This window comes from Mustela nigripes, chromosome 6, assembly GCF_022355385.1.
Source record: "Mustela nigripes isolate SB6536 chromosome 6, MUSNIG.SB6536, whole genome shotgun sequence".
In the NCBI taxonomy this organism is placed as follows: domain Eukaryota; kingdom Metazoa; phylum Chordata; class Mammalia; order Carnivora; family Mustelidae; genus Mustela; species Mustela nigripes.
In genome coordinates, this window is record NC_081562.1 from 3,962,322 (window position 1) to 4,103,611 (window position 141,290).

The 141,290-nt window shown below is 48.0% G+C and overlaps 4 protein-coding genes across 12 annotated transcripts; 1 reads left to right on the forward strand and 3 right to left on the reverse strand.

Moving 5' to 3' along the window:
- Positions 1-2,966: 2,966 nt before the first annotated feature.
- RIBC2 (RIB43A domain with coiled-coils 2) lies at positions 2,967-17,484 on the reverse strand. Of its 2 annotated transcripts, XM_059401788.1 has the most exons (7): positions 17,165-17,482; positions 16,268-16,349; positions 13,067-13,411; positions 9,626-9,744; positions 8,487-8,714; positions 4,023-4,189; positions 2,967-3,121 (listed from the first exon to the last, which is right to left on the reverse strand). In XM_059401788.1, exons 1-7 carry the CDS (start codon positions 17,276-17,278, stop codon positions 3,043-3,045), a joined length of 1,134 nt encoding a protein of 377 aa, XP_059257771.1. In that variant the 5' UTR covers positions 17,279-17,482; the 3' UTR covers positions 2,967-3,042. The 2 variants fall into 2 exon arrangements, with proteins under 2 accessions (XP_059257771.1, XP_059257772.1); XM_059401789.1 differs by lacking the exon at positions 4,023-4,189 and having other exon boundaries at positions 17,165-17,484.
- Positions 17,485-17,582: 98 nt separating this feature from the next.
- SMC1B (structural maintenance of chromosomes 1B) lies at positions 17,583-93,731 on the forward strand. The gene is made up of 25 exons (XM_059401799.1): positions 17,583-17,703; positions 30,328-30,516; positions 32,889-33,001; positions 33,087-33,290; positions 36,452-36,690; positions 38,633-38,891; positions 39,814-39,954; positions 45,044-45,126; positions 45,700-45,907; positions 48,794-48,979; positions 50,311-50,490; positions 58,029-58,175; positions 64,721-64,858; positions 65,350-65,466; positions 66,851-66,957; positions 78,312-78,453; positions 79,291-79,436; positions 80,719-80,872; positions 83,410-83,508; positions 85,291-85,447; positions 86,310-86,464; positions 87,481-87,632; positions 89,454-89,523; positions 91,935-92,045; positions 93,217-93,731. The coding sequence occupies exons 1-25, from the start codon at positions 17,595-17,597 to the stop codon at positions 93,316-93,318; spliced, it is 3,708 nt and encodes a 1,235-aa protein (XP_059257782.1). The 5' UTR covers positions 17,583-17,594; the 3' UTR covers positions 93,319-93,731.
- A 1,391-nt stretch (positions 93,732-95,122) lies between these two features.
- FAM118A (family with sequence similarity 118 member A) lies at positions 95,123-118,130 on the reverse strand. 8 transcript variants are annotated; one of them, XM_059401794.1, is made up of 10 exons: positions 118,029-118,130; positions 117,155-117,242; positions 108,679-108,734; positions 107,679-107,934; positions 105,022-105,210; positions 103,114-103,242; positions 101,505-101,790; positions 99,826-99,858; positions 98,997-99,080; positions 95,123-96,298 (listed from the first exon to the last, which is right to left on the reverse strand). In XM_059401794.1, exons 2-10 carry the CDS (start codon positions 117,185-117,187, stop codon positions 96,279-96,281), a joined length of 1,086 nt encoding a protein of 361 aa, XP_059257777.1. In that variant the 5' UTR covers positions 117,188-117,242; positions 118,029-118,130; the 3' UTR covers positions 95,123-96,278. The 8 variants fall into 8 exon arrangements, with proteins under 8 accessions (XP_059257777.1, XP_059257774.1, XP_059257776.1 ...); XM_059401791.1 differs by having other exon boundaries at positions 105,022-105,243; positions 118,029-118,126; XM_059401793.1 differs by having other exon boundaries at positions 105,022-105,243; positions 107,679-107,931; positions 118,029-118,125.
- A 9,198-nt stretch (positions 118,131-127,328) lies between these two features.
- On the reverse strand, positions 127,329-134,734 carry UPK3A (uroplakin 3A). The gene is made up of 6 exons (XM_059404569.1): positions 134,578-134,734; positions 133,699-133,854; positions 132,549-132,828; positions 130,738-130,820; positions 129,063-129,195; positions 127,329-127,654 (listed from the first exon to the last, which is right to left on the reverse strand). Exons 1-6 carry the CDS (start codon positions 134,627-134,629, stop codon positions 127,495-127,497), a joined length of 864 nt encoding a protein of 287 aa, XP_059260552.1. The 5' UTR covers positions 134,630-134,734; the 3' UTR covers positions 127,329-127,494.
- Between the last annotated feature and the right edge of the window lie 6,556 nt (positions 134,735-141,290).

Below are 141,290 nucleotides of genomic sequence, written 5' to 3' on the forward strand. Positions count from 1 at the left end.
AGGCAAATACAGCAAAATATTAACTGAAGAATCTAGGTAGGAGTACATGCATCTGTATGGCACAATTCTTTCTGTTTGAAGATTTTCATAGTAAAATGTTGAGATAAAATGAAAGAAAACAAACCCACCCCCTCTGGAGAGAGAGAGAGAGAGAGAGAGAGAGAGAGTGTGTGTGTGTGTGTGTGTGTGAGAGTGTGTGTGTACACACCTGGGAACCACAGGGATGTGTTGTGCTTCTGATCACCAGCAGAGGGCGTGCACGTGCCCAGTTTCCAAGCCAGCCCTTCCTCTTGGAACATTCCTTATAATGATGCAAAATTCAGAGTTAGAGCATATCTCTCCACTCTGGGCCCGGGGGTTCCAGGCATATAAATGCATTATTGACGGCGGCAGTGGCCTCCGAACACTATCTCCCTTCGGCCTGTGGCCACCAGCCCATGTGGCCCCCACCCTGCCATCCTTTGCCAGGATCTACTTTACCTGCCTGTGTCCCACTTCATCTCCTGCCAGCTGCACAGTCTCCCTTCTGTCATCAGTGCCCTCCTCCTCAGTGTCCTCCTAGTGGCGTGGCTTGCTCTGCCTGGCCACTAATGTCCTTAATGGGGTTGTCCTGGGAGGTAATGGGACCAGATGCCCGCTGCCTTCTGCCTGTTATGGGTTGAATTGTGCCCCCCGGAATGACATGTTGGAGTCCTGACATCCAGTACCTCAGACGTGACCTTATTTGGAAATAAGGCCATGTCGATGTAATTAGTTAGGATAGGGTCACTGGAGAGGGCCCTAATCCAGTATGGCCGGTTTCCTTATAAAAGGGGAATTTGGACAAAGGTTCATCCGGAGAGAGTCATGTAGAGACAAAGGCAGAGGTCCATGAACAAGCCAAGGAACCCTTAAAGTCGCCAGTGAACGCCGGGAAGCTGCAGAGCCTTGCGGGGGAACCAGCCCTGCCAGCACCTTGGTCTCTGGCGTCCAGACTGTGACGAAGCACATGTCGGCTGCTTAAGCCCCCCTGTCTGCGGTACTTTGGTATGGCAGCCCCAGGAAAGGAACACAGGCCAGCCTGCGCCCCCAGAGCGGGGGGTACCGTAACATCAATCACTTGGGAGTACTCGCTCCATTCGCATTCGAGTGGACAGCCGCGGAGGCGACAGGCCTCCATTTGGATGGATGGGGAGGTCTCCTCCCCCTACGGGGGGAGCACAGTCAGCGCGGGTCTGGTGGAACTGCCCTGCTGCCTAACGGGGACGTCCAAGGGGCGAGCTGAGCCCGCAGACCTGTCATTCCTTTGCCTGCCGATCTCGGCTCCACGGACTTGTGAACAAGCCATCCCCACGAGCCGCTCATGCGATGTGGCATCCATTAGGCCCAATAAATGGACTTGAGTGTTCCCTGCTCCCTGGCGTAAGATGGCATCTCGTATTTCCGCTGTAGCACCTGCAGCAGCCCCGCCTCCCCCGAGGGGTGGCAGCATGATCAGGCTATCTCTGGGCTTGAACTTCGTCCCCATGGGGCCATTCGCTCAAATGCTTTGCTACTCTGGGAGCCCATGTGAGCCTGGATTGGCCGGGAGACAGTGACTCGTGTCTTTGACGTCAGCCTCCTTCTGGCGGCCCCGCCAGCTGCTGGAGCCCTCAGAAGCACGCTCCCTAGACGCGGCTACTCGGTGGCCCACAGCGCCTCAGCAGCTCTCCTGGTTCAAGTCCACGGGATTCAAGTCCACACCTCACCCCTTGCGCACCCCCGCCCCCAGTCTGTCTGCAAGCTGTGCTCTGCAAATAACGTGGCTGTGTGCGTGCCCGGCTAGAGGATGCTGCCCCGGGGACCCAGCCAATGCTCAGGCTCGGTGCCCAACCACCGCTGAAGGGCTTGGAGACCGGGCGGGACAAGTCGCCTTTAGGTAAGGGCTCATGATGAGAAAGCATGAGCTCCCATCGGCGTACGTCGCTCTGTCTCGGCTAATGGTGAAGTGTCACCGGTCCTGTGCACATGCCCCTCTCCTTCCTACATGGAGAAGGAAGAAAAACTCGGTAGGATCCTCTCGTGCTGGGCCTGGGAGCTAGAGACCCCATTACGGCTAGACACAGCCCCGCCCGGTACACAAGGCTTCCCTTCACCGCCCCTCTGGCAAGTTCCAAGTCACCCTTCAAGTCTGGGGCAGGCGGCTGGTTGTCCCCCCAACTCTTCTTCCACTCTTTACACCATTCTAGAAGCTCTGCCTGGTCCCAGGGTTAGCCAGCTCAGTGTCTCAGCCTCCTGTGTGGCTGGACTAGGTTGGTTACATGACCGGTTTCTGGCCTACAAGGGTGAATGGAGGTGAAATTTCCCTTCTGCGGCTCATCCTCGAGGCCGAGGAGCACGCCTGGTCCCTCTGCTCCCCTCTTCTCCTCCCTGCCAGGCCAGTGACAGGGTGCTGGGGCCCAGAGCAGCGTCTCTGGACCATGAGATGGGAGATGGCAGAGCAGCTCGGCTTGGACGTCTCCGGGAGCAGGAGGTAAACGGCTTTGCTGAAGCCACTCTTGCTTTGGGCCCTGCTGCCAGAGCCAGGAGAGCGAGATGTTTGAGAACCGGACTCCTGGGGCTCAACCCCAGGCCGGTTGCTGCCCGTAGCGTGACCTTGGGCAAGTCACTTAACGTGTCTGTGTCTCAGGCTCCTCTCCGGGGGCAAATGAGTCATAAAAATACCCACCGCTGGCTGCCGTCAGGGTCAGATCGTTCTAAATGCCTTGCACATAGTGAGCGCTTGTGTTTACCTTTACAGCAGCTGGACCCGGGGGCTCAGGCAGACGCGAGCCCCTCAGACACCACTCTTTCTGGGATGCTCCTTTGCAGGGCCACGTGTGCTCCATCCGTGCACCCACAGCACCCATGGCCACTCCAGGAACTAATGCTCCTCGTGCGCGTACAAGGCAGAGGGCTTCCATGTGTGTTTATCCACGGGACAAATGTGAGAGGGGACTTCTGAAACATGGAGTGGATTTCCTCATTTAATAAACATGACTCTTCACAGCTACTACATTTTAGGCATAAACAGTGTCTCTCCCATTACCGACTTCTTGTATTAAATTGCGTGAAATAATCTTTAGTGGGTTGATTTGTACAGACTTCCTCCATATATTTTTTCCTGATAATAAAACAAGGAGAAAAAACAATCAGCAAATGCCTGGTTTCCTAAATATTCTACTTTTTGAATATATATATATATATATATATATATATATATATACAATTTGTTCATCCCATCTGACCCCCCTCAGATCATCTCTAGTGCTCCTTTGGGGCCCCCAGTAGCTGTGACTGGCCAACAGTGGATCCACCGGGAAACACGCCTGATTGCCAAACGTACCAGTGGGTCTCTGCCAAGTTCAAGCCCAAAGCTTGATGAACAAGACAGATAAGTAAATAATGTGTTTTTTAACAAGTTCACCTATGGATCCGCATTTGGCATTTTCTGTAGGCGGAGCTCGGAACGCCCCTTGGGGACTATCAGTGTGACAGAGAGACTCCATCTTGCCCTTGGCAGCCTGGGAGCCCCCCCCCCCATGCACTGGGCAGCTACCACCGACCTCCCACCATGTCTGAGCCACATAGCCTCCTGGGAAAAGCCTTCTGACTCCCCCAGGCCCACCCAGTGCCCTCCGCTGGGGCTCCCAGTGCCCTCTGTGTTCTCCATCACCAGCCCCCACGTCTGAGCCGCTGGGGGTCACTAGTGTCTCCGTGAGCACCTCCCAGGGTGGGTCACCTGGTCATGTGGGGACCAGTGGTTTCTAAGCACTTAATTTCTGGCCTGTGGTTCTCCCCTTCCTGTTTGAATTCTATACCAGGACTCCGCGCTGCCCAAGCCGCTGTTGCTAGGGGCCTCCCGGGGTATCCATAGCCCCAGCCCTGGGCCTCTGGGTGGGAAAGAGTCGGGGCAGGTGGACCCGCACAGCCGGCCCGACCCTCCCCACAACTCAGCCGGATGGCCGCACCTGCTCCCCCGACCCCAGCCTCCCCTCCCCCGGCCCCTTCGCCCCGGCCCTCACTGCACGCGCTGCTCCTTGGCCAGGCTGAGGTTGCTGCAGTCCAGAGCCCTGCGCAGGTCGCGCCGTTGGCGCTGCTGCTGGCGCTCCGAGAGCAGAGCGGCGCGCGCCATCTGTACCCTCCGACGGTCCCAGTCCATGTCCCGCTGCCGCTCTTCCTCCTGAAGCCTCTGGAGGGGGGAGAAGTGACTCACCACCACCCGTCCCCAGACCCAGAAGAGATCCAGGGGATCACCTAGGAGACTCTTGGCCTCCCACTTTACAGCTGGGGAAACTGAGGCTGGGGGGGCAGGTGGGTGAGCAATATCGCGCAGGAAATCAGAGCAGACCGCCCCCACCTGCCATCACTGCAGGTGGCCCAGTGGCTTCCCACACTTGGAAGGTGTCAGGCGGCCCTCTGAGGCCTGCAGGGCCAGAAGAGATGGTCCTGACAGCAGCTGCCAGGACAGGGCTCTGAACGCGGGGCCTCCCAGCCGCGACACTACTAGTGGGACGTGCTTTCGAGCACTGGGATCACCTGGTCACTTCTGGAACACGGCGAAGGGACCGCCCCACCCGACAATGGTCTCATGATCTTAGGGGTGAATTTCTGCATCTCAGCTCACTCCCCATGGCCTTCCAGATCCCCTACAAAAACCACTGAGCCTTAGGAGGGGAAACCGGAATAATGCAGAGCGAAGGGGTCACTCCCCGAACCCTGAGTAGTATTATCAGCGGTCCTGAGCGAAAAGAAGCAAAAGCGGGAGGGGGGGGTCTGGGGACGAGCACGTGTCCTCCTGTCCACAGGTTTTAGGGCAGGGCTCCCAGCCACCCAGTGAACAGGGCTGGAATGTCCAGTGGCCCCGCAGTCCCGGGTCCGCAAGCCACCAGGCACAGATAGGCTGGCAGAGGCCCCGGTCCCCCACCCAGGGACTGAGCCGAGGCTGATGCCTGTTTTGTCACCTACGAGACGAGTCATTTGACCTGTCTATACCTCTGTTTCCCTTCCTGCAAAATGAGGCTGCTCGCAGTTGCCCTGAGGCACAACACAAGATGCTTTCGGGAAGAGCACAGGAGGCCACGGGGACGTGCTCGCCTCGGACTCGGAGACAGGCGACCTAACCACCCTGTGCTTGATCTCAGTGTTCCAGACCAGCTCCCTCCGTGCCAGAGGGGACGGGCCGGGCGGGGGAAGAGCCCCGGGGAGGGGCTACAAGGTGCGGGACGGGGAGTATTCCTGAGTGGTGAGACCTACTGTAGGCGTTTCCCCCTTTGTGTTTCTGTCTTAATTTCCTACAAAATTGAAAATCAGACAAAAATGCTGCTCTCGGGACAGATGGTCGACCTTCCCTGCCAGAGAGCCCGGCGGAATCACAGGAGCGAAGGACAGAGCAGGGCCTGGCGAGAGGGACCGATACTCCCGCATCCGATGCCCACCTCGGGGCTCTTCCCACGTTGGGCTGCTCCCCTGCCTCAGCCTGGCTGCCCCCACTCCCACGTCCCCGCTGCCTCTCCCACGCACTTGACCTCCTGGGCCTGGAGGAGAGCAGGCAGGGGAGCCGTCCCACCTGCTCCTCATTCCCTGTCCCTCCCTCTGTACTCGTCTGATATGACACCTGTCACCCCACCACAGGCGGCCGTCTGCTGCCCTGCCCATCCCGCAGGCGGGAGAACTTGCCTTTCCCTGGCTTCTCAGCCATTCCCCCTCCTGAAGACCAGGTGCTGACCTATCCGTCGTCACCCTGGGCAGAACCTACCATTGACCCTCGGACTTCAATGGGCATCGGAACCCCTGGGGGGCTTTCTCAGCCACACACTCTGGCCCCTGCTCCAGGAGGTCTGGGGTGGGGCCTGAGTATCTGCATTTCTCCTAAGTTCCCAGGCCATGCTGATGCTGCTGGTCCAGAGACCCCACTCTGAGGACTTCTGCCCCACCTGCCCCCCATCATTACCAAGAATGCCAGCCTCCCTACTGTCCCCACCTCCAAGTGTCCTGACCCCCAGCACTCTGGCCTGCCTCTTCTGCCCTCTCTCCGGTTCCCTGATTGCAACAGTCATTCCAGTCATTCCGCCCATCACCGCACACCAGGCCCTCCCACCCATGCACCACACACTTTCCACTGTCCTGGCGCTCTTTGTGTCTTCATGTCCCTCCTTGCTCAGCCCAGTGTCCACGGCTGACATCCCCTGGCAGACGCCCTCAGTGCCCTTGAAACTCTCGCTTAGTCAGACTTGGCAGGCAGGCCCTGAGCTTGGTCCCCTTACAGCCGGCCATGGCCAGGAACGGCACTGACTGCACTCACTGGGGATACTTCAAGACCTCCAGCCTCCAAGGGGCCCCTGGCTCTGCCTGGCCATCCTGCCCTCTTACCACAGGCCGTTCCTTTCCGACTTTCCTAAAGGACCGTTAGCACTTGGTTCTCTGTCCTCAAGTCCCCAAATGGACCCCCTCAGCCTCCACCACTGACCCCCCTTTCTATTCCGCAGGAAAGAGGGGCTCCACAAGCCGCCCTGCCCCCACAGTCAAGGATGGTTGGCCTGGACTCCCACCCGCGCCAAGCCTCAACTAGTGCTCCCACAGCCCTGTGCTCCTGCCACCCAGGACACAGGTTCCTACAAGTTCCTGTCAGCATCAATTCCCCTCTCTCTACTGCGTCGTCCTCATGGAGTGACAAGTATGTTGTTATTTCTATAATCTGAAAAACCAAACAACTTTCTCTTGACCCCGTGTCCCCACCAGCTACCACCCCCTTTCCCTGCACCCTTGAGGGCAAAACACTTCGAAAGTGTCTGCACCTGTGGTCTCTGCTTCCTTCCTGCCTGTGACCTTCGGTCACACACACCCCTCCTCCAAGGATGCTCCAGATGGAGGCTGCAGGGACTGGCGCCCGGGGATGGCATTCAGCCACAGCAGCCTAGTGGCAGCGTCTGACCCAGGGGCTCCCCTTGCTGGGCTCCTCCTTCCTCTCTGACTTCCCCTCCTCCAGCCCCTTCACTCTTCATAAACCATGGTAGGGGTGTGGCCTGTCCCATGACTCCTTAGATCCCTTCTCTCTGTCTTCACTCACTCCCTGCGTGACCTTAGCCGGGTTCACTACCTTATATGCTGTCTGTGTGGCCACATCTCTATGCCTTTGCCAGCCGGGACCTTGCTCTGAATTCCAGCTGCTGGCTTTTCTTGGAGGTTGTGGCAGACAGTAGTACTTGCCTCCCTGTAACCATTTTTCTTCCCTCCTTAGTAAAACAACTGCCAGCACCTTACTGCCTAGAATAAACTCCACCTTTCCTGGTTTTCTTTACAATTTGGGGCAACACTGTGACTAAGTGTTATTTAAGGGAATTTGAGTGGAAGTGTCCTGTGAAATTTTGAGAAGTGTCCTTAGAGTGTTCTTCCTCACTCCTTCTTCCTGCTAGATGGGATATGCATGTGATGGCTGGAGCTCAAGCAGCTATTTTGTACTAGGAAGTGGGAGTCAGTTGCCAAATGGCAAAACATTAGTCAGTGACCATGGGGCTGCCATACCAGCCCTGGACTATCTTCGTAAGGATTTGGTCTACATGCAAGAGACAAGTTCTATTTTATTTAAAATGCTGTTAGGGTTTTCTGCCATGATCAGGCACAAACTCATAACAGATACAAATAACCTAATCATTGCACATATAACATATCCAAAGTTGCACTTGGGACTTCGACTCCACCTGCCACCCTGCTCCTCCCATCATCATCCTATCTCAGTAAATGCCAATTCCATCCTTCTCACGGCTCAGGTCTTCTGAGTAATCCTTCCTCCTCTGGGTTTCATATGCCACACCCAACCCTTCAGCCAATCCTTTTCACTCCACTTTCAGAATAAATCCAGAATCCAACCACTTCTCAGCACCCTTGCTGCCAGTGCCCAGCCCCCGCCAGCACCATCACCTTGACCACTACAACATCCTCCCCAGTGATCTCTCTCCTCCCCCAACCCCAACCCCGCCCTTCCTCAACATTGCTGCGGGAGAGAACCTGCTAAGTGTAAGTCAGAGCATGTCACTCCTCTGCTCAAAACCCTCCAGAGCTTCCCATCACAGTCACAGAGAAAGCCAAGTCTTTCCCGTGGACTGCCAAGGCCTTGACCTTGCACCACCCAGGCTGCCTCCTGCACCTGTCCTCACTCCACTCCAGCCACCCGGCTCCTCACTCTTCCCTGAACAGATCAAGCTGGTCCTGCCTCAAGGCCTTTGCCCTTGAATCTCGCCCTGCCTGGTGGTCCCTCCCCAGATATATGCATCCTCCGTTCCCTTGGCCCAGCCTTACTTCCCAAGCACATCGCCCATGTGTGGGGTTATTTGGCTGTTGTCTCCCCCCGCCCACCCAGAACATAAACTCCTCAAAGGGTTCTTCTAGGGACGAGTAGAGCAGCAGCTACAACTAGATGCTGGAGGAAGGCAGCAGGGGGCCCAGGGCTATGTCTGCAGGCTCTGTGAGAAGGGGAGGGGGGCGCACACCAGCTTCTCCTGGACTTGCTGCTTCTGGACCAGGCGGATCTGCTCCAGCTGCTCCTGCGTCATGCCCTTCCAGCGGTCGGGGACCACACGGTGCGGCCCGAAGGAGCTGGCTGCCTGCTGCGGGTTCTCCGAGAGCAGGTCTCCACGCAGCAAGTTGGAGATCTCAGCCAGGTTGTCTTCTTGTTCCTGTTTCTTCTCTCGGATTTTCCTTTCCAGTGACTCGGTGGCCTGCACAGAGGAAGACGATAAGGAAGATGCCCTGAGTGACCCCGTGGGGACTGAGGTACAGGTGGGCACATCTCCCTGCAAGCCCTTGATGGAAGAAGAGATTGCTAAAGTGCACGTGGGACAGGCGGGGGCGGAGACTCCTCAAGCATGGATGCAGGGGGGCCCTCGGACCCCAGAAGCCTGGATGCCAGTGGGCGCATAGTCTAGGCTGAGGGACTCCCCACCTGTTGGTTGTGAGTGTGAGAATCGCACGTTTTTGCACTGATTTGCCAAAGCAGGGAGCTGCCTCCCAGGTTAGGCTGCCATCTCCCATTGTCTTGGCTTCACTCACCTTGGGGCAGGGCTCTGTGCCCCTCCCAGTGGCCGGTCACCCAGACAGAGTGATTCACAATAGTGGTGACTTTTTTTTTTTTTTTTTTTTAAGATTTATTTATTTATTTTAGAGAGCATGTGCATGGGCATAAGCAGGAAGCAGAGGGAGAGAGAATTTCAAGCAGGCTCCCCGCTGAGCAGGGAACCCCATGTGGAGCTTGATTCCAGGACCCTGAGGTCATGACCTGAGCCAACACCAAACACTGGACACTCAATCGATCGAGCTACCAGGCTCCCCCAGACTGAATTTTGGGAAGTGTTTCCCCACTCACCCCAGCGCGAGTTGGCCCGCCCTGACCTAACAGAGTTGGGTGTCATCATTACTCCCCCCATAGATGACAAGACTGAGACTTGGGGGGCTCTTCCCAGGCGGCAGACAAAAGTCTGGTCTTGTTAGCGCACAGCTGGGCTCCGGGCCCTGCGCCTGACGCTGGCACCACGACACCCGACTAACAGAGGCTCACTCTCACCTCCCGGAGGGAAACTCCCCAGAGTGCTCTGGGCGTGTCCTCAGCCCCCAGTCGGAGCCTGGGACGTACCTGGCTCTTGTTGAATTCTTTCACGGCTGTGCAAACTGCCTTTCTGGTGGCGCTTTCCAGATTCTGCAAATGCTTGGCTGTTTCATCAAACTGCAGCCTTGTCTTCAAGCAGAGACCCTCTGCAAAGGAAGCAAAATGCGGCCAAACCTTGATGCGCAGCCCGGCTCCTTCCCAGGCGTGCAGAGCAGAGCGTCTCTTCTCCTGCGGTATGCACAGAGCAGAGGATTCAGGTCAAGCTCTTGGGTGCGGGCACGGGGTGTTAGCGTTCCTACCGGGGATCCCTGATGTCCATCACCCTCACAATGGGCAAGGGAGCTCTGCCGGGGCACCCAAGGGGGCTCCCCAGAGGAGGGGTGTCGGAGGTGGGGGAGATAACCATGCAATCACAGTAGGACTAAAGATGTAGTGTCAGACAGGAGCAGGCTGCCATCCCCGCCCAGATGCTTTCTAACTCTGTGAGCCTGAGCTGTGACCCGTTCTTTCTGAGCCTCCAGCCCTCTCAGGGGAGGCGGGACAACTCCTACACTGCGCGCTGGTTACATCTTTTTAGGAAGTCGCTGATCACAAGTTTCTTCACACGGTGTTGGTGGCCCGTGGTGTCATGATCTCCAAAAACAAAGACCAAACTCTAGTGACGAGTTAGTGGCCTCAGCTCCTCTTGAGCTTCGGCTGCCCCACGTGCCGGTTTATGTCCTCGGCTGGCCCAGGAGCACACACGGACTGTGCGCTTTGCCGGGCACGTAGTGCCCAGTGGTGGGTGAGACGTCCAGGGCTCTTCCCGCCTTCTCGGAACTTACTGTCAGGAGACGAGCAAGGTCATAAACAAGTGAACCCCGAAATATACCTATGAAAGCACATTGCATTAGTGCAAAGGAGGGAAAGGGCGGAGGGCAGGTGCAAAGGGTCGGATGGGATTTGCCAGGATCCAGAAGGGAAAGGAAATCAAGAGGCCGGAATGGAGCGAGCGAGGTAGGGGCCGTACAGTGACGCGGGGTGGGGGTGGGGGGTGCTGAGCGGGAGCCCAGCATGCAGGGCCGTGTAGGCTACAGAGGATTTTGCGTGTTGTTCCATAAGCAATGGGAAGCCACCAGAGGGCTTTAAGCTGGGATGGAGGGAGTGGCGGTGACGTTGCCCAACGTGACATTGTTTCGAAAGCAGCACTGGGACTACTATGTTGAGACTAGACTGGGAAGAACAAGAAAGGAAATGCAGGACAATTAGAGAGCCCTTGGCGTGGTCCCTCCAGGTGAAAAAAGGCGGTGGCTTGGGTCGCCGTGGTGACAGCAGGGTTGGGAGAAACGGACAATTCCAGATACAGCCCTGGGGGAGAAGCTGAGGGCGGCCTGGAGACAGGGGTGCTTCACGGACGCCTCCCAGGTTTGTGGCTGGACTAGGACAGAGTCGTCATCCACTGAGGGGAGGCGAGTGGAGGAGGAACAGAGCCAGAGAGAAATTAGGGTTACTTTCCAGAATGTTCTGAGGTGCCTGGGGCGATGTCCAGGGGTCAGTTCAAGGGGCAAGACCGAGGCTGAGACAAAAGCTCTCAGTCAGAGATGGAAAAGTGGGGCACCTGGGAAGTGGGTGAGATTTTTTTTTGAAAGGCCTACAAATGCATGTTTCAATAGGTAGCTAGGTGCCCAGAACTAGAGAGAGCAGTGAATTAAACAGACAAATCTCCTGCCTTCGCTGAGTTGGGGATGGGATCCTGGGAGGGTCGACAAATACGTAACCGCGTAGTAGGTCAGTAATGACTGCTGTGGAGACCTGGATACAAGAGTGCAGCAATGGGGGAAGGTAGACGGTTGACGTTTAAAATGGTGGTCAGGGAGACTTCTCTGAGAAGATGACATTTCGGCAAAGACCTGAAGAAGGATATGAGGCAGAATATGCAGGTATATAGGGAAATGTTTCCAGGCGGATGAAACGGTTGGTACAAAGGCCTTGAGGCAGAAATGAACGTGACGCCCTTAACATTCTAAGTGGGGCGGCCAGCGCGGCAAGGGGGGGTAAGCGAAAGGCAGTGTGTTGGGGGTTCAGTCCAGACGGAAAACTTTATGGGTCCTTAAAATGAATCTGGCTTTTATTCTGAGTGAAATGAGAAGCTATTGGAAGGTTTTGAGCCAAAGATCTAGCTTAATTTTTAGCAGGCCCATTCTGTTCGCTGGCTTGAGGAGAGATTACAGAGGGACACGGGCAGAAGCAGGGAGACCTCTTCGAGGCTACTGATGTTGATAGCTTGGTCCAGAATGGTCCTCGAGGGGGTGGAGGGAGCTAGTTGCCATATGAGATGATTTGCTGCTGGAGGTGGGTGTGACATTTGAGAGAAAGGAAAGAATCAAGATGCCTTGGGGTTGGGCCCTAGGTGCAGAGGAGGTGCAGAGGGTCCCGGTGAGCAATGGCATGGGAGGTTTGGAAGGAGAGGAGAAACCAGCAAAGGGCCTGGGGAGGAGCGCAGGGCAGAGGGTGTGTCCTGGAAGCCAGTGGGAAGGGAGTGTTCCCAGGAGGAGGAAGCGGTCGGGATGGCACGGGCTGCGGATGGAGAGGTCTGAAAACCCAGCTGGGGTGGGGCAGCATGGAGGTCCCGGTGACAGTTCGGGAGAGGCCAGGCAGGTTTGGGACAGGGCGAGGGCAGAAGTGTGGTGGGGGTGGGCCATCTGGGGAGACATCACTCCTGGAGAGCAGAGCAGGAAGAGAAGGGGGGGAGGCTGGGAGGAGGGCGAGCTGCCCAGGAAGCCTGCAGGGAAACCACCAGCCAGGCAAGGTGGGGGCCTCGCTCCCTGTCACAGCTCCTGTTCAGTCTTCACCAAAGCACTTCTTTGTCCTGTCCCCTCGCTGGCACATGCATGAGAGCAGTGACACTCTACTCTGGGTTGCCGCATCTTCCTGGCATGAGAAGTCGCCAGAGATCGGAAGCTGTTGGGAGCCACGCGCAGAGACTCTGGTAAAGCAGAAACCACCGGAGTGCTGGCAGGATGTCCTGGACTTACAGTGCCCTCCAGGAGAGAGGCCGTTTCTGGCCTTGGAGGCTCTTCCAGAGAGGCTCTCTGGGCCTGGAGGGTCTGGGGAGGGCACGCGATGACAGCGTCCTTGGCTGCACCGCTCAGACCCTGTAGGGAGTCTAGCGCAGCCCTTAACAGCCCCAGCAGCATCGGCGTCTTCCCCGCAGACTCTAAGCACGCCGAGGGTAGGGCGCGTGGCACTCCGAGTTACGGGGCACCCCAGCACCCAGCTGGAGCCCGGGCTCGGGGTCCAAGGTCAGAGCCGCTCTCCTACATGACTGACATATGACCGAAGACATTTAAGTCCTGGAACGCCAGCTGACACTGGTCAACACAGCACATTGGTAGGACTTAAGAGACAAAAGGAAGCTGGGGAAAGGACCAGGGGGGCCGGGCTGCTGAAGACCGTTTTCAGAGCCATGTGTCTTCCTCGCTGCATTACCTGCACTTCTGTGCTGGGCGCGGGCGTCCTCCCACTCCCTCTGCTGCTGCAAGGACCATTCTCGGTTCTGTTCCTCCTGGAATTTCTTCCTCTCGCGGAAGTTTAAATCCTCTCCCATGAATCTCTGCATTCCTGACACCGTATTCCGGATATCATTCTCCGACTGCCTAGCTGGAAGGTCTTTCCTAAGGGCTAGGGGGTCTGATAGGTCAAATTCACGGCGCATTTCTGGCCTCTGGAAGTGCTGCTGGAACTCACTGATGGCTTTACAGAGGCTTTTCTTATCCCTCCTTTCCCGGCCTTCTAATATGCATGTGATTTTGTCATTGTGCCTCATTTCAGCAGCTAGAAGAAATAGAACAAATCCGTAAAATTAAGGTTTGGAGGGAAAAAAATTTGAATCTGCTTTAAAAAATAATTTTTGGTGATTCTAAAAGTAATAAAAGCCTCTGAAAAGGTAACACAAGCATCAAAGAATTAGTATTCTGAATATATAAAGAATACCTACAAATCAGTTTAAAAAACCAAGCAGGGACGCCTGGGTGGCATAGCTGTTTAAGCAACCGACTCTTGATTTGGGCTCAGGTCATGACTGATCACGTCAGGAGTTAGGATCAGTTCTTCATGAGAACCCTGTTTAAGATTCTCTCCCTCCTTTGGCCCCTCCCCCTCCACGCCTGCACACACACGCTCTCTCTCAAAACAAACAAACAAACAAAAACACCAAAAATCAAAGTAAAAAGTGGGCCAAGAATAGGATCAGGCAAATCACTATAAAGAAACCCAAATGATCACTATGCTTCTGAAAAGATGGCTGGCCTTACAAGATGGGAACCATCTGATAAATTGGCAAAATATTTAAAATGCAAATAATAGCATATATTAGTAAGGACATTAGTAAGGATAGTAAGGAGACAAGAGTTCTCATTCACTGCTTGGGAGAGTGCAACTTGGTACACTTACAACTTTGGAAAGCAAGTTGTCGATATCTCGTAAAACTGAAAACACGCACACACAATGACAGTTCCACTCCTAGGTATCTCTCGCCTATGTGTACTAGGGACACAATACATGCCTGGTCATTGCAGCATTGTTTGGAAAAAGTGTAAATCAGCCATGAGTAAGGGAATGAATAAAGAAATAGTGGCTAATTCATATAATAAAATACCAAAGATAATTAAAATGAACATTCTACATGCAGATCACAGATTAATTTTTTAAAGATTTTATGTATTTGTCAGAAAGAGAGAAAGAGAGAGCACAAGCAGGGGGAGCAGCAGGCAGAGGGAGAAGCAGGCTCCCCATCGAGCAAGGAGACTAACTCAGGGCTCGATCCCAGAACCTGGGAATCATGACCTGAGCTATAGGCAGATGCTTAATTGATAGAGTCACCCAGGTGTCCCTATTTTTATTATTTTTTTTAAGATTTTATTTATTTGAGAGAGGGAGAGACAGATTGTGCAAGTGAGGGGAAGGGGCAGAGGGAGAGGAAGAGAAGATACACTGCGGAGCCAGGAGCCCGACGACAGGGGCTGATCTCAGGAACCTGAGATCTTGATCTGAGCCAAAATCAAGGGTTGGGCACTGAACTGACTGAGACACCCAGGCATCCCATGACTGATTAATTTTAAAAATATGTTAAATAAAAAAAAAAATCCAAGGGATCCATTCAATGTATTTGTGTAAGATTTAGGTGAAATTTTAAAACACCCACAAAAAATTTTATGTTGTCATGAATATGTACATAAATAGTACAATATTATAAGAAACATGCATAGAAATGATGTACCTGTCTGAGGAAGGAGGAAGAGGGGAGATGAGGTGGGGGAGAGCTCTATCTACCTATCTATAGCTATACCTACACACATGCAGGGCTTATATATATTTATGTATACATTTAAACATTTATACATTTTATATATAATTATAGCATTTATTTATCTGTAGCTATACATACACAAACATACATATATAGCATTTAATTCTCAAAAAGAATTTTTTTAAGATTTTATTTATTTATTTGACAGAGAGAGAGAGACCACAAGTAGGCAGAGAGGCAGGCAGAGAGAGGGAGGAGGAAGCAGGCTCCCCGCCGAGCAGAGTGCCCCATGTGGGGCTCGATCCCAGGACTCTGAGATCATGACCTGAGCCAAAGGCAGAGGCTCAACTCACTGAGCCACTGAGGCGCACTAGAAAATAATTCTTAAAAATAAGATATCTAAAGCCAGTTTGGCAAAATATTAACATCTAATCTGGTAGGGGGTATGTATGTGCCTGTCCTATTGTTCCTGTAAGTTTGAGTTATTTTTAAACATAACACACAAAAAAGTGAACTGTTCAGAAACTAGAGAAGAAAATAAACCTCACTCATATTCTATCACTCCAACATCACCACTGCTTACATTTTGGTATACTTTCCTTCTGTCTTTTTCTAAGCTTATTTTTAAAAATATGTTCTCACATTTAGTTGATAGCCCATGGTATATACAATTTTGCATCCTGCTTTTTTTCTTTTTAAAAAATCCTTATGGGGGCACCTGGGTGGCTCAGTCAGTTGAGTGTCTCTTGATTTGGGCTCAGGTCATGATCTCATGGTCATGAGATCGAGCCCCATGTTGGGCTCCACAATGTGTGAGGAGTCTGCTTGAGATTCTCTCCCTCTGCCCCTCCCCCTGCCCTTGCTCTTACTACTCCCTGTCAAATAAGTGAAGAAATATTTTTTAAAAAAATAAAAAATCCTTATGGTACTTAAAAAAACTAAGCTGGCATTGTTGCACCCGATGTGGGAAATGAATTCTATTTGAAATTTTTACCTCTGCTAGCACGCTCTCATATCCAGCTCTGAGTAAATGCAGGGGTGTGAGCTAAGAGGGTGTGCATGTCATTTCGTGCAAGCAGCTGTCCCCAGGAGGCCTGGAAGTTTTGTGCAGAGAATGGTGTGTGTTTAGGGTTTTTCATATCCAGTTTTTAAAGAAAACCAATAAAAATGTACATTTACCCTCAAAATAGATTTCCTACACTCACATAGATTGCCTTTCGAGAGAGAGAGAATCAGCACATTAATTGAGCACAGGCAACTGTGAAGTTGTAAGAGGAGGACGAGGTGTGAAAATGACAAGTTTTACATATTCGAAGACACGAGGACTGGATGCTAGAGGTACACGGCCCTAACCTGCTGGGCAGGCTTCAGGAAATGCTCACCAAAAGTTTCATGTCTAGCTTTTTCAGTTGCTTCTTTTATTTTCTGGTCACGAACCTGAAGATCCCAGGCTTCTGTGTCTCCCTGGCAAGGGAAACAAGGGGAGACGAGCTACAGATCATTTTAGTCCGACGATGACCATCGTACTTACCCCTTTACAGCCTTGTTCCACTGTTAACTGGTCGTCTCAGGTACCCATCAGGTCTTTTCATACCTGGATGCCTTTGCTTGCAGCTGGATCTGCAGCCTGTCCCCAGAGCTCCTTTCTCCCCTTGTCCTAGTCAACAGATACCTTCAGAATACAGCTTAGCCAACACCTCCTCCGGGAAGCCCTCTCTGACTTCCTCTCCCAGGCCCAGTCCGTGCTCCCCTGACCTCCTGCGCGCCCCTCCCTCCCGGCACTGCATAGCCGCGCACAGTCATGCGACAGGGCCTGCCTCTCCTCTCCCCCGTGGGCCACGAACTGTGCAAGACCCGGCAGGGATGCCCTGATCCCCGTTGCCTGGGACCAGCTTAGGCCTGCCACAAAGCAGGAAGGCCACTGGCGTTTGTCCGATGGATGGACTGGAAGGAGCCCCCGACGACGCAGAGAATCTGGCTCAGAGCAAGGAGACCCGCGCGCCCCGGCCTCCGCGGAGCCGCCCCCGCGGGCCAGCCAGCCCCTCCCTGCTGCAGGGCTCCGGGCGCCTCTCGGGCCGGGAGAGCGCGCGGCATCGGGTCTGCGAGGGCCTTCCCCGCCCTCGGCGGTCGGCACCACCAGCCCGTCTCCCCCAGCAGCGGCTCGCGGCTCGCGGCGGCGCCCGATCAGCGGCCCCGGGGCGCGGGTTCGCCTCCGCGGTCCCGCCGCCCGCCTCCCTCGTCCCCGCCCCGCGCGCGCCGCCCCGGCCCGGGGACCTCACCCCGATGATCCTGCTCCTGGCGTCGAAGATCCGTTTCTGCCGGCACAGCTCGTCGTGCCTCCTCCTGCCCAGAGCCAAGGACTGCTCCAGGTCCCTGGGCTGCGCCAGCGCCATGACGGGAAGCGGCGAAGAGCCCCTAAGGGGATTTTAAGGCGCGCGGGATGAAAAGGGACACGGATAAAGCTCGCTGCGGCCTAAGCGAGGCTGGTGCGGCGGCGAGGCGCGCGGCCTCCTCAGCTCTGCGCGCGGCTTCCGCTTCCTCGCGGGGCGCGCGGGCCGCTTTCCTCCGAGACGCAAACCCGGTTGCTTAGGAACGGCGCGGGGCCCGCCGGGCGCTCACCCTCCTCTCGCGAGACTCCGCGGGGCCCTTCCCGCGCTTTTCCGGCCGGCGGCGTGTGGGGCAGCCGCTTGAGGCGCGGAGGGCGCAGCCATGGGCCGCCTGGAGGTGCTGCTCGTGGAGAACTTTAAGTCGTGGCGGGGCCGCCAGGTCATCGGCCCTTTCAGGAGGTTCACCTGCATCGTCGGCCCCAACGGCTCCGGTAACTGGGACCCTGAACGCGCCGGCCCGCCCCGCCCGTCCAGGCCCCACTTTGCCCAAGGGGACGTGAGGGTGACCTCGCGTGTGGGACTCGGGCCGTTGCTGCCCACGGGCCTCGGCCAGCCTCACCCCTTCACCCGCACCCGCCCTCCGCCGCCGGACCGAGACCCTCCCCCTCCTCGGGACCCGGAGCTTGACCCTCTGCCCTCGCCGCCCGGGCCCCGCCCCGGCCCCCGGCCCCGGGGCCCACGCTCGCCTGGACCACAGACCCCTACGGTCTCCGTCGCTTGGACCCAGCCTTCTCTCTCCAGCCCTCGGCCCTCCGCAGCCCGCACCCCGGAACCCGACCCTCCCCCTCCAGCCCCGACGCCAGCCTCTGCCTCGGCCGCCGCCGCCCAGAGCCGACCTCGGCCGCCGCCCCCGGCCCCGGCCCCGGCCGCAGTCCCCCTCCGCCGGACCCGCACCCGCAGCCACCCGGCCCTCGCTCGCCCGCAGGTGCCTGCCCTCACTCTCTGCCCGGCTCCCAGAAGCCCACCTTTGCCCACTGACCCTCGACCTTTCCCCCACCCCCGCGCCAGCCCTCCGGGGCCCAGACCGAGACCCCGACCCTCGCCCTCCAGCGCCCGGTGTTCGCCCCCAGGTGCCTGCCCTCGCCCTCGCCCTCTGCCCCCCGGCCCTCACCTTCAGCTGCCCGGCCCTTCGCCGCCAGGTGCCTACCCATGCCTTCTGCCCGACCCCCGGCCTTCCGGCACCTGGACCCGGGCCCTCGCCCTCCCACCCCCGTACTCGGCCCTCCCCCGAGAGGTGCCCACCCTTGCCCTGTGCGGCTGGGCCCCGACCCGCCTCCGCACCCAGCCCCAGGTCTGCGCAGGACCCTCCTCTCCTTTGCCCTGGCTCCCCGGGCTTTGCCGGTTTCTCCTCCCGCGCCGAGCCCTAGTCCCCTCTCACCGGGGGCACGGCTGTCCTTGTAAAGCAGACCCAGGATTCCGAACCCCGTGACATCAGACCGCTTGCTTCCCCCTGGCTTCTTACGCGGCACCAGGCGAAGCGCAAGCCACAAAGAACACGATCGGGCGGGAGGTAGGAAGTGACCCTGCGCGTCCTGAAGCCAGTCTGCGAGGCCCCAGTTGAGATAAGGCCCCAGTGGGGGTCAGCGCGGGCGCTTCGGGCTCAGGGTGTGCAGGCAGCGAGGGGTCTCTGTTCCGTCGGAAGATCCGCCGGCAGAGCCTTCCCCGCGGTCTCTCTGAAGTGGTCAGACACAGAGGGGCCGGTGTCCCTCTGTGTAAAGGGATTTCATCAGTCTTGGGCCTTTGCGGACCTCCTGTTCCTGCTCGCCGTCGGTTGTGTGTGTGTCATGAGCTGGGGCAGGTCTAGGTGACATGCGGTCTCTGCCGCGATGCCCTTACTGGCTACCTCATGGCTTGACACAGACCCGCTTGACACAGGGACTCCGTCTTGCCCGCTGCACCTCTCGTCTCCTCCAAAGATCCAGTGAGAGAGAGCTAAAGGAAGTAATTGGTTTTAGTGAGCCTGAACAACGGACTGGAGTCAAGGAGACGTCTGCCTAGGAATATTGTAATAATAACAGCATTGGCGGAGCTTGTACCACACTCCTGGCACGCCTGTTTCAGTGCCATAGGGACTGTGAGCCCACATTACTGTTTAGGAAACTGAGCTTCAGAGGGTCCAGATGACTCTCCACAGTCACCCAGGAAGGGCAGAGCCTGCACTTGAGTTCAGGCCAGGCCAGGCTCCCTACTGCATTGCAGTGAGAATCCACAGCCGTAGTGACCTCAGCAGCAGAGGGCCTGTGAGATTTTTCCCAACTCACATCTTTTGCGGCTCTCTCAGGCCAGATTTCCTTGATTCTGTTATCAAAAAGACTTTGAAAAGATAAAGGTAAGAATACAGGAGTATTGATAATAATCTCCACTCATTTCTCACGTTAGTAGGCCCCACCATCAGTAGATTCTCACCTTTGAACTGGAGGTTATGTGAAGGGTTGCTCTGTTATATCGTGTTCTTCCAACAGTGTGATATTTGAATGAGTATTTGAGTAAAGTCTTATACTGGAGTCAGCCTAAATTATTTGCCCACTGCTGTTTAAGATCCAGATAAAGTGGTGTTTTGAACTTTTTAAAACTAGTGCCAAACGTAAGTTTCAATCTTATTTCTTTTCTTAATTCAACAGTACATATCATTATTAACAATATATCTTAAGATTATCTTGAAAATGCCTTTACAACTTATCCCACATGCCCTGGAAGCTCCATTCCCCTCCTGAGAGTCACTGGTAACCCAGAGACTTTGCTTAGAACCATATAAAGCCAGTCATGGATTATTTCAACATTACCTTTAATATCTCCCCACAATAAAAATTTCTGGTTTACTTATTGCTGAATTTTGCATGGGCTATTCACATTCTCCTACACGATGGCCAAAACTCAGTATAATGCTAATCCAGGACTAATTTAATAGATTCATTTGAATATTTGTCAATAAATCATCTTTTTAAAAATCTTACAGAATTACTGGCACATTTAGGTAGATTTTATTAAACCAATCGATAATTTTCTGTTCTACCCATTTTCTCTTAAACTTTAATTTAGCTAGTTGTGGTCATTCTTTTTGTAGTAATTTCCTATTGCTAGCACCTGTTAAAATTTGATATGTTCTCACTTGTTTTTAGTAAATCTAATGTTGGGGGGTTTTGTGGGTAGTGGAAAAATTTCATCTTTAATCCTAACCTTGATGTTTTTCCACTTAAATTTAACAAATTGTTTTTGTGTATATATAGTATTAGGAGCAGAAGAAAGATATATATAATGAGACAGCTTCTGGTCCCAAGACATTGGGAGTATAAGAAAATGACACACTTGTTGAAATAGAAGGCCCGAGAACACTGTTTATGGAACTTGAAGGAAAATACTAGATCTGATATAGGGAGGTATGGACAGAAAGATGTAAGGATAAGAAAAAATATTCTAGAGGAATTAGCATTTGAGCTTGCCCAAAGAATAAAGAGTACTTTTCTAGGGATTTGTGAGTCTATTGTGGGACAGTTATATCCCAAATTGTCAAGAATGTAGTACACGTGTGTAGAGCAGCAGTGATGTGTAGTGTTGGAATCCTACTTAAGTCCTGGCCAGAATGATGTATTTAGCTTTATGGAAAAAATAGTAGACTTTGGAGCAGGGACTGCTGAGCGGGGAAGTTCCACAAGTGTGCCTGAGCCTAAGGCTATCCTCTCCACTTGTGATTTATACCCTGGCCCCTCCTCGGTTCTTTGCTTCTGTGATTTTCTTTCTCTTTTGGACTGTATCTCCCTCCCTTATTGGATAATTTTCATTGGCAATGATACATGCCTTATTAACCGTCTCATAACATAGAGGATAGCTAGCTATATGAAAAGAAAATATAGTACGATGTTAATTGTAGAATTTAGTGGTAAACATATGGATGTTTACAGTGAAATTCTTTCAACTTTCTTGTGTGTTTGGAAGTTTTATAATGAAATGTTTGGGGGAAAGCCTTGAACTTCACTGTCTCTTTAGGCTGTTGCCCCATTTTATCAGTACAGGCAAACTCTCTGAACCATCCTCCGTGCTCTTGATTCAGTTTTCAGTCCCAAGCTCCACTGAAATGACACTTATCTAGGTCACCGTTGACTACATCTTGTAAGAGTCAGTAGCCAGTCTCCTTCCTCATCCTGTTTGACTTATCAGTGTTGTTTCATTCATGTAAAAATAATGGCATGCCTACTAAGTCCCATGCACTGTTCTCATCAGTGAACAGATAAAACTCCCTTCCCATGTAGAACTTGCATTCAAGTGCAGAGAGACAGACAACAAAATATGAGAAGTGTGTAGAATGTTAATGTCAAGTATTAAGTAGAAAAATAGAAACAGGAGGGGAATCAGAAATGCTGCGGTTGTTTTTAAAGAAGTTGGTCAAAGAAGGTCTTGCTGTCTTGGTGGCATGGCAGGTCACATTTCCTCTCTCCCTTGAGCCTCTGCACTTCTGACTTTGTATACCAAGTAGGTTTTCTCTGTGTCACTGGCAAGCCCTCAGTTATTGGTGGCTTCTTCCCTAGGTTTCTTAAGCACTGGAGTCCTCCCACCCCCTGGAAATACGTCCTCTGTCTGTGTATACCTTATGTTCTTTGCCCAGATTCATAGCTTCAGACACCATCTTTATGCTGCTTTCAAAATTATATGCCTAGGCTATAATATTCAGCTTTTTTTTTTTTTTTTTACTATTTCTAGTAGACATGTGAAATACTATAATCAGGGGTGTCTGGCTGGCTCAGTAGAGTTCAAGTCCCACATTGAGCATAGAGATTACTTAAAAACAAAATCTTTAAAAAATACTATAATGAGAAAGAGTAGCAAATTTCCTCTCCCCTACTTCCTCCAGACAAACTTGTTCCTTCTGAGGTCTTACCTTCTCAGTAAGGGGCACCATTTACTCACTCAGACCAGATACCCAGAGTAATTCTTTATTCCTCCTCCTACACCCCACTTCCCTTGTCTAACCTTCTGTAAATCCTAATAACTCCACCTCTGAAATGCATCCTAAATCCAGTTGTTTCTTGCCACATTTCACTGCTGTTACCCAGCCAAAGCTGCTAGAACTCTCATTTGGACTATTTCTGTAACTTCCTAACATGTCCCTCTGCTTTCTTTCTTGTCTCTCTGCAATTCATTCTCACAGCAGAGTGAGCAGTTTTAAAAAACAGGCTAAAAAAGTAAATCTATAAATCCAAGCACTGCCCAACTTAAAACTCTCCAATGGCTTTCCTCCACACTTGGAATAAAGTCCAGTATTTCTGGGACACCTGAGTGGCTTGGTGGGTTAAGCCTCTGCCTTAGGCTCGGGTCATGATCTCAAGGTCCTGGGATCGAGTGCATCGAGCTCTCTGCTCAGCGGGGATCCTGCTTCCCACCCCCACCCCCTGCCTACTTGTGATATTTCTCTCTCTGTCAAATAAATAAAATCTTTTTAAAAAATAATAAAATCCAGTATTTCTTACCATGATTCACAAAGCCTTTATGATCTGGCTCCTGTGTACTTCTCTTCTCTAATAGTCACTTCCCCCATATTTACTGTGCTCCAGTCAGAAGTGCTTTTCTTTTCCCCCTTCCTTACATAGACCAATCTTATTTCCATTTCAGGGTCTTAGCATTTGCTGCTCCTTGGACTTTAGAATGCTTTTCTCCCAGAGTTCCAAGTTGTATATGGCTACCACCTAAATGAATTCTCTTTCATCCTTGTAAGTTCTCCCTGTCACACCCAGTCTGGGCCAATTCTACCACCTTAATAATCTTGTCCTCTTACCGCTTCCCACTTCTTTCACTGTTTCAGGCTCTTATCATTTCTTCCTTGGATTAATATAAGTAATCCTTTAGCTGAGCTCCCAAACTTTTGTCTTACCCTGCTTTAATCCATGTGCCACATTGTTACCTCAATAATCTTCATCTCTTCCCATGAAAGAGAAGATCCATTTTATTTCTTGATAAAGAAAAGGCACTTGAAAAAATTCAATACCTAAAAGGTTGATAGGCTCAAATGAAACATTTTTGGTTAGACTCCATCATAGGTGGTGATGTTGTGTACTTCACGTTGTATTACATCACAATACCTATTTGTTTTACCACCAGTGCTAAAATTGACCCCTGGAATAGAGTAGTGACAGTGATTACTCTATTGTACAATTAGTTTTTCCCTTCTAACTAGTTAGTGTTCTAGGGTTATTAGTGTTAATTTGACATTAGAAAAATGTTCCATATCCACCAATTACCCAAATTTTTTTTGTTTTTAATTATAATTCCAGTATAGCTAACACAGTGTTATATTAGTTTCATGAGTACAGTATATCGGTTCTATTATGGTCCATAATCAAAGGAGCGAGACTGATACAAAGCGAAGGTCAAACAAAGCTTTATTTCGTGCCAAGCATCGAGAATCAAACTGACCGGTCAGGGCCGTCTCTTGCAAAGAGGTGACCCCTCCCAGCCTCACAGACTAACTTTTATAGAGGTAGTTTAGCCAGGCTATACACAGGTGGCCAATGAGATTGCAATGCACAGAGAAAACTGCACAGTCATGTTAGGTCACACACGGGCGGCCAATTGAATTACAGTTCACCCTAGTAGATGTATGTGTGCCCCACTGATTGCCCATCTCTACCTGGCTGACCCGCCCTTGTATCTGGGCTTTGCAAGTAGGTTCCTCTGGGAGGGGCAGGGTCAATCTAAGTTTACTGCATGAACAACAAAATGGCTCCCTCTGATTAAGTAGGCCCTTACAGATTCAACAGTTCTGCACGTTACACAGTGTTCACCATTTTACGTGTACTCTTCAATCCCCATCACCTATTTCCTTCCCCCCACCATCTTCCCTCTGGTAACCATTAGTTTGTTCTTAAGAATCTGTTTCTTTTTCTTTTTCACTTTTTGAACTGTTTCTTGGTTTGCCTCTTTTCCCCCTTTATTTCTTAAATTCCACATGAGTGAAATCATGGTATTTGTCTTTCTCTGATTGACTGATTTTGCTTAGCATTATACTCTCTAGTTCCACCCATGTTGTTGCAAATGGTAGGATTGCATTCTTTTTTTATGACTAATACCCCACTATATATACATACCCCATCTTTTTTTTTAACTAATATTTTTATATATATTTTTTTAAGATTTTATTTATTTGTCAGAGAGAGGGAGAGAGAGCGAGCACAGGCAGACAGAAGCAGAGGGAGAAGCAGGCTCCCTGCCGAGCAAGGAGCCCGACGCGGGACTCGATCCCAGGACACTGGGATCATGACCCGAGCCGAAGGCAGCTGCTTAACCAACTGAGCCACCCAGGCGTCCCAATACATACCCCATCTTTTTTATCAGTTCATCAGTTCATGGACACTTGGGCTGCTTCCATATCTTGGCTATTATAAATAACATTACTATAAAACATTGAGGTGGCTGTATCCTTTTGAATTAGTGTTTTTGTATTCTTTGGGTGAATACCCAGTAGTCTGATTATTGGATCACAGGATAGTTCTATTTTTAACTTTTTGAGGAACCTCCATACTGTTTTCCACAGTGGCTGCACCAGTTTACATTCCCACAAATGGTGCTCGAGGGTTCCTTTTCCTCCACATCCTCACCAACACTGTTATTTCTTGTGTTTTTTATCTTAGCCTTTGCAGCATGTGTGAGGTGATAGCTCTTTATAGTTTGATTTGCATTTCCCCAAAGATGAGTGTTGTGGAGCATCTTTTCATGTGTCTTTTGGCCATCTGTGTGTCTTTGGAAAAATATCTGTTCATGTTGTTTGCCCATTATTTAGTTGGATTATTTGTTTTTGGGGTGTTGAATTGTATAACTTCATTATGTATTTTAGATACCCTTTATTGCATATGTCATTACAAATATCTTCTATTTGGCAAGTTGTCTTTTAGTTTTGTTGATTATTTTCTTTGCCGTGCAGAAACTTTTTATTTTGATGTAGTCCCGATGGTTTATTTTTGCTCTCATTTCCCTTGCTTCAGGAAACCTATCTAGTAAAATATTGTTGCAGCCAATGTCGAAATTACTGGATTTGCTACCCACATGTTTTTAATGCCATTTAATAATCCTGACTGAATTGGCATTTTATTAAGGTTTACAAAATTGCGTTTATAATATGTCATGCTTTTTCTACATTCACTGAGTGGTAGTCCCCTGTTTTAAGAAAAGGTTTTTTTTCATTGACTGGGATTATTAGAAACCTAAAATACAGTTCACATTGGAAAAACATAATACATGCTTGTCTTATTTTTTTTTAAGATTTTATTTATTCACTTGAGAGAGAGCAAGCAAAAGAGGGCAGTTGTCAGGGGGAGGGGAAGGGGCAACTGGGGCTCTATCCCAGGACCCGAGCTGAAGGCAGTTGCTTAATCAACTGAGCCATGCAGGCATCCCCAATGCTTGTCCTTTTTAATTAGTATTTTCATAAATGAAATTTAATAGTATAAATGGTGAAAATGAGTTTATCTCTTTTTTTGTTACTATTGTTATGGACCCATAGATTTTCATTGATATGGTGTGTTTTAATCCACCAAAATCATTACTCGTTTTTTTTATTTTAAGATTTTATTTATTTATTTGAGGGAAAGAGAGAGAGAGAAAAAGCATAAGTAGGCTAGAGGGGCAGAGGGAGAAGGAGAAGCCGACTCCCTACTGAGCAGAGAGCCCTGTGCAGTGCTTGATACCAGGATCCTGGGATCATGACCTGAGCCAAAGGCAGACGCCCAACTGACTGAGCCACCCAGGTACCCCATAAACCATTATTGTTTTTGATGCTCACCCTGTTATATCTTTAGTCAGTAGGAACTCTTTCAAGCTTCCTCCTGTGTCCTTGATCATGACCTCATTAATATTTGAAATCTTCCTTACTTTCTGACATAAGATGCTCCAGTTCCCAGGCTATTCTTCAATTTTCCCAGCCTCAGACTTGGAAATAGCCAGTGCTCTGATTATTTCTGGTTTCTTTTTGAAGGAAATTTACTAAAGACCACGATCTGAGAACAAGAGATAGTGCTTTTGATGAGTGTGTTTGGGTAATAGTGGGTCTAGGCCATTTCAGTGGCTGGAGCTAGGAAATACTTGAGGCACTTGTTCAGACTTGTTCTTTTGTTTATAGAAGCTTTATTGAGATATAATTTACATGCTATCAAGTTTGTCCTCTTTAAGTGAACAATTCAGTGATGTTCATTGTATTCACAGGGTTGTATAACTGTCATCGCTAATTCCAAAACATTTTCATCACCCCAAAAAGAAACCTTGTACCCATTAGCATTCCTCTCCATTATCTCCTTTCTATCCAGCCCCTGGCAACCCCTAATCCACTTTCTGTCTCTGTGGATTTTCCTATTCTAGACACTTTATGTAAATGGAACCATGTAATATGGGGCCTTTTCTGTCTGGCTTCTTCCACTTAACTTAAGAGGTTCCTCTGTGTTATAGTATGTATTAGTCCTTAATTCCTATTTATTGCCGAATAATACTTCATTGCAAGGTGTACCGCATTGTATTCATTCACCAGTTGAAGGATTGTTGCCATTTTATGGTTGTTTTGAATAATGCTGCTCTCAACATTTGTGTACAAGTCTTTGTGTGGACATGTTTTCATATCTCTTGGATGTATACCTAGGAGTGGAGTTGCTGAGTCTTGTGGTAACTGTGTCTAACATTTGAGGAACTGCCAGACTGTTTTCTGAAGGAAGCGCTCTATTTTGACATTCCTCTTGGCAATGAATGTTCAGATTTCTCCACATCTTCAACACTTGCTATTGTCTTCTCTCTTTTAGACATCCTAGTTAATGAGAATTTTATCTCATTGTGGTTTTGATACGCCTTTCCCTAGAGATTATTATGTTTGAGCATCTTTCCATGTTACAGTAATTTTTTAAAAATCAAATTCATGGGGTGCCTGGGTGGCACAGTCTGTTAAGCCACCAACTCTTGGTTTCTTGCCCAGGTCTTGAACTCAGCATCGTGTGATCAAGCCTCCAGACCGGCTATGTACTCAGTGCGGAGTCAGCTTGAGATTCCTTCTCCCTCTCCGCTCCTACTTGTACTCGCTCTAAAATAAATAAATGAATAAATCCTAATAAAGTAAAAAACAAAAATTGAATTCATGTTGAGATTCTCCATTTGGTATTTTTTAAAGATTTATTTATTTTCTTACTTATTTGAGAGACAGAGCAGGGATAGGGGCAGAGGGAGAGGGAGGGAGAGTCTCAAGCAGACTTCCCACTGAGCATAGAGCCCCATGCAGGGCTTGATCTCACAACCCCCAGAGCATGACCTGAGGCCAAAATCAAGAGTTGGTCCCTTAACCAACTGAACCAGGCACCCCTGCATTCAGTTTTAATATAATTGTGTTTTCACTGTTTCCTGATGCTTGTCATTGCAAATATTTCTTATTACCCTGAAAATCTTAGTTCCTAACATCACTCATATAATTATGTATTTGCTTTAATGTACGATATAAAGAAAACAATCTTAAAATTATCAATATCAGTAAGATTTCAAACAATTAAGAAAATAAAGGAAATTTAGAATTCTTTTGTGCTTCTTTTTGGTCCTTAAAACACATCCCATGAAGAATGTACATTCAGAATTTTGTAGTCTGAAGTCCCTTGAAATAAAATATTTCTGAATATGACTATATTTAACATTCAGTCAGGTTTACTTGTTTCTGATTGTTGTCATTTACAGAATTTTAAAATTTTAGATTCTTTTAAAATGGGTAATAAATATATGTATTTCAAAGGTCAAAACTATAGAAAGGGATACACTGAGAAATCTTGCTTCTGCCCTTTACCCTCTATCAGTCAGGGTCCCAACAGGAGACAGGTGGCACATTCAAATGAGGACAATTTATTGAAGGTTGATTTACAAAGGGACTAATTACAAAGGTGTGGGAGGCTATAAAGGAATTCCAAGTTCTAGAGGAATTGCAGGGTTAGCACGATGGACCTGTCGCCACCCAAGGCAGAGAGAAGGAAATTTAAGTGCTGGAACCTGTCAAAGGACACAGCTAGTTGGAAGCCACTTCACAGAGAGAGAAGTAGGGCAATAAATACCCTGACCCCATTTTTTCCCTTCCCTCCTGCCAGAGCTCCCCAGTGACCAAATCCAGCTAGAAGCAAAAGGTATGAGAGCCTATTGATACAGGGCAAAAAGCAGGGAGGAAAATGGACCAGGAGAGGCTGACATGTGTCCAGCTCAGTTTCTGTGTCCTGCTCTCCACTTTGTATAAATGACCATTTCTTGATTATCTTTCAGTATCCCTTTTTGCAAATGCAAGTAAATAGATTTGTATTGCTATTTCTAACCCCTTAGTTCTCTTTATGCCAAAGTTTGTATTTAGTTTTTTACTATATATGCTGTTATAAACTTTTTTTTCATTGACTACATCCTTTTCTCTTTCTGCTGTGTAATTCTCCTTGTGTGGCTGTTATACAGTTATTTCAGGTATTCCTCTAATTTCTAGACACTTGAGTTATTTCTGATCTTCTTCTCTTAGAAAAAACCTATAATGAATTGCATAGCTGTGTATTTTCCATTGTATAGTTGTACGCATGTATGAGGGAGATAGATTTCTAGAAGAGGAATTGCTGGCTCAAAAGATGAATTGGTTTAGAAAAGGGTTAGTATCCAAAATATATAAAGAAGTTATACAGCTCAACACCCAAAAAACAATAATCCAGCTAAAACATGGCAGACAACATGAACAGATATTTCTCCAAAGAAGACACACAGATGGCCAACACACACATGAAAAGATGCTCCACATCACTCATCATCAGGGAAATGCAAATCAAATTATGATGAGCTAACACTTCACACATGCCGCAATGGCTGAGATCAAAAACACAAGAGATGTTAACTGTTGGTGAGGATGTGGAGAAAAAGGAACCCTCCAGCACTGTTTGTGGGGATGCAAACTGGTACAGCCACTGTGGAAAACAGTTTGGAGGTTCCTCAAAAAGTTAAAAGTAGAGGGGTGCCTGGGTGGCTCAGTGGGTTAAAGCCTCTGCCTTTGGCTCAAGTCATGATCCCATGGTCCTGGGATTGAGCCCTGCAATGGGCTCTCTGTTCAGTGGGGAGCCTGCTTCCCCGCCCCCTCTCTCTCTGCCTGCCTCTCTGCCTACTTGTGATCTCTGTCTGTCAAATTAAAAAAAAAAAAAATCTTAAAAAAAAGTTAAAAATAGAACTAGCCTGTGACCCAGTAATCAGACTACTGGGTATTTACCCAAAGAATACAAAAACACTAATTCAGAAGGGTACAGGCGCTCCCTCTGGCTTCCCCCACATGCCCTTCCTCACTGTGCATGCTCTCTCTCTCAAATAAATAAATAAATAATTTTTTTAAAAAAAAGTAGGCTCAGGCTGCTGTACCACCAACTCCTACCAATCATAAGTATTTAAGCTAATGTAATACTTTAGCTAAGTATTTAGGATTTTTTCTTGTCCGTGGGAATATCTTGTATATAGTTAGCCATTTTTAAAAGTATGTGATTGTTAGTAGTCATAAAATGGAGTAACTAAAATTCAGAGATGAGAGGCACCAGGGTGGCTCAGTGGATTAAGCCTCTGCCTTCAACTCAGGTCATGATCTCAGGGTCTTGGGATCGAGCCCCGCATCGGCTCTCTGCTCAGCGGGGAGCCTGCTTCCTTCTCGCTCTCTGCCTGCCTCTTTGCCTACTTATAATCTCTCTCTCTCTTTGTCAAATTAAAAAGTCTTTAAAATTTAGAGATGATTTGCCATAGTATAGTATTTAATAACGGAAGAGAGTTGAGGTTTAGATCCCCTTATTTAATCTTAAATTTAGGCCACTTAATGCTCTACCATAGCTGCATAGAAGAAACCAGTGATCTATATAAAATTGTTCAGTCACATCCTAAATATAGACGAGACAGTATTACTGAGATGTGTATTGGCTCTATTTCTTTTCCAAGGGTGGCCTGGTTTATTTGACTCTGGGCAAGGTTTTTTATTAATAAGAAGGAATAACTTTATGCTGAAAATAAAAAATAAATTAAAAAAAAAAAGGAGTAACTTTTTACTCTCTTTTCTTTCCCAGGAAAATCTAATGTAATGGATGCACTTAGTTTTGTAATGGGAGAGAAAACAGCTAATTTAAGAGTGAAAAATATTCAAGAACTCATTCACGGAGCACATATTGGAAGACCCGTCTCCTCTTCTGCAAGTGTGAAAATTGTGTATGTGGAGGAAAGTGGAGAAGAGAAAACATTTACAAGGATTATCCGAGGTACTTTTTTGGTAGATAATTGCTTATGAGTCATTTGATTTTTCAAAAGTTAAGTCAGATCATCTGTTTTCTTCTCTTTTTTTGGAGGGTGTGATTTGTTATTCCACTGGCATAGTAAACTAGAGATTTGGGGGGGTTCTTCCTCTTAGATGGCAAATCTCAGAAGCAAGTAATAGAACCTGTTTGATTCTCCACTAAGAGTCTTCTTTAGATGGATTTGTTCACATTTTCCTGTCGTCAAATAGCATTTTTCTATTTGACGGTTATTAGGTTAAAATGAAGGAGGTTCTCTACATATGTGGTTTATGGTTTTCTTTGTGACAAACTGATTATTATGTATATTTTTGGTTTGTATTGGAAGTTTTTCTATCACCAAATAGCAACCCAAGTGAAATATTTGAATTTGCATTTTTGTCACTTATTCAGGAAACAGGAATTTGATAAATAAACCCTTGTTTCCTGAGTAAGCAAGACTGAGAGTTGCTTATGTGTATCTTTTCTATATGCTAAGAGTTTACAAAGTCTCTGTAAAATAGGCATGTCTTGGTTTTGGTCTTTTGCTTTTGGTGTTTTGTTCTTGTGTACTAGAACATGGTCTTAATGTTCTAGTGTATAAATACTCTCTTATTAACTTTCCCCAGATTCAGCCGCTGATAATTGTGGAAATACTTATACCTTAGTGTGTAACTTAAGTATTTCACCACATTACCACATAGATATCTTTATCGGTGAGTTTTCTCACTTCCTTTGGGTTTTTATTCAAAAATCTCTGTTGCAGCAAAGATTACCTAGCCTGCTCTATTTATCTAAAAAATCATCATAAATTTATATTTTCCCATCTTTATTGAGGTATAATTGACAAGTAAAAATTGCATATATCTATCTAGGGTCTCCTGCTGACCCAGTCAGAAGAGCATGTGACTCTTTTTTTTTCTTTTTTTAAGATTTTATTTATTTATTTGACAGACAGAGATCACAAGTAGGCAGAGGCAGGCAGAGAGAGAGAGGAAGCAAAGCAGGCTTCCCGCTGAGCAGAGAGCCCGATGCAGGGCTTGATCCCAGGATCCTGGGATCATGACCTGAGCTGAAGGCAGAGGCTTTAACCCACTGAGCCACCCAGGCACCCCAAGCAGGTGACTCTTGATCTTGGATTCGTGGTTCTAGCCCCACATTGGGCCTAAAACTTACTTGTAAGAAAAAAAATGCTAATTTTAAAAATTGCATGTGTTTAAGGTATACATCTGTTTTTATATACATTGTGAAATGAACAACACAATCAAGCTAATTTACATATATATCACCTTACATGGTTACTGTTTTCTTTGTATGTTGATGAGTGTGTGTGTTTCTGGTGAGAATACCTAAGATCTACCCTCATCACAAATTGGAAGTATATAATACAGTATTGTTAGCTGTAGTCACATTACTATACGTTAGATCTCCAAAACTCACTATCTTGCATAACTAAAACTTAGTAACCCTTGACCAACCTCTCCCCATTTTTCCCCTCCACCGGTCGCTAGCATCCACCATTCTATCTCTGTTTCTGTGAGTTTAACTATTTTAGATTCTGCATATACCTGAGATCATGCAGTATTTCTGGACTCTCTGTTCTGTTCCATTGGTCTCTATGACTGTTTTTATGCCAGTTCCATACTGTTTTGATTACAGCGACCTTGTAACAAATAGCTTATAAAGAATAAAAATGTATTTCTCACTGTTCTGGAGGCAAGAAGTCCAAGATCAGGTTGCCAGTATGGTCCAATGAATGGCTTTCTTCTGGGCTGCAGACATCTCATTATGCTCTCACATTGGTGGAAGGAACTAGGGAGCTCTGTGGGATCTCTTTTGTCAGCAATCCTGTCCCCAAGCGCTCCACAGCCACAACTTAATCACCTCCCAAAGGCCACACCTCCTAATACCATCACGTTTTGGAGTTAAAATTTCTACATATGAATTTAGAGGGGGCACAGACATTCAGACGGTAACATCCTATTCAAAACCAGAATGCCTGTTCCCCACACACAGAGACTTCCATGTCCCCCTCCCAGCTCTCTTACTCCTTAGCACTTAACGTTTTCTCATGTGGTAATTGTTGTACTTACATAGCTCCTTTTTGTGTGTGTCCGCATTGGAAGGTTTAAACTCCTTGAGATCCAGACTTTCATTCAGTTTGTCCACTGCTGTAGAATACTCCTTGGCATATGGTGGTAATTCAATATTTGTTGACTGATTAAATGTATTTATTAATAACAGGTATGTTGTTGCATAACTGACCATTTCAATAAGAGAAGTAATTTTACTAAACCCTGAATGGTTGTTACATGTCTGGTATCTTTACTTCCAATAATAGCTTTTTTCTTTTATTTTAGGGGGATGCTCAGAATTTCATTTTGATGATAATCCAGTGAGTCGTTCTGTGTACGTAGCTGAGTTGGAAAAGATAGGCATAATAGTCAAAGCACGGAACTGTCTAGTGTTTCAGGTAAGGAGCTGTACTGGTTTGTTTGTTCATGATTTTGAAAATACAGACATATATTTTATATGATGTGCTTTACTGTTTTTAAAAGGGAACTGTGGAGTCGATTTCAATGAAAAAACCCAAAGAAAGAACCCAGTTTTTTGAGGAGATCAGCACATCAGGAGAGCTTATTGGAGAATATGAGGAAAAGAAAAGAAAGTTACAGAAAGCTGAAGAGGATGCACAGTTTAATTTTAATAAGAAGAAAAATGTAGCCGCAGAACGCAAACATGCAAAGTTAGAGAAAGAAGAGGTAAGGTTGTGATGGTGGAACCAGTAAGTGTCGGACACAAAGACTTTGTTAGCATTGCTAGGTATTGGCTTGCGGTTACTAACAAGATGTTAAAAATAATGTAAGACAAAGAAAGTCCACTATTTGTTAAAAAAAAACTTTTTGATGTAGTTTCTATTTTTTTTTTGTTTTTGTTTTTCCTTAATAGGCAGTACAACTTTAACCACAAAAATATCTGATTTTACTGACTAAAAATAAGCTTGGGGGTTTTATATCTTTTATGACAGAAGCTTTCAACTTTTGGATCTGGTCCCCTTGCACTCTTACAAATGTATAAGGCCCCCAAAGAGTTTGGGTTAATGTGGCTTATATCTACCAATATTTATTATATTTGAAACTGAGAAATTTTAAAAATGTATTTTAACAAACTGAGGGTTTTGGAGGGGAAGGGGTGGGGAGTTAGGTGAGCCTGGTGGTGGGTATTAAGGAGGGCACGTATTGCATGGAGCACTGGGTGTGGTGCATAAACAATGAATCTTGGAACACTGAAAAAATTAAATTTTAAAATATATACATATTTTTTAATAGTCAATGTTAAAACAGTAGTAAACATACATTAACATAAATGACGTATTTTTATGAAAAATAGCTGCATTTTTTAAACTAATTAGAAGGGTGGCATTGTTTTACATATTTATCATCTCCTTAATACTTGGCTTAATAGAAGAACCTCTTATCTCCTGCATCAAACCAAATTTATGTGAAGGCCTAGTAGGTTTATCCTCCATCGGTGCAACTGTCAACACAATGAAAAAAGCAAATGAGGGCTTATGAAAAGTGTTTGGACCTCAGGAGCTCCCTCAGAGCGTCCTGGGAACCTCTAGGAGGCCACAGACACACTGCACAGAGACTGCTCTGTGGTATTTCTTGTTGCCCTTCACAATGCCTAGTATAGTGTCTTATTTATGGTTGATAATTATTTGTGCTTAGAATAATCTTTGTCAAATGGAAATCAGTCTGTCTTTCTCTTGCATAAAACCTCTATCAGTGGGCACCTGGGTGGCCCAGTTGGATAAGCGACTGCCTTCGGCTCAGGTCATGATCCCAGGGTCCTAGGATCGAGTACCCGCATCGGGCTCCCTGCTCAGTGGGGAGTCTGCTTCTCCCTCTGACCTTCTCTCCTCTCATGCTTTCTCTCACCCTCTCTCTCAAATAAATAAAGAAAATCTTTTTTTTTTTTTTTGAACAACAAACCAAAATCTCTGTCAGTGCAGTGCTTCCCTCTAGTGTCCCTCCCCGGTGTAGTTATATGGCCCCTTACCCACCTCGCAAGCTTTAGTTTCCTCTCCTCTCCCACCACACTGACCTTCACTGTTTATTGAACATAATGTGCTCACTTCTAGCTCTGAGCTTTTGCTGTTTCCCCTGCCAGACAACTGTGCACCTGATGGTTTCCATGGCCAGTACTCTCTCATTCAAGTTGTCATTAAAAGGTATTTTCTCAGGAAAGCATTTGGTATCCACATGCCAATCTAAGTTGGCGCCCCTCCCTAGTGCTATTGCATTACCCTATTTTTTGGTAACATGTATTGCTGTATGAAATTACCTTGTTTATTACGTTTGCTTGTTTATGCTCTCATTCCCCCTCCCACCATTAGAACAACTAACTTGTAAGTTGATATGAGCAGGGACTTTTTTTTTTTTTTTAAAGATTTTATTTATTTATTTAATGACAGACAGAGATCACAAGGAGGCAGAGAGGTAGGCAGAGAGAGAGGAGGAAGCAGGCTTTCTGCCAAGCAGAGAGCCTGTTGCGGGGCTCAATCCCAGGACCCTGAGATCATACCTGAGCCGAAGGTGGAGGCTTAACCCACTGAGCCACCCAGGTGCCCTGCAGGGACTATTTCCATCTTCTTCTCTACTACAGTCCCCTCAACAGGTCCAGGCACATAGTAAGTAGGCAGTCATTAATATTTGAAGAAATAAATGAAAGGTAGATATGTTTCTCATTGTGATGTTTCTCTGTTTCTTCATATTTTTAAGTATGTGTATTTGTCCTTGGTTTTGTTAGTGGAGAGGGATGATGTCAGTGAAAGACTCTGGTATCCATAATATACTGAAACAGTTTATAGAAATGTAGAGTTACTAAACTTCAAACTTTAGACAGTTAGAATCATTGAATTGCCCAACTATTTATTACCGTGTCATGGCAAATGGCTGTTTACATATTACTCGGAATATATCATTGATTAGGAGATTTCCCTTCAAGGCAGCGCTTTATTCCTTTTTTTTTTTCCCCAAAGATTTTATTTATTTATCTGACAGACAGAGACCACAAGCAGGCAGAGAGGCAGGCAAAGAGAGAAGGGGAAGCAGGCTCCCCGCCGAGCAGAGAGCCCGATGCGGGGCTCGATCCCAGGACCCTGAGATCATGACGTGAGCCGAAGGCAGAGGCTTAACCCACTGAGCCACCCAGGTGCCCCATTCCTTTATTAACAGTACAAATGCTAAGGAAATTCTTCCATTTTACATATATTTTAGAATTTTTAATATTGCTGATCACAGAAAAAATTACATCTTATAGCAGGAATTTTACCTGGAATCCTTGAAGTTATCATGATCTCAGGGTTGAGAGATTGAGCCCCTCCTCAGCCTTGTATTCAGTAGGGCATCTGCTTCTCTCCCTCTGCCCCTTCCCTTGCTTGTGTGCATGTGAGTGTGCGCACACACTCTCTCAAATGTCTTTAAAAAAAAAAAAAGTTGCCAGGCACCTTACAAGTCCTATAACTTCCTTCAGTTTACATATTAGGAAGCTGATGTCAGAAGTGTTCATGGACTTGCCATACTCTGAGGTCAAGACAGAAATGGGACAAAGACCCAGGTTAGCAGGTGCCACTTCTTTGTTCCTACCACTGAGTGGATGAAAATAAAATCATTTACTGATGTATTATATAACTGTATCCAGAAACCTTCTCCAAATAATGCTACTTTTGACAATACTATTTCTTAGTGACATAAGTAATTATTTCATAAATTTAATAACTTGTGAATAATAAATAATAGATAAATAGTAAGTAATTTGATTTCTTAGAGATGGTTTGTTGGTACTAATGCTGAGTATATGAAAAGTCACCTTTAAATATACTTCCTTTTAATGGTTGTTGAATTGTACTGTTTTATAGGCAGAACGTTATCAGAGTCTCCTTGAAGAACTGAAAATGAACAAGATACAATTACAGCTTTTCCAACTATATCATAATGAGAAGAAAATTCATTTCCTGAACACTGAATTAGAGCACGTGAGTAGGGACTTGAGTGTCACAAAGGAGTCTCTTTCCCATCATGAAAATATAGTGAAAGCCAAGAAGAAGGAACATGGAATGTTAACCAGACAACTACAACAAACAGAAAAAGAATTAAAGTGAGTTCTTAAAAATAGTTATTAACAACTGGATTTTATGTACATTGATAGAAAAAATATATATAAGTGACACCTTTAAAGTAGATGTTTTTAAAAAAATTTTTTTACTTTGAAATATTTTTAGTGCACAGAAAAATTACAAAGATAGCAAGAGTTCCCCTATTCCCCACACCTAATTTATCTTACTTTTCACATTATTTATTTGATAGATTATTTTTTATTAATTTATTATATTAATTTTATTAATAATATTATTAATAATTAACAGCCAGTGGTCATTATTAATTTGTCAGAATTCATGAACCAGTGTTGAGACACTACTATTAACTAAAGCCCATACTTTACTCATATTTTCTGATTTTTCCCCAGTGTCCTATTTCTGATTGGGAATACATTACATTTAGTCATCGTGTCTCCTTAGGTTCCTCGTGGCTATGACAGTTCCTCAGTCTTTCTTTATTTTTGGTGACCTTGAGAGTTTTGAGGAATATTGGCCAGGTTTTTTTTGTAGAATGTCTGTCAATTTGTATTTGTCTGATAGTTTTCTTGTAATTAGTAAAGGTTTATGAATTTTGAGGAGGAAGGCCACAGAAATAAAATGTCATTGTCATCATATCACATCAGGAATGTCAACATATAATCTGTATGACATACCATCTGTCTCATACATGATAATATGAAACTGACCTCACTGTTGATGTTGGCCTTCTCCTGCCTATGCCTGTCTATAAACTCCATTGCAACAGTGAGAAACCTGGCTTCCACAGTCTGCTTTTCATTTTATTTTTTATTTATTTTATTTTATTTTATTTTAATTCAATTAACATAAGGTATCATTAGTTTCATGTATAAAGTTCATTTATTCATCAATTACATATAATAGCCACTGCTCATTATGTCACATGCTCATTTCCCCCTACCCATCTCCCCTCGTTTTGTTCCCATGATTAAGAGTCTCTTATGATTTGTCTCCCTCTATGATTTTGTCTTATTTTATTTTTCCCTCCTTTCCCCTATGATCCTCAGTTTTGTTTCTTAAATTCCACATATGAGTGAAATATGATAATTGTCTTTCTCTTATTTTGTTTATTTTGTTTAGCATAATACCCCCAGTTCCATCCAGGTCAAGCTACCCTATGACCCAGCAATCACACCACTGGGTATTTACCCTAAAGATACAAGTGTAGTGATCCAAAGGGGCACTTGCATCCCAGTGTTTATAGCAGCGATGTCCACAATAGCCAACTATGGGAAGAAGCCCAGGTGTCCATCAACAGATGAATGAATAAAGAAGATGTGGGATATATACACAATGGAATATTATTCAGCCATCAAAAGGGATTAAATCTTACCATTTGCTGTTCATTTTCAACTCCAGTAGTCACACATAGCAATCCCAGAATTGTTAACCCGTGCCCTCATGGGGAGCAGCCTTAGCAACTAGAGTATAATGCTTATGTACAGTTCCTTTTGTTTTAGTTTTTAGACTTGAGTCATTTTCAGAGTTATTTAGGTTAGCTCCTTTCCCCTCACCCCCTCCCATAAAGGAGTTTCAAACCAAGATTGGTAATTAGTAGATGCTTTGGTTATATCCCATCTAGGATCCCCTGACCTCCTAAGTGATCTTTTTAAATTTGCATACATTACATTAAGGTTCACTCTTGGTGCTATAAAGTTCTATAGATTTTGACAAATGCATGATGTGATATGCTCACCATTATAGTATCATACAGTGTAGCTTTACCACTCGGAAAGTTCCCCTGTGCCATAACGACCCCCACCCAGCCCCACCACCAGCCCTGATGGGAAATCACTGATCTGCTTATAGTCTCTGAAAGTTAATTTTTAGAATTTATTTTTAAATGTATGATTTGATCAAAAGAACTTCCTTTATATAGTATAGATTTAATTTACTTTAAAGCAAACTTTATTTTCTTTTTAGATCTCTTGAAGCGCTTTTAAATCAGAAAAGGCCTCAATACATTAAAGCCAAAGAAAACACTTCTCACCACCTCAAGAAATTAGACGTGGCTAAGAAATCAATAAAGGACAGTGAGAAACAGTGTTCTAAACAGGAAGATGACATAAAAGCCCTGGAGACAGAGCTGATTGATTTAGATGGTGCATGGAGGAGTTTTGAAAAGCAGGTTGAGGAAGAAATCTTACAAAAGGGGCGAGACATTGAACTAGAAGCCAGTCAGGTGAACAAGTCAACAAATGAGAAAATTTTCATTTCTATTATCTCAGCTTCTTAGAAACAATTTAAAGAATGTTCTCTGATATTTTAAGAGATTATCCTCAGACAATCCTCATCTAACTTAATAGGGGTTGAAAATTTTCAGCCTGTATCCAGAGTTAAACTTAATCTTTCGACTAGGCTATTTTTACTTTATAAGATTAGATGGCATAACCTTTGTGAGTTAATTACAGTTATAGAAAAACTTCAAAAAGACTACCTACTATCATTTTGTAAAAAGGTTAGGTAATTAAACTATGTTCTTAAGTTTTTAAGGTAATCATTTTCTCCTTATAAATATTATAAAAACTTAAAAATAAGATATATGTGGCTTTAAAAAAACATAACCACTTAACTGGCAGGAGGAAAGTTGATTATTTGAGGTAGTTCAAATGTGGTGGTGAATTAATATCCAATTTGGTATGTAAGACTTAATTATAATAAATTGTTAGTAGATACCCAAAAATTTGTAATTCAGAGTTTTCAAAATTCTCTTAATTGAATTTTTATCATTTATCTTTCATTAATTTTATAATAATCTTACATCATAACATACAAACTGTATAAATAAATATAATTTTATCTGAATATCTGTAATTTTATCTGAACTCTTGCTTTTGGGCCATTAATGAGTTTTAATCCCCTTTCTCGTCTAAGAATTTCTTACAGAAACATAAAGTTGGTTTTGAATGCCTTATGTATTGTCTAAGCAGGTTTAAATAAGAGGTTCATTTTGTGTTCGCATTATCTTACCTGGAGAACATGGCAAACTATCAACTAATTTATATAAAACTTTTGATAGGATTATCTGCTAGTAAATGGTATCTTTAAAATTTCCTCTCATGCTTCTTATGTGAATTAGTAATATTTAACTGTTCCTTCTGCAGCTGGATCGTTACAGAGAACTGAAGGAACAAGTAAGAAAGAAAGTGGCGATAATGACCCAACAGCTGGAAAAGCTGCAGTGGGAACAGAAGGCTGACAAAGAAAGACTGGTGTTTGAGAAGAGGAGGCATGGAGAAGTTCAGGTACCTTGGTTTGTGCAGTCATGACTGCGAATTATTTTCAATGAAACTGTATTCTGTTTTTGTATCCGCTTTTCAATATATAAATGGATTTATCCAAGACATAAGCAATTAATTTAAAAAATTCTGGATTCCCAGTTTTCTGCTTAGTGTACCATCCAGGAGCTCTTTCCTTGGTCTAAGGTAGAAATAGACCTTGCCTTCATGCATGTAATCAGTAAGTATTTTCCACACTTCTGTGTAGTGATGGGCCAGGGCAGACCATAGTTTCTGTTCTTACATGTATTTTAGTCCAGTAAGGTGAGGAGGAGGATAGATGAAGGGAAAAAACAAACAAGTATCATAATAGAGGTGAATGCAAAGTCCTGTGGGGACATTAAGGACACAACTCAAAAGGAGCTTGATGCCCTACACAGGAAGTGACCGAGACAGCATGATCGTGTCCACCCCTGCCCCGAGTAAGGCAGACCTGGCTTCCTGCCAGTCTTGTTCTGTCGCTGACCTGTTTAATCTTGAGAAATAACTGAGCCACCCAGGTGCCCCAAGATTAAGATTTTTTTTTAAGAGCATGAGAGGTGGGGGGGCACCTGGGTGGCTCAGTGGGTTAGAGCCTCTGCCTTCAGCTCAGGTCATGATCCCAGGTTCTTGGGATTGAGTCCCACATTGGGCTCACTGCTCCTCAGGGAGCCTGCTTCCCCCTCTCTCTCTCTACCTGCCTCTCTGCCTGCTTGTGATCTTTGTCTGTCAAATAAATAAATAAAATCTTTAAAAAAAGAAAAAAAAAAGAGCATGAGAGGTGGGAGGGTTAGAAGGAGAAGCAGGCTCCCCACGAGCAGGGCCTCCATCCCTGTTCTCTAGGATCATGGCCGGAGCTGAAAGCGGTCTCTTAATCAATTGAGCCACCCAGGTGCCCGAGCAGGACCATTTCTGATAAGAACTGTAAATGGAAATTGTTCTGAATTATACAGACACTTGATTTATATGTGGATATTTGGAATTTAGAGGAACAATGTTTATGGATTACTTTGCTAGACACTTTGCGCTCCTTAGCTCTTGTATGTCTCACAATACTATAGAGCAGGTGTTTACTCTAAGGTAGAGACGGGGAAGCTAATGATTGGGATTTCGAAATGAAACATGTCTCTGGAAACAGGTCTGACATTCTCCAGACACAACAGCAGTAATACTGTAATATAGTGTGTATTTGTACAGGCCGTGTATATACATGTTTATAGCCCTGCTATGAACCCAGTTTATTTAATCCTCAAACAATTTCATAAAGTAGATATTAGCATTAGTATGTTCTCATCCTGGTTTTTCCTCCTTTATGCATTCTCTGCCTTGGTGACCTATATTCTCATAGTGTACACACCATCTGCTGATGACTCCAAAACTGGTATTTCTTGCTCACAGCCTCATGTATCTGGCTGCTTTGTCAGCATCTCCATTCTGGATGTTGAATAGATATCTCGAACTTAAATCCCAAGCTGCCTTTTTGATCTTCACACCCAAATGCTTCCTGCACGTGATCTTTCTCATTTTACATGATGACAGTTCAATCTTACTGGTTGTTCAGAGCAGAAAACTTGGAGTCCGTTTTTTGACTCTTTTAGGAAATTCTGCTGGCTCCCCCTGAAAGTATACCAAAAATCATTTCCCTTCTTTCCACTGCTGTTGTTCCAAGTCATCCTCTTTTTGTTTGTTTATACCACTGTGGTAGCCTGCTACGTTTCCCTGTTTCCACTCTTTTCTCCTCTACAACAGTCTCAGCACAGTACCCAAGAGATGGTTTTAGTATCTAAGTCAGATCATGAAACTTGCCTTTTTTAAGTCCTCCAGTGGCTCACCATCACACACAAAGTTTAAGTCAAGGTTCTCGAGTACATAGACCTACCTGATTTGTTCACCTCTCCCACCCCAATTAGCCTTTCAAATCTCCTCTTTTTCTGTTCTCTTATTCCCTGTGATCTAGCTCTCCTGGCCTCTGGAACACATCAGATATATTTCTGCCTTTGAGCCTGTGCACTGGTTATTGCTCTGCTTGGAACATGCTTTTCCTACATTTCATTTTTAACTCCCTCACATCCTGCAAGTCTTTGCTCAAATGTTGCCTTCCATGAGGCCTACTCGGATTTCCCTGTTTAAAATTATAGTCCGCACTACACTTCTGTTCCCCATTCCCCAGCTCTGTTTCTCCCACAGCAATTATCCTAGCACATGATTTAACTTAGATGTTCTATTTGTCTGCCTTCCTCTCTAGAATGTAAACTCCACAAAGCAGGAATATTTTTCTGTTTTGTTCACTGATGGGTCCCAAGTGCCCGGAATAGTTCCTTATCTAGAGCAGATAATCAATAAATATTTGTTGACCTAATGAATTTCCAGATGAAGGAATCGAGACACAAGGTGGTTAACTTGACTGGACTAGTAAGTGGAGGAGCTGGGATGTGCTTCCAGACCTTGTCTCATCTCAGCCTCCCATTGTAGTCTTGCTGCGCGTTGGCAGAGGAAAATGAGAACAAGTAGGAAAGGGGAACTGCGTGCTAACCGTGAGTGGAAGAAAGGACCTTTTGTGGAGGGACAAAAACAGATGTAGTACCAGAGCAGTAACCACTCTGAAAACACTTGTGTAATTAATGTCACATTATAAAATTTTACATGGATTTCAGCAAATACTCGTTGTGCATTTTTGCCTTTGTACATGCTAGTTTTGGAAAACCCTACTCATTTTACCTGGTAAATTCTGTAGCTGCCCACATCACAAAGCCTTCTCTGGCCTGCTTTTTCTCCCCACCAAGAACCTGAATATGATTTCTTCCTCATCTAATCACCCATTGTGCTTAACCTATACCTAAGGGCTCTTATCAGATTGAAGAAAAAGCAGGTAATTGGTACAGTTCTACTAGACTGGAAGTGTCTTAAAAGCAGGATTTATAACTATCCATTGTGAACCTTGTACTTAGATGTCAGTAAGTGGTGGTTGAGTTGCAGTTGTCTTTTGAATATAAAAACATTTGTAGAAGAAGAAAAACACATCAGGCTAGAGAGACATGGAGAAATCTGTTACCGGTACTCAGTTTCCCAAAGGACTAGTGGCTCCCTTCCGTGGAAGGAGGAGCTTAACTTTCCACAGAACCCGATGTCACGAGGTTCTGGGCAGTGTTGGGTTTTCCCAGACAACTGGCATCTCAAATCCAGAATGCCTGGTACTGTGACAGTCTGATTGTCCCCCATTATGTGTCAAGCGGACACCCTGGCCTTTTACATTTTCTTCAGCAAAGCCCATTTATTTATTTTATTTTGTTTTTTGAGAGAGAGAGAGAACACGAGGGAGTCAGCATGCACACATGTGTGAGCAGGGGGGAGGGGCAGAGGGAGAAAGGGAATATTAAGGAGGCAGGCTCCACACCCAGCATAGAGCCCGACACTGGGCTCGACCTTCCCATCTTGAGATCATGACCTGAACGGAAATCAAGAGTTAGACTCTTAACTGACTGAGCCATCCAGGTGCCCCAACAAAGCCCATTGTTTAACCTAAGCCATATCCAAAGTTTGTTCTGAGCTCATTGTGTAACAGATGGTGACCCCAAAGAGACCCATCTGACCTAAGTAATGACCAGGAAGGAACTCAACCTGCAGGATACAAACCCTAAAAGTGGCTGGAGTAAAGGCAGAGGTCGGTGTTTCCAGTTGACTTAACTTGGTATTCCTCATTAATCTTGTTTTTGCTGCTTTGAATGGAATTCTTTTATTTTTTTTTTAAGATTTTATTTATTTATTTAACAGAGAGAGATCACAAGTAGACAGAGAGGCAGGCAGAGAGAGAGAGGAGGAAGCAGGCTCCCGGCTGAGCAGAGAGCCCGATGTGGGACTCGATCCCAGGACCCTGAGATCATGACCTGAGCTGAAGGCAGCGGCTTAACCCACTGAGCCACCCAGGCGCCCTGAATGGAATTCTTTAGGGAGATAATAGAATTTCAATATGGAACTTTCATTTCAAAATATGTGAATCCTAGAGCAAAGGAACTGTGTGTTGCTTATTGTTATAACTCTGGCACCTGGCAAAGGAAGTGTTCATTCAGTGAATTTGTATTACACATGAGTAAAATGACATAATTATCTTTATAGAATATGTTTGTCCTTTTCCACATGAAAATTGGCATTTCTTCTCTTTCCTGGTATTATACACTGAAAAAGAATTGTGTGTTTTACTTTGGTACACTCCTGGTTTTAGATCTCTTAGTAATAGAGTAAGAAAGGTTCATCTTGCTGTAGTACACAGGGTGAACAGGGGAAGATTAGAGGTGAAAGCCGTTGAAGGCTAGCACATCACTTGTATTTAGTGATAAAGTGAATGGAGCAAGACTTTAGAGAAGTCTTAGTCCCACGGGCCCATTGTTGCGTTGCAGGTTCCTGTGCTATTGTAACACCAAGTCACTGTCCTGGAATCATTGTGTGATTGACTGCCTCCCACCAGCCCTCAGTCTTTGAGAGCAGAGACTCTGTCCTGTCCATTATTATTTTTTAAGATTGATTGATTGATTTGAGAGAGAGAGAGCATACATACACAAGTGGGGGGAGGGGCTGAGTAAGAGGGAGAGATGGCATCCCAAGCAAACTTCCCAACGAGCAGCCCTATCCAGGACCTATTAGATCGTGACCTGAGCTGAAATCACGAGGCAGATGCTCAACCAACTGAGCCACCCAGGTGCCCCTTCTGTTTATTATTATATCTCTCATACCTAGTATAAGATAGCCAGAGAATAAATATTCTTTGAATGAATTAGTTTGAGGAACACATATGAGATATGTGAGGTCTTTGAAAATCAACCCTTAGAAGTTACCAGAGGTCAGCTATCTAGTAAATGGTGAAGCCAGGATTTGAGCCTTGACACTTAAAATCACAAAGCTCTATCCCTTACTGCCTTTTCAGAGTTAAACATTGCTCTTACGTGTGTTTTCATAAGGTTATATTTGATGTGCTTCAAATTTGAAATATCTTACAATTCTACAGTCATTTCTAGCAATATGGTGAAAAATAATTTTGTTTGGAGTTGCCGATACTGATTTTATGTTTTTTTCCCTATTTTAGGAAAATCTAAAACAAATAAAAGAACAAATAGAAGACCATAAAAAAAGAATAGAAAAGTTGGAGGAGTATACAAAAACATGCATGTGGGTACAGTTCTTATGGCTTTCTCAGGTCTCATGTGTCTGGTATATTTATGGGATATTCATGAAATGAAAGCTTCCACCGACTGTATCCTAAAGTTCTCACTTCTTTTTTTTTTTTTAATTTCCTTGAGGATAATTAAAAATTATACTTAACCATATAAGTAAATACAGTAAGTTTTAAAAATATAAACTTTCAAATGTGTAATTTTGGTATTGATATTTTATAATAAAAGTTAGGTCATGAAAACTAATATAACCTAAGTATCCTACCACCAGAACTTTTATTTTTCGTTTGTGTTTACTTATTACTAAGCCCACAACGACTGTTCTTGTTATAGCAATCGATCCTTACTTCCTCAGTATTCAGAACTGTGCATCTTCTGAATCAACAAAGAATGATCAAAATCTCTTTGACCATGTCTGGTGCTAGGCTTATTTTATTGTATTTTTCATCACTTAAAATTGATAAACACTATTCTGTTCCCCTGCGATGCCAGACCACAGTGGAATGTATCTTGTAATTAAATTTTGTTTTTTCTTTTTGCTGTGTAATTTATTGTTATTGTTATGCAGGGATTGCTTGAAAGAGAAAAAACAGCAAGAGGAAATGCTAGTGGGTGAAATTGAAAACACAAAATCAAGAATGTCTGAAGTTAATGAGGAACTGAATCTTATTAGAAATGAACTGCAGAATGCTGGGATTGACAACCATGAGGGGAACCGGCAGCAAAAGAGAGCGGAGGTTCTGGAGCACCTGAAAAGACTTTACCCAGATTCTGTGGTAATTAGAGATGAATAGTTAATTGAAACAAAAAGCCTAAGCCTTCTTATTTGGGATTAGGAATGTTATTAGAAAACAGAATTATTTCTAATTATTATTAGAAATTATTAGCTTTTAGAAAGCAGAATTGTTTCAGAAATCTTTTAGTTTTGTGTTTGATTGTTTATATTTAAAACTTAATAGTAAATAATTGCAACAAAATTTAGATAACTTTCAGCAGTGTATATAGATAGTCATTATTGGAAGGAAACATTAGTGTGAACCTATTACCCAAAAAATCTAAGTTTGACCAGTATCCTCAAAGGACACAGGTGCCATAAGATAGTCTGGCCCTCCCACCCCAGGCAGATAGTCTCAAACTGCATATTCTTCATGGTTTCACTTTTTTAAAAATATATTTTCAGTAGGTATCATTGGCATACTTTTGAAACAATGAATTTTTATTCTGTAAAGCTGATACGTGGATACACATACCCACTTTTGCTAATGTATTTCATTAGCCCAGATACAGCAAAAGCTAACCTGTTGCTTGGTGTCAGCTTCACAGAATTATTTCCTCTGGCATTATGGCTGTGGCCTCTGACTCTCATGTCACCAACTCCGGTGTACACTGTGCAGTCCTTAGTTTGTGAGAACCTCCTTTTAGCTTTCAATACTGTTAGCCGCATGAACTGTTTTGAAACTGGCCTTGACTTCTAGATCATGATGAAGGAGTAAAGCTAGGTCACAGAATCCTTCCCCCCCAATACCAGAGAAAATGGCAAAACTAGTTTTGAAAATGAGTGTAACGACCAAAAGAAGTGGCTGTTATATCTAATGCTAGAACTTCAGAAAATGGTGATAGTCCATGATTAAAAAGAAAAGATTAAATAGTAACATTTCTTGTTCCTAACTCTGCAGAAGGAAAACTAACAAATTGATTACTTCCTGAGAATCCTTCCCTAATATCCCTTAATCTAGCAAAAAGCCAACACACATTTGTTTCCTTTGGTTAAAAAAGTGGTGAATTAAGGAACATGAACCTCTAATGTTCTTAGATGGAAGTGAAGGCCAATTCAAAGCCCTTTGGCAGAAATGGGATTCCCCACCCACACCCCCCCACCCCTGCCCCATGGTAGAGGCCGTAGGTATTTCCTTGGCAAGGAAAAACTTAAGAAAGAGTAAAACAGATATTCAAACAAAAGACACACACAGCCGCAACTCAACCCTCACTTGTCCCTGTCTTACAAGCCCTAAGATGCTAGGAAATCAGAAAATACTGAGGGTCTAGATCAGAAACTACTTGGTCCATCACCTCAGAGAAGATAGCCATCTCCACTCTAGGTGAGGCAAGCGAAACAGTTAGCCAGCACAGCAACTTTGGGCTCTGCACAGAGCTGCCCACCTTAAATGTAAGCAAGGTGAAAACAGTTAGTATGGTAGATACAGGTCCATAGAAAATGAAGAGAAATGGTAATTTAAAAAGCACTTGGAAGTCTAAGAGCCTAGTCTGGGAGAAGGTTACAGAACAAAATCCCCCATAAGAGCTTGAATTTGCACAACCATATTCACATATGAGCTAAAGCAAAGAAAAGTAAAATGCAGAGCTATGAAAACAAATCAAGAACAAACAGTAGGGGCACCTGGGTGGCTCAGAGGTTTAACCCTCTGCTTTCAGGGTCCTGGGATTGAGCCCCGCATCGGGCTCTCTGCTCAGCAGGGAGCCTGCCTCTCTGCCTACTTGCGATCTCTCTTTCTGTCAAATAAATAAATAAAAATCTTTAAAAAAAAAAAAAAAAAGAACAAACAGTATTACTGAACTAATAGATTGTCAAGTAGCGAGGAGAATGGGTTACACAGCTGGAAGTCAGATTACTAACCTAGCAGTAAGGTTTGAGTTAATCACAGGTGAATGGACACGGAAAAAACAAAGAGCAGGATGATAAACAGTAAAGTCAGTGACGGTCTATCATAACAAAATTGGTATTCCTGAAGTAGAACCTAGCAAATGAAGAAAGAGTAGGAAGATGTAAAATTGAATCTTCAGGTATTCCCAGGACGATACAGGATGGCTGACATTCTGACATTTTCTAGTAAAGGTGTTGATGTTCAGTCTAATTCTTGACCAGTCTTCAGACCTCAGATAACGCTTCTTCATAGGAGGAGTCCCGTTGCCTCCTCAAGTCGGCCTGGTCCCTAGTACGCACTCTCAGAGCACATTGTGCTGGATCACAGTGTGGATTACTGCTGCATTTTGTACTCGTAATTGCTCTCGTAAGTGCTCGTAATTGCTATTTGTATCTTTCTTCCCTACTAGACGAAAAGCTTGGTAAGGCCAGGGTGTCTGTTTTATTCGGTAATGGTCACACAGTGTCTAGCTGAGTATCCGCATGTACTAGGTGCCTCACTGGTTCTTACTTAATGACTAAGAGAGCGGACAAATACTATTATCAGAGCCTTATAAAATATTTTAATACCTTTGTAAGGCTAATCTCTCCTCGCTACTTTTTTTTTTTTTTTTTGAGATTTTATTTATTTGACAGAGAGAGACACAGCGAGAAAGGGAGCACTGGTTGGGGGGAATGGGAGAGAGAGAAGCAGACTCCTTGCTGAGCAGGGAGCCCGATGCCGGGCTCCATCCTGGGACCCTGGCATCATTACCTAAGCTGAAAGCAGACGCTTAACCACTGAGCCATCCAGTACTCACAGCTCTTTTCTTTGGTGAAGTGCTACATCCAAATGGATACTTCATGATGAAATCTATGTCCATTTGAATAAGACTGTTCAAATATGTTTATAATTTTATAAAATTAGTTTTGGGCTCTTATGCTTTGTTACATAAGAAACAATGAATTATATGTTCCTCAATAATATGTTTGTTTTTCTCCTTTTTTGAAACCTGCTAAGTTTGGAAGACTCCTTGACCTCTGTCATCCTATTCACAAGAAATACCAGTTGGCTGTTACTAAACTTTTTGGCCGGTACATGGTTGCCATTGTTGTAGCCTCTGAAAAGGTAGCAAAAGATTGTATTCGATTTCTGAAGGAAGAAAGAGCTGAACCGGAGACATTCCTTGCTCTGGATTACCTTGATGTAAGAAATTTGTAATATTTATTAGTGCTTAGTCGTGATAAAATCTTGTCTTTTAAAGTGTGTCTTTATTGCCATAAACTATGGTAGTGATTGAAAAAATCATAGCTTGGATGTCAGTTAGTCATTCGAATGGCTGGTGTTAATGTATCGGTAGGCGAAGAATGATCATTTTTTTTTAAGATTTTTATTTATTTGAGAGAGCGAGCGAGAGAGTGTGAGCCAGGGGGGGAGGCAGAGGAGAGGGAGAAGCAAGCTCCCTGCTGAGCAGGGAGCCCGGTGTGGAACTCATCCCCGGACCCCGGGATCATGACCTGAGCTGAAGGCACATGCTTAACTGACTGAGCCACCCAAGCGTGCCAAGAATAATAATTCTTGATTTTATATTTCTTCCTAAATTAGTTTTGCTATAATTCTACCTTGATGATTTTGAGAACATTACTTTAGCTTACTTGCCAGCAATTTCTTTTGTTCCATAGCGAACTGTGGGAACAGTTAAGACGTATGGTCTCTCCATGAAATGCCAAACCTGATCTCAGCTGTTAAATATGCAGCCCCAGAGTGACAGACATTGCAGTAAACACTCAGCAGCCCTTGGTGCACAGACTAAATTTGGGGCCTTTAAGTATGTATTGAGAGGCGTTCGGGGATCCAGAGTAAATTCCTGGGGCAGGACTTTGCTGTTATTGTAGCTGATGCCCTTTACTGGTTTTTTTATTGCTCACTAAGGAAAATGCCTCCTTGTTCCAGCTCTGAAGATGCTGAGCGGCAGGCGCTGTACACTGGTTAGAGCTCGTGCCCTAGCCTGGGCTGCCGGCCGCTCACTCCCAGTCCCTCGGTGGCATTACTTCTCGGTGGCTTCTTCTCATAAAAACGAGGTCATTCTTGCTGTTCTTCAGTAATCATTGCAGATGCTTTTTAAAAAAATCTATTTACAAACCCAGCTTGGAATTCGTATCAAAGAAGGTCTGGAGGCTTTCCTGGTCATGATGTGCCACTCTTTTGACACCTATTGTAAATGGGTATTATCTCCCACTGAACCCTAATTTTGAGAGTATGGAACATCTCTCATGCATTGTTTTGTCCTAACCAGTCAGTGGCAGAGTTGAATCTGGAAATTATGTCTTCTGGCTTTTTGCTGAAGTGTGTTTTCTTTAAATGTTACATGAGCCACAACATATATAGTTCCTCGGGTTCTTGTCAAAATTTTATTACAAATAAGTATGTACTGTTAAATTTTTTTTTTTTTGCTGTTATGCTTATTTATGCCTTTTGAGGATGTAGTATTTGGTTTTTAGTGTATCTAATATATCAAATATTTTTTAACCTTTTAGATCAAGCCAATCAATGAAAGATTAAGGGAGATAAAAGGCTGTAAAATGGTGATTGATGTCATAAAGACTCAGTTTCCTCAGCTGAAGAAAGTAATTCAGTTTGTGTGTGGAAATGGCCTTGTCTGTGAGACTGTGGAAGAAGCAAGGCATATCGCATTCGGTGGACCTGAGAGACGGAAAGTAAGAGGCTTACATCATACTCTGGGATAACTTGAAGCAGTATTTATAAGACTAACATACTATATCCACATAAATATCTATATGTTTTCATAGGCTCTCTTTCAGGAGGAAAAGTAGTGTAAAACCAAAGACAGTTATGGCTTTAGTGGTTGTTATTATAATGTTCGGTTGAATTTTCAAAAAATTAATTTCTATTATATTCTCCATTATCATAAATTATATTTTGGAAATTAGATTTATTGTAATCATAGCCTAAATAAATGTCCTTGGTGAATCTCTGATTTTTTTCCTGGCATTCACATATGTAATGCATGTGTTTCTGAATACCAGGGGAAAGATTTTAGGTACTTATTTTAGTTCTTCCATAGCTTAATGCAGACACTATCCTTTTACACATTCAAGGTTTTAACACATTTAAAGTTATAGAAATAGCGTAATTGAGATGAAGTCACTGAATCCTAATCTCAAGGGAATGATTTTGATTTTGATTTAAAAATATTGTTTTACTCAGTTGAACAGTTTCTATTTAGTTAAGGAATGTTAAATTCCTAAAATTACCTGTTTTTTTTTTAAACTATATTTGTGAAGTATGACCCAGTATCCAGGAGCCTAAGTTATGAATTAAGACCGGTGATGCTACTTAGTAATTAATTACATGACTTCAGGCTAATCTCTGCACTTCTAATTTTCTCATCTAAAATTGGGGAAATAATAGCACTTATTTTGTAGAGCTAGAGGGTTAAATTCAGTAATAATGTGCACAATTTCATTTGAGTGCCCAACAAATAGCTCTCACAAAGTGCTAATCATTTTTTTTTAACGGTAGTTAATTTACACATTAGATCTAGAATGTCCACAGTTGCAAATTAATGCAAAACAGGCTCTTCTTATTAAAAGTAAGAATTTTCAGTATTAAACTTACTAGCTTATCTAATAACATGATTAATTTTTCAGACATTTTAGTACTTCTCTCAGTAATCTTTCTGAGAATTCAGTCACTGTTTTAGTAATCACTGTCATTGATTTCTACATATTAAATTTAAGGAGGCAAAATAAGTGAGCTACTAAGGTACCTTATTTGGCTATCTAATTATGCTATAATAGATTTTTGTATCTTTGTAAAATGTGTTTTTAAAATTGGCTTTTGAAGATTTATGTGATCAATTTAAAGAAGTCACATGAAGGCAAGATTGTTTAATCCTTTCCTTCATTCAGCACATGTTTATGGCTTACCTCTTGTTTGCAGTAACTAATGCCTTAGTCCTGCAAGACTGATTCTTGTTTTCTTTTCATTATTTCAGAATTTTAATCTGCTTCATTTGTCTTTATTTGTATCTTAAATATAGTCTAGAGACTTTTATCTTCTTCCTATCATTATTATTCCATCTATAGAATTTTCTCTGTTTTAGGATGTGTAAAATGTTTAGATAGATGTCACATTTTCTCAGGAATCATCTGATGTCTTCATTGTGCTTTTGGTTTTCCAGGGACTTGATTATCTTTCTATAGACTTGATATCATGTTTTAGAATTTTTTTAATTCAAATACTGCAGGTGAAATCACAAAATGATATTTTATATATAAACTACATACAGTGTATACAAACTACATAATATAAGTTAGAGCAGTTCTGCTAAGCTATAGTTTGAGCATCAGGATTTTTATGATAACTCAATTTTTAAATATTTTTAAAATTTACATGGCAAAATTTTAAAATCTGGAACCTATTTAAACACGTGATTATTCCACTTATTTGCTTCCTTTCCCACAAACTAGATGATTGTTACTCAGAAAAGTATATGGGAAGGTTTATGCTTTGCCTTTTTAATATGGTAGGGCAGAAAACAGACCCAGAAAAATGTCATTAACTAGCTAATAATTCATGAAAAGTCATTTTTCCAAAAATTACAACACTGAGCAAAAGAATAAAATTCAGGGTACAATAATTTGAAAAAATGGTGCCATCTGGAATAGAATATGGCTGAATCTAAACTTCACACTTGATATCAGAATACATTTTGAATGGATTTGAAGTATAAATGTAAGAAATGAAATTGTAGGTATACTTGGAGAAAACATGGAGAATTTATTCTTAATGTCAGAAAAAAATAAGACCTTTTCAATATGACAAAAAACTCAAATCTATAAAGAGTGAGCACATGTACATAAATCTAAAGAAATTCTGCATGGCAAAAAGGACCATAAACAAACTCAAGAGACATGGCAAACCAGGGACAACAATTACAGCTCATGGGAAAGAGCAGATTTTCCTGCAAATCAATGAGGAAAAGAACACAAGGTAGAAAAATGGACAAAGGATATGAATATTTTATAAATGGAAATAAAATTTTCTTAAATATTTCTTAAATATGAAAACTCATCCTCCCTTAAAATATGGGAAATGCCCATTAAAATCACACCAAAATACTCATTTCACCTGTCAGATTGAGCAGTGTTAAAAAAGTTTGATTAACACTTTATGAAGAAAGAGGCTCTCCCACTTACTGCTGTGGGAATATAAATTCGTATCAGTTCCATGAAGGGCAGTTGTACCAGTTGTGGTTTTTAGGAACTTCACTTACAGATAAACTCACATGTATATGAAATGGTGCATATACAAGATTTATTTATTAAACACTGTTATGTAACAGGAAAAATTGGAAACAATCTAGATAAGACTAGTCCAATAAAATTATAGAGCTTTCATAGAAAGGAATACCATGCAACCTTAAATAAGAATAAAGTTCTCTATATACAAGTATGGGACAGTCTCCAAGATCTATTCAGTTTTTTTAAAACTAATATGTAGACTAGTGTATAGTATGTGACCATCTGTGTAAAATAGTGAGGAAATAAGAGATATGCATGTATCTGTTTATGAAAAGCATTTCTGGGCAAATCCATAAGAAATTCACAGCATTGATTATTTCTTGGGAGGAAGGCACATGGGTGGCAAGGGCCAGGGGAGTTTTCCACTTTACAGTCTTGTATCCTTTGAACTTTGAAATATTTGACTCTCTTATCTGTTCAGAAATAAAATGATAAAGTATATCATTTTTCATTTTCATTTATCATTTCATTTCATGAAAATTTTCATTTTCATACCAGTGAAAGGCAACTTTAAAAAGATGTATAATCTGGGATGCCTGGGTGGCTCAGTGGGTTAAAGCCTCTGCCTTCGGCTCGGGTCATGATCCCAGGGTCCTGGGCTCTCCGCTCAGCGGGGAGCCTGCTTCTTCCTCTCTCTCTGCTTGCTGCTCTGCCTACTTGTGATCTCTGTCAAATAAATAAATAATTAAAATAGTAAAAAAAATAAAAATAAAAATATGTATAATCCACATAACATAAAAATTATAAAATCTATGTTAGCAGTTTATAACACTGAGATTCTATTTCTTGAAACAGTTGAAGTTGATGCAGTAGAATGGTTGGTAATCCTGCTGAGAATACATTTTAATGCCAAAGAATTTTTTTTTCTACCCCATACCTCTTGAACTTTAATGTTATTTAAAAATTCCTCTAACTCCTTATTTTAAATGAAATTCCAATTGTGTTAGTGAGGTTATTTTTCAGGAATGTAACCCCCCACGTAGGCATAGGACTATTGCTCAGGCCGCTTAATATAAGCTATAAATCAAGGAAATTACAGGCTGGAGATAAAAATTATCATCCTTCTGAGATAGGAATTTGACTGTAAATCAAATGAAAATAGGTTATCAAGATTATGCTTACCTTTAGAAGAAATAAATTGTTTTAATAAACCCAGGAACTATTAAAACCCCTAAGATCCATAAATACTATGAGTTGTTGCTCACTACGTTTTTGCAATTGAAGGAGGTGTATAACATGGTGGTTGAGAACATGGGCATAGATGTTTGACCAACTTGGACTTGAGTCCCCACGTATGGCCTTAGGCAAGTTACCCGATATCTGTTAGCCCCTATTTATAAAATGGAAATACTGGCTACCTCATGGGCTTGTGACCATGGAATCAAATAGCATTCGTGTGCTCCATCGAGCACAGTGGAGGCATATAAATGGCTGCAGTAGCAACAGCAACAGCCAACCGAGCAGTAAAGGAAGAACCTCCGAAAACCATTGTTTGTACCCCCTGCTCACAGCGGAGGAGTTGCCTTGCGACGGGGAGGAGGTTGCTGGCACTGTAATCCCACATGCAGTGCGGCACGTTCTTAGTCGTGCAGAGTTCTTGATACAGCTCTTTCTAAGCCAGCCCGCGTGGAGCTCCTTTGTCAGTATTAGGTTTGGTTTTTATATATCAGAAATAGAAATTAATAAACGTGCAGTTTAGAAACTTTGGAAAATAGAGCTCAAAAAGGAAAACGAAAACCATCCCTAACTTGTTTCTTAGAATACAGTTGCCAAAGAAGATGTTTGGGCATACTTCTATTCAAAAACTATTCATTGTTTATCTGAAATTCACATTTAACTGGGCATGCTGATTTCTGTTTGCTAAATCTGGCATCTGACTCTAGAAGGATCTAGTGTGTACTGTGGTATCTATGCTATATACTTGGAAATCAGTTTTATCCCTTAACTTTTGTAAGTTTTGTTTTTACATTGGGTCTCAAGACCCAATTATACATGTAAAAACAAAACTTACAAAAGTTTTGTAAGACCCAATTATATGAGATCAAGTATATATTTACTTAACTTTTCTTCACTTTTTTGGTGGTATGACTTCTGTATTTTAATTTTAATCCAGTATTTATTTTGATATGTTTTGTTTTGTTAGATGTAGGTATTAGCTTTCCCCCAACCATTAAATGACACATTTCCCCCAACCACTAAATGGTTAATTACCTGCCCCAACATCATATATTGAAAATCTTTCTTTTTCTACCTGCTTAATTGAATTCAGTGATTTTTCATTATAATAATATGGATTATTACACTTGGTTCTTTTTTCACATACTGTAATTTATCTCTAGTATTTGTAGATATTTTATTGCATATTTATATTTATTATAATCTTTATTTTAATTTATAAAATCTAATTTCTTTCAGAAAATAATCAGAATATACCTTTTGAATAAATAAGTAAAATATTAGCCTACAAGCATTGTAAAATCAGCCTGTCTAAATTTATGTTCTTTCTGAATCTTGATCTCCTGCATTTAATTTTACTCTTCTAGCCAAATGAAGTTCTGGTTTTGCCTCAAGGATTTCCTTGTAACCTCTATAATCCCCAGGCTTTTCTGATCATACCTCCTAAACATTTCTCAAATCTTTTTATTCATCCTATCTACTATTGGCTGATTTCTTACCATAGCCTCTGGTTCACTTGGACCAATCCATTTTCCAAATAGTTGGCAGAGTGGTCTATTTAAAGCTCCCGTCCGATCGTTTCTCTCTCCTGTGTGCTGTATCGCCCCAGTCGGTGCTAGTCCGAGGCCATGCCCTTCGTAAACCTCATCAATCCCCAACTGTACTCATTCCCGGGGCTTCCTCTGACGGCGCGCAAAGAGCTCCGCCACCTGCCCTGCCTGCTGGCCTCACCTCTAAGCTGGTCCTCAACTCTCACTTTACCTTCTAGGGATTCTAAACCCTGACGCCCCGCCTTCCCCAGCCCACCCGGTCACACCTGCGCACACACTGTCTGCTCGCGGGTCTGCGCTCTGCTGCCCGAGTTCCGCCACCGCCCCGCTCCTGGCTGCGTCCGACCTGACTGTGTCAGCGACTGCAGCTGCCTGCGTGGTGTCTCCCCGTCCGGTCCTTGCTCAGAAACCTGATCTCACTGTGGAGCAGTCTAGAAGGGGCCATGGAAGGAAACGGCACTTCCTCAGTGGGCCTGCTGGAAACTTTCTTAGTCCGACCCTCTCCCTTCCTTCTTGACGTGCAGACCCAGTAGCTAGAGCTGTAGGGTTCTCCTGGACTGCGGAGTGGCTTGGAAAATTACGTGAGGGATACACGTCACTGGTGACACATCGTCACGCAGTACAGGAAGCTTTACGGAGAACCTGAAAGCGGAGGAGCCTATGTGGGTCTTCACCTCGCATTCAAGAGCGGGTGGCTTGGCCCAGCAAAACCAGCACGAGCTAACGGTGTTCAGGAGAGCGATGCCGCCTCCATACCGCTTTAGGTTTGTCTGCAGAAGCTGCAGGAGCCCGCGGAGTGTGTGGCAGTGGCTTCCTGGTCAGGCGACTAACTGCCTCCCCTGAGGAGCTCGCTTTCCATGCCTCTGCTCTGGCCGTCCAGTGAGATCTAGTCTTTTCCAAAGAGCCATTTCCGACCCAATGAGCAGACTCCTTGCCAGGCTAACAGCTGGGAAGGAGGGGAGCCTCTGAGTCCTTCCAGAAAATCACAAGGCTACTACCTCCCTTGAAGAGTCGTTCACATACTAAAGGTGACAGCAATATTCTATCAGGAGACCAGAGCCACCATACAAGCCTGCAACACGCACCTCTGACTGCGAGGGACAGAAACGGGGTTTCCTCCTGACTGACTTCTAACTAGCTCCTCTGACATCATGAAAACCTCCCCTCTCCAGGAAGCCTTCTGTGGAGAAGCTGGGTGGGACCCCCGGTTTTATGCTTCCAGATTACTCTGAGTATGATTCTAGCCTCTCCTCCTAGCAGGATTCCCCGGGGTCAGTGCCGTATGTCACTCCCTCCGGTCGCTCCTGTGTCAGTACGGAATGTCTCAAACACATGGCACGCGGGGAAAGTTTGAATGAAGGAATGAATGAGACTCCTGTTTGTTGGTCCTCCTGCTTTCACTAAATGATCAGAAACACTTGCAAAACACTGAGAATCAGTTACTCCGTAAAGCAAATACTTAATCACAGGACAATAAACTTGAAGCTATTTTATGCCTTTGACTCCATTTAAATTTTTTTCTTGGTCCCCGTTTCGTATGCACCTTGGAGAATGTGCTCTGTTTAGTATCCTAATGTTGCTAAGGCTAATTTCATAATATGCCATTGACATGTGATAACGAGTTCTTCAAAATACAGGATTATACAATGCAAGTTATTTGAAATAAAATACAAGTATCTTTGATGTTTGCTTCTCAATATCAAATATGTTTGGAACTAATATACAATTTATTTTTTTAAGATTCTTTTTTTTTTTTAAGATTTTATTTATTTATTGGACAGAGATCACAAGTAGGCAGAGAGGCAGGCAGAGAGAGGAAGGGAAGCAGGCTCCCTGCTGAGCAGAGAGCCCGATGTGGGGCTCGATCCCAGGACCCTGGGATCACGACCTGAACTGAAGGCAGGCTTAAGTTGGCTTAACAGACTGAGCCACACAGACACTCTAATATACAATTTATTTTGAACCTTTTTAACTGCTAGTAATTTGTTGTCTAGAACTGCTTTGAGCCTTAGCAAAACAGAATGTTCTGTTTGTGATTTGTATGTTGGCTAGTGCCATTCATAAACTAGGTATTTTATTAGTAAATTTCAGTAAATGGTTTTCTCATCTATAAATTCTCAGCTATAAAAATTGCCATATTATATCCTATTTTTATCTTCCTTATATGCATTTCTCCAGGATAAAATGTTTTTAATTTTACAGACAGTAGCTCTTGATGGAACATTATTTTTAAAATCTGGGGTGATCTCTGGAGGGTCAAGTGATTTAAGATACAAGGCTAGATGCTGGGATGAGAAGGAGATAAAGACCTTAAGAGACAGAAGAACCCAGCTGATCCAGGAATTAAAGGTAAGCCATGCTGTAAAAGTGGTAGAATACTAAATTGTAGAATAATTGTGTTTTTAAATTAATCTGTTGGTAATAAATATGATCATGCCTATACTTTAAAAAATTCAAGTCAAAAATTTCAAGTAAAGCAAAACAATAAAGTTATAGACAATATTTCTTTAACCTGTCCTTATATCTCAGTGATATTTGCTGAACACAGTTAGATACAGAGCCTCTGGAAATTTCCTCTGTCTACGAAATATATGTATTATTTTTCCTATTTGTTTTATGATGTGCTTTTGCTACAAATAGTTTTTGCAACAAGCTTTTTTATTTAACACTATAATATGGACATGCTTTTATTTTTTTTTACTATTTTTTTTTTATTTTATTTTTTCAGCGTTCCAAGATTTGTTGTTTATGCACCACACCCAGTGCTCCATGCAATACGTGCCCTCCTTAATACCCACCACCAGGCTCACCTATCTTAACATACAGAAAACTATTTATTTTTAGTGAATCCTGGCTGGTATTTCATTGTATAGGTTGTGTTTACTTAACCAGTCTCCAATAATGGATATTTTGGATTTTGCTATTACAAACGAGGTGGCATTAAACATTCTTTAGAAAAGGAGAAAAGCACAGTACCCAGGAGTATCAATTCTGTGGCCGTGCTGCCCGAGTTTGAATCGTGGCTCTGCAACTTACTAGTGGTAGGATCTTGGGCAAGTTACCCAACCTCTCTGTACCCTAGTTTTCCCACCTACAAAATGGGTATAATAAAAGTACCTTCCTTTTAGGGTTATTTTAAGGATCAAATCACATAATCCAGTTAAAATACTTAAAAACAGTTCCTGGCATGTGGGAGTATTATATAAACATTTGTTGTTATTATGTAAAATATCTTTATTTGTATAAATATGTCTCTAAGATGAATTCCCATATGTGGAATTTCTGGGTATAAGGATATGTACATTTATACTACTGACAGGTGTTGCTAAGTTACCATCAAAAGAACACTGGTAGTATTGTAAGTCCCTGGATTGCAACATGAAATATTAGCAGATATCTCCATCTTTGCCTGGTTAAGAAAATATATGTATGATCCAATTGTTTTAGTATGTATTTCTTAAATTATACCTGAGATTGAACATTTCCGCTTGTAATTGTTTCTTTGTAAATTTTCTTCACACTGCTTATTTCCTGTGCACATTTTTCTATAAGGTTGCCTATTATTTTATTACCCACCCTAAGAATTATTTGTATGAATAAATTAGTTCTTAGTCATATATGATTTTTCTTTGGGTTAATTGAGGTATAATCTATATGCAATAACCGCCACCCATTTTAAGCGTGTGATTCAGTAAGTTTGAACAAATGTATGTAGTCATGTAATTGCCCCCACAGCCACAGAACATTTCCATCATGCCCTGATTTCTTTGTAGTCAGCCTCCTCCCTGGACCCTGGACTGAGAGCGGGGAAAACAGTAGCACCTCTTTCATCGCTATTGAAAGGGTTAAGTAGTTTAATAAATGTGAACTTGGTAGAACACTGGTAAGGGCTCAATAAAAGTGAGATATTGTTTAGAATATCTATGAAACACTTTAAAAACTGATTATATGCTCGTCCATAATTGAAACTTCATTAGCTTTCTAAAAGGTCGTCTTGATTATAACTTAATGAAGTTAAAAGTAGTGACTTAAAAATTGTTTGCATAGAAATTAAGAAAGGCACTTGTAGATAGTTTGGGGATCAAAGAAGTAATCAAAAGGCAAATTACAAAGTGTCTCAAACGTGATAAATGGGAAGTCTTAAGACACATATAAGTTACATCAAGAAGAAATACCTTCATTATCAAAGAAGAAAGATGAGACATCAGGACATTTATTACTTTAAGAAATTAGAACAACAAACCACAATAAACAACAGAAACTTACAATGGAATTTTTAAAGTTGAAATTAGAAGACAAACCAAATAGAAAAGGACCAGTGAATCTAAAAGCTGTTCTTTTGAAAGACTAATAATAATAATAAACTCTTTGCAGTTCTAATAAAGGAGGAAAAGTGCGAATCAAAAATAGACTAGGCATGAAAAGGCTAAAACAATTTAAAGAGAATCTTATGAGCAAGTAACTATATAATAAAAATAATTAAAAACCTGAAAGGGTTGGGCGCCTGGGTGGCTCAGTGGGTTAAGCCCCTGCCTTCGGCTCAGGTCATGATCTCAGGGTCCTGGGATCGAGTCCCGCATCAGGCTCTCTGCTCAGCAGGGAGCCTGCTTCCTCCTCTCTCTCTCTGCTTGCTTCTCTGCCTACTTGTGATCTCTCTCTGTCAAATAAATAAATAAAATCTAAAGAAAAAAAAAACCTGAAAGGGAAGATTTTCAAAAATACATAATTAAAAATAAAAATATAAAAACAAATATATAAATAAAGATTGACCAAAAACAAATGGAACATTTGAAAAGTTAAGCAATGGCAGGCAGTGGTGTAGTCTGCTGATCCAGTCCCTAAACACAATGTCTTCCTTTCTTTCTGGGCTCTATTAAAGAGTCATAAAAACAAAACAAAGCAACTTGATTTCCCAAGTTTCATTGTAGCTGCCTGTGGCCATGTAACAGTTTTAGAGGTATAAATGAAAGTGTTGGTATTATCTCCTGCATTTTCTTCTTCCTTACTGGAATGCAGTCAGGTGGTCTGGAGATGCAGTAGACATCGTGTACCAAGAGACGGCAAGCACGAGGATAAAACCATTGTTCTAAGAAGTTAAAAGTTAGGGGCGCCTGGGTGGCTCAGTGAGTTAAAGCCTCTGCCATCGGGTCAGGTCATGATCCCAGGGTCCTGGGGTCGAGCCCCACATCGGGCTCTCTGCTCGGCAGGGAGCCTGCTTCCCCCTCTCTCTCTCTGCCTGCTTCTCTGCCTACTTATGATCTCTGTCTGTTAAATAAATAAATAAAATCTTAAAAAAAAAAATTACATTTATTGTTGAAGAACTGCATTGCCCTAGACAGCTTTTGCGTGAGAATCGTAAACCCACATTTTTTTTAAAGCCACAGTTAGTCGAGTGACCCACCTTTGAAAAAACACACCAGGAAAACAAAATAGCAGCTATGGAAAATAGTAGAAAATTCAAAATAAAATTATCAAGTGACCCAGTAATTCCAGTTCTGGATATATACTCCAAGGAATTTAAAGCAAGGTCTAGAGAAGATAGGTATACATCATTCACAGTAGACAGACCGTAGAAGCAACCCAAAGTGTGCATCAGTAGATGAGCAGACAAATAAATATGTTCTGTACACAAAATGATATATTCAGCCTTAAGAAGGGAGGACATCCTAACACATGCTCCACAATGGACGAACATTATGCTACATGAAAACAGCCAGTCACAAAAAGACAAGTATGGTGGATTCTACTTCCACGAGGTCCTTAGAGTCATCAGATTCATGGAGACAGAGAGTAGAATGGCGGGTGCTGGGGACTGAGTGGGGAGGAGAATGAAGACTTGTTCGTGGGCACAGGGCTTCAGTTGTGCACGATGAAAAGACTTTTGGCGATGGGCTGCACAACATCAGTGATGCACTTAAGCACTATGCACTGTACGCTTAAAAATGGTAACGATGGTAAATTTTAGGTTGTGTATATTTTACCACTGTTTAAACAAAGATTCTTGGTGCTTCATGGGTTTACAGCTGAGTTCTAATAGAATTCTAATCTTAAGCCATAAACTTGCCAGTTTATTTTATAAAGTTAATATAACTTTAATTACAAATATTATAAAGATACTACAAAAATAAAACTGGAGAATGACTTCCCTTGTGCATGTAAGTGCATAATTCCTAAATTAAGTATCAGTCTAGAGAATTCAGCAATGTAGTAAAAGAAAAATACATCTGCCTAAATACAGATGGATTTGTTCCAAGAAAATAAGGATGTTCTAATATTAACTAATCAGTCAACATAGTTGAAGGCAGGAGAAAATTCATATGATATGTAAAAAGGTATTTGATAAAGTTTAGGAGGTAGTCCTTATTAAAGTGCTAAGTAAAAGAGTAAGATTGGAAATTATTTAAATAAATCACTTTTACCAAAGATCAACAGATGTAATTGCTTAAATGGTGGAATATTAAAACCATTTTATTTATTTACTTTATTTCAAAGATTTATTTGAGAGAGAGAGCATGGGAGTGGGGGGAGGTGCAAAGGGAGAGGGAGAGAGAAGCTCAAGCAGACTTCACGCTGAGCACAGCCTGACGCAGGGCTCCATCCCATGCCCCGAGACCATGGCCTGAGCCAGAATCATGAGTGGGCACTTAACTGACGGAGCTACCCAGGTGCCCCAACATTAAAACCATTTCATGTAAAATCAGGAAGTAGAGATATCTACTGTCCCCATTATTAAATAATGTGGTCTTGAAAGTTATACTAAATACAGTTAGACACAAATAATTTGTATAAATCTTTGAAAGGAGAAATACTAACTTTTTACTGATAAGATTATAGTTTTAAAACTACTAGATTAATAAGCTAATGTGAGGGCTACATAAATAAAACTTTTTTCTCTCAAGAAGCATCTTAAAGTAGAAAATATTCTCATAGGAATAAATGTAAATCTAAAGGCACAGTAACTATTTAGAAAACTAAATCTTAATGAGAAACATAAAACAACAAAGAGGAAAGACTTACTATATTCTTGAGTTAGAAGTCCTCTAATTCATATATTACTAAATACAATTTTAATTAAAATATTATTGAGGATTTTTTAGTTTGCGAAAATCATATTCTGGTTCTTACAAATGAAGAGTTCCCTGAGACTATGAAAAAATTGTATGAAAGAGGATGGTAGAACTTGTCTTACCAGCATACAGAATTCTATTAGAAGCCATTGCAATCAAGCTGTGGTAGTTTTGAAGTAAAAATGGACAGATTAATGGAACAGAATAGGACCTCCAGAAACAGAGTCCACTATATTTGAAGATTCAGTATACAATAAAGACAGTGTTTTAATCTGGTAGGAAAAGGATGGATTATTTAGTAAAAGGTATTTGCTTATCTAGAGATAGTAATATTATACCCCATATTGTAACAAAAGTAAATTCCAGATGAATTAAAAACCTGAATGCAAAAAAAAATTTAAGTAAGGATAAAAGCCACTATATATACATTTTTTTTAAAAGATTTTATTTATTTAACAGACAGAAATCACAGGTAGGCAGAGAGGCAGGCAGAGAGAGAAGAGGAAGCAGGCTCCCAGCGGAGCAGAGAGCCCGATGTGGGGCTCGATCCCAAGACCCTGGGATCGTGACCTGAGCTGAAGGCAGAGGCTTTAACCCACTGAGCCACCCAGGCGCCCCTATATATACATTTTTTAAGTTTAAAATGAAGACTAGTTTCTATACCATCAAAGATTTCTCTATAAGTTGACATGAAAAAGGCCTTATGAGAGAACATCTGGGGAAAGGAGAAGATTAGACCGTTTGCAGAAAAGTCCATTGTCTAATCAACATGAGGAAGTGCTCAGTGGAATGGCAAGGGAATACAAATTAAATTCAGATTACTCCACACCTATCCGTAAGGCTTGGGGAAAAATACATAAATGCTGGAGGCGATGTAAAGAAACATGTAGTCATACATTATAGAAACGTGACTTGTTACAGTTTTAAGAAAGCAGTGGGAAGCAGCTCTTAGACACATGAATACCTTTGACCCATCGATCTCACCCTGAGAAATCTACAGTATGTTGCTGCCCCCTTGTTTGTAATGACAGAAACCTGCAAACAAAGTGATGGCCCTTCATTAAGAAAACAGTTAAATAACGGTACAATCACATCCTGGAATAATACACAGTCGTGTGCAACTGAATGAGAAAAACAGGAGATAGAAAAGCACATTCGGGGCGCCTGGGTGGCTCAGTGGGTTAAAGCCTCTGCCTTTGGCTCAGGTCATGATCTCAGGGTCCTGGGGTCGAGCCCTGTATCGGGCTCTCTGCTCAGCAGGGAGCCTGCTTTCCCCCTCTCTCTGCCTGCCTCTCTGCCTACTTGTGATCTCTCTCTGTAAAATAATAAATAAAATCTTTAAAAAATAAAAGAAAGAAAAGCACATTCAATAGGATTCTAAATTTGTAAAACACAAGTGAAAAAAACCATACATAGGTGACTGTTACACATGTATTCATGTAAAGACTGGGAGTAAAATACAGAATATACATACACTAGAGTTAATTTGGTTGAGTAATGGGGTGGGTGAAGGAGGAAGGGAATGCTTCCTCTAAATTCATCCACTAAAAGCAAGGCTGATGCCATTTAGGTCACTCGTGTGCCTTGGGTGGAACACACACTTCCCATTCCTCATTTCTCACTCCTGTTTCCTACTAGAAAGTTTAGTCTCGAAGGTGCTGTAGGGCATTGTGGCCCCCCAGTCCCATGTAGCTTGTGTAGTGAATTGCCTGTCTCTTATCAGAAGGGGGAAGATGTGGTGTGGGTGACTTATGACACATGGAAGCTCTTTAAAAAGTGAAAGTGCCTTTCTATTGTAAAATGTTCTATTTCTCTCTCTCTTTTTAGGATTTAATGAAGATACTTCGCAAGGAAGCAGATTTGAAACAAATACAGACTCTAGTACAAGGAACTCATACACGACTCAAATACTCCCAAAGTGAACTAGAGATGATTAAAAAGAAGCACCTTGCTGCCTTTTTCCGGGTAATATGGGCTTACAGAAAACTGGGTGGAGATGAGAGCCAAGACAGAGAACTTCAGGAATTACATTTCTATACGCTATAGAAATGTAATTTTTACACTTTACCCCATGATTGAGATTATATTCTAGTTTATTTTTATGGTTGTTAATCTTGACATTCAGCTGTTCCTCCATTTACCTTACCTCAGGGACTCCCTTTAAAAAAAAAAAAAAAAAGGTTTTATTCATTGTGAAAGAGAAAGCGCAAGGAGAGGGGAGCAGCCGAGGGAAAGGGAGACGCAGGCTCTCCACTGAGCAGGGAGCCCCATGCGGGGCTCAATCTCAAGACTGTGGGATCATGACCTGAGCCAAAGGCAGACGCTTAACCCACTGAGCCATCCACATATCCCATAGGATTCCCTTTTTGTTCTAAAAGATCTCTTCACATTTGTTTGCTTCATTGTATAAAGGTAAAACAGTTCCATTGAAAAGAATCTTTCTCTTTTGTCATTAGGAACAGTCTCAGCTACAAAGTGAACTACTGAATATTGAGTCTCAGTGTGCCATGCTGAGTGAAGGCATCAAAGAGCGCCAACAAAGAATTGAAGAATTTCAAGAAAAGATAGACAAGGTCCTGAATGCTGTATTTATTACTGATGGACGTGTAAAATACAGTTGTAGACCAGATAACAGACTTAGGGCTTCTGGAGTATACTCTAAAGCAGTTTGATAAGTCCCGAGTTTTACTGGTTTGCCAAATGAGTTTCTCTGTGTCTTTGGAGAACCACTGTTGCCCCCTGGAGAGATAATGACCAGTGTGTAGTTACTCTGCTCTCCAGCCTCTCTTTGCCCATTGTAAGAATTACAGTCTCTTTCTTCTCCCACTGTCCTTACCACCAGAAAGGAAGACCCTTTCTTTCAGATTATCTTTTAAAGTTACTCATTCCCTCAGTAATTATTTCTTGAACATTTGTTATGTATATGGGGTGCTTGGCTCTGATGCAACAAAGATTTGGTCATCTAGCCTCTGCTGATAAAATGACAGGACCTTTCCGACTTAATTCATTCTGCTCTTGATCCTCTCTAATCCTTAGAAAGTTGTCTGTCCCACTGTCACTTAATAACTTCCACCGATTGCTTTGTTCTGCCTTGTATCGCAAGATTTGAAACCACACTTCTGTTGCTCCTTAATTATCTCTTTTCCGGGTTAAGTACTCCTAATGCTTTAATCGTGGATTTAAAACCAGCTCTGGCAGCCAGCCTCTGGGTGCTCTGTTGTTTGTCAATGCCCAGAGCAAAGCTTAATGTCGGACTACTGCCCGGCCTGCGCGGAGTACCATGGCCTCAGCACGTGGAACTGACACCTTCCATAGGTTTGATTATCTAGTTATGTACATTGTAACTTGTCACTGCATCAATCATGTCCCATTCATATTTAATTTATATTCTGAAAGTTATTTTAATATGTCCTGCTGTTTAAAACAGGTCTCTCTTATCCTGTAATTATATATAAATGCAAGGCTTTAAAACTATCAAGGTTAAATGTTGTTTTGTTGGATTTGGCTCATTCTAGAGCTTCCAAATCTTTCTGTCTTAATTCTATGCTCCAGTCCTTTTGGCTTCTATTGCCCGAGACTCTATAGTCATAAACACTCATATCTAAGGAATATTTTACTTATTTATGTAGAATGTTATACTATGGTGTGGCTAATATAAAGAAATGGTGTTGATTTGGTTTCCAACACTTCATAAAGCCAAAAGGGTTAATAAAGCCATTTATGAGCTTTTTTCTTTAGTTTTTAGAGTAAGAAATTTGAAAATAGAAGGTGTAGTTTGAGGAATTAAAGAAAAAAAAAAAAAACAGTGGCTCCTCAGAGTACAATAATGCTTTTCAGATTAGTTTTTGGCCTAACATAGGAAATTCTTGGTGGGAAAAATTTAGGTTTAAGCATTGTCTGTATGTATACTTTCTTAAAATTAATTATTAAGCCAGTTATTTTGAAATAATTTAAAAGGTAGAAGATGAGATTTTCAAACACTTCTGTGAAGAAATTGGTGTGGAAAATATTCGTGAATTTGAGAAGAAACATGTTAAACAGCAACAAGAAATTGATCAGAAAAGGTATTTTTATTAGAAAATGTTAGTAAGCAACTCACATATATATAAGTGTAACTGCTATTTCTTTTTGTTTAGAGATTTATTTATCCATTTTAGAGAGAAAGAGTGGGGTAGGGACAAGTAGACTCCCTACTGAGTGTGGAACCCAGTGTGGGGTTTGGTCTCATGATCCATGAGATCTTGATCTGAGCCAAAACTGAGCCATCCAGGCTCCCCTGTAACCCTAATTTCTTAATTTAAGGCAATTGCAACTGAGTGAGTCTTTATTTCAGTTCATCAAGAAATAGCTAGTAACCATTCATATTCTTATGAAGAGCTATAATTCTTTTATTCCATAATTTTTTAAAGAGAAAAAGCATAAGTATACAAAATAAGAGAATGGGGACATAATTACACACATAGCAGTTATTTTTAAAATAGTAAGATAATTTAATTATTTCTCTGTAAATACCCATGTATGTGGATAAAATTGATAATCTTCAAGAAATAACATATTCCCAAGATAGAAAAATATAAGATCAGTTGCCATAAGAGAAGAACATGAAAAGCCTCTTACCCAGCACCCTCTTCCCCAGATTCACCAGGCACATGAGGTCTCACAAAGAATCATCCTAGTAAACATCACTGTTTAAAGTTTACTGAACTAGTAAACTTTAAAGGCACAAGTAACTTCATCATTTAATATTTAAACAAATGTTCAGTATTTAAACTGCTTCATACTATAGAAGAGGAAGAAACATCCTTTTATGAAATGAACATAATATTTAATAATACTGATGCAAAAATCCAAAAAATGTTATGTACACATCCCATAAGAAACTCTAAATCATTCTTATCTATAAATAATGAAATAAAATAAGGTTACCTAGAAACAAACAGTGCAACAACCCAACAAAACAATACACCATTTTCTAGTGTGGACCTCATTCCAGAAATAGAAGGGTGGTTCAATATAAGAAATTATTGCTATAATTTTTACCATATTAATGATCAAAGAAGAAAAATCACACAATCAACTCTAGAGAAGATGAAGTCACTTGACAGAATTCAGCATCCGTTCTTTTTTTTTTTTTTTTTTTTTTTTTAAGATTTATTTATTTGAGAGAGAGACAGTGAGAGAGAGCATGAGCGAGGAGAAGGTCAGAGAGAGAAGCAGACTCCCCACGGAGCTGGGAGCCCGATGCGGGACTCGATCCCGGGACTCCAGGATCATGACCTGAGCCGAAGGCAGTCGTCCAACCAACTGAGCCACCCAGGCGTCCCTCAGCATCCGTTCTTGATTTAAAAATCTTAAATATACTTTAATCTTTTAAAAAATTTTTATTTAAATTCATTTAGCCAACATATAGTACATCATTAATTTCAGCTAGAATACACCTTCTTCTAAATCAGCATCATGTTTTCATGGAGGAACACTAGGAGTGTTCCTAGTAAAGTGAGAAATGAGCAGAATATTCGGCATCACCACTCTTACCTAATGCTCTTCTAGCAATCCCAGTCCATAGAGTTAGACAAGAAATAAGGTATAAACATTTGCAAAGGAGGAAATAAAACTTCCACTATTTGCAGGTTATATGATATATATCTAGAAATTCCTGGAAAACAAATTAGAAACTTTTTTGTTAGAAACAAAGAGAATTCAGTAATATGGCTGGATATGAATATTAACATGAAACTTAAAAATATAAAAGTTAATTTAAAAAGTTTTAGACTTTCTATATAGAAGCTACCAGGGAGACAATTATGTAGGGAGAAAATACCTCAAATATTAAGAGATGAGAAAGGTAAAATACTTAGGAGTAAACTTACTAAATCCAAAAGTACATAAAGAAACCTTCAGGGGTGCCCAGCTGACTCAGTTGGTTGAGCATGCAATGCTTGATTTCGGGGTTGTGAGTTCAAGCCCCAAATTGGGGATAGACTTTACTTAATAAAAGAAATCTAATATTTTAAACAAGACAGAGAAATAATCTTGAATAAAAAGAAAAACATACTAGTTTTTTTATAGGAAGACCCTATAAACAGTTTTATAAAGAAGTTGGTTCACCTTAACTTAATCTCTAATTTACATACCCTCTCAATATATGTGTGGACAAGATTTTTTTTTTTAAACAGATGATTCTAGAGTTCATATTCTGAACTAGCTAAGAAAAATCTGGGAAAGATAATGAGAAAAGACTAGAACTCCCAGACTTTGAAACATGTGTAAAGTTGGATTAACTAAAATCTTGAGGTGCTTGTTCATAAATGGAGTCTAGAAATACACTCAGATCTCGAAGGGAAATTCGAGTTAATATAAAACTGGCATTTCATATCAGTGGAGAAAAAAATATACTTTCATCAGTCATGTTGGGATACATGTGTTTGTAACCTGGATAAAAACCTACTTGGATCCCTGTCTCATTCCTTAGACTCAGATTAATGTCAGCTGGATCAAAGATTTCAGTAAATAAATGAAAACATAGGAATACTAGAATGTCATAAGAAAGTTTTTAAAAATAATCTCAGATCAAGGAAGGTATGCCATAAATGCTGGAAGCTGTAAAAGAAAAGATAAATGCAAATGTGTAGAAATAACAGGTTCTGCACGGCAATAGCATCACGAAGAAAACTGAGACAAATGACATTCTTGGGGGGAAAATATATGTACACGTGTGTTTAGAGAGCATGAAGAGTGGTTGCCTCTGAGGAGACTGAGAGTGTGGGATAGAGATACTTACTTTTTGTGTATTCTTACATCTTTTTAACTTCATACCACATCCATGTATTATGTTTTTGAATATAATTGCATTGGCATTATGACTATAAATTCTGAATATAAGGGTACAATAGTGACAATGACAAGATTATATTGTAGGTTAGAGGACAGTCCCTTTGCTGGAGATATAGTCATCTTATATTTAAAAGGAGTCAAATCATGCAGAAATAGGAAACAAAGCATTTATGACTGCAGATTATTTAAGGTCTCTATACTGTACTTATCTAGATGATTGGTTTCTTTTGATTGGGTGCTCCTTTTTTTCAGTTTTATCGAGATGAATTGACATACATCACTGTTTAAGGTGTATAGTGTAACGAGTTGACTTACATGTATTGTAAAATGATTACTGCCTAAGTTTTGTTAATATCTATCATCTCCTATAGATATAAAAATCAAATATAATTTTTATTTTTACTTATGTTTTTACTTTTTATTTTAGTTCCAATATAGTTAGCCTACAGTGTTATATTAACTTCAGGTGTATAATATAATGATTATATATATATACATATATATATATATTCAATATAAGCTCATGCTCATCGAGCGTGTTCCAGCATGCTCATCAAGGTGACTACACTCTTACTCTCCTTTGTCGATTTCATACGTCCTCCGCCCTCCTCCCCTTGTGATAACGATTTGTTCTCTATAGTTAAGAATCTGTTTTTCGGTTTGTCTCTTTTTTTTCCTTTGTTCATTTGCTTTGTTTCTTAAATTCCACAGTGGAGTGAAATCATATGGTGTATGTCTTTCTCTGACTGGCCTATTTCATTCAGCTTAATACTCTAGCTCCATCGATGGTGTTGTGAATTGCCAGATTTCATTCTCTTTTATGGCTGAATGATATTCCATTCTGTATATCTATCCCACATCTTCTTTATCCACTCATCACCTGATGGACACTTGGGCTGTTTCCATAGTTTGGCTATTGTAAATAATGCTGCTATAAACATAGCGATGCGTATATCCCTTTGAATTAGTGTTTTCCTGTTCTTTGGGTAAATACCCAGGAGTGTGGTTACTGAATTATATGATAGTTCTATTTTTAACTTTTTAAAGAACCTCTATTCTGTTTTCCACAGTGGCTGCACCACCAAAAGTGCATAAAGGTTTCCCTTGTTCTAGATCCTTGCCAATACCTGTTGTTTCTTTTGTTTTGATTTTCACCATTCTGACAAGTGTGAGATAATATCTCACTGTTACTTATATTTTCCCGATGATGAGTGATGCTGAGCATCTTTTCATGTGTCTGTTAGCCATCTTTATGTCTTCTTTGGAGAAATGTCTGTTCATGTCTTCTGTCCTTTTATTTTATTATTTTAAGATTTTTTAAATTTATTTGAGAGAGAGTGAGCATGAGCAAGGGGGAGAGTCAGAGGGAGAGGGAGAAGCAGACTCCCCACTGAGCAGGGAGCCCAATGCAGGGCTCAATCCCAGGACCCTGAGAAGGCAGAGGCTTAACCCACTGAACCACCCAGGTGCCCTGGCCCATTTTTTAATTAGATTATTTGATTTGGGGGGCATTGAGTTGTATGATATTGATATATATATATATATATATATATATATATATATATATATATATATCTTTATTGGATAGATCATTTGCAAATATCCTCTCCCATTCAGTAGGTTGTCCTTCAGTTTTGTTGACCGTTTGTTCCTTTGCTGTACAGAAGGTTTTTTATTTTGATGTCCCAATAGTTTATTTTTGCCTTTGTTTCCCTTGCCTCAAGGGGCCTATCCAGGAAAAAGTTGCTGTGACCAATGTCAGAGACATTACTGCCTGTGCTCTAGTCTAGGATTTTTATGGTTTCATGCCTAACATTTAGGTCCCTAATTCACTTTGAGTTTCTTCTTTGTTTATGGAATAAGAAAATGGCCCTGTTTGAGTCATCGGCATGTAGTCGTCCAGTTTTCCCAACACCATTTGTTGAAGAGACTGTCTTTTTCCTATTGCATATTCATGCCTCCTTTGTTGAAGATTAATTGACAGTACAGTTGTGAGTTTATTTCTGGGCTTTCTGTCCTGTTCTATTGAACTGTGGGTCTGTTTTTATGCCAGTTATGTACTGTTCTAACTACTATAACTTTATAGTATAACCTGAAATCTGGAATTGTGGTACCTCCAGTTTTGTTTTGCTTTCTCAAGATTTCTTTGGCTTTTAGGGGTCTTTTGTAGTTCCATACAAAATTTAGGATTGTTTGTTGTAGTTCTGTGAAAAATGCTATTGATATTTTGGTAAGATTGCATTAAATCTGTGGATTGCTTTGGGTAGCATAGACATTTTGACAGTATTTATTCTTCTAATCCATGAGCATGGAATATTTTTCCATTTCTTGGTGTCTTCTTCAATTTCTTTCATCAGTGTTTTATAATTTTCAGAGTACAGGTTTTTGAGCTCTTTGGTTAAGCTTACTCCTGGATGTTTTATTATTTTTGGTGTAATTATAAATGGGATTGTTTTCTTAATTTCTCTTTCTGCTGCTTCCTTATTAGTGTAGAGAAATGCAATGCATTTCTGAAGATTGATTTTGTATCCTGCAACTTTACTGAATTCATTTATCTGTCACTTCTAGTAGTTTTTTATTGGAGTCCTCAAGGTTTTCTATATATAGTATCACGTCCTCTGCAAATAAAGCTTTACTCCTTCATTACCAATTTGGATTTTTCTTATGTCTTTTTCTTATCTGGTTGCTATCACTAGGACTTCCAGTACTATTTTGAATAAAAGTGGTGAGAGTAGACATCCTCGTCTTATTCCTAACCTTAGAGAATAAGCTCTCAGTTTTCCCCCATTGAGCATAATCTTAACTATGGGCTTTTGTTTTTATTTATTAGAGAAATGGGGGCTATGGGTAGAGGGGTGGAGGGAGAGGGAGACAGAGAATCTCAAACAGGCTCCATGCCCAGCATAGAGCCCAACGCGGGACTGGCTCTCCGACCCGAGATAATGATCTAAGCCAAAATTAAGAGTTGGATACTTAACTGACTGAGCCACCCAGGAGCCCCAACTGTGGTTTTCATATAATCAAGTATAATTTTTTTTATTTTTTTAAGAATTTGAGAGAAAGAGAGAGAGCAAGAGAAGGGGCAGAGGGAGAGGGAGAAGCAGACTCCCTGCTGAGTAGGTAGCCTAATGTGGGTCTCAATTTTGGGACTGTGACCTGAGCCAGAGGCAGATGCTTAACCAACTGAGTCACCCAGGCTCCCTCAAGTAGAATTTTTAAATACAAAAGTAGTATGTGCCTCTTGATGAACATAGAGAAAACTTTTTAAAAGATCAGTCATTATCCCATTGTCCAGAAATAAAAACCATCAATATTTTGGCCCATTTCCTTTAATTCTAATTCTCTCATGGTCCATTCATTCATTCAACACCTATTTACTGTAGGCATCCCATGAGCCAGGAACCGTTCTAGGCACTTGAGATTACAGTAGTGAACAAGGAGGGTCAAGCCCTTGCCTCTTCTATGTCCTTTGCATTTCCATGTACATTTTAGGATCAGCTCTTCAATTGTTCTTAAAAGTCTGCTGGGATTTTGATTGGGACGGTGTTAAATCCATTAACCAATTTGGGAAGAATTGACATTTTAACAGTATTCATGAACACAGTGTCTGTCTTCACTTAATGTAGATCTTCCTTAATTTCTCTCATTAATGTTCTTTGATGTTCAGTGTACAGGTCTTATATTTTGTTCAGTTTTTTGTAAGTACCTTATATCTTTATGCTATTATTTATAGAATTGTTTGTAATTATCAGTTACAAATAGATGTTCTTAGTATATTGAATTAAGATTGGTATAAGTTTTTTTAGGATTTTATTTATTTATTTATTTATTTAGAGAGAATGGGGTGAGGGACAAGAGGAAAGGAGAGAATCTCGGACTCTGCGCTGAGCACAGAATCCAACATGGGGCTTGATCTCAAGACCTTGAGATCATGACCTGGATTGAAATCAATGCTCAGCTGAGCCACCTGGGCTCCCCTAAACAGGATTAGTTGTTATAAATTGACTTTGTATCCTGTAATTTTGCTGCACTTGTTAATTCTAGGAGCTCTTTTGTAGATTCCTTAGGATTTTTTACATAGGTGATCATATTTCATTGACAAAAAATTTTATTTCTTCCTTTCCAGTTAGTGCACCTTTTATTTCTTTTTTCTTGCCTTATTGCACTAACTAGGACCTCCAGTACAATGTTGAACAAAAGACGTGGTAGGAGCACACATCCTGACTTTCTTCCAGTCTTAGGGCCACAGCATTCACTCGTTCATGGTTAAGTATGGTTTTAACATTAGGGTACCCTTTAGCAGGTTGAGATAGTTCCTTTTTATTTCTAGTTTGCTGAAATGTTTTAGGAATGAATATTGAATTCTGTAGAATACTTTTTCTGCCATTTTTTGAGTGAGTGCTTGGTTAGGGTTCTGTTGTTACTTATTAATATGGTAAATTATATTGATTGATGTTAAACCAACTTTATATACCTAGGAATAAGCACACTCAGTCATATTTGTATTTTTTATTTTGATTTGCTAAAATCAAATATTTCTGGATTTGATTTGCTAAAATTTCAGTAAGATTTTTGCATCTACATTCATGAGCATACTAATATATAGTTTTGTTTTCTTGCAATATCTTTACCATGTTTTTCTATCAGGGTAATGTGAGACCCATAAAATAAGTCAAGAATTGTTGTCTCCTCTTGTGGTTTCTGGAAGGGTTTTTGTAGAATTTTGTATTATTTCTCTCATAAAAGTTTGGTAAAATTTTCCAGTAAAGCAACTGGGGCCACCCACTTTTCTTTATGGAAGGTTTTTAGTTACAAATTCAGTTCTTTTAGTAGATATAGGGCTGGGGCGCCTGGGTGGCTCAGTCTATTAAGCTTTTGCCTTTGGCTTAGGTCATGATCCCAGGGTCCTGGGATTGAGCCCCGCATTGGGCTCCCTGCTCAGTGGGGAGCCCGTTTCTCCCTCTCCCCCTGACTCTGCTCATGCTTTCTCTTGCTATCTCTCTGTCTCAAATAAATAAAATCTTTTTAAAAAATAGATATAGGGCTATTCATATTCTTTTTCCTTTCTTTTTTTTCTTTTTCTTTTTTTTTTTTTTTTTTTTTTTTTTTTTTTTTTTTTTTTTTTTTTTTAGGATCTTATTTATTTATTTGACAGAGAGCAACAGGGAGAGAGGGAACACAAGCAGGGGGAATAGAAAAGGGAGAAGCAGGCTTCCCACCAAGTAGAGAGCCCAGGGCAGGGCTCAGTCCCAGGCACAACCTAAGCTGAAGGCAGGTGCTTAATGACTGACCCACCCAGGTGCCCCCAGGATATCATTTTTCTTGAGTGAGTTTTGGTAGTTTGTGTCTTTCGAGAAACTTTTGTGTTTCATCCAGGTTGTCAACTTTATTAACATAGTTATTAATAATATTTGCTTTCTGGCCTTTTTGATGTCTGTAGGATCTGTACTGGTGTCCTTTCTTTTATTTCTGATATTGGTGATTTGTCTTCTTTCTTTTCTTCTTAATGCCTAGCTGTAAGTGTATTGATTTATTATTAATCCTTTCTAAGAGCAGCTGTTGGTTTCATTGATTTTCTTTTTGTGTGTGTGTGTGATTAAAATTTTCTTATACATTTTGTTTCTTTTTTTTAATTTATTTTTTATTTATTTTCAGCATAACAGTATTCATTGTTTTTGTACCACACCCAGTGCTCCATGCAATCCATGTCCTCTCTAATACCCACCACCTGGTTCCCCCAACCTCCCACCCCCCCCCCCACCATTTAAAACCCCTCAGATTGTTTTTCAGAGTCCATAGTCTCTCATGGTTCACCTCCCCTTCCAATTTCCCCCAACTCCCTTCTCCTAACTCCCCCCATGTCCACCATGCTATTTGTTATGCTCCACAAATAAGTGAAACCATATGATAATTGACTCTGCTTGACTTATTTCACTTGGCCTGATTTTCTGTGTAGTTTGTCTGTTTCTGTGTGGTTGATTTCTGCTCTTACCTTTATTATTTTCTTTCTTCTACTTATTTTGGATTAATTGTTTTCTATTATAAGCATTCTAATTACTTATTTATTTTAAAGATTTTATTTATGTATTTGAGAGAGAGCGAGCATAAGAAGGGGGAGGGGCAAAAGGAGAGAGAGAAGCAATTTCCCCACTGAGCAGGGAGCCTAATGTGGGGCTCAGTCCCAGGACTGTGGGTTCACAACCTGAGCTGAAGGCAGATGCTTAACCAACTCAGCCACGCAGACCCCCCTCTGATACAAGAATTTTAAACTATATTTCTTTGTAAATATTGCTTAAGCTGTATCCTACTACTTCTGGTATGTTGTATTTTCATTCCATTCAGAATATTTTCTAATATCCCTTATGATTTCTTTCAGTGACCCATGGGGCATTTAGCAGTGTGTTGTTTAATAGGTACCTGCTGGCGGGTAGAATGTTCTTTGGGTGTCAGTTAAACCAAGTTGGTTGGTATCACTCAAGTACTCTCTATACTTACTGGTCCTCTGGCTAGTTCAGCAAACACTGAGAGGAGTGTTGACATGTCCAAGTATACTTTTGGATCTTTTAGTTTCTTCCAGTTCTGTCAGTTTTTATTTCATGTGTTCTACAGTGTTGTGGTTAGGTCCATACATAATTTGGGAACATTATGTCTTTTTGGTGAATTCATCCCTTCATCACTGTGAAATGCCCCTTTTTAGTCCCTATCATATTCTTTTTTCTGAAGTCTACTTGAACTTTGATAGATTTTCTTTAAAGAACTATGCCTATATATGTTCATTGGGTTTCTCATAAAAATCCTACAGGAATTCTGATTGAGATTGTGTCAGATTTATAGATTTATTTGGAAAGAACATCTTCAAAATATCAAATCCTCTCACCTAAGAACCTAATATGTCTTTTCATTTATTCTAATCATCCATATCCTATATTAGAATTTTAAAGGTTTTTTTCATACAGATCTTGTGTGATCTTAAGTTACTTCCCAGATATTTTATAGGTTTTTTTTTCCTCTTATGAGTAATATTTATTTTTATAATATTTTTCTAATTGGTTCCTACTGGTGTAGAAAAATGCTATCAAATTTTCGATTGTAACATGATTTTGCTAAAACCTCTTACGACTTCTAGTAACTTACCCATTATGTGCACTGGGATGCCTTTGACATCTGCTTGGAGATGTGGAGTAGGCAGTTGAGTCTATAGTTAGGAGTCCATGGGAGAGGTCCTGGCTGGAGGTATAAATTCTGGGATTGTTTGTATGCAGGTGGTACTTAAAGCCTGGGTAAGATCACCAGAAACCATCAAAGGAGCAGCCAGTAAGGGAGCAGGAAAGCCAGAGCGGTATGGTGCTCCCGAGCCAAGTGAAGAGGTGTTTCCCATAGTCTGCATGTCTGCCTCCTGCAGCAGGAAGAAATCCTTCAAGAATTTGTTCTGAACTCCCCCTGCGGGCACTGTGCTCGATGGTTAAGAGCAGAGACTCTGAGTGTGTCTCGGACCAGACCGGGGCTCCCTCACTTCCTCCTGGGGTAGCCTGGGGCAACAAACTCGGCTCTGTGCCGTGTCTGCTCAGCTTCCTTATCTACAGCAAGAGTGGTATTAGCCTCTCAGAGTCCTACAACTAAAGCACGTGTAAAAGCACATGTGGCAGGCTGGCACCCAGTGACCTCTCACTGAATATCACTCTGTATTTATCATTATTGTTCTTGTTGTGGTTTCTCGTAACGGTTAGTGCTTAAAAGTCTGTCTGGATTGAAGGATTCTGTTCACGGGGCATGTGAGGGCGAGAGGATGGGAAGGGTGAGCTACAGCTGGTCTTGCAGTTCTTTATGAGGCGTTCGTGAGGCTGGAGAAGGGGGAAGGAGCTTCAGGAGAGGTGCTCTTCCATTCCCACGTTGGCAGTTTGTGGGTGACTAGCCGTTTGGAAAGACAGACTAAATAAATGAGAATGAGCACATAAATTGTAACTTAAAGAGGAGGGGAAAGCCCACAGATTACAGAAGATTCAAGAAACACATATCCACATGCAGTGTGTGGACTCTGATTCAAACCAGTTTTGTTTTGTTTTTAAAGATTTATTTATTTATTTATTTATTTGAGAGAGAAGGGGGAGATAGAGCACGAGTGGGGCGGAGAGGGTGAAGCAGGCTCCCGGCTGAACAAAGAGCCCATGCAGGGCTCCATCCCAGGACCAAAGGCAGCGGTTTAACCGACTGAACCACCCAGGCGTCCCTGTTTTGTTTTGATTTTAATGAGACTCCAGAAATCTGGTAACGAGAGCAATCTAATATTGAGGAATTGTCATCATCTGTATCTACAGTAGCTTGTGGTTTTGTGTTAATGGTCACTCCACTTCCAGAGATACAAACTAAAATATTTACTGATGAAGTTACATGATGTCTGAGATGTGCCAGGGTTGGAGCAAAGTCACAAATACAACTGTAGATACAACAGGCTTGACCATGAACTAAATTCCTTATAGCATTCCTTCTACTTCTGTATTTTCTTAAAATTTTTCATAATAACAACTAAAAAGTAAAGAATTAAGAGACTCCTTACCACATGTAACACTTGGCTCTATTATACTAGATTAGAATTTGAAAAACAAAAAACTCGGCTTAATGTTCAACTCGAATACAGTCGCAATCAGCTGAAGAAGAGACTGAGTAAGATCAACAAATTAAAAGAGACCGTCCAGAAAGGCAGAGAAGACATCGATAACCTAAAGCAGGTAACTAAGAACAGGTGGCTGAGGCGCCCTGTCACTGAGACGATGACTTCCTCCACTGAGTAAACACGGGTCGAGCTCCTGAAGTGTCCTCCTGGGGACAGAAAGTGTGGAGGGCAGATTTGGGAAATACTGGAAGTCAAATCAGCAGTTTCACGAATACCTGGATGTTGAAGTGGGAGCCTAAGCCTAGGAGGGACGCCAGTGATGACTCCTGAGTCCTAGTTGGGGTGATGGGTGGATAGAAGAGCGAGTAAGAGCGAGAACATTCCAGACCCGTGGAGCTGGAGCTGCCTGTGTGACACCGAAGCAGCGATCTCTGGCAAGTGAGGGGGGCACAGAGGGTGGGAGGAGCCCAGGCCTGTTTCTGGAAGTGAATTGAAACTGTAAGTGCTTGAGACTCCCAGGCAGGCCGGAGCACTATGCGGGGCCGTGAGGCCAGGGTGGGACTCTGAAAGGAGTGGTCGCACGGGTTGTGGAGGTAGAGCGTAGAGCCAGAAACCCCACCATGCCGGGAAGAGGACATGGGGGCGGTTGTCAGGTTGCCAATTAAGAGGTCCGAGTAGCAAGAACGTCTTCATTGGACAATGGGAACAGAAGTCAGATGGCATTAAGCTGAGGAATGAATCCAAAATGAAGGACAAAGAAAGGTAGGAATTGCCAATTTCCAAGAGGCGTAGAGCCAGAGTGGGTCCCACAGAGTGGGATAGAGGTTCGTGCACCACCCAGAACGAGGGTTTATCCCAGAATCACTGGGTTGGTTTCTTGACACTAAGATGATCTGTGGGCCTTATTAACGTAAAAGACGGTGAGTCTACAATGTAAATCGTCTTCTTTCAGGCTGAAGAAAATTGTCTGCAGATTGTGGATGATCTCATGGCAAAGCGGCAGCAACTTAAGGACGTATTTCTCACTCAGAATGCGAGCGCCGAGAAGGTCCAAGCTCAGCTGGAAGAAGAGCGGAAGCGATTTCTGGCTATTGATAGGTAATTAGTTGGAAGGACCACAACCAGCAATTTGAAATTTATTGTAGGAAGCTTTGTTATTTGAATTTGTGCCCTTGCTGCCTTTGGTCCCACATCACACCTTTCAATGTGTTCTCATCTGGGGAAAAACCAAAAGAGGTGGTTAGTTGTTTAGAGTGAATAGTTTTCTTTGGCAGATGACAATGTGGGCCTGTGCTAAGAGCCCCTGCCCTAAATCCCTGTGACTCTGCTTGTGGGACAAACCCTGCAGGGGGGTGTCTGGAGCCGGTCTGCATGGTCACGTCCCCCAGCCCTGCCACTTACACACTACGCCTTCATTTCCTCCTCTGGTAACCTGGGGACGCTCACCGCGGCTGCCTCCCGGGACACTTGTAAGAATTAAATGAGGGACTGTTCATAGGACACTTAGAACAGTACCTGGCACGTGCTAAGCATGTGTGTCTGTCATGAAGGGGACGATGACACTTGGAACCAGGTGACCCGCTGCACCAGTGTGACCTCTGCTTTCCTGTATGATGGGCACGACTGTAAGCAGTTAGATGAAATGTGCTCTGGTTTGGCCAACTCAGCATTTCATGGTTTTGCCCACTGATCGAAGGCTTACAGCATTTCAGGATAGAGCCAGAAAGTTCTTTGTCTACGATTTTTGAGTGGACTTAAAGGTCATTTACTCTTGAATTTTTTCACTTTTGTAGTTAGTTTAAACAGAACTACATCTCTGTTCATCATCATATTTTTGAAAATCATATTCTTAATTTATTTTATTTTTTGGTCCTGTTTCTAGATCCTCTTTAAAATCCCACATTGTTTTAACTAGTAAAATCCCCAAGCCCTCATTTAAAATAGAGAGCATTATACTAATGCTGTAATAGAAAAGTTCAGACCATTCAGACCATTCGATATGTAATGACTTAACTGGTAAGACATTTTTCTTGTTTAAAGGTTGTTTCTCTTGTTTTGAGGTCTAAAGTGTAGAGCTTATATTGAAGGAGAAATGCAGCTTGAAAAATTATACAGATTTTGAAACAAAGCTAGCCTGATTAAAGAAATTATCTTTATTATTTTAAAAATGCTCCCTTGGATTAACTAATTACAGTCATGGCCTTTCTCAAGAGTGTTAAAGTTTTATTAGAAGCATCAGTGAGGTAACTCTAGAACTTATAGCACTCAAGAAAAGACTCTTTTTTCCATGTAAATTCATTTACAACACATTCATTTTTCTTCTTTGGTGCAACTTTACATAAGGAGTAAAATATCACTTTTCATATCTGTGTATTTACAGGGAAGTGGGAAAATGGCAAAAAGAAGTTGTAATCATTCAAACTTCTTTGGAACAGAAACGGCTAGAGAAGCATAATCTGCTGCTTGATTGCAAAGTTCAAGACATTGAAATCATCCTCTTGTTGGGGTCACTGGACGACATCATTGAAGTGGAGGTATTCGCCCGCAGGACTGCAGAGTAAAGTGGCCGCGGGCAGCTGCCTGCAACGCCCTTTGGCTGCTTCTCGAGGTCCCAGCCTCGCAGATCCTCCCTCTGCTGCTAAGGCTCCGGGGGGTGGAAAGGCATCCTCCCACCACGGTCCTCATTGCAGAGGACTGGGCATGTCACGCAGTTTTCTTACGTCTCTCGCTAATCCGTGCCCTCCTAGCCCCACAGGAAGGGCCGCAGTTTCTTTTCTACACATTAGATCCCGAGAGGAGTCGGAGATCGAGAGCTGTTGATGTCAATGGCCTTTGGTGGGGTTTTAGGGAAGCTGCTGCTGTGTTCGGAACGTGCATGTTCCCATTACCCCGTCCACAGCCAGTGACAAGACGGGTTTGTCCTGCCTCGTGGGTCCTCTCTGAGCTCTGCCCTGGGGTCTCCCTTCCACATTCCCCCTCCCCTCTCTCCTCTGCTGCACAGCTGGACAGCTACTCCCTCCATCCACCCTCCGCCCCAGGAAGGCCCTGAGTCCTTTGGAGTCTTCAGAGTGAAGCATCTTTCATACCAACATGTCTTCTCTTGCCAGTATTGATTTCATAACCTCATACTCAAAAAGTCTTTGTCTTTTTTCTCAATAGTAGCAGAGGTCACATTCCAGACAGGAGGTAAGGAAAGGAGAAAACCCTTTCCTGGCCACAAACTACATAAACCCAACTCCGATGGCTTTAAAGGGGTGGGTGGGGGGCAGGATAGGGGGAGGTCTCATGCCTGACCCAGTCTGGGAATTTGAACACTGTCAAGAACTCTTTCTGGCTCAGTGTATATATTGGCTTTGTTCTCCCAAATTGGCTTTCACCACATGGCTGCAGCTGTAACCACCAGCTCTGACCAGAGGGAAAGAGAACTCTCCCCTGTGCTCTCTGTTAGGAAAATCCTGGAGAAGAACTGTGGGTCATGGGTTCACTTTTGTAGGAGCAGAGAGAGAAGGGATGGGTCTGTGAACAGCAAAAATAGATGGGAGCCGAAAAACAATAGTTATCATACTACAGAAAGAAACAGAACATCTGTTTAAAAGACAATGCCAGGTGCCTGGGTGGCTCAGTGGGTTAAGCCTCTGCCTTCGGCTCTGGGCATGATCTCAGGGTCCTGGGATCAAGTCCCACATCTGGCTCTCTGCTCCGCAGGGAACCTGCTTCCTCCTCTCTCTCTGCCTGCCTCTCTGCCTACTTGTGATCTCTGTCTGTCAAATAAATAAATAAAATATTAAAAAATAAATAAAAGGCAATGTCATTTTAGAAGAGGTTACAGAGAGGAGGAAGCAACTTTAATGGCTGACGTCGAAGTGAGTGTTACTGGTCAAGTGTTCGTGCCGCTGCTTTGCTCTATTGCTTTCAGTTACTGAACCTTCAGTATGGTTCTCCAGCATGCCCACCTGAACGGAAATGACTTCTTTATTGGCTTGAAAGAATTTCATACTCGTGGTGGGGTATTTCAGAGCAAGTTTTAAAGGCCTTACACTGGAATAATACTGAATCATTATCTCAAAAGAAAAAGTGATAGGGTTGCATTCACTTTTTAAAGTATGATGCTTCTAAAGAGTAAAGCGTTCAGGATAGTGGAAAGATCCAGACCGTGTTGTACTGGGAAGGGAAGGCTCGGGAATATGCCGTCCTCCTCCGTTGGAGGACTGTCCGTCCCAGGAGGAGGATCGTCCTCCTCCGTTGGAGGACTGTCCGTCCCAGGAGGAGGATCGCATTTGTTCTTTCTGGTCCCAAGGGGGATATAGGGTTGGGGAGTAGAGGCCACAGAGACAGATTTCCTCTCCTAGGGAACAATTTCTACTGGAAATATGGAGGGCCTATTGTGGTGAGCTTCCTGATCGGAATTTTGTAGGCACATCCAGAAGTGGCTGTGTAGTGGGGATGCTGTACAAAATGTTCTCTGTAAAGCCTGAAATAGAAAAGGCATGAGATCTAAAGTGTCTCTCTCCAGTAGGCTGAATGAGGATCACTGGGTAGAAATGTTTATAATAATTGTTACAGGAGTAATTGTCTTCCCATAATTGAGAGGTGGGACCTGAGATTTCCCTTCTACTGGAGGTGTTCAGATAGAGGATATGTGGGCACCTGGGGGGCTCAGTCAGGTAAGCATCTGTCTTCAACTCAGGTCATGATCCCAGCTCCTGGGATCACATCCCACATTGGGCTCTCTGCTTAGGGGGGAGCCTGCTTTTCCCTCTCCTCTGTCTGTCGCTGTTCATCTGCTCTCTCTTTTTCTCTCTCTTTCACAAATAAAATCTTTTTAAAAAAAGGGTACATTAACTAGACCTACCAGGGCTCTTGCAGAAGTTCCTTCTGTTATGAGGGAAACTGCACTAGATCACTAGTTCTGAACTCCTACCGTGCAGGTGGAAGCACCTGGGCATCTTGTCGCCAGATCGACATGGCCTTGGAGGCCCCAGTAAGGAGTGAGGTGGGCATCAACCAGAAGCCTTGGGCGGTTGGATGAGATCACCATTTCATATAACAAAGGGCTTCCTCTGCGTTTCAGTTGGGAACTGAAGCAGAAAGTACCCAGGCAACGGTCGACATCTATGAGAAAGAAGAAGCCCTCGAGATAGACTACAGCTCTCTGACGGATGATCTGAAGGTAATCAAAAGATTCCCATTAGGACTGACTCACTGTGACAATGAATGTTTAAATGTGCTACAGCACACGTTTTGGACCATAGAGCCTACATTCAGGGAGAAAAGTAGATTTCTTAACGTCGTCTGAAGAAATGGTATTAAGTAGGTAGCTTTTTAAGAATGTTGAGATGACCACTTCTCCCTGTGTGTTCAGCAGAACATGAGTACTATGAAATTTTTTCCCAAAGAATAAAAGCTTCTATGGTCAGCATTTTTTGAAGGACTTTTTCCTTGGAGAGTCACCATGATTATTAGTCTCCGAGCAATTGTGCGAGAGACAGAGTAGCCACTGTACTCTAGCGGCCCCTGCAGTAGGGGACACCACCTTCACGGCTGTAGGGCACATATCTGGGGTCCGGTTTCAAGGGCTCTTTAATTGGGCAGCTCTGGCTCTGTCACAGACATCCCTATAAGTTCCTACAATGCTAGGTTTCTTTCTGTTTTGACTCCATCCTAAGACTGCCTCTCGTGGTGAGGGCAAAATGACTGGCCATTCTTGGCTTTCCAGCCACACACAGCCATGACCTTCAGAGAAGAGACAGGCTGCCTTTGTAGTGACATGTTCTTAAAAGTGGAAGAGGGCTTGTCCGACAGACCTCTCGGAACTGTGTCCACATCTCAGTGTCCTGAACTGGACCACATGTTCATTCCCCACCAAAAGCTCTGGGCACGGGGTGGTCTAGGCTTACATCAAACAGGGTCCCCCAACCCCCACCCCCAGCTACAGTGGGAGCTTGAGGGAGAAATGGTCAAGCACAGGCTCCGTGAGAAAGGAGGGAGTGGAGCGTGGACGGCAGGCGGCAACGCCACATCTTTTAATTTCGTGTTCTTGATATGTGTTGTGTTCTTGGGTTAGTATTGGTTATTCACTGGGCTCTTGGACTGTTTATGCTATTTTTAGGCAATCAGAAAAAAGCTTTGTCTTTTCTATATCTATTTAGTGCTTTCATTTTAGAAAATCCTCCCCCACATTATTACTGAGTAAATATTTATCCTGTTCATGGTTTTGCTTTCATTACCTATTTAATTCATCTGAAATTTATTTTGGCATATGGTAAAAGGTAAGAGTCTGCTTTTAAGAAGTTACCTATGGAGCCAGTTTATGCAACATTTTCCAAGGAATTCTCTTCTCAATGACTTAAAACATCGCCTTTATCACATATAAATTAAAGATCCTGGGAGGGCAAGAAGGCTTTCCTGGAAAACCAGGCCAGCACCACTGTTTCCCTTCCCTCCTCACTCAGGCTCTATCCGTTGTTCTGGTTTAGCTTCCTCGACCCCTCCTCGTGGGCTAGATCCCTTCTCCCTGTCTCATGCTACCTGTGCTTTTGCCGGTCAGAGCATCTCAGGCGCTTGTCAATACCCATGTGTATGTCTGACCTCCCTGTGAGCTCTCTAAGGGCAAGGCCAGAGCAGTTTTCATCACTGAGTGTCTCCGACATAGGAAATGGTCAGTATTTTGTAATGAATGAGTAAGCGAAGGTACCATGTGAATTGTTGCCCTTTAGCCAGACCACAAAGTGCAGGAGGGAAGCGTGGTCCGGGCGAGAGGCATCTCGAACAGCGGAGCCGCAGATGCGCAGCTGCTCCGGAAGCGAGCACTAGTGCGGTTCAGACCCTGACGGCTTTGTGCGAGGGAGTGCGTGGGTGTGGAAGGAGGGAGGCAGGGGGTGGATTCTGAAGGGCCCTAATTACTCAGCAGTTTGGAAGGGCAAGCTAATCCCTGTTCCTTGCGGGCTAACAGGCCTTACAAACTGATAAGGAAGTGGAGGCCTGCCTGAGGCTCCTGCTGCAGCAGGTGGCGTCCCAGGAGGACGTCCTGCTGAAGACGGCGGCCCCAAACCTGCGAGCCCTGGAGAACCTGAAGACTGTCCGAGACAAGTTTCAGGAGTCCACAGACGGTGAGCCTGAGCTCTAGCTGCTGGCAAGGCCATGTTCTTGGGTTGATGGGTTTGGATCTCGGTAACACTTATTAGCAACTGTAGCTTTATTTTTATCTAGCTTTATTTATTTGTATTGTATATCTTCCTCTGTTGTCTTATAGTAATGTGCACTTTTAATATGCACTGCTTCCTTCTTAAAAGTGTTCTGCTTTAACTTAAAAAGAAGTGTATTAGTTATTTTTTAAAACATTTATTTATTCGAGATAGAGACTACCCCCCACCCCCATGTGGGCTCAAGCTTATGATGCTGAAATTAACCTGAGCCGAAACCAAGAGTCAGACGCTTAACCAGCTGAGCTACCCAGGCACCCCAGGTGTATTGGTTATTTTAGAACAGGTATTTTTTTTTTTTTTTATACAAGCAGGATGGTCATATTAGATACTCTTTCAGAATTTGTCATTATTATCTTAAAATTAGCCCTAGCAGATAAAGGGCTCATCAATTTTAAGAGCCATGTTCTTGGAATTAATAACAATTAGGATATTTTAAATGTAGATTTTACTCAAGACAACCAAACTCAAAATCCAGTTTTTAAAAATATTCTGTGCTTTCGGGATGCCTGGGTGACTCAGTCTGTTAAGCACCTGCTTTCGGTTCAGGTCACTATCCCAGGGTCCTGGGATCAAGCCCCGCATCAGGCTCTCTGCTCAACAGGGAGCCTGCTTCACCTTCTCCCCACTGCTCCCCCTGCTTGTGTGCTTTCTCTCAAAATCTTAAAAGAAAATTAATAATAATAAAATATTCTGTGCTTTAAAATTGAAACAAGAGGAGCCAGCCCCTCAGTGGTCTGCAAAATAAAGAACATTGATTTTCTCTTAGCTTTTGAGGCCAGCAGAAAGGAAGCCAGAATGTGTAGGCAAGAGTTTGAACAGGTGAAAAAAAGGAGATATGACCTTTTCAGCCAGTGTTTTGAGCACGTCTCGATCTCAATCGATCAAATCTACAAGAAGCTCTGCAGAAACGTCAGTGCCCAAGTATGTATTTTTCACCCACCGATGTTCCTGGGAACTTTGTGTTGCTGGTGGTTTTTTTCTGGTGGGAAATAAATGTCACATCATCTGAGTGACCCACTTCTGGAGCAAAGTCAGTTCCAGAAGATCAGTTACCATAGTAACTGTGTGTGTTCTAGATCCCATTCACTCTACCACTGGCTAGCCTGGACAAGGCAGAATCTCTCTGGGCCATCTCTTCATCTGAAAGAGGGGTTAGGTCACTTAGTTTCCAGATTCTCTGCAGTGCTGCAGTTCTGCTGTCTGGTAACTTGATTGTATGGAACCGTCAGCAGTCTCTGTAGTGAAGGGACATATAACGTAGAGTGTCTTGGGAGACGGCTGACCTGCGGTCAGGAGAAAGAACCGAAGGCAGGATTGTGTCCCACAGTCTCTTTGCTAGAACCCTTGCCCGTTCCATGGTTGGTCCCCGGGGCAGAGCCTGCGGCACTGAATGTGGACTCAGATGTCTACTGGGTCTGCCACACCTGCTTTTACCTTTCTCGGGGTGTTCTGTGGCCAACAGCTGATCCTGGATCATTTTTTAGAATTTTAGCCACAAATAGTTACTTATTTTCAGTAAAGCAAGACTGAAATAAACCCAGTAACTCCTGGGTTCATCTCTGTAGCCACAGTACCTGGCCCACAGTAGGTGTTCAGTAAGTGGCTGGGAAATGGGCCCCAAGTGCACTGAATGAGACTGTTTTTGTCCAGTTCGTGGCACGTGCTGCTGAGGTCTGCATGGCAGGCCTGTGGGGAGGCCTGATTCTTCGTGTGTGTGAGCATGTTCTCCCTCTGCTCCACACCCAGCAGCCCTGTTTCCTGTGACTACACTGTAGAGCCAGCTCTGTACACGAGCCGCGGGCACTCATGTTTTGCCATCACAGTGGAGGAAAACCTAACCGGCAGAATATTTTGCAGCCAAACTCTGTTGCAGTTTTTGAAGTTGAAATTTACTAATGGCTTTTCTGATTTTGCTAAATAAATAACCTGTGTTTCAGGCATTTCTTAGCCCAGAGAACCCAGAAGAGCCTTACCTAGAAGGAATTAGCTATAACTGCGTGGCACCAGGCAAACGGTTCATGCCAATGGACAATCTGTCAGGGGGAGAAAAGTGCGTGGCCGCGTTAGCCCTCCTGTTCGCCGTGCACAGGTAAGGTCCCAGTGACCTGATTCTGCATCAGGGCAGAAACAAAATGGACCCTTCCACAGAAGGTGTTTTAGCATGTGTGATACAAAACTGCTTTACTGAGCCAGACAACATTCAGGCTTGTTTTAGGCCTATAATAATTTAGACTGCAAATCAAACACACAATTCAGTCTTTGACAGAGTTTCATTAAATCTCTATAATTATCAGTAGCTACTTATATTCCAGCTTTACAGAAAAGAAAGAAAAAATACTGACAGCCAGAAGTGAAATCAGGATTGCCAACAGTTAACAACAAACCCAAAGGGAACAAAAACTCCCGACCTGTATATTATTTTCCTAGCGCCAATTCAGAGACCTGTGTTTATGTAGAGAATGTTAAGTGAAGCATTTCTTCTGAAAAAAATGTTTAACCTCGTTTCCACTAGTCATGGTGGCAGTTGGTGAAGTAAATCAAAAGATTAGCTAAAATTAGGGCAAATGACTTGCAACATGCAAATCCTTAGATGAAGATCTAGGTGCCCGTGTTGCCTTCTCTCTGCTTCCGTGACCAGGAAGATTAACCTAAGTTCTCCAGCTGCTCGTTACTGCTCCCAGGGATAGAAAAAAAAAAAAGAGGCTGGTACAGGACAGGCACAGACAATAGCATTAAAGCCAGCAGACCTGGGGAGAGCAGGCAGCAGGAATCAAACCATAAGCCTGTTCTGAGCAAGTCTCAGAACAGAGCTAGTACCAGGTGCCACTGCCCTCCTTTATTCAGCAGACACTACATATCCACTGTGTGTCACGGGCTGGTGTAGGCTTTGGAGACAGCAGTGAACAGAACAAAATCTTTGCCTCGGAGAGACTTCATTTTTATTGGGGAAGACAAATGAGAAGATAGACTAGTAAACTAATTCTCCAACACCGAGACTATTGGGAAATGACAGATGCTACAGAGAAGAAACAAAGTAGGGAGTGGAGGCCCTAAGAAGCCGGAACAGTGTAGGGTTTGCGGCATTAAAGAGCCACCTGCGAGGCCTGTTTGAGAAGGCAGTGTTGGTACAAAGACTTGAAGGAAGGAAGGGAGCAAGTCTTGCAGATAGCTAAGAGAAGAATGTTCTAGACATGAAGAACAGCAAGTGCAAATGTCCTGAGGCCAGCGAGAACCTGGCATCGGTAGCGAATAGACTGTGTACAACAGTGGCAGGCACAGGGCTAGGAAGCTGCTGTAGCAGTCCAGGTGGAAGATGAGGGTAGGCTGGACGAGGGTGAGAGCAGAGGCGAGCAGACAAGGCATGGGGTGTGAAGGACGTGGCAAGGATGACCCCTCATCAACCAGAGCGGGAAGACGTTGGCAGAGAGTCGGTCTGAAGGGCCAGGTGAGGAGCGGGATTTGGGATGAGCTTGAGCTGTTTATTAGACACCCACACAGAGCTGTGGAGTAAGCCGCTGGCCGTGGGAGGCAGGCGTGGAAGCCGTCCACACGTGGATGGTATCGGTACCCTGAGAGGAGATGGAGTCACCGGGGGAGCTGACCAGTGGGTGAGCAGCCCAAGGGCACTGCACGGAGAGGAGCTGGCGGAAGAGATGGAAGGAGCAAGGGGTCATGTCGGGGGAGTAGACGGTCATCCTTGACGCCAGAGCCACGGACTGGGGCAGCCCCAGGTGCCACGTGCAACGGTCACGGGAGACGCGGACCAAGCGTTGCACATTCTATGTAGCATCGGCGGGCTCCTGGGTGACTGAGGCTAAAGCATCCAAGATGATGTTATCTTATTTTCTCTGAATACCGTTAACCCTCGTAGTAAAAAGCCGTGACTCACCGGGCTGTACTCTCGTTCCAGTTTCCGGCCTGCTCCGTTCTTTGTGTTAGACGAAGTAGACGCGGCTCTGGACAACACAAACATTGGCAAGGTCAGGTTTTTTCTGCTGTTAACTTCCCGTAGGTCACGCAGCACTCGAGGATCGCGGTCTGGTCAGAAAGACGGTTTATCCTGAACACACACGGTTTGTTGGATAATTGCTGATTAAACATCAAATCCAAGTATCTAAAAATCTAAGTATCTGAAAATTAGTTTTCATTCAAGGTTTCGGGGACTCTCAATGAATGATTGGGGAATCAAAACAGGGAGTCGGAGGAGGATTGTTATACTGAATCCACAGCATTGCTAGTGGGTAACTTGTCCCCAGATCTAGATACTGGGACCTAGAGGATCACGCAGAGGCCCTGTGGCAAATAGGACCAAATCAGTTGTTAACAAAGCCCCAAATTCTGCCCCCCCATGAATTCATTAAAACTTATCCAACTGTTGTACTTCAGGGTCCTGTTGTCAGGATTTGAGATGAGGGAACTAAGGAAACAGGTCCGCATCGTGAAGATGATAGCGTAGACCTAGAAAGCCCCCCGAAAGAGGGCAACACTGAAGCCACCTACCCCCACTGTGACTTTCTGACATGCGAACAGAGGCCCAACCAAAGGCCAGAGTTGGTCTCTGGCAAGTGCCTGGTCTGTGGCTACTGAGTGACGGGATAACTCCGGCCCGCAGACTCTGGTCTCATGGTCCTACAGCTTGGGCTGTCGTTTCGGGGATGCGTGAATCAGGCTCTGGTTCTGATTGTTCTGATTCCAGGCCCAGTGGAAGCTGGCATCCTGCTGTATACCTTAGTCTTGTGAGCTTGGCTAAGGAGTCCTTCTCAGAACAGTGTCTTAAGTGCCCGGGGCCACCCCGGCAGGCTGTCTCTGAAGCTGGCCTGCCTGCTCTCTCCGTCTGTGGAGTCTGCCGGGAAGGGCCGGTCTTCCCCCAGCGCTGCTCAGTCTGGCCTCCTCCGACCCGGATTTCTCCCGGCCCCTGCTTCCCACACGGGGCACTGAGCACCTGAGGACAGCCTGTCAGCTCCACAGTCACAAAATTTAGAAAACGGATCCCCAGTCCCCTGAACCTTGTAGAGGACAGCACAGAGCCACCTTCTGGGACCCACAAGGCTTCAGGGTGACCAGGGAAGGAAGACGTGGGGCAAGAGAAAATCTGTTTCTCTTGAATGCCAGCCAGTGTGCATCAGCTAATTGGAGTCAATGGCCTGACTCCTGTGGGAGAAATCTCCAAGAGCGCGCTCCAGGCACTCCGCACCCACACTGTGTGTGCTGGGGTGGCATCTGTTTTTGCGGACTGCCTCTTTTAAGGTAGCAAAATGTAGATGTTTCTACATTTTCTTCTAGCAAAATGTAGATGTTTGTATCCCCGCCATCTCTAGGGACTCCTACTTAAGGCTTTTCTGTTGGCAGCCATCCTCTGTATTAAAAACCTTTTAACTTTCAGTCTTCCCTTGAGGTTTACCCTCCTGGCCACTCTACTGCCCTGAGTATGAGCAGACGTAGGACGACGAGACCCGAAGTAGCTCCCCCGCCCTTCCCATGGTCCAGTGCCCCCATTTACAAGTAACTCTCCAGGCCAAACGTATGCCTTCTGCCGCACCTTCCACTTGGGTCAGAATCCCAGGACATCACAGTGCCACATTCTAGTGGCTCTCATCACCTCAAATGCCGGATGGAGTTCCTTCTGCCTGGTGGATCCAGCCTCTTAGCCAAGGGCGGTCCCCCTCTTCATCACTCACCTGGGCTAGTGACTCGCTCCCCGCCCGGGGCTGCCGTGCCTGCCTCCACAGCCTTGGTGCAGTCAGGACTGACACAGACAGAGAAGAGCCCTTATGGCCCTGCAGACACCTGCTGGGAATTGGCAGACATCTGTGAAACTGTGGCCACGTTCTTCCCCATCTTTCTCTGGGTTCTGAGTAGTTTATTCAACAAGACATTTCCGTCCAGAGCCCACTTTGTTCTCATTCTCGTGACTTGGATTTGAGCTTCCTGAAGGAGCCACTGAGTTCAACTCCAACCAAATAATTATATTATGGTCCTGAATACATATATAATTGCCATTTTTCCCACTCCTGGCTTTCCTGCCACAGGAAACTGTAAGTTTAAACACCAGTCGGTCCGCACGCACACATAGCGTCTGGGTGTCAGTTTCAGTTAGGAACGCTGACTGCAATTTCACCAGACGGTGTCTCAAATTAGTGCTCTGTTCTTAAAAACATTCTTGACATTTTAGATGATAGATTTAATAAGGTTTACAGGTTTTTAACTAATCTCTTACTTTAGAATCTGAATTATTTCCATAGTGGATTTTACTGAGTTACCGGAAGGGCAAGTAGGTACCTTGTCACCCACCACGGGCCAAGCTGGAGACTTGACTAGGCACAGTGACTGTCCGGGGGCCCAGCAACAAGGCCTTTCCCTGCTGGTGAAATGTGGACTTTTGTCCCCTCAGGTCTCAAGTTACATCAAAGAGCAGAGTCAAGAACAGTTTCAGATGATCATCATTTCCCTGAAGGAGGAGTTCTACTCCCGAGCCGACGCGCTCATCGGCGTCTATCCAGAGGTAAAGACCAGCAACGGGGAGAGGAGAAGCGTCCCTCGGCTGCTTCCCCACACCTCCCCACGCGCACCAGTGCAGTCTGGAGACACGGTTTGATTTCCACATCGCCACGCCTGATAAATACAGGCTTAAGTGACTTTTTTAAAACCAAATAAGATTTTAAAAACTAATTTTTTTCTATGGCAGTACACAGATATTTTTAAGATATGCTTCAAGTGAAAAGGCAAATCCAAACTTGCAGAACAGCGGGATAGCTTTGTTAAGGTACACACTGACATACCCAGCAAATATTAATATTGTTTCATATTTTCCAGTGTTTGAATGTTTCAGGCAAAACAAATGCATTGTGGGCCGCACTAAAGGACCCCATTTAGCTTTTAAAAGGACTAGAGGAAAGAATTGATCAGACACTCCAGGTTGTCTAGTGACTCAGAATTCACCTTCCTTCAGCTACTCCATCAGCTCAGGAAGTTCAGATTGTTCAGTCTGGGGACACTTGACTTCCCGAGTTTTCATTTAAACAAAGATAAAAATTAGCCTCCCTTCCTGTTCCTCCAAGACGTTAGGGGCCGCTGGAAATTCTCATACCAGCGCAGGAGAGCAAAACGGATCTTTTTCCTCTGCCCATCTTTGGTTCTCTGGGGCCGGGGCTCTGTACATCAGACCGGCAAAGTCAGCTGAGCGAGGCCAAACGCTCACTCTCACGGGCACTGTAGGTGCACAGGGCAGACACACCTGGTGAGGAGTCCGCCACGGGCCGCTGGCTGGCACTGGGGCTTCCACACCATTCCAGGCTCAGAGAAGAAGGGGTCTGGGGCATCTGGGTCAGGGAGGCAGGTGAGGGCGAGGTGCACATTAGTGTGGGGAGGTGGAGCGACTGCCTGCCCCTGCAGTGGCACATGTCCTTAGCCAGTGGGACACCTGTGTCCGCTGCCGGCGCCCCTCCTGAGCCGCTGTTTGTCCGCAGCCCCTCGCTCACCGCGCTCTGTGAGCCACTGATGTACTCTGGGCTGGCATGTGCACAGGTGTGAAGCTCGCATAACTGGAGACCAGTGGCTCTAAAAGGGCCCCTTTTTAAGTGCAAATCCAGGCTCCCTAGTGGCCCTTCCTTGATGTTTGATGACACTTTGTCCCTAAGCAGAGAGCTGACTCTCCCTTGTCCTCTCTCATTCAGCACGATGACTGCATGTTCAGCAAAGTTTTGACCCTGGATCTTTCTCAGTATCCAGACACCGAAGGCCGGGAAAGCAGCAAAAGAAACCGAGAGTTGCTTTAGGACTGCAAGTGACCCTAAGCCAACAGGACAGTCTGGCAGGTCAGGGTCACCAGTGCTCCGTCCGTGTGGGAGCAGTCAAGCAGCCTGTGTGCCGCTGCAACCTTGCTTCTGTCCAAGTTCAGGGCCCTTCCCGTGGGTCAAGTTTTTTAGGAGTTAGCATTGTATGGGTTTAAAAAAAAAAAAAAAAAGTACAATTTTGTGCCATAATTTCAACTGCCACTTTGAAAGCCAGTCAGAAAAATGTTGAATTCTGCATTATTTTCGCTCAGGCCTTGCCTTTATGTTTAAGTAATCTTTAAGGCAAACTCTTGATTCTTAAGTATACTAATTCTAGGGCATCGAGCCTGTGTTTTATAGAAGTTATTTCAGAGGATGTTATCAATATTGAAAATACCAATAAAGAATGTTCTAATTTTAAACGTTTCCAATCTACAATTCCAGAAACAAAACTTTTTTTTTTAAGATTTTTTATTCATTTAGACAGAGATCACAAGTAGGCAGAGTAGCAGGCGGGGGGGGGGGGTTTGGTGGGGAGGGAAGGAGGTTCCCCACTGAGCACAGAGCCCGATGCAGGGCTCAATCCCAGGACCCTGAGATCATGACCTGAGCCAAAGGCAGAGGCTTTAACCCACTGAGCCACCCAGGTGCCCCAAAACAAAACTATCTTAAGGTGAAACTGAATTATGTCTGCTTTAGTGAAATCTAAGTTTCTCTAATTTCTCTTAACAAAATATTGAAGAACACAGGCTTTCCCCAGTAACTGACTATTACGTACGTTGTTATGGGGAGGAAAGGAAATTGCTGCATTTTCAATAATATTTCCATTTCAAAATGGAATGAAATTTAATACCTAGCCGAGTAGCTCCCTCACTGCCATCTACTGAAAGTCACCCCTCGACACAAGAGTTTGTAAATATGTAAACATAAAAAGCAATACAAAATGAAATTAAAAAGAAATTCTGAGGTGCTGATGGTCTTCCACTGAAGCCTGGGCCCAGGTGCTGACGGGAGGCAGCTGAAGGAATAAGGCCCTCACTTGGGAACACTGCTCCCTGCTTCACGCCAGCGAAGGGCACTCTGTGCCCAGCAAGCGAACCGAAGCCACAGAGAGGCTTCCTGCCCTCCCCCGGCCCAACTCTATCGGCTGCAGATAGCAGAAGCCGCTCTGGCTGCCTTCTGTTCCTTTATTAAGAAAACATCAGCAACACCCTCAAAATCAAGGACTTTCTCTGCCTTGGAAACATCAGCTTCATGTTGAAATGTTCCTGTAGGGCCCCATGAGGTCAGGGCAGTCCCTTATCGCTGCCTGGGCCGTTCTCACGCTCAGTGATCCCTTGAGGTGCGGTCTGTTTTGTGGGAGGACATGCACCTCCGTTGCTGCCAACCACCAGACGGTGGGGGCGGGTGCGGCCGGGGCGCGGCTACGACAGGGCCATCCTGTCATCACCCCCGACCCAGTGTTTCTCCCCAGCGAGATCACACACAGGCAGATGAGTGACACCTAAGTCGTTCCTAACAGATCGGTCGCGCTGGAAGACACTGGCATTTTCACGAGTGTCGGCAGAACTGCCCACGCAGCGCTTCCATGCTCGTCTACCCTGTGTGCAGCCAACTTCCAGATTCATTCATCCCCGGTTGCACTCTGTAAACGTGTATTTAAAAAAACAACTTAAATACTTGCCTTTTAAAAAAATTTAAACACATTCAAGTAATCATTTGACTTCACAACCGGTAACTCAGGATAAACCTCCTCATCAACTACATCACGTCCAGCCTTGTCACAACTAAAATCGAGCACACAAAGTTGAAGTTAAAATTTTATTTATGACCAGAATAACATAAGATTTTTCATGCTTCAAAAAGAAAAAAAAGTCTTAAGCGGGTCTCTGGCTTCTCTCCCACGCATGACACATCCCAACCTTGTGTTTCCTGTTCTTAACCTTCCCTCTACCGGGGGGAGCTCTAGCGCCATCAATGAGAGTGTCGTGGGATTTCACAAGAAACCACATCAAAAACAGCAGCCTCTGAAAGGGAAAGCAAGCAGGGTCCCCGCCAGGGTCACAGTTGGAGCAGCGCCTGGCACGGCACTCTGTGCCCAGCAGACCCGGACCGCAGGCTCTGCCTGCCTTGCTAACAACTGGGCTGGAGGAAGAAACTCAGAAGAGATGGACAGAAAGGTTGGACCTTACCCCATAGAATAAAAACTCGGAAAACTTGGACTCGACCCTCTAACTAAAAGCTTTGATCTTGGTCTCGTGCTGCACTTGCTGGTTCTCAGCCGGTGGCCGGCAAGTGGACTCGGCCGGGAGGGAGCTGCCATCCGGGGCCGCTGCCGTCCGGGGCCTCTGCCGAGCTCGGGCCTGCCGTTCTCGGGAGCCGAAGTCACCAAAATTAGGGAATTCCGGAGAAGCCCACTGAGCTGGTCTTTTTCAAACACATTGTTCTCGGCAGCAGGTGCCGTGCCTCCGAGCACCGGCTCCCGCTCCACTAGCCAACGACAAACACGTGTGCGTTTCTCTACAGTAACAGACGTTTCCACAGAAAGATTAGAAAATTTAAGTGTCTAGTTTTGTTGTTTTTTTTTCCTCTTTGGCAACTCCTGTTGCTTAGACAGTCCTCACCCTCCCCTTTTATTAGGAAAACCACCTTGACGATGGGGGCGTGCGGAGCAGGAGCCAGGAGGCCCGGACTGGCTGCCCGCCGCGCGGTCCCTGAGGTAGCCGGCCACCGGCCGCACAGCGGGCCCCGCCGCGGCGCCTCACCTCCCGAGCAGCCAAAGCCCACGGTGGGATCGCACCAGCCTCCGAGGCCGCGCGGCCACACAGCTCGTCGGGGGTAGGGTGGGTTTGGGGAAGAGAGCCCCCGCGGAGGTCTCCGAACATTCCTCATCGTTTGGGTTACGGCACTGCGGTTACAGAAGGCTGGTTTTCAAGTTGCAGGTTTTATTGGTTTTAAAGATTTCAAGACCCTCCAGCATCATCTGTTTCAATGAAAAAAAGAAAAAAAGGGATACGAAATGTTAAACTCGGCTTAAAGGAGGACTTCCAAGAGGATCTAGTTCCGGAACAATCTACAGCTTTTCTTCCTGCTAAATGCTTTCAAAGTGACTCCAGACAGCAGCAGGAGCCATGGCCTAGACATGGCTCTGACTCGTACACGCCATCAGGGAATCCCGACCCACAGGTGGGGTGCCCCTTCCCTTCCTAGAAGACTGCGGGGGTCAGCCCGCGGTGGGGGCCATGCCACCATGCCGATGGCAGGAGCCCACCGAAGGGCAGGGAGGAGCGCACTGTGGGACAGCCGAGCAGACGACAGCCGGCCACACTCCTCCTCGCGCTCCGGCCCACGGGGACCCGGAAGGCTTTCTAGAAGGGGAGATGCCTGCCCAGGGAAAAGTGGCGGTGGCAGGGGGTGCTGGCACGGGGGGACACCCTGGAGCCCCATTGGCTCTCCGGCCACAGCGCCACGTGCCCCGGGGCCAGCAGGAGGACAGGCACGCAAGCACAGCAGCAGCGCTGCGGGCTGAGAACAGACACATCTGCCTGCTTCGCTCAGTGGCCGAGCGGTCCCAGGCAGGACGAAAGCAAGGAGCAGGAGAGAGGCTGCCGGAAAAAGCCACCTGTCCTGGAGGAAGCCAGTGCAAGCTCATTTCACTGTTTTTATTTGACTTGGTTACAGATGTCCCTACTAGCTGAATTCCCACACCAAACATCTGCCGTAGACTGGAAAGAACTTTACTTGAACTGCTGCTCCAACGGCATCCTCCCCCTACAGAGGTATATGCGGGAGGCCCTGCTGCAGGGGTGCCTCAGTGGCCGCCTGCCACCAGGCCTACCCGGGAGCGACACTGCGCGCAGCCGCTCCTAGAGCTGGCTCTCAGCGTCCCCTGCCCTCCTCGGCAATCTCTTTAGCCACAACAGACCATTTCGACAGCACAAGCTCCTTGTGCTGCGGCAGGAAAACGCCGCATCCCAGGCCACTCAAACACGCCCCCAAGCATTCATTTAAATGCTGAGTGACAGGTACCGACAGGTGACGTGCTTCACAGCCCCAGACATTCTCAACTATCAGCTGAAGAGAGCACTGTGCTGAGATTTTCTTATTTAAAGGAATTAAAAATTAACTGTTATCTGAAAATCCTCAGTCCCAGTGTTTTCTGAAATGAAGTCAAGTCAGATACCCCGGCAAGCCCCTAGTGTCTCTACAGATTTGAGAAGCTGTCACAGTCACAGGGGCAGAAGATACTACGACAGAAAATAAATGAGAAAACAAGAGCTCTCAGAAATGGATGGAAACACTCTCAAAATGAAAATTTAACCCAAAGGCTACAACACCATTCACAGCACCTCCCAGAAAGCTTTTGAAAAAATGAAGACTGAAAATGAACACGACGTGAGAGAAAATGAGAGACCGCAGGAATCACTCCAGGAGCTCCAAGCAGGACGAAATCAAGGGGGAAGGAACAGAGGCCAAAGAAACAAGGAAACCACAGTTAACCCGGGGCTGGCGAAGCAGGGGGCGGAACTGAGCCAAGTGTAGAAAAAAAGACGGCCGCCTAAACACGCCTTTGTGAAGTTTCTGAACATGAGAAAAGATGATCCTGAAAGCTTCCAAAACAGAAAACAGCAGATCACCCAAAGGTCACGAGACCTGGGTACGCAACAGACTCTCCCAGCAGGAACCCTGGACCCGGAGACCGCGGAGTCCCTCGGAAAGTGGGAAGCAAAACCCGTACCCCTACCATGTGCGGAGGGGCAGGACCACAAGACGACACCCGCAGGCCCCCCGAGCCCCGGGGAGCTAGCGCCCCGCACATGGGGCTGTGATAGCTCCCGCGGGGTCTGTGCAGGGAAGGAGGAGCGGGGCAGTGGCGCGGGAGGCCAGGAGCGCCCAGCGGAGCAGAAGGTCAGGGTCTCAGGAAAGCGGGCCGGGCGGTATGACCAAGAGAATGACACGTTAAAAACACTGAAATGTGAGTTTTTGGACAAGGCAAACAGTAATCTAGAAACTCCTCAAAAAATAAAGCGCAACAGCAGCGACGCCAGTAGACAGCAAACAGAAAGATGACCCGCCCCGACACTGAAGATGCCCCGCCAGCGACGCCAGCCCCGCCACGCAGCTCGCACGTCGCGGAAGCAGGACGGGAAGGCGGGCGCCTTTACCGAGGTAAGCGCTTCTGTTCCCCAACCTAGCGACGACCCACAGACAGGCCGGGAGGCTTGCTCCAGCCTGGGCCGTGACCATGCACCCAGCGCTGCCCCCAGAGAAGAGGCTCGGGGCTGAGGGGGCTGAGGGGGTCCAGGGCAGAGCCGGGAGTCCCACCCGCGACGGGCAGCGAGAGATGAGGCGCGAGAGAGGAGGCCGGGCCGGGTGAGCGCCACCAGACCCCGTCCCGGAGGCCCTGGGCCTGATCCACTCGGGTAACGGGTTTACAAACAGCTCAGTCCGTGACGGAGGGAAAATGAAATAGTGACTGGAAGTGGTTTATTCTGGAGACTGAGGGGACATAGGTCAGGACAGCGGGTAGCCCCAGGTGCCCGATGACACTGCTCGGTGCACTGGCCGTGGTTGCGTGGCGGACGCGCCCTGTGAAATCTGCAGGCTGACCTGAGACCGTGCCCGCCACCGCGCCACCCCGCCGGACCTCCCGATGACGCAGGGCACCGACAGCACCGTACCCGCGTCCGACTGCCGAGGCCGTTTGGAGACTTCTGTTCCGTTCTCCTCCAGCTTCCTCTTGGCACAGTCCTGACACGCGTTCCCTGAAAGACCAAAACCTTTACTTGCAAGCCAATCTCTTCCAGAAGCCACCCCCCAAGGACCCGTTTATAAATCTGACTGTGCTGAGGCACCGGCCCGCAACCCTGCCAGATGCCCCAGGGTGCTCTTTGTCCCAAAGGATGGACGTGGGAGTCACGGGTGACGGGGTGACTCGACTACAGGCGTCCTTCCGTGGGGTGACGAGTCAGAGATGGGAGGCGGAGCATGACGCTGGCGGGGTCCCTGCCACCCCCACCCCACTGACCCGAGCAGATGGCCCCCACAGGAGGCCACCGCGGCCACCAAACCCGGTCCTAGCCTGTGACTGTCACCAGCCAGAGCAGAGGAGCAGCACGCAGAAGACGCGTACGGACACTCAGAACCTTTGCGACGAAGGCGTCCGAGGGGCCCGGAGGGCTGCTCCAACGCAGACCCGGGGCTCAAACTCGACTCGAACCTGGTTCCGACTGCCCTGCGGCTCGTACTTGTGGGACAGGAAAGGACCTTCAGATGCCAGCACAGAAGCTGGGTTTATGCTGCGCCTCCCCACGGTGGGGACACATCTGTGATCCCCGCACTGTCGCAGGGACCATCGTGAAGACCCCACTGGCCCCTGTCTCCACTGAATGTGGGTCACTACGGCCTAGGGATTTACTGCAGGAAACACTTTCACGGTTCTACGGTGGCAGGAAGGTAACGGAACGTGGAGGCAAAAACCCGGCTGGTAAAAATCAAGATCTGCTTTACCCAACAGTGTGGTGCTGTCCACTCGGTCAGCATCTGGAGAGAAAGGAAAACAGTCAGCAGAGCCAAGACTTAGCGGCCTCCTCCTCCTCAGGCCGGCGGCAGGGACGGCAGCCAGGCCTGCTCAGAGAGGCACAGCGACAGTGACCGGGACCCCGAATGCCAGCTCGAGCGTCCCGGGGGGCGAGAGTAAGCCAGCAAGCGCCTCTCCTCTCCTCCACCCAGTGGCGGCGTGGGGACCAGGGGGTCGGCATGTGGCTGCTGGTACACACGGAGAAAGGGCATGTACCCGCTGCCACCGTCAGGACTGCCAGTGCTGGGACACCACCCTCTCTGGTCAAGAGATCCTTCGTGAACCTTAAGTACAACGTCCTTAAGGACCGGGTCACGGATTATAAATCCAAAGATCTCTTGGCCCCGACACCTCGTTAGACCCACTCAGCTGCCAGGTCCGGGAATGTGGCCCACACTCACGCAGGTGTCCATGAGGTCCTGGTCCCCCGGGGAGCCATGCATGCGGAGGCAGGAGTGGCTGTGGGTAGGGGCAGGACGGGGAGCACCTCCGCCCCTCTCCAGAGCCGGGCCCGTGGGCCTGTTTGGGACACACTGCATTCCAGTCCCAGCTCCAAAATGTCTGGGCATGAGCTAGGCAAGTTGACACCCCTCTCTGAGCTGCTCTCGCCATCTGTCAGATCACCTACTTAGTGGCCATGGACACTGGGACCGGAAATGAAGGCTGAGGAGATGAAACAGAGCAGAGTGTGGCCCAGCAAGCGTCTTCCTGGCTCCTTCTCTGCCTCGGGAGACAGACTAGTGGCCTGACTCTGCTTTCCCCCGTGGACGTGCACCCGAAGCCGGCGCACTAACTAACCCTCGCGATTCTGACTGGCACTAGCGGGGACAGACGACGCTGCTGGACCCTGTGTGTATCCAGTTACCCATGACCTTGGCACCCTCTAGTCTTTGAGGTCACAGCAGGCACAGGCAAGCGGCTCAGTGGCTGACCCAATTCCCCTGCCTGGGGCAGCGGGGCTGGCTTCTTGCTGTAATTAAATCCAGCCAGTCCAGACCTTTCCGAGTCTGCGTCATCCATGTTTAATGACCCAAACTCAAAACCGTTGACTGCCCTAAGTTGGGACAACCAATTTGAAATCTGCTCTGTCATCTTGGTCATTCCTAGCAGCTCGCCAAGAGCTGGCCCAGGAGAATCACTTGAAAAGGTGTGTGGCCCGCAGGGGAACACGGTCATGCATTATGGTGAGAGCATTCTGTGCCTCTGCAGCCTGAACTTGGGAAACGCAGCAAGGGGTAAGGGTGCATGAGGGCTCTGCACCTTCCCAGCCTCCACGTCCCCCCGCAGCTGCTGGCGGGCGCCATCTCCTGGCTGAGGTGACCAGGTGCGTGGTGAGTCCTCCGACAGCGGAAGAGCCGCAGACTGCTGTCGGCACAGCTCGACGCGCTCACGTCCCGTGCACAGATGTCACCATCGCACCGACCTTCTATTTGACACACTCGCCCTTTTAAGGGTCATTGGAGGGCCCGGGAACTTAGTGGTATAAGAATCATGTCTCCGTTGCATTTTATGGCGTGTAAATTGTATCTGTATCTCGAAACAAAAGGAAGAACTGGAAAGAACTCTCTCAGCCTTGCACCTGGAGAAGCCGAAAAGGAAAAACCCCTACCTGGGCTGTGCTGCCTACAGATCTGCGTGGCGAGGTCCTGCACGTAGCCAGGAAAGTTGTCAAAACAGTCCCCGTAGGACACGACTTTAATCCCATGCAAGAGCATGTCCGCCTGGTGCTTGAAGAAGTGGTCTTCGTTCTCCTTGAGCACGACCATGTAGTGCTCCAGCTCCACCTTGTTGGGCACCGAGTACAGGAACAGGGCCTGGAAGATCTGGTCCCGGAGCGTCTCTCCGCAGCCCACGAACAGGAAGGACTTGGTGCGGTACAAGTTCTGGAGGACCTCCTAGAAGACCAGCGGGGAGACTGCAGCGCTCGCCCATAAGACCGCAGGACCCTCGGCCCGACCGCCGGCGACGCACCCACACTTCAGAAGGGGCCCAGTGACAGGCCCTCCCCACCAGCCTCGCTGGGGACACGGCGAGAGGGGCGCGCTCTCCAGATGTGCTGGTCACGTCCGCCTGGCGCCACAGGCGAGCCCGCGGGCCCACATTGAGCGCAGTCCCTGCTCAGCACTCATGGGAGCCCCCTCCTCCCCCAGGCAGGGTCACGGGTGCAGATCCCAGGCACGCAGATCCCAGGCACACTCTAGGTGTGCCTCAGCGTGCGCACAGCCTAACGCCCGCCACAGCTGCCAGCCATCTGGTGCTGCAGCCCTCAACCTGGCTCTCGGGGACCGGGCACAATTCTAAATTCTTAGAACACAAAACAAGAACTTTCCAATTGTTTCTGTTCAGAACTGCACACATGCTTGGGAACTGATGGTCTCCACAGATCACAGAGGGGAACCAGGGGGCTGCTGTCAGGAGAAGGGGGTTTTCGGGAGTGAGGGCAGAAGAGCTGAGGAGGGAGGGGACCCGTGACAGTGACCCCAGGGAGCAGGGCAGAGAGAGTGGCAAAGGTTCAGGGGGTCGCTCAGGCAGATAATGGGGAGTCACCGCTTCAGACACCCGACACCTTAGCAAGAGGCCTGTGTCCACCCCGGCCTCTCTCAGTCCCCAACGGTGACCAGTCACCCGTCGGGCCACGCCTGTGCCATGGGCCACAGGCCAGCATCAGCATGAGGACCAGAGCACCTGACCCCTGGATAACCAGGGACTCAGCGAAGATACTGTGGTTTCTAAGTGCACTAATAAAAAAACTTTACAAAAGCTGAAAAGCAGCTTTTCCACTCTTCATTTTTTCCAGGATATAAAAAAGCTTCATAGAGAATGAAACTAAAAAATTAGGTTTTAAAAGCTCGCTTGCCAAGCAGAGACAGGAGAGGAGGTGCCTGAAAGTGTGTGTGCGCACACAACACAAGCACACGCGCGCACACACACATAAGCACACGCACATGCACACACAGAGGACACGGCAGGAGTGGCCCCCGAGCGAGAGCACACAGAGAGCACAGGGCCCCGCAGGCCACCCACAACATCGGGGCTCACCGCGTGAGCGCCGGCGTCAGTCTGAGGCATCTGGAGAGACAGCTGAGAACGGGGCCAGGCGTGGGCACCATGGGGCAGGCAGGCCTGGAGGTTAAGAGACTACCCGGAGGGCCACCAAGGAACTAGTGGCCACCACGGCCCAAGGGACACAGGCAGGGCCTAACGAAGGCGGGCCGTACCATTACTTCCGGGTCTTGCGTGACGTCCTTGTAGCCCGACGGATCCAGGACCATGCCGCAGGGGTCCGTGTACAAGCCGTGGATGTGGAGCACGCCGTACTTGATGTGCCCCCTGGCCCACTGCAGGACCTGCCAGAAGCAAGCCGAGACAAGGGGGAAGCGGGCGTTACTTGAAGCAGGCAGACGAGGAAAACCTCTCACCTGGACGCGTGCTCCTCCGACCTACCCCGGAGAGAGCGAGGGACCCGTCTCACTTTACACTGCCACCCGCAAAGCCCAAGGGCGACCGGGCTGCTGGTGCTCCCACCCCGTCCAAGAGGACGGCGGTAGCCAGACAGCTGCGCAGAAACCGCCTCCAGCCTGAGACCACAACACACTTGGAGAGGGTGACACTCCGGGATTGAGAGGACGCTCTAAGTGACACGTTCTAAGTGACACTTAGAACTTCTAGGTTCTAAGTGACACGTTGTGTTTTAATTCCTGCGTGTATATGCAGTGTTTACGTCCAGAAAAAATAGATATGAAAAAACAACATCAAATAGCTCTACACTGGTTTCATCTCAAGACCCAGAACAAAAGTCCTTAAAAAGAGGCACATCCCACCAATTGCCTGTTATCCTTCATGCCTTCACGGCGGCAGGTGGTCCCGAGGGTGGAGGACGCTGGACGACTAGACACACCCCCACAGCTTGGTGGGCTGGACCCAAACAGAGGAGCCCACCGGCAGCTCAGTCCCAAGCCCTCGGCCGCATATTTCCAGAGACACTTTTCCCAACAGCAAGCAGGCCTCACAGTGGGGACAGGTGGCTCGGGCACGGAGAGTACGTGTCCTCTCACGTGTCACTAACGGCTCAGGAGAGGGTGTGACCCATCCCCATGGGCTGTCCCACAGGCACATCACCAGCTGCCAGGCTTTTGCCGAGATCTAGGGAAGGAGCTGCAGAAGAGAAGCCCGGGGTCTGAGCGGGCCGCAGTCACACGCTTACGCGGGGCCTCACGGGGGGGCCACCTCTAGATCTGGGGTTCTGTGCAGAGGGGCTGCAAGACCACCCAGAGGGCGGAGCCAGATGAGGAGTGGGGAGCCCAGTATCTGCAAGGACATAAAATCTTGAATAAATACGCAGCAGACACAAACATGTCACCAAAGAAACACAAGTGATCATCCTAAGCAAGGAGAGAAACCAAAATGTAAAATTTTCACCTCAGTGGGGGAAATGTGTTTTGTTTTCCGGTGACACCATGTGCTCGCAAGATGCAGGAAGTGGATACTCTCCTGTGTGGCTGGGAGTATAAACTGGCTACTCTCTGGAAAGCAATTTGCTAATTCGGATCATCTGCCTAAAATACTCGCGCCCTCTCACCCCACAACTCTTCTAGGAATTTACCCTAAAGAAGTAAACAGAAAGACACGGAAGCATAAGGATTTTCACCAAAGCCTTCCTTATAATCATAGGAATTCGCTAATGGTAAGAGAAGGACAACTGTCCTTTAACCGGGACACTGCGGCTTACAAGCGTGCTTTTGAACACGCTTCATGACGGCAAAAGGCTCAAAGACGGACAGTAAGGAAGAAGGCCAAGATGAAAACGCTCCACGTGGCATAATCCCGACGCATAAGCAAGGGCGGGAGCACCTGCGCTCCACAGCACGAGGACCGGGGGCGATCGTGGCCCTTCCTGCCCCTGCTCCCCGCACCCCTGCCCCGGCCTGTAAGGAGTCCACGCACGTGGGAAGCCTGCCAGACAGAAGACACGAGAAAGACAAGGGCGGGTGGTGAGCAAAGTCCGGAGACAGGAACGGCATCACCCGTCAGCCTCACGGTCACTAACGCGCTGGAAAATGGAAGCTCGGGCCGTGCCCCCCGCAGCGCAGATCCCCCCCCACGCCGCTCCCGCCCTCAGCCCGCACCTTGGTCTTGTCCTTCAGGTCCAGAGACTCCATGGGCTTGCTCTGCTGCTGCCCGAAGATCTCCAGCAGGTTGTCGTAGTTGGTGGTCAGCACCTTGGTGCCTCGCTCCATCAGGCTGAGGATGGACTGCAGCACCAGCGGGTTCTGGATGTGCTGCTCCAGGTTGTCGAAAATCTCCATCAGGCAGTCCTGGAAGAAGTTGGGCTTGGTGTCACCTGTACGCTACGAAGAGGCGGAACAGGAGTTACAAGGCGTCCTCTTTCAAGCGCCGAGCCCCTGAGCAGCAGTACGCCAGGCGCTGGCTCTAAAGAAAGGAAACCCGGACTCGCCGAGTTTCCTGAAACCCTAGAGAAGGGACAAAGACCCCGGACAAACAGCAAGTGATACGTCTGTAGTGGCCCATGCCATGGGGAAGTAAAGCCACGTGCTGCTGGGGGCAGGGGCTGGTGGGCCAGAGGGCACCAGGGAAGGCCTCTGATAAGGGGCGCTGGTTAGAGAACTAAGGAAATCAAGGGCCTCTGAAAATCAAGGGCCTCTGAGAGCGCGTCCCACACAAAGGAAAGAGCAAGTGCAAAGGCACTGAGGTAGCGGCAGCACGGCTGGGTCCGAGGGCGAGCAAGGGGCCCCCGTCCCAGGACAGGAGCAGGGGGAAGGCCAGCAGGTGAGCTGACCCGGGGGCAGATCGTGGGAGGCTCTGAAGACCACAGGAGAGACTACAGATTCCCCGGAGAGCGCCGCACAGGCACAGCTGTACTTGTCACAGTCCCTGCTGCCTTCTCGGTCACTGAAATGACCGTCCCGTATCACGGCTTCTCCTCCACAGAGCTCGTCCCGTCTCAGTCATCCGGCCTCTGGTCACATCCCAAACCTATCACTACCAAGAGCGGGACCCTTCCAGAACTCCTGGCCCAGGCTGCCACCCTCTGACCCTGCAGCACCTTGGCTCCCAGGGCCGTCCCACCACCACGAAGACCGGCACACCACTGGCTCGGCAGCATGGACCCGGGTCTCCACCCCGCCGGCCTAACTTGTCCCGTTCAGCAGCTGACACCCCATAATCCGTCACTGCATCCACCGCGCCAGCCCCTCAAGCTTCCCAGCTCACCGCCCTTCCTGCGCTTTGCTGGATTCCTCGGGAGCATGGATACAGCGCCCCCCAGCCCGCCCAGTTCTCAGCCTGCTCGGCGGGGTGCAGGGAACCCCGCCGTCCAGACAAGCCTCCTATAACTTGCGTTAGGAAGTTTCACAAAATACACAAAGTAAAGCATAGTTACGCTCCACGCGTGCGGGGGCGCTAACCAGGCCAGACAAGTGTTGGCCTCGCCGGCCTCTCCTCCAAGCGAACCTCGCCCGAACATGCCCCCCACGCCACCCAGCACCCCCACACTTCTCTGTCCTCGCCCCTCTCCCCACTCCGGGGACAGGCCTTAGCACCCCGTCTCTGAAGGACCAGAGAGCCACTGCTGGAGGCTGTGTGGGATCCCCAGGTGCAGTCATACCTGCTCGACTCTGCGCCACAGCTGGAAAGCGGCACCAGATGCTGTGCGCACCTGTGTCCCCGGAGCCGTATTTACCAGATGGGCGGCAGGCCAGCCTGCCCTAGGTTGCAGGAGCCCCGTATTAACAGAAGAGCCCCATGGGGGAGAGCTGTCTGGCTGAAAACCCTTCCCAGGCTCCAGAAAGCTGGGTACATCCATGTGTGAAGCGGCCACATGGCTGATAAGCCTCCTGCATCAGGCCCTGGGGGGGAGGAGGCAGGAGCTGCCCCTGCGTCCCCCTGGCTGGACAGGCACACCGTCCCAGCTCCTGCGACCTCACAGCATGAGGCAGAGGCCACACCAGGAAGATGGCAGAGCAGCAAGACAGGGCCCAGGGCCCCAACACTGGCAAGACACCTGCTCCCCTGCAGCTGCTGGCCCAAATGTTTACATGGAAGCCAATAGCTGGGTGTCTTTACGGCAGCTAACCTCTCCCAGGCTCCCCAGCGGCTCTGCACACTCCTTTTCCTGCTTTCTGTGCAGCATCTCCAACACCGACCCCCACCTGGACTCTCAGAGGATGGCTGTGCTTTAACGAGTCTGGAAGGAGCGAGCGGAAACCCGCCACGAGCTTCTACCATGCTTCGTGGCTTCCTGGCGGCTGACCTGGCCGAGCAGTTGCCCGAGGCGGAGCCCCACAGCCGCACCAGCGCCCCTGCCTCGAGGGCACCCCTCAGCGACCTTCTCCCACCCGTCCCCTCTACGTCTCCTCTACGTGCAGACAAAGCCGCTCTAACCTCTCCCATCCGCAAAAGTCTGCGGAGCCGCCGTCATCTGAAGATCTGTGGCTGGCCTGCTTCCACCCAAAACGCACCTCAAGAACACCCCTCCGCCCACAGCAGGAAACCCCGCGGCACGGCGACACGGCAGACGCCCCGCCCAGACTCAGGCTCCAGCTGGCGGGGGGTACTCGAGGAGCCCTAGTGCACCCGGCACGGCCACGGCTGTCGCAGGGACTAGTCTCCCGGACGCGAGACCCCCAGCTCCTGAGCCACCCTCTGCAGAGCGCAGGGCCTGACCACGGCTCGTGGACGTGGCTGTGGTGGTCACGGGTCCACCGACCGGGTCCAGAAGTGCGTCCCCAGGGGAAGCTGGAAGCGCCTATGTGGAAAGACTTACAGGCGACATCTTCCGGATCAGGTCGTGCGCCACCACCAGCAGGTCCCGGTCCTTCGTCACCTTGCGGCGGAACTCCGCCACATCCCCCGGGTGCAGCACCTCCAGCTGCTCGGCCGCTTCGATGACCGCCTCGATGCAGCTCCTCCAGGAGCACAGGGCAGGGATCCCGGGGGCCACGGCTGCACTGACGCCCGTCCCGATGACCAGCAGCAGCTCCTGCGGCTGCTTCCGGATGAGGCTTTTCAGGAACTTTCTACTTGAAACAACGGAAGGGGAGAACAGAAGTCACCATGGCGAGTATCGCCACCTCAAGGAAAGACAGCGTCCAGGAACACGGGCGAAGTGTGCGGGTAGACACGGCCACGCACACCCTCCGCTCCCGCACGCCCCCAGAGGATGAAGCCTGTGCTGTTCCCTTCTGCACATCTCTTGCTCGTGCTCTGCCCTCGACCCCCAGCGACCTGGGGACAGGCATGTCCTGCTCATCTTGAGGCCCCCGGGGTGGTAAGCATCCGCTGAAGTGACACACACGGGAACAAAAAGCTCGCACTTCTAACTCCTCTGAAGCTGCCGAGAGCCTGTAATACCAGCATGACGGCACGATCCCTGCCGGCAGGGACAGGTAAGGAGACTGCTGGCCGAAGCTGGCTTTCTGCCTCTTAGGCCCCGAGCCCCACTGGAGCTAACACCTCCTCATCTAGCTTCACGGTCCCGGAGGTCACAGTGCTCTCCAGCGGCACTGGCATGCCTCGGCTCCGACGGGACCCCGGGACCACGTGTCACGTGGAGACTAGGTGACCGTCACCTCCCGGGGCAAAGAGAAGACTGCCTTCTGGAACACATCTCCCACAGAAGCGAAGAGCGGCGGCAGAAGACGCGAGCTTCCCTCCTGACACAAGTTCTCACCCCGCGCTCACCTCTGCAGGCGCTAGACGTAGCGCCCGAGCAGACGGACGACGGGACCACCTACCCGCGTGAAGGTGCAGCTGACTTTATTTACCTGGATTTTTGTTCACTTCTGTTTGTGGTCTTTTCCGCTGGATCCATCTGTAAATCCTAAAGAGAAAAATTAGTGAGAAGTGACTCCCATTTCCCAGACAAGTTTTTTTGTTAGTACCACGAAGAGAGTTCAAGCTGGCATTAAAATCAAAGGTCTGCCGCACTGAAATCCGGTCAGAAAAAACTAAGTAAAAGTTGATTCTTAGTTTATGTAAAACACTAACTGTAGACCAGCTAGGTCTCTATTGCCAAGCTATCTCCACAGTCTACAAATTTTGCAGAATCACTTTCACCCAACTCCAGAATATTTACTGTAAACAAGGAAATACACAGAAAAATCAAGTTGGAAAAGCCCAGAACCCTACTGCCTATGAGCAAGGACTGTTACGAACATTTGTATATGGCCTCTAGATAGTTTACATTTTCCCCATCATTTGTGTCCAAAGGTCAGAGCCCACATTTTTTCCATGTGTTATATTAAAAGCATTTCCTGGGGAGCCTGGGTGGCTCAGTCGGTTAAGCATCTGCCTTCAGCTTCGGTCGTGATTCCAGGGTCCTGGGATTGAGCCCCACATCGGGCTCCCTGCTCAGCAGGGAGTCCGCTTCTCCCTCTCCTACATGCTGCTCCCCCTGCTTGTGCAATCTCTCGTGTGTGTGCACACACACAATCACTCTCTCTCTCTGCCAAATGAATAAATAAATAAAATTTCTCTCAAAAAAAAATATATATATATGTTAAAAAGTACCTCCTGGGGTGCCTGGGCGGCTCAGTGGGTTAAGCCCCTGCCTTAGGCTCAGGTCATGATCCCAGGGTCCTGGGATCGAGCCCCACATGGGGCTCTCTGCTCAGCAGGGGGCCTGCATCCCTCTCTCTCTCCGCCTGCTTCCCTGTCTACTTGTGATCTCTGTCTGTCAAATAAATAAATAAAATCTTTAAAAAAAAAAAAAAAAAAAAGGACCTCCTGACAACCATCTTTGGGCACAAAGATTTTTCTCCATTTTGGAACTATTTTTTTAGGAGAGATTTCTGAGAAGTAGAATTGCTGAGTTAAGGAATGCCGTAAAATACTTCAGCACATACCGGCAAACTCTCCAGAAGAGTGCTCAGCAGAACAGTGGGTGCCCTGATGGAAAGCCACCTTTCTGAACATGCAGTCTTGTTGGTTTTTTTTTTTAATCTCAGAATCAGGTCACCAGAAATAATTTCCCAGTAAGTAAACAACGCTCAATCACCCTATGGCATCATTAGATTTTAGAGCTACATGGAATCCTAAGAGTATCCCCCGACAATGTGCACACGACAGCATAGACGCCTAGATGCCTCCTCCTGCCCCGTCGCACCCCTGTCTGAAGGGTTCAGAGCTTCCTTTAAACTCCCGGTGGCGCCCCCGACCTCTCCCCCAATGTTAAGCAATCTCAGTCCAGAGTCTCGTGAAACCTACTAGATATCTTCTAAGGACAGTAACAAATACGGAGGCTTTCCACTGCCTTAAGGAGCCCTGCCTGCCTGCCGGCCCTGAGATTTCAGCGGCTGCCCTAACCCTTCTCCCAGCCCCGGTTCTAACAACTATAGAACACACGTTCTTGCCGGCAGCTGGGTTCTGGAAGCCCAGCGGCTCCCATCAGTCTGGTGCTGGGGGGGCTCGCCGTGCTGAGGCGAACAGCTCGGGCACTGAGCTGCCGGCGAGTTAAGTCCTAACCTCCCTGTCCGGGCAGAAGGTAAGGCCCGCACCCACGCGATCCTGGCGGACGAGTCAGAGTGAGATGCTCATCAGCAGACGAATCCAACCGCCCCCCGGCTCTGCCCCCCAATCACGCACACCCCCCGGTTACTCCTGCGAAGGGGACCCTTTTCTCTCGGGCCCCTCTACCCAACACCGTGGGGGATTTTCTAAATGGTCACTGGTCCATGGAAGACTTCAGAAACGCCCCTCACCGGTTCCACGGTAAAGACCTTTCAAAAGGTCTACCTGTGGTTCTTTCGATTCTTGTGCAACTCTGGGCTTGCGGGGGCCCACACGGGACCCTCGTACCAACCAGGAACCCAAACACTGCATTTACACACATCGGTCAACGGTATGAACACCTCAGACCCCTGCGGGCTACACGTAACTCCAAAACGACGTGACCTCCAGTTTACTGAGCAAACCTCGCCCGGGGGGTGTTGCACACGCACGAGCAGATCCCAGCGAGCCCCCGCACGCGGCCTATTACTGGTGTAAAGGCTCAGACCTCTCTCTGCGCCCGAGCCTGAGGAAGGTCACGAGCTGGCTCCTGGACGGCAAGTCCAACGGAGGCCCCATTTCCAACCGCAACAGGCAGAGAGGCCCCTAGACGTGCACACCGCTGTCACCTTTATTTAGGAAGCAAGGTCGCCGGTGGGGAAGGCCCCAGTGAGAGAGCAGCCCGCGCCCGCAGTGGGGAGCAAGCAGACATGCAGGGCTCGTGCTGACACGGCGCTGAAGACACGGCCTCACTTCCTGTTCCGTCCACAGACTTGGCCTCTCAGCCAAAGCTCCCCAGAACCGAGAAAGTTCCCCACGAACCCCTTCTTCTGAAACCAAGAGCCAAACAGGAGATTTCCAAAGCGACCAGAGCCAGATCCCAGACGTTCTGGCAGGACAGCGAGCCCCTGCCAGGCGGCTCCCACACTCACCGCCACTCTGCTAAGCCAATCAGACTCGCCACAACAGCAACAAAAGCCTTCAGAGACCTTCAGAAGCTGCATCTTCTGGTTTCCTTGGTGACCATGCCGTCACCACAGTTTGCAGGCCCAGAGCCAAGTCATCATAGCAACCCGTTTTTTTTCAAAGACCCAACAGCACTTTCTGAAAGCAAACTCAGGCCCCAACACAGATCTGCAGAAGCAGTTCTGTCATTTTCATCTAAAGCCATGAATGAAAGTGTTCATGGATGTTTTCTTCAAACCTGAGTCCCCGAGCGTTTCATGAGCTGGCCTGAGAGCAGCCACACTGCCTTCTTCCGCGAACCCCCAGCATCCAGTGCAAAGTAAACGTTCATCACACGGACTCCAACACAAAAGAGAATCGACCATGGACACGGCCCCCGTGATTTACAGCCAGCAGAACAACTCCCTAACCCCACTGCGCCGGACGGCTCGTGACCCCGCCTGCCGTCCTGCCTCCTGCCAAGCATGCCCGTGCAGTCCCAACACTCCTAACTCTGGACCTCATCGTGTGACGTCTCCGGCCAAGGAGGGACCGGCAAGCAAGCGTTTGGTGAGTGCTTTGACTCTGGGGCCAGCTGTGTTGGCACTCGGGCCCCCAAGAGCACGGTCTCGCCTCCCAGGAGGGTGAACGGCCTCCCGGGAGGTGTGTGGGGAGATGAGGCACACCGTCGGGCAGCCCGACACCTGACCCCCCAACACGTCAGAGGCTGCCTAGGGCTCGTCGGTGCCAGTCCCACAGCCAGGTCACACACAACCGCAGGAGATCCCAGGGAGGCCAGCCGAAGACCCGTGGAAGCAGGCCCAGACGCTGCCCAGCAGAACTGACCTCTGGCCGGGACGCCTACCGCCCCCACTGGTCTCTGCCACCAGCAAGAGCACCGGACGGAAAAGGCAGACGAGAAAAGCACCAGAGAAGAAAAGGAATGAACTGCTCAGGGAGCGCTCGAATCACACTTTAGGGGGGAAGGACAAAATGCTGGTCGAGAATAATCTTAGCACAGGAAAAAAGTAAAATGGAAAGTAACCACTTTCTATTACAAATTATACTTTCACTTTACAAGCACAAGGCACAAATGAGAATCTGTGGGGTCCTCAGAAGCATCTTGAGAAAAACCTCTTCGTTTACGTGGGTTCCACGCACTCTGAGCGGCGTGACAGCAAGGAGGGGAGCGCGCTCCGTGTGGCACCCGAGGACAGGGAAGACGGCTGAACTTGGACGTACACACACGTTCCTTGCACACGCCAGGGGAGGGGATTCTGCAAACATCTGTCGAAGTTTCCAGATGTTAGCTTTTATGTCACCTGTACTCGATCCCTAGAGTGATGGAATGAGACGCTCCCAGAACACGTGGAAAAAGTCCAACATGGGTCCCTGTGACTCTAAGTGACTGGCAGCAGGGCCCGCCTTTGTAGAACATACTAGCAAGCATACTGCATGCTACTGTTACCCAGTGACCCACGCTGAGAAATGACGCATCCATGTGCTGCTCACAGAAGACAGGAGACTTGGAAACAGAGTGGACCCTTCACCGGGGGTGGGGGGGGGACGGGGGACAGGTGAGGGGCAGCCCGCAGGGTTGAAAATCTTCATCCAAGTTTGGACTCCCCCAAAAACTGAACTACTAATAGGAAAAGGCACAAGGGAGCACTTATTATTGAGACACAAAATTTACGGAGAGATGACCCGTTCACAGGCAGACATGTGCACACGGGTTTAGGCAGGCAGGGCGGTCCGTGAACTCGCCGCACGCGCAGCGAGAGGGAGCCACAAAATCCGGCCCTCAGACAGGATTACCGCACAGTTCATTTCGATGCCGCCTCTCTATATCGGTTTACATTGTCTCTCCACTGAGAAGTCACGTGCAGTCTAAATTTTGTTTAACTTTTTTATGATAGATTTCTGTAGACTTGACGGTAGTAAATGCTAAAATAGACCAGTATCTACAAATACCTTGTGCATTCAGGACATACCTAACTTCTCAGTGTTTTAGTTCAAGGCCGTGCAGCTTGTCCGTTTTCTTCAAATTGTCACAAGTCTCAAACATCCAGGAGATTTACTGAAAACGATCTGTAAGTGGACCCACACAGTCCAAACCCGTGTCGTTCAAGGCCAGCTGGAGTTAAGTGTAATCCACCGCCCCAGTGCAGTTCCTGAGGACTAGAATGTCCTACAAGGAGGCCAGGCTGTACTCTCGCTCCCCCAAGCAGGCCTGGAAGCCTGGGAAGCACGGAGCAAGCCTTTCCCGGTGCGGCTCCCCGAGCTCCCGACACCGAACCCAGCGGTTCACACCATCCTCCCCTCTCAGTCTGATGGGATTCCCACAAACTGCCTTTTTCACAGCAACCTGGCTGCCCAGGTAGACTCGGGCACAGAAGCAGAAATCACTGGGTCATGGGAGTAGGTTTTCAAGGACAATGGACAGCCACACTTCCGACCACCAGGAAACCATCTGGAAGTGGTAACAGTGTTTCTGGTGCGCTTGGTTAGCATGACTAGGTTCACCTGATCTGGAAACAAGGTACGAATGGGCAACAATGAAGCTTCCAGAACTGCAGGAGAGGCTTAGCCCTGAGACCACTGCAATTGCAACAGAGGCGGGGGGAGGGGTGTGCAGACACACCAACACCAAGGAAAACCCGAGATATGGAGTCAAGACCACGCCAGCCCTTCCCAGCAGGGACAGCTCTCTGAAGCCGCGTCCAAACGGGTCAGCTGGGAGTTCCACCCCTCACGCCACTGACCGCTGTGCAAACTTCCGGTGCCGCCACTATCCTGAAGGTTCCTGAAGGTTCCTGAACAGCTGTAAAATGTTTCCCGCTATGAACTACCGGGGCAGCGGCAGCCAGCCCTGACCATCAGGGGGCTTCCTGCTCGACCTCGCACTCGCTCAGCCCCGGCTCTGCTTAGAGCTCCTCCAGCCGGTGCTAACTGGGCATCTTTAGGATGAACGATTTTTCTTCAGTTTACAGAAAACCTTAATTTGAACATGTGACATTGAACCAATCACTTTCTAAAGGCAGTCAAAGAAGTTCGACAGCAAAAAAAAAAAAAAAAAAAAGCTTAATTTTAACAGTTATAATGTATTCATTTGCTTCATGCAACCAGTGCCTCCAGACTGACCTGGGCACATATCCCAAAGGAAGAGGACAACAAAACCCGCAGCTCATAGGAAATGTCAAAGTCACGGTCTGGTTCCAACTGCCACGTTCATTACTGACGTTTTCCGTACCCTTATTAGATTCAGGGGACAGTACTCGGCACTCTACATGCTTCATCCCACTTAATCCGGTCAACGACGCTGTGATCTTGACCAAGTGGTCGTCACGACCGCCCCTCATCTGGCGAGGATGACCGCAAACCCTCCCAGAGGCCGGTCACCACGGTAAATACGGTTCTGCGCACCTTTTCCTGACGCGAGTGTGGCTCAGAACAGCAAACACACACATCTGACATTTCACCAAGAGCCCTGCCAACCTGCTTTGTCTGCTTTCCAGTTTGTCCATCAGACATTCAATGAACTCAGACACGGTCCTCAATGATAAGTCAGTAAGGGTAAGACACACCCCCACGAAGGACTAAAGGCAGGCTGAACCACCAGCGTTTAGCTATCCCAAGAAAAAGATGTTCTAGAAAGTAAACCTCTAATGAGATGTAACATTACAGAATTCTAGAGCTGAAGGGATCCAAATGGTTAGGGGATGCCAGAGGCCCTAATTTTAGAAAAATGAAAATGGAGACTCTGTGAGGCAGTGACTTAGTCCCAGCCCCCCAAGGAGTTAGGGACAAGCTAGAAACTCGCTCCTCGCTCATGGCCCCTAACCTCGCACCATCCTGGGCACTCCCTGTTCCCCTGTGAGTCCAACTTCATCTAAAGCACTCACTGCAACTAAGGCATCTCTTTTTACCACCAAATCTTCACAAATAACAAGCCATGGTGTTTTGGTTGACCTAGTTTCCCGTGCTTTCTTATGGGGCTCCTTTTCCAGAAGTGCTAAAAAGCAACAGCCACCACGAGGAAGGTCTAAGAGGCAGCAGGCAAGGTCTAAGAGGCAGCAGGTTTCTGGTCTAGCCTGACTCTCCACCCCACCATCCACCATGATTTCAGCGGGGAGGGCCCTGACCCGGAGGGCTGGGCCGGCTGGGCGGGAACGAGGCTGCCTTGCAGAAGGACTTCACTCTCCTCCACAAGGAGAGGCTCCAAGCTCTAGCAGGTTCTCTAGGAAAAGGCCCAGCCGTAGGTAGGAGTTAAACAACACCCATGCTGGTTGTACTAGTCAAAATGGGCGTAGGTTACTCAACTCTGGGACTCTCTTTCCTTTGTAAAAAAGGAATCTTATCTCTCGTCTCATAGGGTTGCTGGAAACAGTGAAAGCGTCACATTGGAAAGAACACAGCCTAGAACAGGATGCTTCCCACTACACCCTGCATGTGACTGGCTGTCCTTCCTGGATTTAATTAGTTAAAATTAAATAAATCTAACAAATTCAGTTCTTCAGTCCCACCAGCTTTATTTTAAGCACCTGAGAGCTGCACGAGACTAGTGCCTCAGGGAACACAGACCCAGAACATTTTCACTACCACCCAAAATCCCATGCCCTCGGCCACTGCCTGTGTCCTCCCAAACTTGTGTGGACACTGAGAACCACCACACGGTCTCAGGAGGGACATTTCCCCAGGACCCATCTGTACCTGCCTCTCCTTCAGAGCCCCTAAGTCCAACCTCCACACCCTCTGTGCTGCTCCATCTCTACAAACCTGCCCCTTCATGTTACCCCCACCCCCGAGCCATGCCTGCATCTCCTGTGTGGGTGTTGGGCTCTCGGTGACACACAGACATACAGTTACCCTGATGAAGCCCTCGGGACCACCCACCCTTTGGACAAAAGGACAAAACTTCTCCTACAGGGACTGGTAAGTTCCAAAGTCAATTTCCAGGCAGCATAGTGGAGGCTACGCCAGGAAAGGACTGAACGGCCGTCTCCGGGGTCCAGACTTGAGGACACCCACACTGAGTAAGCCACGGTCTCCACTGCCACCACCCCGGTCCAGGACCCCTCTCTCTCTCACCCAGCTTCCTCCAGACAACAGCCCCCACCCCGCCCCACCACCACAGCCAGGGATTCTTCACGAACACGAAACCCATTTCCCTCCGTGGGCCCCGACCCCGTGCCTGCATCCTGACCCCCCTCGCCCACCCCCTTCTCCACCACTCTGCGCTCCAAACCCTGCCCTCTGCCAGACTTTCCCATTTCCCCATTCTGGTCTCCCTGGAATCTCCCTCAATCCTCCCCACGGACCGACTCCTACCCTCCTTCTGCCCTGAGCTGCATCGCCATCTCCTCAGGAGACAGCAGAAGCGGTGATCCAAGAAAGGACCAAGGGCACGAGCCTCGGGGAACGAAGCTGGATTCACCCCACTTAAGACTCCCTCTAATACTACCCTGAGGACCCTTTCATTAACGAAGCAATACACCTCCAGCTGTCCCCCAGGACGGTTTTGTGCTGTGGCCACGCTTGTTTCCAAGATCTGCTATGCTTTGTGGCAACACTCTCTGCCTTTCCTCACACTCTCCCCCTCCCTCTCACAAACACACACTCCACCCCCCTCCCTGGAATGACTGTGGCAAACTTCTCAACCTCAACCTTCAAGACCAGCGCACCTGTTACCCATCCGCTTTCCTCCCCTTCCAAAAGCCCTCCAGAAACCACTTCCTGGGAGCTGGGCTCCCACCCCAGCTGGGCTCAAGGCCACCACTCGGCTCTTATCCCGGGGTGACAATTACCGACCTGCTTCACCTCCCCGGTCCACCCCGCCGGCATGGGCCCTGACAGCAAGGACTTCTTCGTCTCCAGCTCCAGTGCCAATTCCTGGAAACTACTGGGCATTCAGAAAAACGATCAGCTCCAAGAATGAAAAAATCAAGCCAAGCCGGCAGCCTCAGCGCCGGGCTCGCCCCGACCCCCTCCCCTGCGCAGTCCTCCCGCCACCAGCTCAGCCGGGTTCTGAGACTCCTCTGCGGGGCCGCTGGAGTCTCACCAAAGAGCATTAAAAGTTCAACCCTGTCCCTGCTCCGGCCTCAGTGCAACGGTGAACACACACGAAACGTGGGGGCCGAGATCACACCCCTGCTCCGTTACAAAGGGTCAGCCGGTGACCGAGGAGACGCCCCCACTTTTATATTATCATCAGCAATTTCCAGCCCCAGGGAAGGCTGTCGCTGATGCCCCTCGGGGGTCCCGGACCTCGGGTTTGAGAAACCAGCCTGGAGACCAGCCGACCGGGCCTGGACGCTCAGAGCAGGAGGTGGACAGGCAGGGGGCGCCCCGGGCGGGGGGCATGGGGGGATGCAGCGGCCTCGGGCTCTGGGGGAGGGGGCGCTGGGGAGAGAGGGCCCCGAGGGCCTGCGCGCCCGGACGGGGGAGCCGGGGCGGGCTCGGGGGTCCCGGGCAATCTCGGAGGCCCCCGGGGGGTCCGGGCGTCTAGGGGAAATCCCGAAGGGCTTCGGGGCTCCGGAGCCCTCCAGCGGCAGGGGCAGACGGGGCCAGGGGCTGCGACAGGGTCTCGGGGTCCCGACGGTCCCGACGGGCGTCTCGGGGGGACCCCGGGGAGGGCGGGGAGGGGCCCCCGGGACCAAAAGGGCTCTGGGCCCGGCCCCCTCACCTGCGGGGCCAGCTCCCGCCGCCCGCTCAGCGGTCCACCTCACCTCCGGGTCTCGGGGCGGCCGCGCGCTCCCCGCGCTGGGCGGGGCCGGCGGAGGGCGGCCTGCGGGCGGAGGGCTGCGCGCGCAGCCGGGGCGGGGGCCGGGGCCGGGGCCGGAGCCGGAGCGGACGCCGCGCCGCCCTCACCGCCGCGCTCCCCTGGGCCGCGGCCTCGGCGCCGCCGCAAAGCCTTCCCCCGCACGCCCGCCGTCGCCGCGCGGAGGTTCCGCCGAGAAACCAACGGCCCCGCCGAGGCCACGGCCCCGCCCCCCTCGGCCGCCGGCCCCGCCCCCAGGGAGCCCCGCCCCCTCGGGCTCTCCGGCGCAGACGCGGTGGAGGGCGCGCGGAGAGCTCGCGCCTTCGCACCGGCGGCGCTGCGCGTCCTCGCTCCTCGCGTCTGCGAAATGGGCGCAGGCGCACTTCGCAGGGACGCGGCGAGCGTTTCCAAGAGGCTGGAAGCGCCGCTCGGCTGCCGCGCCCCGGGCCGCGATCGCGCGCGGGCCCCGGGCTGCTCTCGGCGCCCCAGGCCGGCGCTGCTGGCCAGAGGCCTGCCCACCCGAAGTCGCCGGTCCTGTCCCCAGCCCCGCGCCCCGCTCCCTCGGAGCCCTCGCACTCGGAAACTACGCGCGCCTCTCGTCTCTCTCCCTGCCCCCACGGGCGCCCCCGGCGCCGCAGAAGCGTGCGCGGAGCCCGGGGCGCGGTGCCCAGGTGCAGGGGGAGGCGCGAGGGCCCCGCGCTTGCGCGCCCCACACGCGGAGTGGCACGGGCTGCGGTTGGGGCCCGAGGCCCTGGGGCCTGTCCGTCTGTGCCCGAGGGGCTGCGTCCGTTGACGGCGCGAACTCCAGGCCCCGCGGGGACGCGGCGCAGGAGCACGCGGCCATGCCCCTCCCGAGGGGTCCCGCCTCTCGTCTGGGTCTGGAATCGGTTTCCCTGAGTAAGACCCGGTTGGATCGAAAAACACTTCCTCCCCGCAGCCTTCCCGGATCTGCCCTGCCCTGCCCTGCCCTGCCCTGCCCTGCCCTGCCCGAGCCACCGAGCTAATGATTATTTCTTCTCTCCTCGCACAGTTTTCCGGGCCTGGTCTCAAAGTTGGTTGCTATCCCCAGCCCAGCCCACCCGGGAAGCTTCTGAGGTTCAGCGGCCTGTGAACTTCCGGGCCAGGGCCCTGTGGGGGACCCCTGTGGGGGACGGATGGTGGCCGGGGAGTAAACAGGCGGAAGAGGGCTCCCTGTGCGGGGCGGGGCGGGGCACTCCCCTGAGCCCTCGGGGCTGCCCCCTTCGGAAAGCGCCATCGTGATGATCTCAAGAGAGACGCAGCTTCTCTCGGGTTGTGGAAAATTACTGAGAGGTGGTGCCACCTGGCAGCCTTGAGCGCTCTCGGGGTAGATAAGGGGCTGGCATGGCGCTGGCATGGTCCTGTGCGTGTCACATGGTGTAGTCGTCTGTGTCCTAGCCTCCACCCAGCTGGCGCGAGCCTTAGCGGATGTTGAACAAGAGAGTGAACAGGTGTGTCCGTGAGACACGGAGGCCCAGCGTCCCCAGCCCAGGGACGGACTCCACTCATTGCCGGAGGGGTGGTGCTCTGGTGGGCACGCAACAGGGGCTGCCCGGTGAACCGCTGCAGTTCTTGGAACGGACCTGCTTTTGTGTGCGTGTGCTCACTGCTGTTTATGGAGCACGTGCTACACGCACGTCCTATAAACTCTTCCTGCACATTTTCATCCTCGCAGTCACCGTACCGGGTAGATATTACCCCCCTTGAACAGACCGGACAACAGGACTCGGTATGCAGGCCAAGTTGCAAAGTAGGGATCTGCTGGGAACCGGGGCCAGGGGCTGTCTGGCTACAGAGGGAGGCTGGCACTGGCAGAGAGGAGAGAGGCATAAAGTCCCAGACAAGGTCCCCGGGAGGGGGAAACAGAAAAGACAGCAGCAACCAGCCAACAGTCCTTCCGTCCTGGAGAAGAAGCTGTTGCTTTACTGTGTGGGGAGGCCAACACCACAGCACACAGATGCATAGCACTGGTGTAAGAAGCCCGACATCCAGGCGTCAAACACCCTGGACCACATCTGCCAAGGACAACATACATGGCACACACACACCCTCCCCCTGTGCATTTATGTCCCTGCATGATGCATGCGTGCTGTAGACACTCCAATGGAAAAGGAGCTGATTATGACTTTTGGACACTCCCTCCCCCGTCAGTTTCCTGTAGAAGCTCATGCTGCTCCTGCCTGGCAGCAGGTAGGGCCGCGATGCCAGCGCCGGACGAGGTGGGGTGTGTATGGCTAGTGGGATGGTTCTGCTGGCAGGAGAGGGAGGAAGGGAGCTTCGCAAATGTACCTTGGAAAAGTCGGTCTGGCCTTTTCTCTGCCCCGTCACCACTCGTGCCCATGCCCCAGCTCAGACCTCCTTGATGTTGACCTAAAAGTTCGCAACAACCTGCTGTAGGGTCTCCACTCAGCAATCCATGTCCCCTACCCCTGCAGCTGTGATATGGCCGGGGCCATATGGCATGGCCACTGAACAAATAGGTACTGCCTACCCACTGTGCTAAGAGCTGAGGACATGGCCCAAGAGCCATCCCCTGAACTCATGGGGCTGACACCATCGGAGGGGAAGCAGGCAGTAAACACGCCTGTCAGGGAAGGATGAGGCTATAAAGAAAAGGGAAGTTGGGTGAGGGACAGACCCCACAACAAAGATGAAAGGGTGATGCACAGACCAGGGAGAAATTTGCAAGACGCATATCAGAGCAAGGACCCAATCTAGAATATAGAACGCATTCTAAGACAAACAACCCAATTTTCTAGAAACTTGAGCACATGCTTCGTCGGTGTAGCTCCGTGGATGGCAAATAAGAACATGAAAAGATGCAAATCGAACCCCTAATGAGACAGCACCGCGTGCCGCTCGAACGGCCGAAATGAAAAACACCGACCTCACCGACTGTTGCTGAGCGTGTGGAGAAACCGGAACTCTCACGCATGGCCGCTGGGAACGTGAAGTGTTACAACCAGTGCACACCTACCGAAAGGCTAGAATAAAAAATGATGGGGCGCCTAGGGCGGGGGTTGGGGGGCGCGGGGGACTCAGTCGGTTAAGCGTCTGCCTTTGGCTCAGGTCATGATCCCAGAGTCCCAGGATTGAGCCAAGCATCGGGCTCCCAGCTCAGCAGGGACTCTGTTTCTCCTTCTGACCCTCCCCCCTCCCATGCTCGCTCGCTCGCTCTCTCTCTCTCTCAAAATATTTTTCAAAAATAGTGGTAACACCAAATGCTGGGAAGTATGCAGAAAAATCGGCTCATTCACCCACCGCTGGGGAAATGTAAGTGGTTTCCAGCCCCCCTGGAAAGTAGTTTGCTCATTTCTTTAAAAAGTGACCACACACTTGCCCTGTGACCCAACAACTGCACCCTTGGCTCTCCATCCCGGAAGAAAATGAAAATCACTCACGTCAAAGCTCACACACATGTTCACAGCAGCTGTATCCCTAACAGCCCGAGGCTGGAAACACCCAAGTGTGCCTTGGCCAGGGAACGCTGCGGCTGGGGGAAGTGAGAGCAGCCGGCAGCCGGCGGGCAGGACCGCTCCGGCAGTCCCACCGTCGGGGAAAGATTCCAGCTTCTGCACTTGGTGAAACCTGGAGCAGAGCAGCCGTGAGAGGACACGACATGCTAGGAGCACCGACTGCCGAATGGAGAACTGGATGAAGAGGGGGGTGTAAGCAGGGAGACAAGCTGGTAGACAGGCCAGATGCATCTGCGTCCAGGTTCTGGGCCGTCCTTCATGTTCTGACGGCATGTCTGACTTGGGACAAACCTCCCCCACTGACCCTTCGTGTTCGGAGGCCTGGGATTGTCGTACAGGGCACCGGAGTTCACTGGGGGTGGGAGGAGAAAGCAAGCTTTGGAGGACGAGGTGAGGGCCTCCCTGGGCAGGGGAAGGAGCCACAGGGGCCCCAGCAGGAGTTTTTGAGCTCCCGGGGGCAGCCACGTCCCCAGGGTCACCCCACGGCTGGCATAAGGGAGGGACTGGGTGAGCAAGGCGCCCAGGCTGCCCAGAACACCAGCCCTTGCCTCTGGGCAATTGCCATGTCCATCCTCAGATGGTCACATGAGCCACAAAGGAGGGGCAATAGTGACGCAGGCTCCTCTCCAGCCAGGTAGAGGGCTCTGAGGAGGAGGCTAAGAGGAGACAAAATGAATGTGACCTCGGAACTCCAGAGGAGAGCACGGGACATGAGGCTGAGGCCTCACTCAAGGGCATTGTGGCCTCCTCTTCTTCTTTTCTCAAGCAGCCCAATGTTGCGTTGTTTGTGAAATTTAAAATTATTAAAACTGGAGGAACAAGAAACACGACATCCCAGGAACTTGTCAATGTTTACTCAGCGTCTGAGTAAACACCACTGACAGGGCCATGGAATATGATCCCAGACCTCAGGCGCTCTGGATCTGGAAATGGTAGGAATCTGAGAAAAAGTACCCCCTCCTCCAGGAAGCCCTCCTGACTATTCCAGCCCTGATTCCTGCAGTGCTTCTAGCCTGACCTGTGTGTTGAAGGCCAAACTGTGCTTGGTGCAAGGCTCTGCTCTGACGACTCCTCCATGCATTTCTGTTCTTCTGCCGAGACGGGTGGCTCCAAGCTTTCCTGAGCCCAGAGTTCGGGGTTTGATTGGGTTGAACTGAGTGGCCTCACTTTGTGATTGATCAGATCCCAGGGAAAAAATCACCTGCTTTAGAGCAGGCTACAACAGCAGTCTGACCCTCTTCGCACAGATGAGGTCAAGGGCGCCCAGAGAGGTTCCTCCTTTGCCCCAGGTCACACAGCATGTCTGTGTGATTAGCTAATTTCCGAGCCTTGACTGGGGTGGGCAGGAAGGTGAAGCAATACTTGTGCAGAGGCAGAAGGCTTAGCTGGAAAAGCCCTCCCACCTCGGCCGCGGGACAGCGGGGAGAGGGGCTGCCTCAGAACCTGAGACGGGAGCCAGGAAAATTTCCCCTGTGGGTATATAGAATTAGAAGTTTCTGGGAGGCATCAGTCCAGACCAGAACTCATGAGCCCCACTCAGCATGGCCCACCTGTCTCTGCCCACCAATGCGGGTTATTCTGCTCGGATTGGAGACCGCCGGCTGGCACTTAGCAGACTCTTGGCCTGTGCCTTGAACTCCCCCTCTGCAGGCTGCTGGCTGACCTTCCCTCCTTGCTGCTGCATGGGGGGGGGGGGGGGGGCGTGGGAGCCACATTCCCCAGGGACCGATGGAAGGACTCCAGACAGGCTGGGTTTTCCCCGGAAGTGTGTGTTGGGGTGACACGGTGAGCAGCAGCGCCACTGTCTCCGTGACAGGGAGGTTCTGGGGCTGAGCGGGAGAACGGAGGCCAGAGACAGAGTGCGGTCACAGCGGGTAGGTGGGGGTCAGCTTTCCAGTGAGTTCTCCTCCTGCGCCTTGGGCATCCCTCCTTCCCGGTCCCCATGCTGAACGGGCTCTGTCCTTTGCCTGCTCCATAGCCCCGTTTAGTGAGCCCAGCCCGTCCCACGGTGCCACGCGTCATGTTTGCTCAGCGTATCAGAAAGCCTGGCGGCCGGATTCGGCTGCGGACACACGCCCGGAATCCCTGCTAGCTGTAGACAACGAAGGAGGAGCCAAGCAAGACCCCAGCGCCCTGCGTTCCACGTGCCCCAGGTTGAGTCCGAAGCAGAAGGGGCCAGGAGGCTGTCACAGGATCATGGGACACCCTGGACTGACCTTTCCTGGGACAGCCTCACCCCCGGGAGGGGAGGAAGGTGAGGCATGAAGCCTCAGACCTCATCGGAACCCGAGGATGGGACACCGGCTCCCGGCAGCCTCCCGGGAAGATGCGGAGGCGGGTGCCACTCAGCCTTGTGGCGACAACTCCCACGCCTCCTGGGCTCATCTGTCCAGGGGGGATCCCCGGGGCATTCGGCCAAGACTCAGAGCAGCTGTGGGGAAGTATTTCCTCCAAGGCCTATGTGACTATGCGCAGGGGCCTCCGGGCAGAGGCTGGGAGCTGTTCCCCTCCAGGGACAGCCAGGCCTGAGGTCCCAGTGGCCTGCAACACAAGGTCTCGTGCCCGTGGGTGGCACCCGTGGGCGGCACCCGTGGGCGGAGGCTGTGCTGCATGCACGGGCCTTCTTCCCCCATGCCTTCGGCGGGCAGGGCAGCCCCTGGGCACTGGGCTCCCTCGCTAGAGGGGAACCACCTGATGGCTCTTGAGTTGCCGCTCAGAAGTGGCCACAGCACATCCCGGTGGGGCCTGATGCTGGTGGGGAAGGCAAGCATAACCTTTTCAACATGTGGGGGGCGGGCACGGGGGATCTCCGACTCCTCCAATTCTCCTTTCAGACCGCCACGGAGCTGCCCCCAGCTTTGCAGACCTGAGCACACCACCGTCTCCACTCAGTCCACCGGCTACATCAGAGGCAACTTCTAAGTGACCCCAAAGTCCTGATACCCTCCGACCCAACCTGCTTGTCCCCCATTTTGGTTGAGGGCACCACCAGGGACCCAGCAGCCCCGGCCCCCGGCCCAGAAGTCACACCCAAACTCCGTTTGCCCCTTCCTGCCCTTGCCACGTGCCAAGCTGGGCGACACGGGGTCACGGACATGAATCGTGCTCCCCAGCTCAGTCTGGACACCGCTGCAGACAGAGACAACTGCGCGGAGGGAGCCGTCATGGAGGGAGGCCCAGTAATGACAGCCGAAAGGCCCAGTTCCATTTCATCCTCACGAACGCACGGCGGGCGCACAGCATTCCGCACCCCACTCCCGGCACCTTGTTTATAAATGAGGCCGCAGAGCCGGCAGGAGGCACAGTGCGTCTCCCAGGGTCTCCCGGCTGACAGGTGCGTCAGATCTGTCTGATTCCAGGGAGGCCAGCAGCCTCTCCCGACAGTCTCCCTGGGGCCAGTAGCAGGACCACATTAACCCTCCCTGGGGAGAGGAGACTCATGACCAAGGGAACTGGGTCCTGCCTGAGTGAGGGACACAAGGTCATTCATTCGCTCACTTCCTCACGGCCCCAGGATGGGTCTGCCCATCTGTGTTCCAGCGGCTTGTCCCTCCAGCTTTTGTGTCGTGAGCTAGTGCTGAGGTGTCCCCATAGCTGGAGGGACACCTGCCCTGGGCCCTCAATCACCCAGGCCAGCGGTAAGAGGACTTGGCATCAAGGGACAGCAACAGACCCGCTGCTCCAGAGAGGTGGGAGTTTTTGCTAACAGAGAGGGGCTTGGGTTACCGCGGGCGGGGAGGGGTCTTGCTTTTCAAATAGCGGGGTAGGGAATGGATCCAGACCCAAGTCCATAGAATAATTCTGGGGCCCTCTCCACAGCGACCGAAGCAGTCCAGCAGTTTTGATCCTAAAATAAACGTGACGTCACTGGCAGGAACACATAACGGTACGGTCCCTTGGAAAACAATTTGGTGGTTCCCAGCATGTCAGACATAGAACGGCTGTGCAGCCCAGCAATTCCACTCCTAGGTGCACACCCAAGACACCTGAACACAGGCGTTCACCAAAGTCCATGAAGAGGCGTGCCCAGAGCCATGCCGGACGGCAGCGCCGTCACAAGTGCTGGAAAGAAGCCGAGCGTCCACCAGTCAGTCGATGAACGAGACACGGGTAATGCACTGCTTACTCCTCGGCCACAAAAATGAATGAGGTTTGGACGCCCGCCACGATGAGGATAAACCTCAAAAATAGGAGAAAGTGAAAGCAGCCGGGCACAGAAGGTCACCACACGGCGTCTGACTCCATCGATATGAACTGTCCCAAGCAGGTGAATCCGTAGAGGCAGAAAGCAGATCCGTGTCTGTCAGGGGCACGGGGTGGGGGAGGAGGAAACGGGGAGCCCCTGCTTCATAGGTGCAGGGTTTCCTTTTGGGGTGACAAGAAGATTCTGGAACTAGGTAGAAGTGATGATTGCCTAACACTGAGAATGTACGAAATGGCATGGAATTGTTTGCTTTGAAACAGTTAATTTTATGTTATGTCAATCTCACCTCGATTAAAAATAAAATAAAAATAAAGACAGGCATGTTAGAAGCAGAATGCAAACTTGCACGCAGTTCCAACAGCAGCGGACTGCCAGGGAGCGCTTCCTCCCCTCCGCCGCAGCCGGGCATGCTCTGAGGGAAGCGCTGAGGGACTGTCCTAACGGAGCCGGGGTTGGGGAGGACACACAAGACGGGGGAGGCGGGAATTCCAGTGGCTACTCAGGCAGACTCCGGTGTCCTGGAAGACAGTCTGGAGGGATCGGGAGCTAGTCCAAGGCACACCTGGGCTGGGCGCCCCCTAGAGAGCGGCACCATCGCCCCCTCCCATCCCCGCTGCCCAGGGTCTGGGCTCCTCTCAGCTCCGGGGACCCTCAGTGGCTCTGGCTTCTCCAGACCCCTCCCTGCCTTTAGGCTTCTTCCCCTAGCTTCTGCCTCCCTCCTGCCTTCTCTGCCTTGGAACCCTCTAGCAGATCTGTGTGTGTCTCAGCGTCCGTGCCCCCAGAGAACGATCCAGGGCCCTCAGAGCACCCCGTCCCGTGGGGTGATGGTGATGAAGGCCCGTGGGGAGCATGGCACCTCTCAGGAATGCGGCCTCCTCCAGCCGACGGGGAGTGTTCCTGCTTTACACCCCGGACCTGCTCTGACACGTTTCTTCTTTCAGGGAAAAGGGAAGTGGGACTGTGACTCCTTTTGCTCATTCCCCAAAGGGAAGTAGTCTTACTACCTGGCTCAGAAGAGGGAAGTGAGTCATCTGAGCCGAGAAGCAGGGCTGGGAGAGTCCCTCCATCCCCCAAGTGGACTTGGTACCCCTCTTCTGCCTGCCCACCTTGGGTCTTCAGGGAAAGCTGAGAAGGAGCCTTGAAATTAGCCATTTATATCAGCCCATTTTACAGATGAGGAAGCTGAGCCCCAGAGGGAAGGAGACGGCTGCTGGGGTTGACAGGAGCTGCCAGCAGCTGCCCCCTGGGTGCCCACTTTAGCTTCTAGGACCTCATGGCCAGCAGACCCCAAACACCATCTATTGACTGCACGCACAGCCCGTTTCTCAGGACCCATTGTCCAGATGTTCCCATAGCCTCAGTTTCCCTAACCCTCACCACCCCGACTCCGATGGAAAATCAGACCCTTGCCCCCACCCTCCAGAGAAATAATCCGACCCCTCCATAGGACACCGACTCATTCACCCACCTTCTCACTCCTTCCTTCAGTACGTCTCTATCGAACTCAGAATCTTAGGAATATTTTATTAGAAGCCTTCCTGCAAGTTGGACCAACGTGCCCTGTTCCTCGGGTGGGGTCAGGGCGTGAGCACCTGCTGTGCGCAGGCACCCCCCCTCCTCACCCCCCCTCCCCACTGTCCCCAGGGTGAGGCCAGCCAGGACAGTGTGGCCGCCCGGGGTGGGGAGCCCGGGTTCAGTCCTGGAGCTTGCTGGTGTACACCTCGGCCCGGTCCAGCGGCGGCCCCCGGTTCACAGATGTGTACGCAGCCTCCGAGGCCCCCAGGGACCTGGGGACGGCCTCTTGCGTGATCTGGGAGTCATGTGTCGTTTCTCTGTCCGAGCTGCCCGTGTCCCTGACCAAGGGGACGAAGAGGGCGAGGGTTAGGGGCACCAAGCAAGTCTAAACCCCTCTAGCTGGCCGGGGAGTCTCTACTTAGACACTGCTTTCCTGGCCGCAGTCTCAGGCACAGCAAACAATGCCCAGACTGAACGTAGCAGTCCAGGTGGGAACCATGGGCAGGCTTCCCGGAGGAGGGGACAGTTGCTCTGCCCTGAAGGAGGAGGGTGGGGGCTGGGAAAGGCATTCCAGGCATGTGACAGGAAGCGCTGAGAGTTCTGGGGCCACAGTGGGAAGTCTGGTGGGGCCGGAGCCCGAAGGGGCCGGAGGAGGGATAAATGCAGGAGCCAGGCCACAGTCAGGTAACAGGAACTTGGGTTCCCGAAGGACGTGTTGTCCAAGAGGAGGGAGGGACAGAAGAATGTCCTCCCACTCCCAGGTCTGGCCAGACACACCAGACTCTTGGTGGCTAATCTTATCTATTATTTGTGTTCTCATTATTAAATGTCAGAAGGCAACCTGATTTGCAAGTTCACTGCCCCCTACTCCATCCTCCCGGTGGCGTTCCCACCGAGCTGATTTCTGTGTGCACTAATTTCACCTACTCCGGGAAGCTTTTCCATCGGCTCTCCCCATCCACGCTGGGACAGGCCCCCTGCCGTCCTCAAAGCCTCCTGGGGGCTCCCTCCCTCTGGCTGAGAAACGCAGGATTCATTCCCATCCCAAAGAGACTTAGCTCCTGCTGCCGCTTCCTCCGGGAAGCCCACCCTGGTGCTCCAGGTGGGGCCTTCCTCACCTTCCTCTGGATTCCCACAGCACCCGCGGGAGCCCCGATGCATCCCCTTGTGCCAGCCCCCCAGGATCAGAGGATCGTGAGTGCACCTGACACCCACCAGGCAGCCTGTTAACTGCTCCAGACACACACAGGAGACCTCGAGTCCCAACCCAAACACACACACGGCAGAGCCGATGGGGCCCTCGAGAGACCAGGGCTCTGGTCCCAGCTCTGTTTTAACTGGCTGTGTGACCCTGAGCCACCCTTAACCCCTCTGGCCTCAGTTTCCCCACCTGTCCAGCCAGTGGGTGAATCATGACTAAAAAAGCTAAGAGCTGTTCAGGGTCCAGATGCCGCCTAAGAACTCTGCGGGGATCATGTCACTTAACAGTCATGACAGGAAGGACAAGATGTATGAGTATCACCATTTCCCAGATGAGGACGTTGAGGCATAGAAGGGGAGGTGTTGGGGCTGAGCCCCTCCCTACCCAGCCGGACCACCCCAGGACACTGCTTCCCTCTCCGTGGACCCCCACATGCACACCCAGGATGGAAGGCAGCTCCCTCGCCTTCTGGGGTCACCCCACCTCGGAAGACCCTCTGGGTGGAGTATGTCCAGGGTCTTGCCCTCCAGCTGGCAGGTACTCACAAAAGGCTGAGGACGACGGCACCGGCAAAGGCGACGAGCAGGAAGAAGGGCAGGGAGCCCAAGATGGACGTGATGACGATCATGCCTCCGCTTCTCCGGCCGGGCCACGTGTCGATCGCTGAGTATGGGGTGACTGAAGGGACACAGGCCCGCTTAGCCCCCAGGCGCTGCACCCCCAGCCTTCTCCCGGGAATACCCGCCATCCCACACCACCCTGGCAGCCACAGATCTCAGGACGAAGCGGGGACCCAGGTCAGAATCTGTCTCCGCCCGGTCCGCGGTGCCATTACCTTGCTTGCCCCACACCCTCCCTCGTCTCCTCCTCTTTTAACTGTCTTTCTGGATGATTTTAAACTCTCAACAGACTCAACTGGTGAGATGGATGGGACACGGATCACAAGCAAGTAGAGATGAGACAACGGGCCCTGGCGTAAGGGAGCGGGGTACCCCACGACCCCTACTCTGCTCCGGCCTGTGTCACCCTCTGGAACTAAGCGGACAATTTATAGGTTGTCCCGTGAGCTGGCCGCTTTCTGGCCATTCCCATGTAGACTGGACGAGACCCGCATTCTTTAGATCACTCACTGCCGCGCAGGGATTTCGAGTTCCTGTCAAGGGCATTCGGACTCCAGACTCAAGCCTACAGGTCTGTCGGGTCCCAGAGGGCACACTCTTCCCACAAGCCGACCTCAGGCCCTGCCCCAAAAGAGCCAGGCCAAGCGCTTTTGTCTGGATTACTCCAAGGAACCCTGCTGGGGAGGCAGAGCAAGGATTTTTCTTCCCATTTCTCAGATGTGGAGACTGAGGTCCTGAGGGGGGCACAGAGCAGTGAGGCGCAGAGGCTGGGCTTGAACTCGGCACTCATGGTCCCAAGGCAGCCCTGTTGTTGGGGGACCACAATACATGGGCGTGCCACTGGAAGGGTTGGGAGGGGACCACCCCAGCCACACGTGCACACACGCCTGTCTACACTCCTCACTAGCTATGTGACCTCAAGCAAGCTGTGAGAACTACTTCGTGCCCCACAAGCTTCCCATGGTGGGGGTGGGGGGGCTCTACAGGTTAAATTATCGGCTCTAGGATGAGCCCATCCTGGCATGAATCTCATCTTGGGGGAGAAGGTTCTAAACTTAGGGTCGGGTGCTGTCAAGGTTGCCGTTGGAAATCTCTTCCATTGCCCCTCAGGTTCAGCAGATACGGTTCTGGGTATAAACCTTGAATGCATGTTGAGAACCCAGATGGAGGCTTGAGGAGGGACAGGGCAGGGCCACAGGCAGGTGCCCCCCGCCTTTAGGAAGCCCACGCAGTCTCCAGAGAACGGGGTGGAGAGGTGGGCAGCACTCCTGCTCCCTTCCAGGCTCGCCCCTGCACTGAGTCCTAGCCTCCGGAACCACCCAGAACCTTCTGGAGCCGTGTCACGTGGCTGTAAGGCCCAGACAAAGGGGCGGGTTGGGAGGGAAAGGCAGGGTCAAGTCCATGACCCTTGGAGGTAAATGCCTTGACTTCACTCGTGCCCGCCTGCTCTTCACCTGCGTCCACCACAGCACCTGGGGCATCTCCGGTCACATCATCTGAAGATGCGTCTCCTCACCAATGCACTGGACTGCCCGTGACTGGGGAGACTTGACCGAGTGACAGCCCAAGGGTCGCCCCCCAGCCCAGACCCTCTACTTACGCCGGTTGGTGCGGATGGGGTCTGACCACAGGGTCTGGTCCTGTACCAAGCCCGTGGACGTGTTGACAAGGACGTACTTGAACCTGCAGGGAGATGGAGAGACGGGGACTTCTGTCTACCCTGTGTGCCCGGCCACAGGCAGGTGAAGAGATTAGGGTGATGGGGGTGGGGGGCATAGAGGGTCCTTCTAAACGATGGAAGCCATAGGGTGGGCTCTGGGCAGCAGGACAGTCCTGGGCGTGGCCATGGCGCTGTTACCCCCTATTCCTGCCCCCAGACACTTTCCATGAAGACTTCAGCAGCCTTCCTCTCAGCCCCCCTCGGGGGCCCCCGACTCCCTGTTATCTGTAGGACGGATATAGTGTATCTGCTGAATACGGACTCAGTCATCCTCATCACATTCTTGCCTTCCACCATTCCCAGCCTGGTCCTTGGTATCACAAAAGGGACTTTAAAAAAAAAAAAAAAAAAGAAAGAAAGAATATTTATCCCCATCCCAACTGCCCCGGGACAGGACTACCGTTTTATGTAGAACACCCCAGCTGAAAGTCACTAATCATAAAGGAAGATCAGCACAAGATTCCCACCTGAGGCCTCAGATACGGTCAGTTTAAAAAGACGGATGGTCTGAGAACTCGAAACCAACAGCCTCTCCTTTAACACTTGAAAAAAATGAAGACCCTGCGGATCTCTACAGCTTCCGGTGTTTTGCCTAATCTCCCATTTCTCTGGGTTTGAAGAGGAGAATTCCAGACGCTGGGAGATGGGCCTTGTGTCCCCCGGGCAGGAGGCTGGAGGAGGTAGGTGGAGGGGGAGGTTTTCCCACATTAAGAATAAGGTCAGAGGTCAGAGGTTGAGGATGGGGAGGAGACACTAAGGCTTTCATCCTGCCCTGCAGTGGGGGCCAAAGGAGAGGCGAGCCCTCAGTCAGGTTGGCAGGTGAGCAATGGTCTGGGCCCCAGGTGTGCCTAGCAGGTGCAGAGACTCAACGTTAGGCGTTTCCATGGTAACGGGAGTGGGTGTACCGGGCAAGACCCCATGGCCACGGGATTCTGCACGGAGAAGAAACGAGTGTGAAAAGGAATCAGGGACCTGCTGGGGTCCGGGATGGGGATGGGAGGAGATAAAAAGCACAAGCCAGGGGCGCCTGGGGGGCTCAGTGGGTGAAGCCTCTGCCTTCGACTCAGGTCATGATCTCAGGGTCCTGGGATCGAGTCCCACATCGGGCTCTCTGCTCAGCGGGGAGCCTGCTTCCCTTCCTCTCTCTCTGCCTGCCTCTCTGTCTACTTGTGATCTCTCTTTGTCAAATAAATAAATAAAATCTTAAAAAAAAAAAAAAAAAAAAGCACAAGCCAGGAGGCAGGAAAAGCGAGGATGATGCAGGAGCTAGAAAAGCCCTGAGTGTGGCTCGAGTTCGTGTGAGGCCACTGCTTTTCATGCAGTGACCCCTTCCCTCTCTGGGCCAGCTGGTTTCCTCCCCTGGCGGATGACGTGCATTGGGTAAGTGACCGCCACGCGGGGGATGAGCCAGGACCAGGCGCAGAATTTGTGGAGTCGTGCAAAATGGAAATGCAGGCCCCCTGTTAAAAAAAAAAAATGCAGATCTCAAAGTGGCAGTGGTGGAGGATTCAGGCAAGCAGGGGTCCTTCTGAGCACCTGGGGCAGGTCACATGGGCCCGAAGTATGTCCCTTCAGGAGACCCGGGATGGTCCTGGCACAAGAAATGAGGCCCCCCAGGCTGCACCCCTCCTGGGTCTTCCTGAGCAGGGCGGGGGCATAGCGGCCCCTCCCCCGCGACCACTCACACTCACCTGTATTCCGTGGCTGCAGACAGGGGCGGGTTACAGAGGCCCTGGAAGTTGGGGTCTGACAGGCAGGTCCCGTTGGCACCCACCCTGACAAGGTACGCATTCAGGATTTCTGAGGCCCGGGCCACGTCCCCTAGGGCATCCAAGCTGGGCAAGTCGCTGCAGGGGGACAGGTCAAAGGCCACAGCCTTGTAGGGGCCTCTCCTCCCTCCCTCTGTCTGCTGGAACGTGGAGCTCAGGGGAGTCCTGCTGTCGTCCTGCACGGAGGCGTTCCTGGAGCTCGCTGTAGGGACAGCGGCAGCGGTGAGGCTCCTGGCCACCCCGGGCTCAACAGGACTCCCTCAGCCTGTCACCCAGTCCCCGAACATCCCCTGAGCAGTGCTCTGAGTAGGTGCTGGGCCCCAGGGTCCCAGGCAGGGCCTGCCTCAGGGGCTCCCTGCACGTTGGGGGAGATAGGCAGCAGCACCCCTGGACTTCGGGCAAGAGGACGGCTCCTCCTCCTGCGGGCCAGGACGGGCTGCCGGGTCCTCCCATCCCGACAGACTTCCATCATTTCCCTCCCCGCGAGAGCGCCGGCCCCAACTGTGAATGGGAGAGAAAGAGCCCGCGGTGTGCACACACTGGGCCCGGGCCCAGGGGAGGGCCCCGAATGAGCTCCTGCACACGTCCGGCTACCAGAAATGCAAGAGGGCTGTCACTGGGTTCCTTCTCCCAGAAGCCAGGATTGCTCCGGTGACCAGGCGGGACTGGCCCAGAGCACGCGGGTCCAAGCGCGTGGTTCTGACAAACACTGGCCGTGCCCCACCTGGGCAAGCTGGGCAAGGGCTGGTGCTGGAGGCACCACAGAGATCCGGGCTCACGTTCCAGCCTCTGTTGGTTCCTGGCTCTGTGATGGGACAGATGTCTTGCAATGCTAGGGCTAAGGCATGCAGAGCACTGAGCGTCATGTATGTGCTCAGTGACCAGTGCTGTCTGCACCTCGCCGCTAGCCGGGACATCTCTCTGGGGCAAAGAGGAACGTGTGACTGCAGCACTCAGCCCGGGGCTGGCCCAGGGCAGGCACAGCGTTCTCGCTGAACGGCAGAGCGAGAGCCTCCCACGACCTGCTCCTTTCCTCCTACTGCGGACAGGCCAAGCGAAGCAGAACCCTTACCTAGGTCGACAAGGACATAGAGGTAGATCTCATCGGTGCCGTCAAGGGCCGCTGAGCTGTCAAACATGCAGAGAGGCTTTTCCAAGGCCACCGTGGTGAGGGTGGGGTTGTTGGTGGCAAAGGTCATGCTGGCCAGTTGGGGCTGGAGGTTCACACCTAGAGGAGGCAGTGAGGACGGCAGCTGACCTCCAGTAGAACTATCCACACCCGCAGGCACACTCTGTGCCACCCACATGTCTGCATACAACACTGGGCACCTAGGGTGTACGGGCCCTGGGGTTCGACCTTCCCACCGGCCATCTCCGGAATCTGTCTCACACCCAGGCAGCTCCCCAGCCCTCACCAGCCATCCTCCCCACCCAAACCAAGCAGTCCAGACTAACGGCTGCCCTCTCTCCCTACCCATAGATGGCCAGTTGCCAAGGACCCCACTGCCTCTCCAAAGCATCTCTTCACCCAGTCAGTCCAGTCTTGGAGTTATACTCTTTTCACTGGGACCCCAGAAACCAGCCTCTCCCTAACCCCAGTCCTTTGCTCTAACAGGCACGTCTGACCCTGTCACTCTCCTGCTGGGCCCCTTCTGTGGCTGTCCCTGTCTCTCCACAGCACCCATCCAGGGACCTGTGACCCATGAGCCCGGGAACCCCCACCCAAGGAAACTTATTAATCAGTGTTGCCTTTATTATTAGTATCTGAATCCCCAGAGCCTGCGGCGTGGCGCAGAGCAGCATCCTGCCTGTTCCTGGAGCGAACACGCGAAGTTCCCGTCCCCAAGGCCACGCGCCACCCCGGCTCCTCTGAGGACAGCGGGAGGGTCAGGGCCCGGGACTCAGCCGCCCGCCCTCCCAGGGCACGACCCCTTCCCTCTTCCCCGCTCACCCACGCCAAGCCGCAGGCAGCCGAGGGCCAGCAGGGCCCAGAGCGGAGGCATAGCCCGGAACACAGCGCGGGAGCGCGGGCGCGTGGTGCAGGGGACCCCGGAGCCCCGCGCCTTTCACCGTCCGCGCACCTGGACGCCCGGGCCCTCCCTCGGCGCGCCCGGCCCCGCCCCGCCCCGCCCGCGCCGACCAATCCCCGGCCCCCTCGCGAGCTATTTCCATACGCCCCGCCCCACGACGTGCCAGAGGACCCCACCGGCGATGTGGGACCTCTCCCCGCGCCCTTACCGTAGCGCCAAGGGTGCGCCGCTGGGGTGGGCTGGGGTGGCGCTGTCCCGGCGTCTGGGATACACGGGGGGCTGGGGGCAAGACATCCCCTCTTTGAGCAGCCGCTTCCACCCTGGGAGATGGGGGCGCTAAGTCCCGCAGCTATTTATGGAGACGCCACTAAGCGCCAGGTGCGGGCTGGGCTCTGCTGGAGAAGGACCCGCTAATCCGAGAAGGTGCGTCGCGGAAACCTTCCAGGCCGGGGCCTGTGAGCCCTCCGGGGACCCCAGGGTGACCCTTTGGGTTCACAGGTGCGAGGCCAGGGCGGGAACGGACTCCCGGGAACGCCCAGATGGGGGGAGCGCAGTCCTGCCTCCCAGCCCCTGCTGGTTCAAAAGGCCTGCTCTGGGCTTGAAAACCGTGCTGGGGGCTTCCCCTGGTCTAGATGGTTCCTTCCAGCGTCGGAATCTTGCTTTTTCTCCAGGAGCACCCTAAATATTACATTCTACATTTCAGACATAAGTCAGTGAGGATAGGAGAAACCTAAAACTGGAAGCCAGTAGAAAGTAAGGAATCCAGGTATAACACGAAGGTCACAGCCCCATGTAGAAACACTCCGTGTGAGAGACTCCGGAAGGCTCGTCGGACTGCGCTGGCTTGTAGAGAGCTCTCTAAGGGCGAAGAGGACTCTAGCTGGACCCCACTCCGCAGGAGCCAGGCAGCCAGGAGGGCAGAGGGTTCTGGAGCGACCCGCGGTATCCTAAACTGGGGTCAGGACCCAGGCCCTCACTGCAGGAAGAGGGAGATTTGGAAAGGAGGAGGAAGAACTTGTGGAGTTTTGAATTCGCAGTCTCCTGGTGACAAAATAACAACTCCCAAGCTCTTCTGTCTGCCCCAGTGACTCCCAAGGGGCAGGAGCCCCCACTCAGCACTCTGGGTTGTGAAACAGCAGTCCCCAGTAAATGACACCAGGGCCCCTTGGAGACAGGGTCACTCTGGGGCTGGGACAGGGAAGGTCAAGAGGAGCCTAGATGCTAAAGTGCTAGACGGTGATGAGGGGATGTCCGAGGTACTGGCACAGAGGGGCTTGAACGGGCTCCCAGAGGTGCCGTGGAATTTGCACACAAAATAAAGTGTGTGTGGAAGTGACGTGTTTAGCCCATTGGATGAGACATGAATCCATGAGTCAATACTGGTACTTTTTAAAAAAGTTGTAGAAGAAAACATTTTTCTTCAAAGAATACCAACTAATAAATGTACAAGAAATGCCAGAACACAAATCAACGTTCTGCAAAGATGCTGGTAATAACGGATTTCAGGAAAGCATCTTCTCAATCAGTGTGAAAACCACAGAGGAATGAATTTTAAGGACCAACAGGTGCAGGAATCGGGGTGCCAGTTTCGTGAGGGACTCAAACCTCATGTGACCAGGAACGGGGTGGACTGACCTCCTGATCTTCCCGGGTCGTGCCTCAGAAGGCTCGGGACCATCTGGGTAATGTTCCCATCCAAAAACTTAAGCCTGAATCCAAACAAAAGGAAACACTCGAACCAATCCAAATTGAGGGTCTTTCTGCAAGCCCGCTGGCCCGGATGCTTTGAAATGTTCTATCAGCAAAAGCAGAGGTAAACACAAAACAAAAGGCTGAGAACCGTTGTAGACTGAAGGAAACCAAACAACTCACTGCCCCTTGCAACCCTCGGCTAATTCTTACTAAAAACAACCTGTAGGGGTACCTGGGTGGCTCAGCTGACTGAGCTGACTCTTGGTTTTGGCTCAGGTCATGATGGCAGGGTCTTGGGAGAGAGTCCCACATTGGGCTCCCTGCTCAGCGGGGAGCCTGCATCTCCCCCCCAGCCCCCTCCCAAATGTATGGATATTTATTATATTGTTCTTGAGATGTGTCTATAGTTTGAAATTTGCCCAAGTAAAAATGTTTTTAAGGGGCACCTGGGTGGCTCAGTGGGTTAAGCCGCTGCCTTCAGCTCAGGTCATGATCTCAGGGTCCTGGAATCGAGTCCCACATCGGGCTCTCTGCTCAGCAGGGAGCCTGTTTCCCTTCCTCTCTCTCTGCCTGCCTCTCCGCTTACTTGTGATCTCTCTCTGTCAAATAAATAAATAAAATCTTTAAAAAAAAAAAAGTTTTTAAAAACCAAACGTGCTGCTCCTGTCTCCGGGCCTCAGAGATATGGGGAGGCGTCCAATCGCCAGAGCCCTGACATGCAGAGTAGATGCTCAGATCCTTATCACCCAGGGACAGAATGTAGCAGAAAGTCTCTGCCCCAGAGATAAGGATCTTTTGGGCAAAGCAGTAGGGGTTCCTCTAAGAATTTTTATGGGCTGACATTTCTTGTTCAACGTCCAACGATTGTTTGTGAACCTGGACTTGAATAGGGACTGGCTGAGCTGATCATGAAGGTTCAGCCCAAGGTCACCCACGAGAGGGAGAAGACCCCAGGCACGTTGGTCTTCTCCCAGACCCTGCAGTTTCTCATGAAAAAACATACAAAAAGTCCTCCGGTCTCTTGTCTTGCCCAAATATGGCAAGAACATCTGGGGAAAAGAGTTAAAATAACAATCTGCTAAGGCCCCAAAACATTCTTGGGAAAAAAAAGAAAAAAAAGCCTTGCATTTATAAACAAGTCTGCACTTCAAAGATGCTGACTTTTGTTGGCCAGTTCTGAAGAGTGTAGGAGAAGAGGGTCGCCGTGGTCCCTTCACCGGGGAGACTCCCAGGCTGGTGTTCGAAGAGGGAAACGGGGGACAGGAGGGACCCCCAAACCAATCTCCTGCTGCAGCCTCGCACCCCAGGTGCACATTCCAAGAACATTTTTTGCCAAAAAAAAAATTTTTTTTTTTTTAAATTTCCCTTTCAGATCAAGCAAATTCCAGGGCACCGAGCTTTGAGTCTGACTTTAAATCTGCTTTTCTACCTCGGCACCTCAGATTGTCTCTGTGAACCCTGGCCCAGACGACATGCTTGTCAGGAGGCCACCAAGCAGGAAGTTCTGGGATGTGAAAGGTTATGCAAAGCCCAGCCCTGCGCAGTCCTCCTTTGAATTCGAAACATGGGGAATTTATGGGGCGGAAATTTTTGACCCAGAAATGTTTCTCCCAGCACCAGAGAGGCCTGAGCTGCTTTCTGCTACTCATTTTTTAAGGAGTCAGAGGTGCTGTGGGTAACTTTTGCCCCCGGAGGCTCTCTCTGGCTTTTCGGGTTTGCTACATCCGAGAGGTCCTGAAAACCAAACTTTCCAATGTGCTCAGATTTGGTCCCCTTGACACCAAATGAAATGAAAGCAAACAAAATGAAGCAAAGCGCCCCAAGCCCCAGGCCTTGGGGGCTCAGGGGTTCACCCGCAGCCCCGGGTTGTTCTCGGCCTCCCCTCCCGCTCCCCCAGGCTCCAGACACCTGTCCTGCCCAGCGTTCCCACCTTGCTAGTCCCGGAAGACCCTGCCCCTTTCCAAAGCCTTTGTTTCTTTTTCAGGGAAGCTGGGCTAGCAGGTGCCCCCTTGCTGAACAGAGGCAAGAAATGTGGTGGTGGGGGGAGCGGTGAATGCTCTGGGACTGGGGCGTGGACAAGGCTGGAGTTTCGATGTCTCCCACCGCCTCCTGGCTGCCGCCCGCTGCGCAGCAAGGTCAGGCCTGTCCTGCCCTCTCCCGGCTGCCCCAGTCCCCCCTTTCTGGCCCTTCTCATGCTGAATCCAACCTTATTCAATAGCTTTGTCCTGAGTGCCTACCATGGGCTGGGCACACCAGTCCCCCAAGCGCCTCGAATCTGTCTCTTCCTTCCCCATCCTGCTACGCTGCCTGGCGCACCGTATAAGTTTGCTGGGGCTGCGGACCCGAATAGCACAGGCGGAGCCTGAGCCACAGACACTTGGTTTCTCAGAGCTCTGGAGGCCCGAAGTCTAAGATCAAAGCGTGGGCAGGGCTGGTTCTTCCCAGGGCCCCTCTTCTGGGCGTGCGGACGGCCGTTCGCACCCTGTGTCCTCACATGACGTCCCTCTGTGTGTGTCTGTATCCTGACCTCCTCTTTTTCTGAGGACCCCAGGCAGGTTGGATTAGAGCTCATCCTAAGGACTGTATTTTACCTTAATTACCTCCTCTGAGGCCCTGTCTACAAACACGGTCATGTTCTAATGTCCTGGGGCTGAGGGCCTCAGCCTATGGATTTGGGGGGGACACAGTTGACTGGACAGATGGACATGCCCAGTGACCCCCAGGGAGGAAATAGGGAAACGGATTTTAAATTTAAGTCATGGGGCCCCATGGGACCCTACCCAGCCCTGCCTCTACCTCAGTCCGTTCTCTCGCCTGTCACCTCTCCAGGGCCTCTCCACCCAGAAGCCACCGTAGCATTTCTAAAGTATAAATCTGATTGTCACCTCCCTTGTGTAAAGCCCCTCAGAGACCCTGACGGTCCTCAGGGCACAGCCGCGCTTCTGACCCCGGCGTCCAAGGCCCTGCGTGGCAGCTCACTATGACCAACCTGTCTGCCTCCCCCTCACCCCTCACCACTGGCACCAGCCCCACGGGACACTGACATGTCCCCAAGCTCCCCATGCTCTCTCTTGACCTTTGTGGCTCCAAAAGCAAGGGCTTTCTCTGTTGTCCCTGACTTTGGTGTCAACAACTAATGCTTTCTCAAGTCCCCTCCCCTGGATTGCTGCCCTGAGGCCATTTCTGCACCTGCTGGGACCACTGCCTGGGGGGCCTGGGCCATGCTTCTGCATGGAGGTCCCTTGTCCTCCAAGCCCAGCCCCAATCCGTTCTCCTCCGGAAGTCTTCCTTCCGTGGCTCTCCTGCACGTGACCTGTGGGCTTTGATATCATCATGCCTTTGGTGTATCTTCCTCCCCCAAGCCCCAGAAGAAGAGCCCCTCCCAGGCCATGATAGTGTCCTCTTCCCCACGATGGTTTCTGTGCCCTGCCCAGGGTCCATGCCCATCAGTGTTGAATGAACAATTGGAAGAATTTTTAAATGAACAGAAGTAGAAGAGAAGAAAGTCTTTCCAGGTTCCAAGCGTGTCTCAGTTCACAGCAGACTCTTCTGGAAGGAGCTAGATCGTGGCACAGAGCAGGCTGACATCAGGAGGAATGGTCACAAAGTAGACACATTTTACAGGATGGGCCACCAGGACTTGGGCTGATGATGGGATATGGGGAACAGGTGAGGGGAAATTGAGGGTGGCCTACGTTCTTGCCTGCGGGACTGGAAGGAGGGAGTGGCCCTTAACCGAGATGGGCAAGACCATAGGTCGGATGGGTCTGGAGAGGAGAGGGAATCAAGACATGGGTTTTTGAGGCAACCCACAGAATGGGAGAAGATGTTTGCAAATGACACTACAGACAAAGGGCTGATATCCGAGATCTGTAAAGAACTCCTCAAACTCAACACACATGAAACAGATAAGCATGTCAAAAAATGGGCAGAAGACATGAACAGACACTTCTCCAAAGAAGACATACAGATGGCCAACAGACACCTGAAGAAATGTTCATCATCACTAGCCATCAGGGAGATTCAAATCAAAACTACATTGAGATACCACCTTACACCAGTTGGAATGGCCAAAATCAACGAGACCATAAACAACAGGTGTTGGAGAGGATGTGGAGAAAGGGGAACCCTCTTACACGGTTGGCGGGAATGCAAGTTGGTGCAGCCACTTTGGAGAACAGTGTGGAGATTCCTTAAGAAATTAAAAATAGGGACGCCTGGGTGGCTCAGTTGGTTGGACAACTGCCTTCGGCTCAGGTCATGATCCCAGAGTCCCGGGATCGAGTCCCGCATCCGGCTCCCAGCTCCAAGGGGAGTCTGCTTCTCTCTCTGACCTTCTCCTCGCTCATGATCTCTCTCACTGTGTCTCTCTCAAATAAATAAATAAAATCTTTAAAAAAAAAAAAGAAATTAAAAATAGAGCTACTACTTTTGCACTACTGGGTATTTACCTCAAAGATACAGATGTAGTGAAAAGAAGGGTCATCTGCACCCCAGTGTTCATAGCAGCAATGGCCACAGTCGCCAAACTGTGGAAAGAACCAAGATGCCCTTCAACAGATGAATTGATAAAGAAGATATGGTCCATATATACAATGGAATATTATGCAGCCAACAGATGAATGGATAAGGAAGATGTGGTCCCTATACACTATGGAGTATGACGCCTCCATCAGAAAGGATGAATGCCCAACTTTTGCATCAACATGGACTGGACTGGAAGAGATGATGCTGAGTGAAATGAGTCAAGCAGAGAGAGTCAGTTATCATATGGTTTCACTTACTTGTGGAGCATCAGGAATAACACAGAGGACATGGGGAGATGGAGAGGAGAAGGGAGTTGGGGGAAATCGGAGGGGGAGATGAACCATGAGAGACTGTGGACTCTGAGGAACAAACTGAGGGGCTTGGAGGGGAGGGGGGGAGGGGGTTGGGTGAGCCT

What these genes read in the sequence shown, in the direction of transcription:
- RIBC2 (XM_059401788.1), bottom strand. Translation starts at nt 17,278, where the DNA reads ATGGCGCTGGCGCAGCCCAGGGACCTGGAGCAGTCCTTGGCTCTGGGC. An exon ending in CGCCCAGCACAGAAGTGCAG is followed by an intron (nt 9,745 to 13,066) that starts GTAATGCAGCGA and finishes CTTCCTTTGCAG; the next exon opens with AGGGTCTCTGCTTGAAGACA. An exon ending in AAGAATTCAACAAGAGCCAG is followed by an intron (nt 8,715 to 9,625) that starts GTACGTCCCAGG and finishes TCCTCTGTGCAG; the next exon opens with GCCACCGAGTCACTGGAAAG.
- SMC1B (XM_059401799.1), top strand. Translation starts at nt 17,595, where the DNA reads ATGGGCCGCCTGGAGGTGCTGCTCGTGGAGAACTTTAAGTCGTGGCGG. An exon ending in TTGAACTAGAAGCCAGTCAG is followed by an intron (nt 38,892 to 39,813) that starts GTGAACAAGTCA and finishes TTCCTTCTGCAG; the next exon opens with CTGGATCGTTACAGAGAACT. An exon ending in CTCCTGTTCGCCGTGCACAG is followed by an intron (nt 87,633 to 89,453) that starts GTAAGGTCCCAG and finishes CTCTCGTTCCAG; the next exon opens with TTTCCGGCCTGCTCCGTTCT.
- FAM118A (XM_059401791.1), bottom strand. Translation starts at nt 117,187, where the DNA reads ATGCCGGCGGGGTGGACCGGGGAGGTGAAGCAG. An exon ending in TGATCCGGAAGATGTCGCCT is followed by an intron (nt 105,244 to 107,678) that starts GTAAGTCTTTCC and finishes GCCTCTTCGTAG; the next exon opens with CGTACAGGTGACACCAAGCC. An exon ending in GGACAGCACCACACTGTTGG is followed by an intron (nt 99,081 to 99,825) that starts GTAAAGCAGATC and finishes TTGGTCTTTCAG; the next exon opens with GGAACGCGTGTCAGGACTGT.
- UPK3A (XM_059404569.1), bottom strand. Translation starts at nt 134,629, where the DNA reads ATGCCTCCGCTCTGGGCCCTGCTGGCCCTCGGCTGCCTGCGGCTTGGC. An exon ending in CTGCCTGCGGCTTGGCGTGG is followed by an intron (nt 133,855 to 134,577) that starts GTGAGCGGGGAA and finishes TGCCTCCTCTAG; the next exon opens with GTGTGAACCTCCAGCCCCAA. An exon ending in TCTGCAGCCACGGAATACAG is followed by an intron (nt 130,821 to 132,548) that starts GTGAGTGTGAGT and finishes ATCTCCCTGCAG; the next exon opens with GTTCAAGTACGTCCTTGTCA.